General features: G+C 51.5%; 4 protein-coding genes across 6 annotated transcripts; 1 reads left to right on the top strand and 3 right to left on the bottom strand.

The window, feature by feature from the left end:
• The first annotated feature begins 16890 nt into the window (after positions 1–16890).
• Positions 16891–33114, top strand: SERHL2 (serine hydrolase like 2). Its single transcript, XM_079715982.1, has 12 exons — positions 16891–16946; positions 17757–17906; positions 18020–18133; positions 18516–18557; positions 18982–19001; positions 19455–19529; positions 21004–21113; positions 21504–21583; positions 27381–27415; positions 29815–29897; positions 31701–31797; positions 32716–33114. Exons 1-12 carry the CDS (start codon positions 16943–16945, stop codon positions 32833–32835), a joined length of 930 nt encoding a protein of 309 aa, XP_079572108.1. The 5' UTR covers positions 16891–16942; the 3' UTR covers positions 32836–33114.
• Positions 33115–33559: 445 nt separating this feature from the next.
• RRP7A (ribosomal RNA processing 7 homolog A) lies at positions 33560–40714 on the bottom strand (the record flags this gene model as incomplete). The annotated part of the gene is made up of 7 exons (XM_079714136.1): positions 40630–40714; positions 38854–38996; positions 36556–36681; positions 35701–35818; positions 35284–35381; positions 34772–34970; positions 33560–33645 (listed from the first exon to the last, which is right to left on the bottom strand). Exons 1-7 carry the CDS (start codon positions 40700–40702, stop codon positions 33560–33562), a joined length of 843 nt encoding a protein of 280 aa, XP_079570262.1. The 5' UTR covers positions 40703–40714.
• A 15441-nt stretch (positions 40715–56155) lies between these two features.
• POLDIP3 (DNA polymerase delta interacting protein 3) lies at positions 56156–76726 on the bottom strand (the record flags this gene model as incomplete). 2 transcript variants are annotated; one of them, XM_079715807.1, is made up of 9 exons in its annotated part: positions 56156–56333; positions 57343–57409; positions 58676–58805; positions 61171–61248; positions 61752–61931; positions 63689–63784; positions 65155–65241; positions 66008–66398; positions 76668–76726. In XM_079715807.1, the coding sequence occupies 9 exons, from the start codon at positions 76724–76726 to the stop codon at positions 56156–56158; spliced, it is 1266 nt and encodes a 421-aa protein (XP_079571933.1). The 2 variants fall into 2 exon arrangements, with proteins under 2 accessions (XP_079571933.1, XP_079571934.1); XM_079715808.1 differs by lacking the exon at positions 65155–65241.
• Positions 76727–81922: 5196 nt separating this feature from the next.
• CYB5R3 (cytochrome b5 reductase 3) lies at positions 81923–107011 on the bottom strand. 2 transcript variants are annotated; one of them, XM_079714137.1, is made up of 9 exons: positions 106940–107011; positions 97658–97789; positions 94197–94269; positions 93732–93838; positions 91424–91553; positions 90863–90946; positions 90556–90641; positions 86838–86937; positions 81923–83029 (listed from the first exon to the last, which is right to left on the bottom strand). In XM_079714137.1, exons 1-9 carry the CDS (start codon positions 106958–106960, stop codon positions 82857–82859), a joined length of 906 nt encoding a protein of 301 aa, XP_079570263.1. In that variant the 5' UTR covers positions 106961–107011; the 3' UTR covers positions 81923–82856. The 2 variants fall into 2 exon arrangements, with proteins under 2 accessions (XP_079570263.1, XP_079570264.1); XM_079714138.1 differs by lacking the exon at positions 106940–107011 and adding an exon at positions 100206–100345.
• Positions 107012–141222: the final 34211 nt, after the last annotated feature.

The raw sequence follows: 141222 nt of genomic DNA on the forward strand, positions 1-141222 counted from the left end.
TGGCTCACGGGCCCAGCCGCTCCGCGGCATGTGGGATCTTCCCGGACCGGGGCACAAACCCGTGTACCATGCATCGGCAGGCGGACTCTCAACCACTGTGCCACCAGGAAAGCCCCCTCAGTCCTTGTTGAAAGAGAGAAGCCGGCTGGGCTGGGTGAAGCACCTCACATCTCCGCCCTAGGACGGTGGGGGGACCTGATGGGCTGTGTGAGGGAAGTTCAGAAAAAGAATGAAATGCCAAGGCCAAACTGTCCCTTGCAAAGTTTTCCCCCGGCCTACCCTGCTATGCTGGAGGCTGAAATGATTACCACCTTGACCGCCCTCAAACTATGTTCCATTTAGTAAACATTAATCTAGGAAGACCCAGCACTAGAGCCAGCAAGGAAGCAGAGGTGCTTATTGGGAGAAACTACTGCATCGTCATAGCAACCATCAGTTACACCACCAGTCCCTGTCAACTATAAGCCTCTTATCTTAGGTTGGGTGCCCTGGGAAACAAAGCTGGAGTCTCTTATTTGTGCATGCAGAAAGCTTATTGGGCAGCCTCTCAGGAACCGGCCTTTGAGTAAATCAGAGAAGCTGCACTGGACAAAAGTTGAACTTCGATGCAGCTGGGAGCCTGACCCAATTCCATAGGGAGCTCAAGAGCTGGGATGGTCCTTCAGAGTTGTCCTGAATCAAGGTAGGGGCCAGCCCTTTGTACCCCTGCATGGACCAGTCGGTGGTGGTGGACTGCGCTAGGGAGGTCATATCCTTGGTCATGGCTGGTCCCTTCAGTAAAGGGCAAGTCTCAGGGAAGAACTCAGCTGTGAGCTGTCACAGCCGATGGCTGGAGGAATGGCACCTCAGCCCTCGGAGGATCTGGCTGGCACACCACAGCACCCCCTCCACTAATTGAAGGCATCCTGTTTCATTCTCTGCTGCTCTATGCACATCTGATTTTTTTTTTTCCCCACCACTTAGGTTGCAGGGATAGATGATGGTCATACTACAGCTCCTAATTTTTTTAAAAAATGTCTTCCATTCTGAAGACAGGCCTAGAGTAAGGCTGGAATATCAAACCCAATTCCAGATTTGCGGGACAACTTGGCCCAACTTGGATCAGGTTGCCCACCCCAGTAACTGCTTATGGTCTAGGGACAGAATCCAAGATACAAACATGGCTGTCCTGGTGACTATGTGGATGGGAGGGGGACAGATCTCCCCAAAGGAGAATTCTTGTGAGTTAGGCACACATCCAAAGGTGACCACAGTGATGAGCAGGAGCTTCTAGACAGGAGTAAAACATATGCCAGGGCACGGGAGAGTGAAAAGTACGACATTTCAGAGAATTCATGCACTCATTCATTTGACAAACATTTACTGACCACCTGCTATGTACCAGATGCAACTTCAGGCTAGAAATACAACTGCTAAGAAACTGGGAATCTGACAACAGAGACGTTAGCAGCCTGCCCCGGAGCACTTCCCAGCAGTGCTGAATGTAGAACCTACTGTAATAATTCCCTGAGATGTTTTGGTGAGATGTTGATGTATAAAGTCATGTAGGCAGGGACTTCCCTGGTGGTGCAGTGATTAAGAATCCGCCTTCCAACGCAGGGACCCGGGTTCGATCCCTGGTCGGGGAACTAAGATCCCACATGCCGTGGGGCAACTGAGCCTGCGCGCCATGACTACTGAGCCCGTGCACTCTGGAGCCCTCACGCCACAACTAGAGAGAAGCCCGTGCGCTGCAACGAAAGATCCCGTGTGCCACAACTAAGACCTGACGCAGCCAAATAAATAAATATCTTTTAAAAAATAAAATAATGTAGTGTAGGCAGAGTTGATCCTTGTCACAGTCATTGAGGAAAAAGAAAGAAAGAAAACCCCACTTATTCTGTTATGTGGTAGGAGGTGAAGAATTCTAGTCTGTGTTGCTCTGGTTGCATAATAAACCAGGAAGAATCTGCCCCCTTTTACTGTGGAGACCATGGCGGGCAGGATGCAGGATTCAGGGCAAGGACGTGCCCTGAAGCTGACTGGAGGGTGCTAACACATTAGAACTAGGAGACACAGAGACCATACACTGCTTCATTTTACAGCAAGAAAACGTGTCGCATACATGGCTTGGAGTCAGAAGAGCTAAACGCAGTTGGGCTCCCTGTTCTGTGCTCCTTTCATAACTCAGGGAAGATTTGGGTCCTGGGCTCCTCTGTCTGACTCTGGCAATAACTACATTGACAATCTGTCAGCCCTCCTCACTCCTGTCCCTCTCCCCGAGCTCTCCCCTGTGGCTTGAGGATAATGATATTGCCTATTAGTATTGAATGCTGACCGAGTGCCATGCATTAGGCTAGGAGCTTTCTCTGCGTTATCTAGTCTACCCTATGAATCAGGTGTTAGGGATCTACTGGATTGCTTATCTTCTCTTCCCCTGCCTCTTATAAGACAATCGATTTAATAAAAGATAATCCATACTACGTGAATTTTTATAACAAGAATTTATTCTTGTGATTTTGTGATTAAAAAGGTAAAGCAGTTATCCATATATGTGACCATATGTGAGCCCAAGCTGTAATGACATTTTAAGGAAGCAAGGACAACCTAGAATGCAGTTCCCTTAATTGTAACCTTTGAAAAAAAGAGAAGCCCAAAGTGAGAGAACCTCTGACTGCCTGTCAAGATTGTATTTCCTGGGCAACAGCAAAGGTCTGCGGGTTATGCAGTCCTAGGCAACTCAAGGGTCTATGGCTAATGCCCAGGTGGCAGCAAGGGTCTCTGGGTAATGGCCGGGCGGCAGCAAGGGTCTATGGGTAATGCCCGGGTCGCAGCAAAGGTCTCTGGGTAATGCCCGGGCGGCAGCAAGGGTCTCTGTGTCATTTAGTCCTGAAAAGTGCAAGGGTCTTTGGGACATGTGTTTCTGGGTAACAGCCAGTGTCTATAGGTAATGCAGTCTGTCGCTGGTATGTGACGTGAATGACATGGTTTTACTTAAACACCCAGAACATGTTTCTGGTGTATTTGGCTACATCCCCTCTTCCTCGTGGAAGGACTGTTTGGGTCAGCCCCTCACCCACTTTGCACTTGTTCATTGTCAGGATGGGTAACGGGAAGCCCTTCTGGAGGCTCACACCATGTGGACTTCACTGTAGAGGCCCACACGGCTATCATCCTATCCCAAAATATCCGTGACCAGGCTCCAAAACAAGAGATGCCTATGTATTGTGTTGTGTATAATTTTGGGTTATTAATTTACTTTTAAAAATTCAGTAATTCTCATCCCAGCATTCTTCCCTTCTGCCTTTGTTTCATTTACGGGGGTATCGTGTTCTTGTGCCAGCCAGGGCCTCACGTCAGAAGTCTGAATCTCAGCCTCGTGGAGCCTCTTGCCCTAAGCTTCCCAATCCTTCCTTATTCCCTTGTACCTCAGCCCCAGAGGTGCTCGCCTCTGCTGGGTTGCTACCTCAGTTACACCTTAGAATTCTCTTTTATTCCATCAGTAGTTAACCATCTTTTACCTCGTTAATAATTCTTTGTATTGAAATTTTCCCTGTTCAAATTACTTGTATGATTTTTGCCCCCTGCCTGGACCCTGACAGATAGATACTGGTAGAAATAAAAGCCTGTTTGACTCACAGACTTAGAGAACAAACTTATGGTTACCAGAGGGGAAAGGATAGTCAGGGAGTTTGGGATTGACATGTATACACTGCTTTATCTATTTATTTATTTATTTTTGGCTGCACTGGGTCTTCATTGCTGTGCACGGGCTTTCTCTAGTTGTGGCGAGCGAGGGCTACTCTTCATTGCGGTGCACAGGCTTCTCATTGCAGTGGCTTCTCTTGTTGCTGAGCACGGGCTCTAGGCGCATGGGCTTCAGTAGTTGCGGCACACGGGCATCAGTAGTTGTGGCATGCAGGCTTCAGTAGTTGTGGCTCATGGGCTCTAGCGCTCAGGCTCAGTAGTTGTGGTGCACGGGCTTTGTTGCTCCACGGCACATGGGATCTTCCTGGACCAGGGCTCGAACCCATGTCCCCTGCATTAGCAGGTGGATTCTTAACCACTGCACCACCAGGGAAGTCCCTACATTGCTATATTTAAAACGGATAACCAACAAGGACCTACTGTATAGCACAGGGAATTCTGCTCAATGTTATGTGGCAGCCTGGATGGGAGGGGAGTTTGGGGGAGAATGGATTCATGTATATGTATATGTATGGCCGAGTCCCTTTGCTATGCACCTGAAACTATCACAACATTGCTAATCAGCTATACTCTAATATAAAATAAAATGTTAAAAAAAAAAGCCTGTTTGAAGTAGGTTCAAGACAGCTGGGCAGAGAGGGGGCGAGTCAGTGAGAGGAGACATCTCTGAAGGAATTTTGATATGAAGCTGAATTGAGAAATGGGGCCAAAGTTGAAAGGGGATGGGGGGGTTGTTTTGTTTTGTTTTGCTTATTTAACATTTTATTATGGAAAATTTCAAACGTATGCAAAAGTAGAGAGCATACACCCCATATATAAAAAGAGTATAACAAATCCCCATATACCCATGTTATGGGTTGAAATGTGTCCCCCCCAAAAAAAATATGTTGGCATCCTAATCCTCAGTACCTGTGAATGTGACCTTATTTGGAAATAGGGCCTTTACAGAGATAATCAAGCTAAAACGAAGTCCTAAGTGTGGGTCCTAATCCAATATGACAGGTGTCCTCATCAAAAGGGGAAATCTGGACACAGAGACACACACACACAGAAGAAAGAAGATGTGAAGACACAGAAATCACCATGTGAAGATGGAGGCAGAGATCAGAGTGATGTATCTACAAGCCCAGGAACACCAAACATCTCCAGCAACCCCCAAAGCTGAGAGAGAGGCCTGAAGAGATTCTCCCTCAGAGCCAGCCTTGCTGACACCTTGATCTTGGACTTCTAGCCTCTAGAACTGTGAGACAATAAATGTCTGTTGTTTAAGTCCCCCAGTTTGTGGTACTTTGTCCCGGTGGTACTTTTGTACCCAGGTGGGTTGGGTACAACCCATCACCAAATTTCCTCTCCACCCATGCCCACTTCTCCTTCTCAGATGCTTTAAAGGCAACAGTAAGGGGGAGGAGACATTCCAAATGGAAGGCCATCCTGGGCCAGGGCGTGTGCTGGGGTGGGGATGGGTGCCATGGTGGTCCCAGGAGCCCTCTGGGAGGAACATGCAGAGGAACTAGAAGCATTCAGTTGTTTCAATGATGGAGAGACAGGCTTGGACGGGCCTTTCCTTGTGGAGTGTGGTCCTCTCCACTGCAGAGGCCAGGCCGAGTCTTATTAACTTTTCCCTGAGCCTTTGCACTCACTCCAGACAGGTGGCCGGGATGTATGAATACATAATTATAACACAAGTATACAAATTAAACAAAGATGCTTCCTCTTCCTTCTCCATTCCAACCTCTAGACAAACCCTAATCAGTTTCAGTTGGCAGGGACGTGACTTCACCCTTTTTTCTGACCCTTGTCTTTCCTCTTCTACTGTTTTGATTTGAGCTTTATTACACTTTTCTTTCAAATACTCCCAGGAGCCTATCTTGCCCTGCCCTTGAGATGGAGCCCCTGGAAACCAAGCCTGGCCTTGTTGCCTTCCCACCTCACCTTCTGTTCTCTCCTCAATGCACTGTATCAGGATACTGACCCCATCTCACCAGTGAACCGAGTGATAACCATCCCCTAACCTTACACTCCCATTAGCACAGCTCCAGCTTCAGCTTGTGTTCTTCTCTCTGCAGTGCTTGATTCTGTTGACCACTCCCTTCTTTTTTTTTTTTTTTTGGCTCTGTACATTAGACCACTCCCTTCTTTTTTTTTTTTTTGCGGTACGCAGGCCTCTCACCGTTGTGGCCTCTCCCGTTGCAGAGCACAGGCTCCGGACGCGCAGGCTCAGCGGCCATGGCTCACGGGCCCAGCCACTCCGTGGCATGTGGGATCTTCCTGGACCGGGGCACAAACCCGTGTCCCCTGCATCAGCAGGCGGACTCTCAACCACTGCGCCACCAGGGAAGCCCCACTCCCTTCTTGACAGTCTCCTCCTTTGGCTTCCCGGAGATTGCACACTTCCATGGGTGGCAAACCACTTCTCCTCCCAAGGGTCTGACTGCACTGCATAAGGCTCCCTTCGTGGGCTCCCCTCCCCTTGCCTGTCCAGGAAATGCCAGGACTCCTCAGGATCTCCCAGACCTTTCCCCTTCCTGCACTACACGCCCTCCAAGTAGACCTCATTCATCTCCATGGCATCACCTGCCACCTGTATGCCCATGGTTCCAATTCTATATCTCCGTCCTTAAAGACACTAAACATTGTATTTTAAATTGTATGTCATATATAGAAGAGTATGTAAGATATCTGTAACACTTTGAAGATTTATAAAAATAAGGCAAACACTTATATAATCACCAAACAGTTTTGGAGCTAGAACATTGCCATCATTTTAGATGGTCCCTATGTGTCTCTCCCTGATCACATTCCCAAGACTAATATTCTTCCCCTTGTTATACCTTATAGTTTACCACTATGTATTAATCCATAAGCTATATTTTTTAGATATTCCACTTCTGTTGAACCAAGTGGCTTCTATTGAACCAAGCTTCCACAGACAACAGTTGTAAATTCTGGGAAAAGTATAAAAAACAATGACCTGAAGGCACCAGAAAGCAACCAAAACAAGGCAGATACTGGATGGGGGTTGACACTTGGAAAAGAAAGGAACTGAGTGAGTTTCCCACTTCTTAAAATGGATTTAGGCTAAAAGCAGGCCCCAGTCCTCACAGCTAAAATAGGTATACAGACAGCTAAAACCTGAATAGAACCCCATGGTCTTCCTAGTTTGAAAACTGAAAAACAGAGATTGTGGCAAAAGCACAAAAGCTGGAAAGTTAAGTAGGGGAGTTCCAAAGGAGAGAACCAGAGATGAGGAGCCCCAAAATCTGTATATATATCCTGTCCAAATCTCTGATTGACCACTGAATTATGTAGGCATGGGGTAGACTCCAAGAAGCCCAGCTGAGGCTAAAAGAACAACACTGAAATTTGAGCTGCTTTTTACTAAAAGGGAGACCAAATTTGCAGAAGGAGTTCAGCCAAGTTAATTGCTAAAATAGATAAATCAATATTCTGTGGAAGAGCTGTATCCAGACTCCATATCATGTATTATTCACAATAACCAGAACAGAATCCAAATTACTCAACATATAAACAGGAAAATATGACCAAGAGAAAAAAAAAAAACAAAAAAAGCAATGGAAACTGACCCCAAGAAAACCCAGGTGTTGGAATTAGCAAAGATATTTAAAGTAGTTGTTATAACTATGCTTAAGGACATAAAAGAAAATACACTAATAACTATTGAAAAGACAGTAAATTTTAGCAGAGTAATAGAAGCTATAAAGAAGACCAAATGGAAATTCTAGAATTGAAAAGTACAATATCTGAAATTTAAAATTCATTGAATGGGCTTAGCAACGGATTGAAGATGACAGAAGAAATAAGAACCTGAAGACAGATCAATAAAAATTATCCAATCTGAAAAACAGAAAAAGATTGAACAATACATATGTATTAGTTTGTATTAGTTTTCTATCACTGCTGTAACAAACTTAGTGGCTTAAAAACAACACAATTTTATTATCTCACAGTTCTGTAGGTCAGAAGCCTGACCCAGGTCTCACTGAGCTAAAAATCAATGTGTCCACAGAGCTGTGTTTCTTTCTGAGGCTCTAGAGGAGAATCCATTTCTGGCCCTTTCCAGTTTCTAGAGGCCACCCACACTGCTCGGCTCATGACCCCTTCCTTCATCTTCTAAACCAGCAACATTTCACATCTCTGTGCCTTTCTTCTGTAATCACATGTTCCGCTCTGACTTTTCTATTTTGCCCCCTTTTCTGCTTTCAAGGACCTTTGTGATTACTTTGAGCCCACTTAGATAATCCACATTAATCTCCTCATCTCAAGGTCCTTATTATTGCATCTGCAAGGTCTCTTTTGCCATGTAAAGTAACACATTCACAGGTTCCAGGTATTAGGACACGAGCGTCTTTGGGATGCTTTTTTCTGCCTACTAAAATGTACTTTATAGTTTTTCTCCTTTTTGAACTCCTTGTAAAGTATATTACACTGTCATTCTCTCTCTCTCTCTTTTTTTTAAAATAAGTTTTTAAATTTATTTTTGGCTGCGTTGGGTTTTCGTTGCTGTGTGTGGGCTTTCTCTAGTTGTGTCGAGCATGCGCTACTCTTCATTGCGGTGCACGGGCTTCTCATTGCGGTGGCTTCTCTTGTTGCAGAGCACGGGCTGTAGGCACGCAGGCTTCAGTAGTTGCAGCATGTGGGCTCAGTAGTTGTGGCGTACGGGCTTAGTTGCTCTGCGGCATGTGGGATCTTCCTGGACCAGGGCTCGAACCCATGTCCCCTGCATTGGCAGGCGTATTCTTAACCACCGCTCCACCAGGGAAGTCCCTGTCATTCTCTTTTGTGTACTGCTTCTTTCACTCACCATGATGTTTGTAACTTTCATCTCTGGTAATGTGTGTAGCACTCATTCATTTTTTTTGTCATTGCTATATTGTAGTCCATCAAATTTCATATACCACAATTTATTCATCTTTGTTGATGGACATTCATCTTTTGGCTTTCACAAGCAATACTACTTGTACATATATCTTAATGAATATGTGCACCATTTTCTCTAGGTTTTATACCTAAAAGATAAACTGTTGGGTCATAGAGTATCAATCTTCAACTTTAATAGCTGATGTCAAACTGTTTTTCAAAGTGCCTCAATTTATACACACACACACACACACCCTACCCCTGCCACCAGCAGCTTCAATTGCTCCACATCCTACCCAATACTTGGTATTATCAAACTTTAAAAATGTTGCCGGACTTCCCTGGTGGTGCAGTGGTTAAGAATACGCCTGCCGGGCTTCCCTCCCTGGTGGCGCAGTGGTTGAGAGTCCACCTGCCGATGCAGGGGACACGGGTTCGTGCCCCAGTCTGGGAAGATCCCACATGCCGCGGAGTGGCTAGGCCCGTGAGCCATGACCGCTGAGCCTGCGTGTCCGGAGCCTGTGCTCCGCAACGGGAGAGGCCACAACAGTGAGAGGCCCGCGTACCGCAAAAAAAAAAAAAAAAGAATACGCCTGCCAATGCAGGGGACACGTGTTCGAGCCCTGGTCCGGGAAGGTCCCGCATGCCATGGAGCAACTAAGCCCATGCACCACAACTACTGAGCCTGTGCTCTAGAGCCCGCGAGCCACAGCTACTGAGCCCTCGCGCCACAACTACTGAAGCCCACGCGCCTAGAGCCCGTGCTCTGCAATAAGAGAAGCCACGTCACTGAGAAGCATGCACACCACAACGAAGAGTAGCCCCCGCTCGCCGCAACTAGAGAAAGCCTGCACGCAGCAACAAAGACCCAACGCAGCCAAAAATAAATAAATAAATTTATAAAATTAAAAAAAATTTTTTTTGCTGATCTGGTGGGTATGTAATCACAGCAACCAGTGTCTAGTTAAGTAAACAGAAAACCTCTAGGTATTTCAACAGAGGGAATTTAATGAGGGAAATTGTTTACAAAAATGTTGATACAGAAGGAAGGGCAAACTAAGAAAGATTGCAAGATCAGTAATTGCAAGAAGCTGACACAGCTCCCAGGGCTGATGCAACAGAAGAGAGGAAGGTTGACACATCCTCCAACACTGGCTGCTCAGAACTGATAGAGGCGCACTTGACATTCTCTGGGAACACAGAAGGGACTCCTCCCGTGATGCTGTTCCTGCACTTCTGCAGGGACATTCACTGTAGCTTGTGAAAGCACCTCTTTGTAGCCGATGGCTCAATCCCAGTATCCACCCAGTCACCCTGGTCAGAATCCTTGGAGTCATCCTGATGCCCTCCTCTTCCAGTCTCTTCCTCACTCCTCAGCCACCCCCAACCCTGTCTGTTCTACCTTCCGAATCTCTCTAACCTGGGCTCTCTCCTCCCTCCTGTCATCGCGGACTGCAGGGACTCCTGACACATCTCTCTACTCCAGCTCCCAGCACTGGGTCTGGCGAAAACTGCCTGCCCACAAAATGTTTCTTTGATGATCTGAAAACAGAAGTGTTGGGGGCAGATGAACCATAAGATCCCCTCCAGTTAGACATCCTGGGATAAAGAGAGAAAGCGGCTTCCCTTTCTAACCTGAGGCAACAGAGGAGGACAGTGGTGGCCACACTGATGGTGCAGCTGGACCAGTTGTTGAACTACTGAGATGTTCTCACACCTGCTGGTGACACCCTGCAGACCTCCCCAGCACTGAGGGGTTGAGGTGGACCCCAGCCTGGCGAGTGCTTGCACATTGGAATATCACTCCGGAAGGGTGAGTCTGGGAGGCGAGTTAGTTTCACTGAGTCAAGATCTGTTGTTTTGGGTGAACTCTATTTTGTGACTTTTAAAATTAATTAATTGATTAATTAATTAATTATACAGTAGGTCCTTGGTTATCTATTTTAAATATAGCATTGTGTCTTTTGTGACTTTTTGTTTTGTTTTAATAGAGGTATAATTGACATTCAATACTATTTTTAGTTTCAGGTGTATAACATAGTGATTCAACGTGTGTACACATTGTGAAGTGGTCACTACAATAAGCTTAGTTACCATGTGTCACCTTACAAAGTTAATACAATATTATTGACTATATTCCCCATGCTGTACATTGTATCCCTGTGACTTATTTTATTTTGTTAACATCTTTATTGGAGTATAATTGCTTTACAATGCTGTGTTAGTTTCTGCTTTATAACAAAGTGAATCAGTTATACATATACATATATCCCCATATCTCTTCCCTGCTTGCGTCTCCCTCCCACCCTCCCTATCCCACCCCTATAGGTGGTCACAAATCACCGAGCTGATCTCCCTGTGCTATGCAGCTGCTTCCCACTAGCTATCTATTTTACATTTGGTAGTGGATATATGTCATTTTGTGACTTTTAAGGTCTAAATGAAATGAGGTGAAAACCCAGACTCCCTGGGCAATAGGGAAGCTGTGGGTATTCTCAGAAGGGGCTTGCTATTTAGCCCCTCAAAGAAGGGGTTTTGTTTGGGGCAAGGAAACAGAGAGCAGAGGCAATTCCCTCCATCTCATCAGTCACCTTGGGGCTCTAAGGAAACAGGTCAGGCCCTGCCTCAGGGCAGGAAGGGGAGGGGAGGAGGGAACAGCTGGCTTGGCAGAGGGTGCTTAGGCCTCTGTGCTTTAGGCCAGTAGGATAGGGCAGGCTGTCAGCCAACTCAGCCTAAGGACAGCAGGGCAGACGCAGCTCTTATGACTACACGTAGTGGAGTGACAGAGTGTATTACCAGCCCTGGGTTCAGGTTTCAGCAAAGGCTTTTAATAGCTCCAGAGGGTTTGCCAAGCTGCCCTGGACTATGTCATTTACTCTGAAGCTACTTGCCCAGGGCCAGGCACACCACAGGGACCCAGCATTTCTGTCCATCCCCACCTTCAGGCATTCAAGTACCCCTCGCCGAGACCCCGGGCACACCAGCCCCTCAGTCCGACCAGGTTGGGCCAACACCCGTCACTGTTTCAGTTGGCTCTGGCTATACCCTATGTCCCCTAAGTTACAACCAGCATCCCTGAATCCATGCCCAAACCAAAGAGGATCTGCTGTCTTGAAGCCTCAGGAGCGTGTGGGCACTCACTCCTGCCCTCCACGCAGAGCCCCGTCTTCAGGGGGTGGAGGGGGGAACTGCCCTGAGCCCATGAGGGTCACCCTCTGTCAGGGCCCCCGTGACCGGGTGTGTATTTGTGTAAAGTAGGGAACTCTCTAACGGTTTTTTCTAACAGTGTGAAACTACCTGACCCACAGGGGACTGAAAACGAGATATGCGCAACATCCCGCACAGAGACTGACCCACAAAACTGGAGACCAGAGGCCCCTGAACGTCCTAGAGCACTCTCCAGGCACTCTAAGGAACTAAAAAGAAAAATACAATTTTTGAGGTGCACTGGTTTTCCGAGGTTATGTATCATTCCTTATTCTTTCATTTATTAATTCATTTAACGAACAAATTTCCAAGCTCCTTTCATGTGCCATAGCTGTTCCAGTAACCTACTGCTGTGTAACCATCCACCCAAGACTTAATGACAAAGGCCTCTCTGCGGATGACTCAAATCTACAAGCGAAATAAGAAAAAATGGCTGATTTGACTACATAAAAATTTAAAAACTTCTGTGTGGCAATAGATTCAAAAGTCAAATGACAAGCATTTAGGAAAAAAATATGCAACTCATATCACAGAAAAAGAACTAATCTCTCTAATAATTAAGAGTTCTAAGAAATGGGGGGGGATAGCAAAAATAGAGACAGCACATTCTAAAAACACAAATGGCCCTTAAGTTCATAAAGAGATCAAGCCCACTTAATCCAAAAAGAGAACTTCTAATTATAAGTACCCTGTGATACAATTTCTCGTCTATCAGACTGACATAAATTCAAAAGCTGGATATTGGCCCCCTCTGTCAAGGCCACAGGGGAGTAGGCAGGCTTGTCCAGCACAGGTAGAGGGCAAAATGAGACAATCTGGTGATGTAGAAGCATCCAGCAACATCACGGGTGTGTTAGCCTTTGCTCTAGCTCTCCCTCCTCTGGGAGATTAACTTATGGTGATCCCTGACCGTGGTATACTATGCAGCATTGCTGTGAAGCAAAAAATGGGAAACATTTTTTTTTGAGAGTCAATTTTCTCTCCGTAAGGGACAGATAAATAAAACTCCGGCTTATTCACACAGTTGAAGACTACATAAGTATAAATAAAGCATGAGGAAACATGTTTTTTTTTTAATGAATATGGACAAAGCTCAAGGATATACTGCTAAGGCACAGAATAGTGAGTATAGCAAGCTACTCCTAGCGCCAGAGAAGTGGGAAGATTTGCCCACACGTACATTACAAACAAAAAACAAAAAACCCCACGAAGAATACTAAGAAATTAATAGAAGTTTCCTGAAGTGAGTGGTGGGAGTGGGTTGGCCAGGGATGGGGTGAAAACAAGATCCCCCACTGCACACCTTGTGTGTTTCTTCTTTGAACTACATGAGTGTGTTATCTCTTTAAAAAATTAAATACGCATAACTCAATGAGAAGGAAATACACCATGTCGAGTTATATGGGACACAGCTAAAATCATCTTTAGAAGTTTAAAGCTTTAAATACATTGAATAGGATACAAGGGGGAAAATTTTTTTTTTAGTTAAAGAAAGTTGGAACAGAGCAAAACAGGCTTGTTAATAATGGCTGTACATTTCACAGTGCAACACACAGGCTAGTCCCTCATGTATTATATTTAATCAAATCTAAATTATAAGTCAAGCTTCTTGTCAGGGTTGTTTTTTTTTTTTTTTTTAATGAAACTCTTAAGTTTTGGTATAATTTTAACTCACAGAAAAAGTTGCAGAGGTACTATAGAATTTCCTCTATGCCCTTCACCTAGTTTCCTGTGATGTTAATGCCTTGCATAACCATGATACAAAGCTAGAAATTAACATTGGTACATTACTGTGAACTAAACTCTAGATTTTAGATTTTTCCAACAATGTCCCTTTCCTGTTCCAGGATCCAATCCAGGATACCACACTGCATTTAGTATCAAGGATTGCTTTTATTTCATAAACTTAGCCGAGGGACTTTCCTCTTGCTGATGAAGGAGGAACTCCTGGGCACATTTCTGTCTCTCACTTATTAATTCCTTTCCACCTCTCTGGATGTGGTCACTGTTTTAACCTGAGGAACATAACCAAGGTAGTAAGGACATAAAACCTTAAGAATTACTCCCTGACTTCCCCCACTGTGTGCTGCTGCTTTTGTGAGCCCAGAGGGACAGGCTGGGAGGGAATGTTCTTTGTAATTCTCAGCCAATTCAATACACAGAAGTTGACTGAGCCTCTACTGTGTGCAAGGTACTCTGGTAGATGCTAAGGGGAAAAAAAAGAGTTGAGTAAGACCTTTTCCTAATTTTAGGAGCTGACCCACCCAGGGAGTGGACCCAGTTGAATACAACACCAGACAGGGGGTGAGAGGCAGCATACCAGCAGCAAAAACAAGAGATGGGGAGATGCATCCCACCTGAGAGGACTGAAGAGGGCTTCCTGGAGCAGGTGACTTTCAAACCATGCCTTGAAAAAAGGGTAGGGTTTCAATGGTTAGGCAAAGGGGAACAGAATTCTGGACCAAAGAAATGGTGTAAGCAAAGGTGCAGCAGCATGAAAATGTGGGCACATGCAGAGAACCGGTAGCCCAGGATTCCTGGTGCTGGATACGTGTGTTAAAAGGAGGGAGACTGACCTCAGGGAGGGCCTCCAGTGCTGGGCGGGAGACCCACCTCCCTCCAGCAGGTAGTGATGCTAAAGGTCAGAGCTGCAGCCATGCTGTAGGGCAAGCTGGTGGCAATGGGATACGTGGGGTGGAGCAGGGGGCCTGGAGGAAGGGATTTCTCGTCTTCCTGGGGTGATGGGCACCCAGCCCAGGGGGGTCACTGGAATGGAAGGGGGCAGAGGCAGGCAGGGAAAGGCTGCAGTAGAATCACGGTCAAGATGTGAATGTGAGGATGAGGAAGGAGGCGGAGGTGGGTGACTGAGGCGAGCCTGAGGGACAGAGGTGAGGCAGCGGATGTGGTCTGTGCTGAAGGGGCCGGTTGGGCTGAGGGAATTTGAGGCCAAATGTGCTAGAAGTCCCCACTCAGAGGTCAGGCTGGAGCCTGGTGCCAGGTATAAATGTGGCATCGTTCACGAAGAGGTGGCAGTGTGTCCCCAGGGCAGAGGAGGAAGGAGCCTCTTCACGGGGCCATGTCCCCATTGCTTCCGTCAGCTAAAAAAATATATTCACAACCTAAAAGTTGAGAGTTATGTTTTATTCAGTGGCAATTTTTTAGGACTTCAAGCCTGGGAGGCAGCATCCCAAGTAACCCTGAGAGAACTGCTCTGAGGAGGTGAGGGGTGGGGGGAGCCAGGATAGATGGGAGTTTTGCAACAAAGGGCAGATAGTCTGAACATCAAAAGATTATTGTTAATTAAAGAAAACCAGGGACTTCCCTGGTGGTCCAGTGGCTAGGGCTCCGCGCTCCCAATGCAGGGGGCCCGGGTTTGATCCCGGGTCGGGGAACTAGATCCCGCATGCCGCAAGGAAGAAGATCGCACGTGACGCAACTTGAAAAAAAAAAAAAAAAAAGATCCCGCACATGGCAACGAAGATCCCTCGTGCTGCAACTAAGACGCAGCGCAGCCAAATAAATACATAAATATTAAAAAAATAAAATAAAAAATAAAGAAAACCAGATATCTCAAGTTAAGGAATTCAGTGCTTTTCTCTGTATGGGAAGATGGGAGAGTCTGGGCTCACTGAAATCATTCCTTTGATCTGCACCTCAGCTACATGGGGCCAGCATCCTGTGCTTTCTCATCCTGAGTCTCCTCAGGGCTCACCGTGGGGAGTGGCTGCAGTCTGATGGCTGCTAGACAGCAGGTATTCTTTCCTTCCTGAGTCCCCTCGGGGCTCACCAGCTCACCACTGGCTGTGGCTGCAACTGCTGACGAACTGTGACATCCTTTGTTTACTGATATGGCAGGCAATATTCCATTGATCATTTCTGTCACCTCAGGATCTGTGACCCCCTGCATAACTTGTCAAAGAAGCCAAAGCATTTCTGGAACTAATGGACACCACTGTGCGTGTAACCACCTAGAGGTGGTCTCTTCAACCCCAGCTCCCAGCCTCCCCAGACCCCCACCACTCAGTAAGGTCCAAACTCCTTAGCTCCACACTCAGACCCATCCTCACCCTTATCCACATTTTCCAGCCACCAACTTTCCCTGCATTGTGACCCACCCCCCAGCATGTCCACCAGCCCTGTCTTCAGGACCAGGGTCTCTGATCACCTCCCCCCCACCACACACACACCCCAGGGAGAATTCACTGTACAGCTCTCTCTCCAGCCCTCAGCCGGCTGGATTCTGGTTCCAGTTAGCTCTGCTGGACTGTGACCCCTCAGGGACCACATGGATTCTCTCCTAGGCCTTCCAACTAGCAAATGGTGCTGAGTGAATAGGAAATACTTTCCCTTATTTGTCCTAGACTAGCCACTTTCAGAGACTCAAAGGATGCACACTAAAGTGCCTTTATTATAGGATTTAGTCCCCAAACATACCCTTGGAGTACCTGATCCTCTCCAGGCTCAATGTCACTGTCTATAACCCTTCCTCACCTGGGGGGTTCCTCATGTTCCCAATTTATACATTCATTCCTTCACCCGTACAACAACTATTAAGGCTGGCTCATGCCAGGCAGGGTGAGGACCCCAGTACACAGTGAGAACACGGTGGACGCAGCCCCACCTTCCAGGAGGACATTAAACCACTAAATAAAGAGTCACCCCACTTTTAGCCCTACGGTGCTGGTCAGTGAGGACCCATGGGGTGCCCCGCTCGCTGGGGCAGCTCCTGGGCCTTCGCCAGCTCCTGGTCCCACGCAGGGGCAGGGGTGGCCATGTGGACTGTCCAAGGGTCGCGGTTCCACCACCCACGTGTCAAGCAGGGCCGGCTCCGCTCCCTGCGATGCGGCCCCGGGTGTAGCCTGAGATTTTGAAGGTCGTTTGGCCACAGCCCCCGGGTTCCCCAGCCGCTCGGCTCACAGCCTGCGCCGAGCGGGCGGGGACGGCTTTCCCCGTGTAGGCGGCGGCGGGAGCTGAAGGTCAGGTCCCACCACCCTCGGGATCCAGCCCGCCCGCCGGAAGTCCTGCGGGCGGGGCGGGGCGGGGCGGGGCGGGGCGGGGCGGCGGGGGGCTGGCCGCTGAAGGGCGGAACCCGGAACTCTGGCGTCCCTAACCTCCGGCGCGACTTAGCTGGATGGAGAGACGGCCGCCTTGACACCGCGGGACGCGAGCGATGGGTGAAGGTTCCCAGTCCGGGGCCCCCTAGACCAGAGTGTGATGGGGGAGGGCACGTGTGCGCTTCCATCCGCCCACCCACTTACTTGGGACCGCGGAGGAGGGGGGGCTCGCCGCCCTCCTGGCGGTAGCAAGTCCCGCGTCCGCAGCCTGTGGAGCAGGCCGAGCCACACCGGCGGGGGCGGGGGCGGGGGAGCGGGGACCTGGCCGCACTTGACCTCCCAGGGTTCCGGGAGCCCCAGGTTAGAGAAGAAAGCTCGCGGGCGTCTGGGGGCAGGCAGGTGTAAGGCCCGGCCGGGAGAGCCTAAAGGGTGAAAAGGTCAGCCCTGGGCGACGGAGGAAGCAGCCCTGACTTGAGCAGGCGGGAGACAGTGTAGTGCCCGGTGGTCAGGACTGGGGCCTGGGGTCGTGCCGCCCGCGCTAAACCCTCGCTCCACCTCATTCTCTCTGTGTGACCTGGAGAATGGCCTGCACCTGTGCCTCTGTTTCTGGGTTTGCGAAGGGACAGAAAAGGAAACTGAGGGCTGAGAGGTTTTAGTAACTTGCTCAAGGTCACACAGCCAACAAGTGGCAGAGCCCAGGCCTAGCTAACCCCCCAACCTATTCTAGAAAGTTCTGCCGTGGAGCCCTCCCAAGGTTTTCCTCACCCAGTGGACCCAGCTTAGCTTTCCTCGTCTGGCTCTCTCCCCATAACCCCCGGGGGCAGCGCAGGCAGCCGAGCCCCCTGGGGAGTGCCAGTGCTCTGGACACATTGGGTGTGGATGAGGGGCTCCGGAAGTGCAGGCTCCATGAATGGTCACTCTGTGTTTCAGGTCTGATCTCAGAGCTGAAGCTCGCTATGCCCTGGGGCCACATTGCTGCCAAAGCCTGGGGCTCCCATCAGAGCCCCCCAGTTCTCTGCCTTCACGGGTGGCTGGACAATGCCAACTCCTTTGACAGACTCATCCCTCTTCTCCCAAAAGGTGGGCGTGAGGCTGAATGGAAGCCAAGGGGTGAGGCAGTGGGACGGCAGGAGAATCAGGAAGGGGAGGTGGCTGACCTAGATGCCTTCCCCTACCCTTTCCCTCTGTCTCAGACTTTTATTACGTTGCCATGGATTTCGGGGGTCATGGGCTGTCATCCCATTATAGCCCAGGTTTCCTGTATGACCACCAAAGCTTTGTGAGTGAGGTCCGAAGGGTCGCAGCAGGTGAGTAAGAGAGAGAGCCTGTATGTTTGTCTCTGTGTGTTGTGGGTGTGGGTGTGTGTGGGGGGGTGCTCTGGGACATGCCCTCATCCTTGGAGTTGGGTGTGGTGGCCAGGAAGCAACGCTGGCCTGGGCGTGACTTGGGGTCTGGCCCCAGTTCTGCCAGGAGTTCATGGGTGACTTTGTGAAAGCTGGAGAGAGCTGGCAAGAAGAGCTCACTTCCCCCTGCGAGTTCCACCCCTGCTGTGGAACTGGGGCCCCTTTAAGTGGGTTTCCTGAATGGGGCATCCCAGATGCTGGGGAGGGATTTCCAGAGCACAGCGACTGCAGGACAGAGGGTGCGGGGAGGCTGGGCCCATCCAGACCTGGCTCCGTGTGTTTTCAGCCCTGAAATGGAACCGTTTTTCCCTCCTGGGCCACAGTTTTGGTGAGTACGCTTTGGCCAAGACCTGACTGGTCTTGGGCTGTGGGGCTGTGAGGAAGGGAGGGGAGTTGGTACACAGGTACCTTTCCCCTGCACTTCGGGAACCGCAAGGAGAGATGGAGGGGGTTCATCAGACATTGACCCTTGGGCACCATGCCCTCTGGCCTCAGGTAGCTCCCCAAGGGACACATGGCCCCGTAGATAGCAGTCTCCGGATCTGACGAGGGAAACAGGGTCAGGTCTGATGCAGGGACCCCGTGGCCCCAGAGAGGGAGCCTCAAGTTTGATAGTGAATGCAGAGCCCGGCCTGCTGGTGGGAGACAGGAGCCTGGCCCTTGGCTCGGGGCTGGCTCGACCCCTGGGAAGGAGTTTTAGAAGGACTTTGAAAGCTGGGGAATATCAGCCAACTACTCTTTTGTCCCCCCAGGTGGCACTGTGGGTGGAATGGTGAGTAGATTACAGTGACCATCCCTGCTTGTGCTCCAGGTGGGGTGGGGAGCGCAGGAGGACGAAGGGGGAGTTGCCTGGAAAGGGGGGTGCCTCCTCACATCGGGAGTTTCAGGCAGCATTTTAGTGACTGTGCCAGCTTCCTTTGTAGGTCCCGTGTTAATCACTGTTGTGAGGGCATTCCTGATGGAATTAAGTGTTCCAACATTGCCCATCTCCTCTGTCACAGAGAACCCTGGAGTCCAACCATCACCAGGGTCAGGAGTTTGATGCCGGATGCAGACTGTGGGAGTAGGGGAGAGAAAGGTGCCCTGAAGGGAGAGGAGATTCTTGCTGACCTCTTGGGCAGCACCCTTTCCCCAGCCTAAAACACCGGTGTCCCCACAGGAAAGTGTGAGTCCCTTTCCCTGCCTACTTTCCCTTTCATCTTTCCCCTTTTGTGTCACATTATAGTTTTCCTGTGTCTTCCCCGAGATGGTGGATAAACTTGTCTTGCTGGAATCCTCGCCATTTTTCCTGGAAACTAACGTAAGGATAGGGCTTTCATGCATGCTGTCGCTGGGGGAGACCTGGGTCTGGTCCCAGGTAGTGCCCTCAGCACTGCCTCCCTCAGTGGGGTGGGAAGAGGTGGCAGAGGGTAGACAAGGGGCCTCAGGGCCCCCCCCAGAGGACAGGGTTATGCTACTTACACCCTAGGAGTGGGCAAGGAACAGGGCGTGCGGGCCTGGGTCATCCTTGGGAACCCTGTGTGTGGCCTGGAGTCTGCAGGATGCCAGGTGGGTCACGAGGTGGCAGGGGTGAGAGAGGGAAGCAGTGGGTTGAGAAAGCTCTGGGGACGCACGGTTGGGTGGGCCCACCTGCACTTGTGCTCAGTCAAGTACCTTTGAGCTGTGCACACACTGCACAACTGCACACAGTAGACCTGAGTGTGGACCCGTGGGAAAAGCGCTGACGCCTCTCGCCACCACCACCACCAATGACAACAACCAGTGCTGTCTCTGCATCTGAGTGCTGGCTCTGCCGTTTCCCTGCTCTGTGACCCTAGGCAGGTCACTTTGCCTCTCTGGGCCTCAGTTTCCTCACCTGTAAAATGAGGAGGTTGGAGTAGAGGGTTGTGGAGGTGCCCTCCAGCTCTGACAGGTGGTCGTTCTGTTCCCGAGGGCTCAGCCTCACACGGGTCCTTCATCAGTTTCCGTTTTCTTGTCCATAAAATGACCACAAATTCCATAAGGGCAAGAACCGTAGCTGTCTCTTTACCACGACCTGCCCAGTCCCGGCACAGTTAGTGCTCGATAAACGTGCGTTGCATGAGCAGAGAGCTCGTAGGTTACTGTGAGGATTCACGAGACAGCGGTGGCTGCCACTCTTGCTTTACCGGTTTCACCCACTGAGTTGACACACACAGTGCCCCCTGGGGCTTCCTCCTGGGGGTTCTGATGACTGGTCCTCCCTGTCTCCTGCACTCTCAGGGGGTGGATGGAAGTGTCACTTTCCACTGCTGCTCCAGGCAGTGGACCGTGGACAAGGCCAGGCTGTTCTGAGAGTGAGCTGGGCTGGAAATGGTACACTGGAAGCCCCCCGAACTGTGCCCCCTCTGCCATCTCCTCTCCATCATGTGGAGTAATAGTGTTGATTAAAACAGGTGAAGTTGCCAACCCTGGATGGTCCGTGGCTTATGGACCCCAAAAGTGCACCTTTGCAAAGTACTTGGCAGAGATTTCCTTTCCCCTCCATCTTCAACCTGATCCGTCCAGCTGTCCCGGGCCGCAGGCAGGGCTGGGCTGGCTGGGCTGGCTGTGACCGAGGCGGTCACAGGGCTAGCTGGCAGGGACTGATCCAATGCCCCCGCCCGCTGGGTCAGAATGTATCTTGGGCCAGGCGGGCGTGCAGCTGAGGGGCTGCTGAGGGTGGAGGGTGGGGCTGGGCGAGGGAGCAGGCCCCTTTGTGTGCGTGCAGCTGGGAGCCCCGCGCTGCCCACCCAGCAGAACCCACGAATCCTTAGGAACTGGAGAACGTGCTGACCTACAAGCAGAGAGCCATAGAGCACATGCTGCAGGTGGAGGCCTCCAAGAAGCCCTCGCAAGTGGTCAGCCCAGAGGAGATGCTGCAGGGGTGGGTGCCGGCGGGTGAGACCGGTAGCATCAGAGGCCTGGGGGACCTCTGGACCACAGAGGGAGGAAATCTCGGGGGCATGGAGGAAGCTTCCTTCTACTCGCAAATCCACAGCAAGCCTGCTTCTCTCTGTGCTCACCTGGCGCTCCTTAGCCGCCCCAGCTGGGGCTTTATCGGCATTCCCCCGACTCTGTAGCCATGCCCTTCCCCCCACCCCTCCGCGTGCTCTCTGCCCCCCTCTCCACACAGCCCCCCCCGACACACACTGATGCGAACATCCCCATCGGTACAGGCTTGTGTCCTAGTGGGGTAGCCTTTTCCCTGCCCTCCTCTCCTTTCATCTGGCCTCCCCTGCCCCAAGGCATCCAGTGTCCTCCTTGTCTCCACCAGGTTCCTGAAGAACAACAGTCATGTGGGAGACGAGTGTGGGAAACTCCTCCTGCAGAGAGGAACCACACAGGTGGCCACAGGTAAGGGACTCACTGTCCAAGGCCGTTGCTTATTGGCACTGGTCTTACGAGGAGTGATAATGGCTGGGCTTTGTGGCTGCTTGCTCTGGTCCAGGCGTGATACTTAGTGCTTTACAAAAAGTATCTCATTTAATGCTCCTACTGCCGTATTTTCATCCCATTTAAAGCAGGAGAAACTGAGGCTCGGAAGGGCCAAGTGGCTTGTGCCAGGTCAGACGGCTACTGCCTATCCTGGAAAGCCACGTCCTGTGGGGACCTTGGTCAGGGGTCTTGGGACTAAATGTTGGGGTACAGCACAGCCCTGCTCTGCTGATCCTGTGTGGTGGGTGCCTGGTATCCGAGGCTAGGCTTTGAGGACTCCCATGGGGCGAGCGACTTTGAAGATGGTTTTCAGAATGGAGAAGTGGAGTTGGGGGCACCTTGGCTTCAGGGCAGCATCAGGCCTGTGTTTTCTATACTTTATTTCCCAACGTATTCATTCAAGAAACCTTTTGCTCAGAGTCCGCTCTGTGCCCAGCCCCTTGCGAGGATGCAGGAGCATGGTGAACCAGAACAGACAGCCGCCCTCTCCTGGTGGCCCAGTACCTGGCTAACACAACTCCAGGGGGTGCCATCCACAAGTGCCCCAGGAGCTCAGAGATTGTGGGCAAGCTCTTCCCACCGTCAGACTCCCTGGTCTTCTTAGGTGACTTCAGTTTATAAAGAACCAAACGAGGCAGGGGTCAAAACCCCAAATGCCTGTGGGAGCTGAACAGTTTGTGCAATTATCCCGGCTGCTGGGAGTGGGGCTGTGAGAAGTGGTGGGGATCGTGGCACTGAGACCGCGCGCCCTGCAGGAGGGCGGCTCCCAGGGCTTATCACATGGGAACGCGGGGCTCCTGTGGCCAGAATTTCTAGCTGCTCAAAAGAAGCCAGAGGTCTGCTGTGCTGTAATTTTTTTGTTTTTTGTTGTGGCTGCACCACGTGGCATGCGGGATCTTAGTTCCCCAACCAGGGATCGAACTCATTCCCCCTGCAGTGGCAGCGCGGAGTCTTAACCACTGGAACACCAGGGAAGTCCCTGCTGTGTTGTAATGTTTCTCAGAAGTTGCCAACACACCATTAGGTCAAGTGGAACATACCTAAGGGGGGTTGGAGACCCGTTCCTGTCTTGGTTACCCTCTCTGAGCATTTGTCTGCCCCTCCCTGCAAATCCGTCATGGAGGAGGGAGGTCGAGGGCAGAGGGCCGTGGGCCCCAGCTTCCCTGATGCGCTGGCACAGATGGCGGGCCAGAGGGGCCCCCGAGCAGAAGTGGGCTAATCCAGTATTAGACGTGCACCTGGCCCGGGAAGCCGATTTGGCCAGCCCAGGGTCACATGAAACAGTGAGTAGTCGTCCGCTGAGCCACTTGTCAAGGGGGTGGGCAGAGGAGGTGGGAGGGGTGGGCAGTGGGCAGGCGGCTGGATCGTTGTGTCGGGCCCAGCCCCTCCGCAGCAGTGTGGCCCTTTGAAGCCCGGGGTTAACCTAAAAGAAGACCAAGCAGCCTCCCAGACCCAAGTGGGTGGGGTGACAGCCGGGGAGCCGGCGTGCCAGGCCCCTCCTGAGCCTGTTCCCTCAGGCCGCAGAGCCTCCGAGAGCCCCCATTCCGTTCTGGAGCCGCACACACCTCCATCATCCAACCCCATACCCCCCAACTCTGAACTCGTTCCCTAGGGCTGCTGTGACAAAGTCGCACAGATGGGGCAGCTTCAACAGCAGACATTTACTGTCTCACAGTTTCAGAGGCCAGAGGCCAAGGCCAGAGCGTTGGTAGGGCTGTGACAGGCTGCCCGTGCCTCTCTCCTGGCTTCTGGTGGCCTCAGGTGTTCCCTGGCTCACGTGTGTCCCTCTCCCCACGTCTTCACAGAGCGTGAGGTGAGAGCGCTTTGGAAAAAACAGCGGTCAAGGGGGTCAGGATGTTCAGTAGAAGGGCCTGGGTTGGCCTTGTGGAGAAGGTGACTTCTGAACCCCATGATGCAGATGAGCTGCTGGGAAGGGCTTGGTGCACGAGCTCGATCAGGCTTGTGGGAGAAACGGGAGGCGGTGAGCCAGGGCCGCCAGGGCGAGGAGGGAGGCCGGCTCCTATGTCATCTACCTCTTATCTGCGTTCCCATCACAGCCCTGGCCCAGGCCTTTGAGAAATGAGGTCAGCGTGTTAGCGTGAAGGAGGGAAGGTCCAGCTCCGGGTGGGGTTAGTGACCAAGGACTGTCCGTTGTCAGTATCCACCCCCTGCAGCTGGCCCACCATGGGAGTGCTCAGACCCTGTCACAGGCTGGGCTGCCCCGGGGCTGCGGGCATGATTTCTTTTGACTTGCGCAGTTTAAACACAACAGTTTGGCACGAGGGGGATTTGGAATAGGTTGCTCATATTTAGAATAGAGAGAGTCTATGTAAAAATGGAGATTTCCGGTTTCTTCTGAAAAATGGCAACATCGGGCAGCACATTCCGCCTTCCTCATAGGCAAGAACAGCTGCGCGGAGACCCTGCTGTGTGCGAGCGGGCGCCGCACCCACTCTGCCCAGCCTCTGCGGGTGAGTCCGTGACCTTGGCAGGTCCCAGCAGAGGAAGCGGGTGGTGCACCCACCATCCTGATACCTCCCGGTATCCACCAACACAGAGGCTCTCCGAACTCAGAGATTTGTTTGGGAGCTTTATCACATAGGCGTGAATGATGGTTAACCCAGGCTCCAGCCGCTCTCCCTTCCCCGAAGGGCCGGCCGGGCTGGGGCTGGAAGTTCCACGCTCCTAATCATGGCTTGATCTTTCTGGTGACCAGCCCCCATCCTGAAGCCATCAAGAACCCACCAAGGGTCACCTCATTAGAACAAAAGACACTCCTATCACCCAGGAAATTCCAAGGGGTTTAGGAGCTCTGTGTCAGAGACCAAATGTTCGGACAAAAGATGCTCCTTGCACTTTCACCACTTCAGGAAATTACACAGTTTTTAGGAGCTCTGGCTAGGAGCCAAGGATCAGGACTGAAATATATGTTTTGTTATATCACAGTGTCATAGTCCCTAACTGTTGGCAGGAGAGCAGGGAGTCTATGGTCCTGATAATATCTCCTGCATTCAAAACCATTTCATTTTTTAAAATTATTTAATTATTTAATTTTTTGTTTAATTTTTGGCTGCGTTGGGTCTTCGTTGCTGCGCACGGGCTTTCTCTAGTTGCGGCCAGCAGGGGCTACTCTTCATTGCGGTGCACGGGCTTCTCGTTGCGGTGGCTTCTCTTGTCGTGGAGCATGGGCTCTAGGCACGCAGGCTTCAGTAGTTGTGGCCCGTGGGCTCAGTCGTGGCTCGCAGGCTCTAGAGCGCAGGCTCAGTAGTTGTGGAGCCCGGGCTTAGTTGCTGTGCGGCATGTGGGATCTTCTGGGACCAGGGCTCGTACCCGTGTCCCCTGCATTGGCAGGCGGATTCTTAACCACTGTGCCACCAGGGAAGCCCCTGGACTCCTTATTTAAGTGACATCTGCGCTGGCCCACTGGTCTGAGAAACACCATTCCTGCCCTCACAAAGGTCATTGTCACAGGAGAGGCAGACAGAAAAGCAGCCGGCTGCGGGAGTGCCTGGGGCACGTCAGGATATGTCAGGTGGAAGCGAGGCTTGAAAAGAGCTGGAGGACTTGACCACAGGGAGGAGCAATTCTCAGAGCAGAGAAAACAGCACGATGGGGGTCCCCAATACCTTGGGGCTCACCGCACCCCCAAGAAACCCCCTTTTTAAGTCTTTTCACATCCTCTCAGCACCTGAAACCCAGGCCTGGAGGAAGGAGGAGGGCAGTGAGCCTGGGGGCGGGGGGACCCAGGGGTCACCCATGGTCCTGCACATGCAGCAGGGCCAGTCATCTGTGCAGGGGGTTGTGGCCAGAGCTGAAGGCAGCCCAGAAGCCTCAGCCTTGGTTTGATCAGGCTGAGGTGATCTAGTAGTGGGGAAACCAGAAAACCTCCCAATGACATGGTCATTCTAAGTATTTTGAGTCACAGATGCCTAAGATCCTCTATCAACAACTAGCTGTGGGGCTTCCCTGGTGGCGCAGTGGTTAAGAATCTGCCTGCCAATGCAGGGGACACGGGTTCGAGAAGATCCCACATGCCGCGGAGCAACTAAGCCCGTGAGCCACAACTACTGAGCCTCTGCTCTAGAGCCCACGAGCCATAACTACTAAGCCCGTGTGCCACAACTACTGAAGCCCGCGCGCCTAGTGCCCATGCTCCACAACAAGAGAAGCCACCGAAACAACAAAGAGTAGCCCCCGCTCGCCGCAACTAGAGAAAGCCCGCGCACAGCAGCGAAGACCCAACACAGCCAAAAGTAAATAAATTAAATAAATAAATTAAAAGAAAAACAGCTATGAATTAAAAAGAGACCAAATCCCTTGTTGTCCTGGAAGCTATGATCTAGCAGAGGGTAAATGATAGAGTGCGTTAGAAAGTGCCAGGAGGGACTTCCCTCCCGGTCCAGTGGTTAAGTGGTTTAGAATCCACCTTCCAATGCAGGGGATGCGGGTTTGATCCCTCGTCGGGGAACTAATATCCTACATGCCACGGGGCAGCTAAGCCTGCGCCACAACTACTGAGCCCACATGCTTTGGAGCCTGTGAGTCACAACTAGAGAGAAGCCTGCACACCACAATGAAGATCCCAGGTGCAGCAACTGAGACCCTATGCAGCCAAATAAATATTAAAGAAAGAAAGTTCTGGGAGTTATGGAGAGAAATAAATCAGTGGGGGATGGAGGGGCTCTGGTAAGATGTTTGTGGGTGTAAAGGGGAGGTCCAGGAGGCCTGGCTGGGACGGTGGCATTTGAGCAAAAGCGTGTAGGGAGAAGAGAGCAGCCTTGCTTCTCCTGGCCGGCACGTTCTCCTGGGTTGACCCACGTCACCGTACCGTCTCCCCTTCTCACTCCCTGCGCTGCTCACATCAGGCAGCCTCCAGGGTCTGAGATTCTGTGACCTCCCTGAGACCCTGCAGCCCTTTTTTTTTTTTTTTTTTTTTAGTATTTATGCATGCTGCGCCAGGTCTTAGTTGCGGCACATGGGAGTTTCGTTGTGGCACACGGGCTTCTTAGTTGCCATACGTGGACTCTTAGTTGTGGTATGTGGACTCTTAGTTGCAGCATGCAGACCCTTGGTTGTGGCAGGCATGCAGGATCTAGTTCTACGACCAGGGATCGAACCCGGGCCCCTTGCATTGGGAGCATGGAGTCTTATCCACTAAACCTCCAGGGAAGTCCCCTGGCAGCCCTTTCTTGAGGAGACATTGCCCAGGCAGGAATTGCTGGGTGTCCATACTCCCTAGGTGAGGCCAAGTTGCCCCCGCTGGGACCGTGGCAGAGAACCCAGCTGGAGCTGGGACCACCCAGGCCTCTCAACCCCTCCAGCCTTTCTTTTTTGGCTTGATTCCTCTCCAGCAAGTGATGATGCGATCCTTAGCTCTTGGGCACTTCCTGGTGCTTAAAGATCCAAGTGAACGTTTTAAGGTTCTCGGAGATGAGACTACGATGGCGGGTGGGTTATTGTCCCACCACCGTCATTCTGTGCTGCCCTCTGGGATGGCCGGGGAGGCACCTGCATGGGCGTTCCTGTCCGTGGCAGGGTAGCTGTGGGCAAGCTCTGCTCTGGCTGAACCCCAAGAGGATGTTGGGGGTGGTCCCCGCAGGTCCAGGCTGAAGAAATGAGCCCCGGCTGCACGGGCCCAGGGTCCCAGGGGAGCCGAACTGAGTCCCTCTGACCCTGACAGGCGGCGCTGAGGCCACGTCTCCATGCTTCCTTTCAGGTCTGTTGCTGAACAGAGATCGGAGGATCACTAGGGTGAGTGCTGCTGTCTTCCCACCCTTCACAGTGTGCCTGTCAGCTTTCTTTTTCTTTTTTTATGGTAGTAAAATATACATAGCATGATATTTATGCTCTATGTAAATTCTGGGCCCAGTAATTCCAATCCTAGATATATACCCGGCAACAGTGTGTGCTGTGCGCTCCAAAAGACATGTATGAGCACATTCCTGGCAGCTTTATTCATCATAGCCCCAAGGTAGAAATCACCCAAATGTCCATCAGCAATAGAATGCATAAACTGTTATACATTCATACAATGGAACACCACACAGGGATGAAAAAAACACATTTACAGAGCAAAAGAAGCCCAAACCAAAAAAGAACACAATGATTCTATGTATATGAAGTTCAAAAAGTGGCAAAATTGATCTAAGGGGGTGCCCTTGGAGAAAACCCCTGAAGGGAGCCTGCTGGGTGCTGAGGGGTTCCAGGCCTTCATCCGGGTCATGGCTGCACGGCCGCATCCGTATGTCAAAGGCCATGATGGGCTAACACCCAGGTCTGTGGACTTTGCTGTAAGTTACACTTGAATTTCTACAAAAGAAAACTACAGATCAGAGGATGGAAGTGGGCTAGGAAAAGGAGGTCAAAGGAGAGATGGAGAGGAAGAGAAAAAAGAAGCCAGAGGGACTTCCCTGATGGCACAGTGGTTAAGAATCTGCCTGCCGATGCAGGGGACACGGGTTCGAGCCCTGGTCTGGGAAGATCCCACATGCTGCAGAGCAACTAAGTCCGTGCACCACAACTGCTGAGCCTGCCCTCTAGAGCCCGCGAGCCACAACTGCTGAGCCCACGTGCCACAACAGCTGAAGCCTGCGTGCCTAGAGCCCGTGCTCTGCAGCAAGAGAAGCCACCACAATGAGAAGCCCGCACACCTCAATGAAGAGTAGCCCCCACTCGCCACAACTAGAGAAAGCCCGCGCGCAGCAATGAAGACCCAATGCAGCCAAAACATTAATTAATTAATTAATTAAAAAAAAAAAAACGAGGCTGAGAAGCTGGGGTAGGAGGGGGTGAGGGGCAGTTCACGCCTGAGCTGAGTCCTGGCACCACCACCTGTTAGCTGTTGACTGTGGCATAGGGACTTAGCGTTTCTGATCCTTCGGGGAGGAGATAAGGTGTGATGTGTCTGGGTCCTCAGTAAATGCTCATTCACTGGGCCTCGTGGTTGATAGGGGAGCCTCTGTTTCTGGAAAAGCACCGAGGTCACTGTGGCCCGAGGAGCAGGAGATGGCTGGGAGGGGTCAGGGCAGAACGGGGACAGTGAGTGGCTGACCAGGCAGCTGTGTGCCTGTGTCTTCACAGGACTTGTAGCTTCATCACGATGCTGTAGCACAACGCGACAGTCAGTCCCTATGGGAGCTGTCTTGAATTAACGCACTCAGTAGACGCTCACTGAGCCCCGCCTCTGTCGCGCCATGTGCCGAGAGCTGTGAACACAGAGAAAATCCTGAGAGCTTCTGCCCTCAGAGGGTTCTTGGCCTAGAGCGGCACAGTCCAATAGAAGTATAATGTGAGCTCGTGTTAACGTCACGTCTTCTAGTGGCCGTAGGAACAGAGTGCAAAGAAACAGGTGAAATCAACTTTAATAATATTTTCTAACTCAGTGTGTCCAAGGTGTTAACCACTTTAGCATGTAATCAACATAAAAAAATTCTTGAGATATTTGACATTGTTTTCTCATACTAAGTTTTCGAAATCCAGTGTGCAGTTTACACCTACAGTGTGTCTCAGGCTGGACTAGCCCCATTTCAAGCACTCAGTAGCCACAGATGGCTGATGGTTGCCGTGTGGACAGTATAGACCTAGACCTCTTAAATGGTCATAAGATGGGGAGGTCAGGTCTGTGATGGAGGCCAGCAGCGGCTGCGGGGACACCAAGGTGCACTCTTTCTGCACTGTGGCTTAAGCAGATTTCTTTCTCATGGAAACGGTCAGTGGAGGTAAGTGGGCTGTGCTTGCCGAGAGCCCAGAGCCCAGGCTGGCTGGGCAGCGTTACAGGGCAGCCCGTGGGCCAGGAAAGGAGGTGTGGAGGGGCCACGCCTCAGTCCCAAACCTAAGCCCAGAAGTAGCCCAGGTCACTTGTCTGCATTTAGTTTCATGGCCACACCTGGCTGAGGGGAGTCTGGGACATGTTGTCTAGCTGGGCAGCCATGAGCCCAGGAAGAGGGAGAACAGATTTGGAGGTGGAAGGGGGAAGTCTCTGGCCTGAGGGAGTTAAAGCCCTCTGTTGAGGCAGTGGTACGGTTGGGCAGTGGGCTTGGTCCTGGTTAGGTGGCCGAAGGGGCCCCCACTGCTCCCAAGAGAGACTGGTTTCTGCCCCTGGCAGTGCCAGGGCCTTGTGGTGAGAATTCACTGGGGTTTTGTCTCTGCAGCCAGAGTATCACTTCAATTTCATCAGCAGGGACCTGTTTCTGCACTCCATCAGGAAGCTCCAGGCCCGTGTCCTGCTCATCAAGTAAGTCTGCACCAAGCGCCCCAGACAGATGTGAGTGCCAGGAATCCCCAGGTCTCCTGGTGTGAGACCTCCCCGCCATCTTTCTTGGGCAGCACCCCCCCCGGCCGCTGGTGTGTGGAAGGAAGGCAAGGCAGTGGGAGGGCTTGGGCAGCTGGGGATGGGAAAGGACTGCACCGCACTTTTCAGCAGGTGTCTGTATCTGGGGGGGGCACGTCCAGGTGAGGCAGAGGGACTGACAGACACTGGAGTCTGGCCCTTGCCCTCCCCAGTCCTCCAGCCACCCTGGGCCCCTGACATCCCCAGGCCTACACTGCTCCTGTCTGCTGTCCTCCCCTCCCCCACCTGCTAGCCAGAAGCCATCCACTGCCTCTGGGTGCCACAGCACAGTGACCATCCTTCAGTGTGGCTTAGGTGCCACCACCCACTCCACTGCAGTCATCCTGGACTGGCGGGAACTGTGACTTCCAGGGACACATCTGCCAAGCACAGGGGTTTAGAAGGCATGGACTCAATAGGGGCAGATCCAGACCACAGTGAGATACACTGCACACCCCTAGGATGGCCGGACTCTAAAAGTGAGATAACAAGTGTTGATGAGGATGCAGAGAAACTAGAACCCTTGCACGCTGCTGTAGGATTGTAAACTTTTTTTTTAATGGCTGCATTGGGTCTTCGTTGCTGCGCGCGGGCTTCCTGTAGTTGCGGCGAGCGGGGGCTACTCTTTGTTGCGGTGCGTGGGCTTCTCATTGCGGTGGCTTCTCTTGTTGCAGAGCGTGGGCTCTAGGTGCGCGGGCTTCAGTAGTTGTGGTGCACGGGCTTAGTTGCTCCGTGGCATGTGGGATCTTCCCGGACCAGGGCTCAAGCCCATGGCCCCTGCATTGGCAGGCGGATTCTTAACCACTGTGCTACCAGGGAAGTCTCTGGTATTGTAAAATGGTGCAGCCACTTTGGAAAAGTCTGGCAGTTTCTCAAGCCATTAAATTACCATGACCCAGCAGTTCCACTCCTAGGTGTGTTTCCAGCACCAGTGCACACAACAGCTTGTAGTGACGGCACACAGCAGCATCCTTCATGATAGAATGAATAGTGTTGGAGGCAACCCAAATGTCCATCGATGGACAGATAAGCAAAATATGCTCTATCCATACAACGGACTATTTTTCAGTGACAAACGGGATGAAGCACTGATACACACTATGACATGGATGGACCTTGAAAACGTTAGGCTAATTGAAAGAAGCCAGTGATACAAGTGGCTGGTTCCATTCACACGCAAGTCCAAATAGGGAAACAGAGAGAGACAAGGCCTATCAGTGGTTGTGTAAGACTGGGAGCTCTATGTGGAAACCGTAGGTGCGGGATTTTTTGTTGTTGTTGAGGTGATCGATTATGTTCTAAAATTGACGGTGGTGATGGATGCACAACTCTGAATATACCAAAATCCATGGAATTGTACACTTTAAATGGGTGAAATTATCTCCATAAAGCTGCTAAAAAAGGGAAAGAGAACGCACAGACTCTGCGCCCGTTCAGATCCCAGCTCTGCCATTCAGTGGCTGTGACCATGGCCAGGTCCCCTGAGATAAACCTGAATTGTTTCACTTGTGCAGGCCTCAGTGAGCTGTGCGTGCCTGCGGGGACTGAATAACTCAATCCTGAATTAAACCTGGGCTCAAAGGGACCAAGCTGTGGGACGATCAGAGGGACGCCCAGGCCGGTCTCGGTCTCAGAGCCTGGAGCCCAGGGCTGGGGGAGAGCATGCAAGGAGGTGGTCCCAGGTGAACCTTTCTTCTCGTTTCCCAGAGCAGCCCAAGGGTATTACGATGTGAGGAGAGAGAATGATGCCAACACGGAGATCATGCTATTCATGACCAACTCACTGAGATCCATCCTAAAAGAGGTGGGTACGTAGGGCTCAGGGCAGCTGGGCTTCAGGAGGGGCTGCCAGGCCACCCGGGGCTCCAGCTCACCCATCTCTTTTCTTGCACTGGGACCCCTGGTCTGGCCCCAGGTCTAACAGGTGACCCCCAGGAGCTACCAGGCCTCACTCCCTGCTGCAGTCCCTGGAGACCTGGGGTCACATATAAATCAGCACAGAAAGCAGACTTCTCATTGGCAGAATCTCCCGGTTTTATTGTCATTACATATTCCCTGGGCCACACCCAACTCAGCACTGCCACGATTTCCTAGGGTCCCACACGGGAACAGAGGACCAGTCCCATCAGTGGGTGCTGGCCTCCAAGCTGGAGGGCTGGGATGTGTGCTGTGACTTTGCCCTTTGCCTGGGTTCCTGGGAGCACCTGGCATTTTATGACCATCATCCACCACAAACACCTGACCCTGGGGCCTGTGCCGATGACTTGGCAGTGACACAAGAGGGAAGCCCGTATGGCTGGCTGGCCAACTGCAGTGCCTTCCTGCCTTGTCGGCCTTTCTCCCGGGCAAGGGCAAGTCTGAAAGGCTGATGGTCTATTCTTTTTGCAAGTGGACCTTATGTGGTGATGAGAACCAGCAGCAGCCCGGACTACCAGCCCCTCCCCAGCCTAGCTCTACAACTTCAGCTCAGAATGGCCTAGAACCCCAGGGTTTGGACTCTTGCCTCCCAGACAGGCCTTTCTCATGGCTGTGAGCCAGGCCCTGATGCCCCCCAGGGGGTGCTGTGACTGACTGGGGCCCACAAGGCCGCGGGTCAGTCACTGCCAAGGCTCCTGTGGTGGACACTGGGAGGCAGCAGGCCACGGGAAAGCCCCAGTGTGCCAGAGGGGCCCACGGAGCCCTCCACTGGGTCACCTCACCGCCTGTCCCCTCCTTTCCCCAGAGGTTCCAGTACGTGCAAGTCCCTGGCAACCACTACGTCCACATGAACCAACCCCAGCACATGGCTGGTGTTATCAGCTCCTTTTTACAGAGCAAGGAGAGGATCCCAGCCCAGCTGTAGCCCTGGGCCCGGGGCTACAGACGCCTGCTCAGCCTGGGACTCCTAGCTCCCAAGCCCAGGCCAGGCGTGGTGGGGACAGGACCCCCTGGTCCTGAAGACCAGCATGGCCGCAAAAGAATCCTGTGGCAGAGCTGGGCGGGGGAGGGGGGCGGAGGGGATACAAGATTCTGACTCTGACATCTGTGACTTCAAGGGGGAGACGTGTCTGGGTGTCGGAGGTACCTGTCTTGTGACTGGGTAGCAGGCGGGGGGGGGCGGGGAGCTGGCATAGGACCATCGACCTTTTGTAGCCTTCTCTTGCCGCCCAGCTGGATGAAAAATAAAATGCTCTTGTATTCTTTCTGCTTTTGAGGCTGTCTCACTGCCCGCAGGGGCTTCTCTGTTAGGAGGAAGGGGAGAACATAGCAGATACTTAGCCCTGACAGGAGAGTCCAGAGACAGGCTGGGGACAGAGCCCATGACGGGGAAGGAGCCACTTCCTGGGCCAGTGGCTTCCGGAGTCCAAGTCCTCGCGCCAGGCCCCAGGACTGCCGAAGCACAGGAACCAAGGGGTGACACTGTCCTGCACCCCACATCACGTGGGCTCAGATCTCTGGGGCTGATGCGTGGCCCCTCAGCCTGGGCACGGCCACTGAGATGAGTGTTGCAGGCCCTGTGTCCTCGCTGGCCACGCATTGCCACCCAGTCACCACCCCTCTCCACGGGGCCCACGGGCGGGTGAGGCTCAGTAGGGTCGGAACTTGCGCTGGGCCCGCATCAGCTCGATCCTCTGCTTGTCCTCCTGGAACTTCTTGCGCAGCTGCGCGAGATCTGAGGCGAGAGGGGGGAAGAGGAAGCGGCCAGGATCAGACAGGCCGGGCGGGAGCTGCCCCCGCTGCGAGGGCAGAAGCCCCTCCCTCAGTCCCCACTGCCTGCTGGGGGCGCTCAGCACGGCCCCCCTGTCGCCTCTGCGGTGGGAACCGGAACCGGACTGCAGCCCAGTCGGAGGGCAGAGGCTGAAGTGGAGCAGAAGGCATGCCTGAGGTTTCAGACGGAAAATTTACCAGGTCAAAGAGAAAGCAGAGAAAGCCAAAAGGCACTTGCCCCCTTACCATCCCGCCTCCAACACGCCCCCCAAGGTGAAGGAAGAAGGTTCTGGGGCTGCTGCGAGACCCCCGGGACACCTCTCCCAGCCCCTCCTCACGGCAGCTATCAGGCCGGGGGCGCGCATCAGGAATAAGTAAGGGGCCTCCACCCCGAGACTGCCACAGAATTCACGCGGCAACTCCGGTCACCGAGTGACCGGGTCGGGGCGCCGGGTGTGGGGTTTTGAACCCAAGGGAGGGGAGGCTGGTGGAGGCCCCTGCCAGGTGGGTCCAGAGGAGTGCAGAGCGAAGGAGCGGTGGGCAGGGTGTGGGCAGGAGCAGTGAGGCAGGTGAGGGTGCAGTGTGACCGGGCGGTGGGGTCAAGGGCCTCCCCAGTGCAAGGCCAGGACCCTCTCCCGGGTCCACGGGGAAGCCGTCCTGCCAGCAGGAGACCAGGCGGCCCAGGCCGCGAGCTTGGCATCATTGCCCCCAAGAGCAGCCACAGGTGGTCAGGGGCTCCCTCTGCATGTGGCCACCCTCTGCGTGTGGCTCCTTGCCAGAGGCTGACAGGGGCCTGGAGGTGGGGCCTCCATCCCAGGTGCCTGTGCAGCCTCAATACCCAGAGGCACCTGCAGCTGCCTTGGGAGCAACAGGGAGCCCACGACACGGGGATGCTGCCAGGCTGGGACCCTAACCCCAGAGCCTGTTAGGAAGTCTGCGCCCAAGAACGCCCCACCCGCCCGCAGGCCTAGCGCCTGCCGTCAGGAGCTCTGTTTCTGGCCAGGGCTGGCAGAGCGGCCACAAGACTGCGTCCACAGCCCGGGCGCCCAGGGCAGGGGGCCGAAGGACAGGGGCCTGGGGCGCGCCCTTACGCTCCATCTTGGTCTCGCGGTGCTGCCAGGCGTAGAAGTTGAGCAGCTCCTTGCGTGCACGCTTCCGCTTCTCCCTCTCCAGCACCCGCAGGCTGGCCGCCTCCGTCCTCGGGAGCACCGGCCGCCGGCCCCGGCGGGTCACCTTCACCCAGCCCTCCTCGTCAGGGACCCCTTCCTCCTCCTTGGCCTTAGCCTCCTCCTGCAAAGAACGTGGCCCTGGGATGGGCAGGTGCCTGGGAGCCGCCCTGCAGCCCCAGGGGCACCTTACCACCTCCTCTCCGCTCTCCCTCCCGTGCCCAGGACCGCCCTGGAGCCGCACCCGGCACCGTGTGAGCGGCTGAGTGTGGGGGAAGGGCGGGGGGCAGACGTGCCAACGCTGCCTCCTCCTCCACCCTCGACCGTCCATTCCTTAGAGACCATTCCGAGACTAGATGTTACCCAGCCAGGAGGCCCAGGGCTCAGCAGAGAGACAGGAGCCTGGCCTCCACCAGCCGCCCATGCGGAAGCCCCACCTCAGCCAGCTTCTCGTCGTATGTCTCCATGAACGTGTCCACCTCGACCCTCAGGGCCTCGGGGTCCGGCACGGCGTCTGCATAGTCTCTGATCCACTCTGAGGGAGGAGGGAGTGAGAGAGACGGATTCCAGGCCCACCCCTCGGGGCCCAGCCCAGGACCTGGCAGGCCAGGCGGGATCTTCAGATCTTCTCGAACAGGCCGCAGGGAAGGAGACTCGCGGGCCAGGGTTCGGGGCTTGAGGAAGAGCCTAGTGGTGGCAAGCTGGGCCCTCACCTGTGCACACCCCGAGTGCCAAGCTCAAGCCTCCCACACCTGCTCTGAGGGCGAGGGGACACGGCAGACGCCAGCCCACAAAGCTCCCCCCCCGACGCGGGGCCCGGGAAGGAGGCGCCCGCGGGCACCCGAGGTACTGACTGTGAATGCCACTCTTCACAGGGTGACTCTCTGTCGAGACCAGCAGAGGACCCTTCAGGGCCAAGGCAGCTGACACCCCACGTGGCTTCTGGAACACCACGTAGGCCACCTGGAACCCCTGGGAGGAGGAGAGATGTCAGTGCTGGGAGCCTTCCCATCCTCCCAGCCACCCCAGGCCTGGCCCAAGGGCTCCCCCCTGCCCTCAGCCTGACTTGTTGTGGGGCCGGGGGAAATGTACTGGGCTGTTCCTGAACGTGAAGGTAACCAGGAGGTTGTTCTAATCCAGGGGTGGGGCGGCCACACTCCTAGTTATGCAACTTCTGCTAAAAATGACCCGATCCCACCTCTTCAGAGAGAGATGAGACACTCAGGGCCTTTGTTCCAGGTGTGGGAGGGACTCAGGGAAGAGTGTGTCTCCCTGGGCCAGGAGTGGACAGACACATGGGGCGCTCACTAGTTCAAACTCCACTAAACAGGAGGAGGTGTGGATTCAAGGCACACAGGGAAACGAGGCCCAGGCCACCAAGCCTAAGGAAGAATCGACCTCAATGCGCGACGCAGGGGGCGGCTCAGGGAGGCCCCTCGGGCAGTGAGCAGAGATGTCTCTGAGCTTTCACCCAGGACAATGGAAAGAGCCGGACAGGAAGCTAAAGGACACGGCAAATCTGGGAAAGGAGTGGAAGCTGTTTACCTGACAGCCCTCCTAGACCACACAGGCCAGGACTAGCCTGAGCACAGGGAACGCTTGAAAGTCCCACTGCCACCCCCGACGCCACCTTCCCCTTACACACTGGGGACACTGCCCTAGCCCGAGCCACACCATCATTCAAGCAGACCCCAGTAGTGGAGGCTTACAGGAACTGGCTTGGGGTGAAAGAACTTTGACTTTGGCTCCTTTGGGCTCTCAGCAAGATCCGGCTTCTCCTGTAACTCCACCGACTGGACGGGGCCGCAGGGGGACAGGAGGCGGGACAGGCACTCCTGCCGTGGCCAGAGAGAAGCACAGTGTGAGCGGCTACAAGGCCTTTCTGGAACCTCCCTCCACCCTGGGCAGCACTGCCAGGGGACTGCCGAGGCCCAGAAGGTCTCAGAGTCCAACCTGGGGGCGTGCACAGAGGGCCTGGGCAAGCCACCACCTCCTCAACACAGAGGTCACAACCCCGGCCCCCCACGGCCCCAGACAGCAGCCTTGTGAATCTTCATGTTCAAAGCTGTGGGTAAAAAGTCCACTGGCCGGGGACTCGGGAGGGAGGACACAGAGGTGAGACAAAATTCAGGTATAAGCTTTTTGGCTTTATGACAGGACCCTGCTAAAATCACGTGCCCAGGGTACGCTTGGTCTGTTCCTGAAAGGGATTTCTCCGTTTAAAAGTGAATGATCCGGGACTTCCCTGGTGGTGCAGTGGTTAAGAATCCGCCTGCCAATGCAGGGGACACGGGTTCGAGCACTGGTCCAAGAAGATCTCACATGCCGCGGAGCAACTAAGCCTGTGCACCACAATTACTGAGCCTGCGCTCTAGAGCCCACATGCCACAACTACTGAAGCCCGCGTGCCTAGAGCCCGTGCTCCGCAACAAGAGAAGCCACCGCAATGAGAAGCCCGCGCACTGCAATGAAGAGTAACCCCTGCTCGCCACAACTAGAGAAAGCCTGCGCACAGCAACAAAGATCCAACGCAGCCAAAAATAAGTAAATAATAAAATAAATAAATTAAAAAAAAAAAAGTGAATGATCCGTAAAGTAGGAGTGGGTTCTCAACTTTTAAAAAAAATTATTACAAGAACAGGTGGGGACATTTTTACTTTTATTCCGAGTACTCTGATTTTATAAGACAATCAACTAAGTTTTACTACCTGAATCAGCCATTTAAAAAGAGTTAAATCTGGGAATTCCCTGGCTGTGTAGTAATTAGGGCTCAATGCTTCCACTGAAGGGGGCACGGGTTCAATCCCTGGTTGGGAACTAAGATCCCACATGCTGCGAGGCACAGCCGGGGTTGGGGGGGCGGAAAGAGTTAAATCTACTCCGTTGGAATCAGGATGCTGGTTATCCTTGGTGGGGGGAGGGGCATGACGGGATTTCTGGGGGTGCGGGTGATGTTCTGTTTCTTGATCTGGGTACTGATGACACAGGTTTGCTCAGTTTGTGAAATGTGGTGAGTGCTACACTTGGGTCCAGGCCCTTCTCCATACATACACTAGTCTTCAGTAAAGGTTAAAAATGACACCCTCTCCTCTCACTGTTACTTTTTCTCTTTAACTGTGGAGGAACCTTTTAGAAGTTAGTATTTCTTTTCTGAAAAATAAACATCGAAAATACAGCAATTCCCTTAGTTTCTCTTCTGTAAATTAATGAAATACTAAATTTAACAGCTTTTGTGAAAAAAAATTAACAGACATGTCTGCATAGTAGACTCAGAGGTAATTTTATTTTCTTCTACTTTTCCTATTCTTTACTATGGACATGTATCAGATTTTTATTTTTTTTAACATTTATCTATTTGGCTGTGCTGGGTCTTAGCTGCGGCACGAGGGATCTTCATTGTGGCATGCAGATTCTTAGTTGCGGCATGCGGGATCTAGTTCCCCAACCAGAGATCGAACCTGGGCCCCCTGCATTGGGAGCATGGAGTCTTAACCACTGGACCACCAGGGAAGTCCCGTCCCTCAATTTTTTAAAAAAAAGACAATGATTATGTTGTCAGAGGTCACACAAGTAGTTGGCACAACTTTCACAATACTCAAGAAAAATGTTTGAGAACATGTGTCTCTGTCTTCGTATGGAATTATGGTAGACAGAGACAGTTATGCATCGATCGCTTTAAGCAACAGAACATTTCAGCTGTATTATTAACAGTACCTGCAATGGACATGTATCAATTTTATAATCAGGGGAAAAAAACACATAACTCAAACAACTCTGGGTAACACATAAAAAGCTCTGGGTTCCCTAGAGAATTATATTTTTTACAACACACCTTTAAAAGGCCAATCTCCTGTCACAAGAGAGGCAGCCTTACATATACCACCCCTCAGGGCTTCAGTTGGCTGTTTCCACTGCACCACTAAGGACTTGGTGGGGGGCCCGTAGGAGCCCAGCTCTGCCTGGAGCCCCCGCCCCAGGCTCAGGTTCCCTCCCAGACACCAGTTTACCTCTGTGCAGTATGGGGGCACATTGAGGACAAAAAGGGTCCGTTTCTGAGGCCAGGAAGACTGGGTGCCTTCTCGAACTTTGTGCTCTCTCACATAGAGGTAATGAGAAGACTGCTGCTTTTCAGAGAATTTGATGCGAATGGCTGGAAGGAAAATGGGGGCGGAGAGGGACAGCATGAAAGTCAGGTTCAGGCTGTCCCTTTCTAGTCCTGTGTGTCTGTCTGTCCATCCATCCTTCACTGAGCCCTTCCCCTAGTCAAGGGCTGTGCAGGGTCTTATGCAGGCTGGGAGGGTAAACAGATAATCTGCCCAGAAAGGGCTCCCAAGCCTGCGGGAGAGAGAATGTGAACAGGATGCGAAAGGAGAGAAGTTCAAACTCCGCTGCTCTTGGGGTAAACGGCCAAATCCTTCCCGTGGCCACCTCTGCAGCCTCTTCTCACCCCACCCTCCCCGCTCCACACCACATGCTGGCCCCTCTGGCCTCCTCTCTGTTCCTCCAATAAGCCAGGGCCTCACACATGCTCTCCCCTTCCTGAAACATCAAGCCTCGTCCTTCCACCCATTCTTCAGGTTTTCACTTCACTTCCCCTCAGGAGAGCCTTACACGCCAGGTTAGATCCACCTGCTCTGTGCCTTCTTACCTTCTCTCACGGTCTCTATGTCTCTATTTGTGTGTTTTTTTTTTTTTTTTTTTTTGGCCACACCAAGGCATGCAGTTCCCCGACCAGGGATCGAACCCATGCCCCCTGCAGTGGAAGCATGGAGTCCTAACCACTGGACCGCCAGGGAAGTCCCTTGTGCGATGATCAGGATCATAGCTGGCATTCCCATAAACTTTAATCCTCATCAAGCTAAGGACTGTTCTGCTTTTCTCACCACCTTCTTCAGAGCACAGTGAGGGTACAGTTGCAATCCCTGTACTCAGGAAGCTCACGTGGTGAAGGGAGAAAAGGACAACGAGTAGGCACGTAACAAGGTCGTATCAAATAGGAAGGAAACACACAGAGTGAAGTAGTGCAGGGTGATGGGTGGCAGAAGCCTTAGGACAGGCCATCGATCGGGACCAGCTCTTTGAGGAAGAAACATTAAAGCTTAGACCAGAATGACAGGAAGCCGTGTAACAGCACAGAGCTGTCTGAGGAAGAAGACCCAGTAAGTACAAAAGCGCTGAGGGTGTAAAGAGCTTGTTGCCTCAGAGGGACAGAAAGACAGAGCTGTAGGTTAGCTGGGGCCAGGCTATGCGGGGCCACGCAGGTCAACGGTGGGAAGTCTGGATTTTGTTTTAGGTGCTAACTTTAGCCACTGGAGCGAGTTCAGTGGTTATGGGCGTGTGAGGCAAGATCTGATTTAAATCTGACTTTAGAAAGAACATTCTGGCTCCTGGGTGGAAAACGGAAGGCAGGAGAACCAGTGCGGAGGGCACAGGCCAGGGGAGCGCTGAGGGGGCTGGACTAGGAACTGCAAAGGGGAGCTGGTAAGCGGATGGGCGCACCTCAGGGGGAGAGTGTAGACGGACGCGGGTTCGCCCTGGGAGAGTGTAGACAGAGGTGGCTTCACTCAAGGGAAGCGTTACCCAAACTAGGCTCGTCCCGGGCGAGTGGAGCCAGATGGAAACAGGGCGCCGCGTGGGTCTTGGGGGGCCCCGGGCCTCACAACCTTCCGGGGCTCATGTCCAACTGTGTGGCTGCTCCTGGGGGCCCCGAGCCACTGCCGACCCCGAGCCTCCTCCCGACGAAGCCTGGCCGTCCCCCGGGCCCGCGTCCCGCAGCCCCTCACCTGAGTAGCCCGGCGGGCTCAGAATCCCCTTCTCAGAGTCCCGCGCCGCACGCTTCCTCCTGCGTGCCACCATCTTGCCAACCGGAAGCCGCGGGGGCCGCTGGGAGTTGTAGTTCGGCCCAGGGAGCCATTTCAGTGACGACGGCGCCGCCTGGGGGCCCCGCCCCTCGGTTCCAGGCCCGCCTATCCCGGCCCCTACTCCCCGCCCCCACGCCCGCTCCCTCCCGCCGTCCTCCCAGGGCGCTACCTTCATTTGCTCGGATTAAAGTCTGCGCGTGAATGTGGGGGTAAATGGCGTAGAGCTGGGCCAATCACGGGTGCGACCTCTACTTTCCGTTCATTCATTAATCCATTCCACAAATAGCAGTGAATACTCCTGGCACTGTCCTCAGCGCTAGAGATACAGGGGTGAAATAAAATAGAGCCTTCCCAGAGTTTATTTTCTAACGAGGGAAAGAAACTATGACCACAGGGACTTCTCTGGTGGTTCAGTGAGTAAAACTCTGCGCCCCCAATACAGCAGGCCCAGGTTCAATCCCTGGTCGGGGAACTAGATCCCGCACGCATGTCACAACTAAAGATCCCGCATGCCGCAACGAAGACCCGGCGCAGCCAAAAATAGACAAATAATTTGAAAAATAATAATAATAAAAAAGAAACCAGTAAACATCTAAAGAAGCAACACATAAAGCACACGCATCAGTGCAAAGTGCGGGGAGTGTGGTGAGGGAAGGTGTTGTCATTTTAAATAAGACGAAGCCCTCATTGAAGTCACATTTGAACAAAATACTGAAGGAGGTGGGGGAGCAGGGAGTTCAGGTGAAGAGATTCTGGGCAGAGGGAACTGGCGAGGGGCCCTGAGGCTGGAGCCTACCTGGTGTGGTAGAGAAATAGCAGAGAGCACAGTGAGCCAGAGGAAGAATCTGTCAGGGGGCAGGGGGCTTGGTGGGTCAGGTAGGATCAGGTAGGCCACTGGAAGCACTTTAACTGTTACTCTGAGTGTGATGGGGGCCACTGTGGGATTTTGAGCAGAGAGGGGTCACTGTATTACAGTTAGACTGTGGGGGGGGGCGGCAAGGGCAGCAGCGGGGTTGTTTAGGACACCATCGCAATAATCTGGGGGAAAGATGATGGCTTGGTCACCAAGGAAGTAGTAGTGACGGTGGTGAGAAGTAGTTGGATTCTGGGTATGTTGTGAATAATTCCAATGGGATTTGCTGACCAATCGGGTATGCAGTGTGAGAAATAAGAGAGATCCAGGACTACTGCCAGGTTTCAGTGTCTGAGCAACTAGAAGAATGGTGTTGTCATTTACTGAGATGGGAAGACTGTAGAGGGGGGCTTGGAGCAGGAAAGGGTGGGCAGATCTGGATTTCTCTGCAGACCACGTTGAGATGCCCATTAGACACCCCAGGGGAGAGGTCAGGTGGGCAGAGAGATATGAAACTGAAGATCACAGAAGAGGTCTGACTTGGGAAATACATGTGGGAGCTGGTGAGGTACAGATGTTATTGAAAGCCATGAGAGAGGGTGCCATCACCCAGGGAGTGAATGTAGACAGAGGAGAGAAGTCCAAGGACTCTAGTTATCTGATGACCAAAGGCCCACTCAGACCATGTACCCAACTCCCCTTGAAATTTCCAGTATTCCCCTTCTCCCAGTGTACAGTCACTTCTTGGAAGTGGCTGTGGGTCCCTGTGGGGAAGGCCTGGTGGAACTGCTACTACAAATGTTTGCTCTGGCATTATAGCATTCTTCTCAAGGGGACCCAGCCTCCCTTTCAATCAGTGACCTCTGGGTCTGAGGACTGACTTGGGCCCGGAAACTGGATGAGGGGTTGAGATTTTTCCATTAGCAGCTGGCGTTAGCCTCCCGTTTACTTGTTTTCCATCTTTCTTTGATGATAAAAGTCAAGAAATATCATGGTTGCCATAGTCCCTGGGAATACCATGGTCTGCAAGCCATCAGCACAGAGCCCTGCAGGCCCACGCTCCCTGGCCGCCGCTTGGCCTTGCTCCCGTTCTGGTAGTTACATCAACACCACCTCTGCTCTCTGGAATCCTGTCATCCCCACTGACCTCTGGGAGCCCAGCTCCAAGGTACTGTGCACCCCTCTGGCCTCAGAGGCAGCCCCCCGAGCCCCCTGGGGTGTCAGTGCTTCTCACTCGTGGATTCCTTGTGCTTGAGTGAAGGCAGCTCCTGTGGGCCCTCTGAGCATGCAGCCAGCTGGGTTCTCTGGTCTTACGTCCACCTCTGAGCCTTTTGGTCCCTTCTCAATACCCTGTCAAGATCGTTCTGTTACCTCCCTCTTATTTAGTGGGGCCACCATTTCTTCCACACTTCAAGGAGCCATCTCAGTGGCATATCAAGACCGGCTCCAGGGGTCTTGCCAGATCACATCCTGAGCCTCGGGGGAGTGGCTCCATGTCTGTAAACTCTCCCTCACCCAACCTAATATCCTGCTCTCTTCCCACCAGAACCCTCAAGACCCACCTTGGACATGTTCTTGTTCCTGCTGGCACATCTCGCCCAGTTTCTGCAGCCAGTGTGGGGAATCATCTCAATTCTCTCATGGCAGGGACAGGACTTCCCCAGTTGGGCTGTGGGAAGACTCGATCATAATTATTGGTCCAGAAGCAAAGAGGGAATTTAGGGGAGCAGATCTTGAGGAGGAAAAGCATTGCTTCAAGGCTTCTATCTTAGGGGTTGTATTAGTCAGGGTTCTCCAGAGAAACAGAACCAGTAGGATATATAGATAGATAGATAGATAGATAGATAGATAGATAGATAGATAGCTCATGTGATTATGGAGGCCAAGAAGCTCCATGATTGACTGTCTGCAAGCTGGAGAACCAGGAAAGCCGGTAGTTTGGTTAAGTCTGTGTGTGGAGGTCTGAGAACCAGGAGCGAGGATGTCTGAGGGCAGAAGAAGATGGATGTCCCAGCTCAAGCAAAGGGAGCCAATTTACCCTTCCTTTGCCTTTTTGGTTCTGTTTGGGCCCCCAACAGATTAGGTGATGCCCACCCACACTGGTGAGGGCCTTGTCTTATCCAGGCTACCAATTCAAATGCTTATCTCTACTGGACACACCCTCACAGACACACCCAGAAAGAATTTGTTTACCAGTTATCTGGGCTCCCTTATCCCTGTCAAGCTGACAGACAGAACTGACGATCACAGGGAGCTCCCTGCTGGCCTAGTGGTTGGGATTCTGGGCTTTCATTGCTGGGGTCCAGGTTTGGTCCCAGGTCAGGGAACTGAGGTCCCGCAAGCCTCACGGGAAAAAAAAAAAAAAAGAATTAACCATCACAGGGGGGACTTTGCGTGGTCTCCAGGTAAGAGGCTGCTATTCTTAAGCAAGAGGGAATGGGCCACTTCTACTGGCTCAGGGGGTTAATGGGAATCTGGGGTTCAAGATCCTTAAGCCCATCTACCAGATGTCCCCGTGCTAGATTTCAGTGTCCCACTCCTTCCCTTCTGTGACCACACGACTGGAGCACAGGCTTTAGCAGAGTCATCTTTTTGGCCTGCTTCAGAACTCCACTCTTCTCAGGCAGGTTCTGGGCCTTCACCAGTACAGGCTGCAGTAGACAAGAGTCTTTAAACACTGATATTGAAGCCTCCTGGCTTTCACACTGGGCCATGGATTGATAAATGTCTGTCCTGAGCCTGTTATTTTCTCCCTCAGCACATCATTGCCACTTAATAATAATCAAGTTCACTTTCCATATAAATTACCATTGCCCCATGTATCTCAAATGTTAGAGACATTGCCTAAGCCAGTGTACCCCCTTCCCCAATGTGCCCCATCCCAGGGCAGAAGAGATGAGTCTTAGTAATTATGAGATTCAGCATGCCAAGTGTTATCACAACAAGTTTCAGCTAGCTGTTGCTGCATAACAAATTTCCCCACAACTTAACTGCTCAAAACAATAGCTGTTTTATTATCTCTCATGATTTTGTGGGTTAGGATTTGGGCCAGGTGATTCCTTTGCTCCATATGGCATTGACTGAGGTCACTCTGTGGTATTCAGTTTGCATATGGTCTGGTCTGAAGGGGCCAAGTCAGGTTCACACATGTCTGGCATCTTAGCAGGGATGGCTGGAAGGCTGGGCTCACATGGGACTGTCAGCTAGAGCACCTACCCATGGCTTTCCCAATATATGATCTCAGTAGTGAGTCTTCATACGTGGTGGCTCAAGGCCGCCAGAGGGTGTTCCAGGGGTAGGAAGTGGGGAAGTGGCCAACCTTTCAAAGTCTGGGGCCAGAAGCTGGCTGAGTCATGTCTGGTCAAAACAGTTACAGAGCCTACTCAAATTCAGGAGGGGCACAGACCCCACCTCTTGAAGGGAAGAGTGTCAAATAATTTGCAGCTATCTTTAATCCACCATAATACCTACTCCAGGTACTGTCACCAACTGGATCTTTGTTGCCATCTAGCTGTTGAGTCTTCCAACTCCAGAATCTAATTCTGAGTATCTATTTCTTAGACTCCCTTCTGATACCAATTGTTCTAGAGTGGGTTCTCCCAGAAGCAGACCTTGGGACAAGGATTCAGGCGCAAGTAGTTTATTTGGTAGGTGATCCCAGGAGACACCACTAGGGAATTTAGTGCATGGCTCTAAGTTCCAACACTCCACCTTGAGTAGACTGATAGCTTTGTCTCCTCTTCCCTCTTTAGCCTTTGAAATCCAGTATTTAAGTCCTTGTATCAACAAATACCTGTAGGGTAGCTATAGCTTCACTGCTAACTTAACATTCTAATATCTAGATTCTTCATTTTTGTGCCTGGAGATATTCCTTATTTTCACAGGTGTACAGCAATGAAAGGAAGGTTGTTATATGAAGAGTTTCTAGGTGTTTTGTAAGGAGAGGGTTTTCCATATAACTTACGTCTGCTTATTGCTGGAAGCAAAGGTCCTATTTTTTCAGCTTCATATGATCTCTGGGAGATTTTTTCTAAAGATGGCTGCCAACAATTCCTCCCATCCCTGTAAATACCTGCCACTCCTTTCATCAAGAGCTGGAGGCTATGTCCCCACTTGAATCTGGCCAGTCTTGTGACTTGCTTTCACCAAGAGATTGTGACAGAAGTCATATACTGGGGTTTTCAAGCCCAGGATTTAAGCTTATAGCCTCCAACCTCCTGGGATCTAGCCATATAAAGAAACTTGACCTAGACTTCTGAGAGAGAGAGAGACCACATGGAGAGAGGGAGGCTGCCATCTGAGTTGTGTGAATTAAGTTGTATCAGTTGTTCTAGCCCCAGCTGTACTGATGGAATGAAGCTGTAGGAGTGAACCCCACTAACACCATGTGGCGGAGAGACGAGTCATCCCTGCTAAGCCCTGCCCAAGTAGCAGAATACCGAGAACATAAATTATTCTTGTTGTTTTAAGTCACTACATTTTTCATAACAGCTTTATTGAGATATAATTCACATACCATAAAACTCGCTGTTTCAAAGTATGTAATTCGGTGGGTTTTAGTATATTCACAAGGTTGTGCCACCATCGCTGCTATCTAATTCTAGAACATTTTGAGAATCCTAAAAAGAAACCCCATACCCATTACCAGCCACCCAGTCTTCTCCTTCTGCCTTCAGCCCCTGGTAACCACTAGTCGCTGTGGACTTGTTTATTCTGGACATTTCATATATATGGAAACGTACCAATATGTGGTCTTTTGTGACTGGCTTCCTTTGCTTAGCATAATTTTTTCAAGGTTCGTCCATGTTGCAGCATGTATCAGTACTTCATTCCTTTTTATAAAATTGTGGTAGGGCCTCCCTGGTGGCGCAGTGGTTGAGAGTCCGCCTGCCGATGCAGGGGATACGGGTTCGTGCCCCGGTCCGGGAGGATCCCATATGCTGCAGAGCTGGGCCCGTGAGCCATGGCCGCTGAGCCTGCGCATCCGGAGCCTGTGCTCCGCAACGGGAGAGGCCACAACAGTGAGAGGCCCGCGTACCGCAAAAAAAAAAAAAAAAAAAAAAAAAAAAAAAAAAAAAAAAAAAAAAAAAAAATTGTGGTAAAATAAACATAAAACTTACCATTTTAATCACTTTTAAGTGTACAATGTAGTGGCATTTGGTACATTCACATTGTCGTGCAACTGTCCCCATTATCCACCTCCAGAACTTTCTCACTGTCCCAAATTTAACATCTGTACCCGCTTTCCCCTCTTCCCAGCCCCTGTTAACCACTATTCTACTTTCTGTTTCTATGAGTTTGACTACATTAGGTACTTCATATAAGGTCCTCTTGCATCTTATTTCACTTACCATGATTTCAAGGTTAATTAATGTTGTAGCATGTATCAGAAATTCCTGTCTTTTTAAGGCTGAATAATATTTCATTGTATGTATATACCACATTTTCTTTATCCATTCATCTGTCAATGGACATATGGGTGTTCCTACTTTTGGCTGTTATGAATAATATTGCTAGGAATATTCATGTACAAGTTTTGTGCAGACATGTTTTAATTTCTGTTGGGTATATATCTAGGAGTGGAATTTCTTGGTTATATGGTAACTCTATGTTTAACTTTTTGAGGAACAGCTAAACTGTTTTCCAGAGTGGCTGTCCCATTTTAAAATCCCACCAGCAATGTATGAGGTTTCCAAGTTCTCCACATCCTTACCATGACTTGTTATTATCTATCTTTGATTAGAAGTATCTTACTGGAAGGTACTGTACTGAAGTGGTATCTTACTGGATTTTGATTTAATTTCCCTAATGACTAATGAGGTTGAGCATCTTTTCATGTGCTTGTTGGCCATTTGTGTATCTTTTTTTTTCTTTTGAGAAATGTCTTTTCAAATCCTTTGCTCATTTTGGGAGGTTATTTGTCCTTTTATTTTTATTTTTTTTAACTATATATTTATTTATTTGGCTGTGCTGGGTCTTGGTTGCAGCACGTGGGATATAGTTCCCAGACCAGGGATCAAACCTGGGCCCCTGCATTGGGAGCACAGAGTCTTAACCACTGGACCACCAGGGAAGTCCCAGTCCTTTTATTGCTGAGTTTCATTTTTCATCTTTTCTGAATACAATTCCCTCATCAGATATATGATTTGCAAACATCTTCTCCTATCCCCTGTGAGTTGTCTTTTCACTTTGTCAAAGGTGTCCTTTAAAGCACAAATTTTTAAATTTTGATGAAATTTATTTTTTGTGGATATCCAGTTGTCTGCACCATTGTTGAAAAGACTGTTCTTTTTCCTCACTGAATTGTCTTGGCACCCTTGTCAAAAATTGATTGACCAGGGGAATCCCCTGGTGGTCCAGTGGTTAGGACTCCACGCTTCCACTACATGGGGCACGGGTTCAACCCCTGGTCGGGGAACTAAAATCCCGCAAGCCACCGGACGCAGCCAAAAAAAAAACTAATTTACTGGATATATGAGCCTTACTTTTGGACTCTCCACTGCATTCCATTGATCTATATGTCTATTCTTATGCTACCATATTTTTTTTTTTTTAAGAATTTTCTCTTGGGCTCCCCTGGTGGCTCAGTGGTTAAGAATCCACCTGCCAATGCAGGGGACATGGGTTCGAGCCCTGGTCCGGGAAGATCCCACATGCCACGGAGCAGCTAAGCCCGTGTGTCACAACTACTGAACCTGTGCTCTAGAGCCCGTGAGCCACAACTACTGAGCCTGCGTGCCTAGAGCCTGTGCTCCGCAACAAGAGAAGCCACCTCAGTGAGAAACCCGTGCACCGCAATGAAGACCCAACACAGCCAAAAATAAATAAATAAATAAAATTAAAATAAATTTTTTTCTCTCGTTTTCAAGACTTTCTATAATTTTTTTTTTTTTTTTTTGTGGTACGCGGGCCTCTCACTGTTGTGGCCTCTCCCGTTGTGGAGCACAGGCTCCAGACGCGCAGGCTCAGCGGCCATGGCTCACGGGCCCAGCCGCTCCGCGGCGTGTGGGATCCTCCCAGACCGGGGCACGAACCCGTGTCCCCTGCATCGGCAGGCGGACTCTCAACCCCTGCGCCACCAGGGAAGCCCTATACTTTAATAGTTGGGTTTTTTTTTTTTGGCCACGCCACACGGCATGTGGGATCTTAGTTCCCCGACTGGGGATCGAACCTACACCGCCTGCATTGGTAGTGTGGAGTCTTAACCACTGGACCACCAGGGAAGTCCCATTACCTCCCTGTCTTGATAGCTTTGTACTTAAATTCTGAAATCAGGAAGTGTGAGTCCTTCAATTCTTTTTCAAGACTGTTTTGGCTACTCAGGGTCCCTTTAAATTCTTTAAAAATATGTTTTATAGTTTTCACACTATGAGTTTAACTCTTGTTATATTTATGTATAAGTATTCTAACACTTGTTACATTTATGTATAAGTAGCTTATTCTTTTTGATTCTATGCTAAGTGGAATTGTTTATTTTCTTAATGTGATTTTTAGATTTTTCATTGCAAGTGTATTGATATCCTGCAACCTTGCTGTGTTTATTAGTTCTAGTTGTCTTTTAGTGGATTACTTAGCATTTTCTATATACAAGACAATGCCATCTACAAATAGAGATGAATTTACTTCTTTCTTTTCAATCTGATGCTTTCCCCCCCGCCACCACTGAACCCCCTGGCTAGAACCTCCAGTACAAAGTTAAATAGAAGTGGTGAAAGTGGACATCCTTGTCTTGCCTTTGATCTTAGAGGGAAAGCTTTCAATCTTTAACCCAGGGATTATTGATTCCACTGTGACCAAGGAGCTTGTATGGTCTCAATTCTTTCACATTTGTTGACTTCTGTTTTATGGGCCAGGATATGGACTATCTTTTTATACATTCCATGGATATTTGAAAAGAATGTGTCTTCTTTTGTTGGGTGAAGTATTCTATATTGATTGGATCATGTTGGTTGATAGTGTTGTTAAGTTCTTCTACATCCTTACTGGTTTTCTGTCCAGTTGTTCTACCTATTGTTAAGAGAGAGGTGTTGAAGTCTCCAGTGGAAGTGTGCATTTGCTATTCTTCTTTCAATTCTATCAGTTTTTGTATCAGTTTTGCAGCTCTGTTGTTTCATAAATACATATTTAGGATTGTACCTTCTTGGTGGGTTGACCCTTTTTTCATTATATAATGTCCCTCTCTGTCCCTGGTAACTTTTCTTTGCTCTGAAGTCTAATATATCTGATATTAATATACCTACTTCTTTTTTGATTGTTTGCATGATATATTTTTCTATCCTTTTACTTTCAACCTTATAGTTATATTTGAAGTGAGTTTCTTGTAGACAGCATGTAGTTAAGTCACACTTTTTCATCCAGTTTGCCAATCTCTGTCTTTCAATAGATATATTTTGACCACTTGCACTTAATAGAATTAGTGATGTTAGGGACTGAGTCTCCCATCTTTTTTGTTTTCTGTTCTTTTCTTTTTTCTGCCTTCCTGTGGGTTACTTGAATTTTTTTTTTGAATTCCATTTTGATTTTTCTATAGTGTTTTGGGGTGTATTATCTTGTTTTAGAAGTTGTTCTAAGAATTACATTAAATACACATAAGTTACCAGAGTATACTGTTGACATTTTATCAATATTGTTGACATTTCTAAGTGTAGAAACCTTCCTTCTCTTGATATCCCTTAGTTCTTTCCCATTTATAAAGTAATTGTTTTAAATATTTCCTTTACATACATTGAGAACATCAATGTTATAATTTTTGCTTCAACCATCAACCATAATTTAGAAAACACAAAAGAAGGAAAATATTTACCCAAGTTTCACTATTTCTGCTGTTCCTTCTTCCTTCCTTCTTGATGCTCCAAGTTTTCTTCATTTTCTCCTTTATGTTCAGAGCTCTTCTTTAGCCAATCTTTTTTTTATATAAATTTATTTATTTATTTTTGGCTGTGTTAGGTCTTCATTGCTGCGCACGGGCTTTCTCTAGTTGTCGCGAGTGGGGCTACTCTTTGTTGCAGTGGACGGGCTTCTCATTGTGGTGGCTTCTCCCGTTGCGGAGCACGGGCTCTAGGCATGCAGGCTTCAGCAGTTGTAGCTCGTGGTCTCAGTAGTTGTGGCTCATGGGCTTCAGTAGTTGCGGCGTGGGCTCTAGAGCACAGGCTCAGCAGTTGTGGCCAACGGGCTTAGCTGCTCCACGGCATGTGGGATCCTCCCGGACCAGGGCTCGAACCCGTGTCCCCTGCATTGGCAGGCAGATTCTCAACCACTGCGCCACCAGGGAAGCCCTAGCCATTCTTTTAGGGTAGGACTGCTGGCAACAAATTCTCCTAGTTTTCCTACATCTAAGAATGTCTAAGTCCCCTCTACGTTTTGAAGGATATTTTTCACTTGATATAGAATTCTCAGTTGACGATAATTTTCTTTCACTACTTGAAGTGTGCCACTTCCTTCTGGCCTCATGGTTTCTGATGAGGAATCTCCTGTCCCTTTATAGGTAAGATATCATTTCTCTTTTGCTGCTTTTGAGATTCTCTTTTCTGTAGTTTTCAGTTTAGCTGTGATGTGTCTTGGTGTGAATTTCGTTAGGTTTACCTTGTTTAGGCTTCTCTGAATTTGCAGGGGGGATTTTTTCTTTTTTTAATCTTTTGGCCATGCTGCACAACATGTGGGATCTTATTCCCTGACCAGAGATCGAACCCACACCCCCTGGCTTGGAAGCGTGGAGTCTTAACCACTGCCAGGGAAGTCCCATGCAGGTTTTCATCTTTTGCCATTTCTGGGAAGCTTACAGCCATTCTTTCTTTCTGTTTTTTTGGGTTTTTTTTTTGCCATGCTGCATGGCTTGTGAGATCTTAGCTCCCCAACCAGGAATTGAACTCAGGCCACGGCAGTGAAAGCCCAGAATCCTAACCACTAGGCCACCAGGGAACTCCTGACAGCCATTATTTCTTCGATTACTTTTCAGCCCCACCCTTACTTTTCTTCTGGGACTCTTGATGACACAGATTTTAGACTTTTTGTTTTAGTACCATAGGTCCCCAAAGTCCTTCATTATTGTTTTTTAAGTCTATTTTCTCTGCTGTTCAGGTTGGGTAGTTTCTATTGTTTTAACTTCAAGTTCACTGATTCTTCTCCATTTGGGGGGGGGGAGTAATTGTATTTTTCAACTTTATTTGGCTGCACCGCACAGCTTGTGGGATCCTAGTTCCCTGACCAGTGATAAAACCCACAGCCCCAGCAGTGAGAGAGCTAAGCCCTAACCACTGGACCTCCAGGGCATTCCCTGTATTTTTTTAAAATACATTTAAAATTTTTATTTATTTTTGGCTGTGTTGGGTCTTCGTTGCTGCACACGGGGTTTCTCTAGTTGCCGCGAGCAGGGGCTACTCTTCGTTGCGGTGTGCAGGCTTCTCATTGTGGTGGCTTCTCTTGCTGCGGAGCACAGACTTTAGGTGTGCAGGCTTCAGTAGTTGTGGCACATGGGCTCAATAGGGGTGGCTCACGGGCTCTAGGGTGCAGACTCAGTAGTTGTGATGCACGGGCTTAGTTGCTCCGTGGCATGTGGGATCTTCCCGGACTAGGGCTTGTACCCGTGTCCCCTGCATTGGCAGGTGGATTCTTAACCACTGCACCACCAGGGAAGCCCTGTAGTTTTCGACTTTAAATGGTTCTTTACATTTTCTATTTCTTTGATAACTTATTGCAGTGTTAATTGCTCGACACATTTATGATGGCTGCTTTTAAATCCTTGTCAATAATTCTAACATCTCTGTCATCGTGGTGTTGATGTCCATTGTCTTTTCTCCTTCAGGGTGTGATTTTCCTGATCTTTGGTATGAGTGACTTTTGAGTGAAACATGGACATTTTGGGTATTAAGACGACTCTGGATCTTATTTAAATCTTGTTACAGCACACCTCCTCTGACAGGCATGAAAAGGCACTGCTTCATTTCTGCCAGGTGTGGGTGGCAGTGAGCTCCATCATCCCACCACAACTGCTAAAACCCTGGTTGGGAGGGGCCGGGGTGCCCCATTTCTCCTCACGTGGCCTCCACAGACACCAACTTAAAAGTCCCAGCTCCCTATCTGGCCTTCTCTTGACCCCACCCCTGCAGAGATTTGGGGGTGCCCCCAGTACAGCCTAGCAAGGATTGGAAGTCTAGGACCCAACTTGGCATTTACTGGTGAAGGTGGGGCTGTAGTCCCTCCTGTGGTGTTTCACTAGAGTTTTCTTTCCGTCTTGTTAAGCTAACCCCTTTCCAGTCCTCACTTGGGTTTTTTGGTTGTTGGTCTGCTTCTCCAGCACCCAGCTTGGCTTAAAAGAAGCAAAAAGAAAACCCAGGGAACTCAATGCCAGTCATTCACTGGGTCCCAAGGTCCCCAGCCAGTCTTTCTTCTCTCCACCTTCCAGTCTTATGTTTGTTTTATATAAAATATCCAGGGTTGTATTTAGTGGAAAGGATAGGGATAAGTACTTCCATCCCATCTTCCCATACAGGAATGTAAAATGGTGCAGCCACTGTGGAAATCAGAATGGTGATTCTTCAAAATATTAAAAATAGAACTGCCACATGATCCAGCATTCCACTTCTGGGTATATATCCAAAGAATTGAAAGCAGGGTCTTGAAGGTTTTGAAGAGATATTTGTACACCCATGTCCATAGTATTATTCACAACAGCTAAAACATGGAAGCAACCCAAGTGTCCAACAGATGAATGGATAAGCAAAATGTAGTACATACATACAGTGGAATATTACTCAACCTTAAAAAGGAAATTCTGACACGTGCTACAACATGGATGAACCTTAAGGACGTTATGCTAAGTGAAATTAGCCAGTCACAAGGCAACAAATACTGTATGACTCCACTTACATGAGTAGTCAAAATCATTAAGACAGAAAATAGAATAGTAGTTGCCAGGGGCAGGGGAGGATCTCAGGAGAGGAATGAGGAGCTGGTGCTTAAGGGAGAGTTTCAGCTCCTACAAGATGAAAAAGCTCTGGAGGTGGATGGTGGTGTTGGCTGTACAGCAATGTGAATGTATTTAATACACTTAAAAATAGTTAAGACGATAAATTTTGTGTGTATAATTTTTTTCTAATGCACAGTTGATCTAAGAAGTAAATTTCACCCGTAAGTGTAACTTCAAGGCAAAGGCTCCCCTGTTCCCTATGAACAGACCTAACTCTATGTTGGAGCTGACCGTGCTTAATACACAGTGAGGCATTTTAGGCCCAGAAGGTACTGAGTTCCTCTGCCAGGTGCTTCCAAGACACTGATGCTCACATTCTCTCAGCTGTGGAGACTGCAGTTCAGCAAGTCCTGGGAACAACTGTCACAAGGTCACAGCTGGTGAGCCGTAAAGCAGAGGGAAATCCTCGTTTCCTTGTGCCAAATTCCATGAGGCCTCTTAGCATAATCTTTTAAGAAATGACAGCTCAAAAGTAGGAATAACAAATGTTTATTCAGAAATGGGTAACACATAGTCTCCTCCATCCCTTAATGCCTCTTCCTCTCCTTTTGAACAAAAGAGACACAGATGGGGAATGCAGGGGAGTGGGAGGCGAAGGACACAAGGATTGGCCTACCACCTTCTCGTTTCCCACGATGACATCCTGTAGAACAGGGGGGCAAACAGGCTCTGCCCTGCAACGTACCATATGGCCAGCCAGAGGACAGGGCCCAGATGGCCAGGCGGCTGCAGGTGGGCTCACTGAAACCCTGTGATAAGCAGAGCAGCCTGGCATGGTACTGGAGGGGAGACAGGAGGATAAAGCCATGCAGTCGGGATACGTACCGTCCCTACCGAAAGCAGAGTCCACGCAGTGATCTGTCTCCAGTACCTGTGAAACCAGGTCCTAGTGTCTTATGGACATTCTCTGGGGCCAAGGAGGGGAAAGTGTAGGAGGCATGTCTTCCAACTGCTAAAGAGAACTAAGTTTGCACCCATTCAAAGGGGGAGAAGGGAACGAAAGCAGCCTTCTTTAAAGTACTGGAAAGTGGAGCACCATCAGGCAGATTCCTTGGACTTCCCAGGCCTGGGTAACCTCAGACCTGGAGGACTGAGCTCGGTTCAAACCCTGGGTCCCCCCTGCTTGACAGATTTAACTCTGTGGAAACATGAGTTTCCAGGTTTTTCTTCACTGGACTGGCCCCAAGTAGGTTATGAGAGATGCTTAGTGTCTCAGGTCCCCTTTATACTTTCTAGGCTTGTGCCTTTCATACCACCTTCTACTGACTTGTAGCCCTGCCAGAATCCCGCTCCTCAAAACACGCCAGCTCTGCTAGGCTGGCTTCCCTTTACAGTCCCAACAGACAGGCAGGAAACTGAGAATGAATGTCCCTGGAGCAATGCTGTGCTGGTATATTCTGGGGCTGCCCCAGGTTCTACAGTTTTGCCCCAAATGCCTGGAACCACACTGAGGGAACAACTCCCGGCTTGCCTGGAAAGGCTGCTTTGCTCTCTCAACTCCCTCCCCACCACCCACTGCTCCCCTACCCCGACTGCCAAGGCGGGAAAATACCATCCAGTCAGGGATGGATGGGTCCCTCACAATAGTGAAGCAGTGCCCCCTGGTGGCTGCTGGATATATGCCTCCTCTCAGCATCCCTAACTATTGTCCTGTTCGTGTACCTGAGGCCAGAAGAAAAAAGTCAACAACTCCTATTCAAATAACCCCTCAGACCCACAGAGTCACAGAACGGGAAGCAGACCCTTTGAAACACCCAACTAGCAGAGAGCTGGCATTTGCACCAAAACCAGGGTGTGACAATGCTGTACTGGGTGAGAAATGGGAGGCTAACGATGCAAGCCCCTCCCAGCAGTGACACCCAGAAGGCCGAGAGAGCTGGGGTGGGGCACTCAGCACAACTCAAGGGAAGAGGGGAGTGTGAACTCAAGAATTTACTCTAGGTTGACCGAGACAGTGCGGGTCCCCCAAACCAAGAGCCAGCGGTGCACTCTTCCTAGTGGAGCAAGTCTCACCTTGCCCTTGCCACAGGGTCCTCTCCAGACCACACTGGTCTGGAGCCAACGGCGGTGAGAGGACAAGGGGCCTGTGACCTGATCCCCACCTAGGCCACCTCCACTGACCAGGAGAGTGAGCGGCAGAGGTCTTGAGCTGACCTGGTTCCTATTAGGATGGCAGGGGCTTCAATTCCCCACTTTGAAAAGCTTAAAAAAGAGAAACGGGAGTCAAACCCTCACCCCTGAAGAAAGAGCAGTGTCCTTCAAACAGCCCCTGCCCTGCATTCCATTGGGCCTCAGGAAGGCCACCCAGAGAATTCACGGCACCATTTCCAGATTAAAAAAAAACAATTTAGGGCTGAGTTTAGGGGGAGACACTCTGAGCAACACAAGCTTACCTTGGTGACGAGGTGGAGAGAGAAGAAACGTACTACAGGAAATGTTAACATAGAGAAGAGCACAGGGTAGAACACAACACAGAAAGGCGGGTACCATCCAGTGAGGAAGCTCTCTACCCCCGGCGACCCTTCCCATGCTCAGGGGCCTCCAGTCCAATGGCCCATAGGTCACAATCTTTGTTTTGGGAACAGAGCCACCCTCCTCTGCCCCCACTTCTGGCTGTCTCGCTCCCCCGCTCAAAGTTTGATTTTGAATTCTGTGGGCTGTGTGGTCACAGAGGCCCCTGAGGACTTGAAAAGTGCCTTCAGGATGGTGTCAGGGTCCACTTCGGCAGGAGGGTTGGATGAGGCGGCAGAATTCACCCTGCGAGGCAGCTCACTCTCCTTTTTCACTGAGGGGCTGTCGCTCAGCCGTCTGTAGAGAGCAAAGTCAAAGTCCTTGTGGGTTTCCCTTAGGTAGAGAGCGGTCCCACCGTTAGCTGAGGATCTCTCAAAAGCTGGGCACCAAACATAATGCTTTCCGTACCCTTTTACTCCATTTCTTATAGCAAACCTATCATTTTTTAAATTTGCTGATGAGAAAAGTGAGATGCAGTCTGCTGTGATCTGGGGTTTTAAGTTTAGGAAACACTGCATGTCCCTCAGGGATGGTCAAACACACATTGGCATATTACACATTCTGAGAAGTCTTGTAGATTTAACTGGGTTTAGCCCAGTGGTTCCCAAACTCACTAGGTCATAAAACGCACATTTTTCAGAATACAACTTAATCCTGGAACACAGTTTAAGAAACTTATGTAAGTCACACAACGCAATATCCAGGGTTCAAAGTGCCGTCGTTCGGTATTTCAGAGTCTATTTCAGGCCTGCCCCACACTACCCCTCCCACCTCAGCAAGGCTAACATTCTCCCTGGGTCTGTGTATCCTTGTCTACAAAAGGACTTCCTTCTGAATGTCAGTCTAGACATTTTCTGCATCTCAGGCTTCAAAAAGTTCTCAGTCCTGGACCAGGCAATGTATGCCTGGGTATGTAACAAAACAAGGGGTAGCATCCAGCACTGTCCCCCAGAGTCAATCATGAGGAGGCAGGGTTTTCCGCTCACCTGGACAATGCACACACAGTTGTGCAAAGAGGGACACAACTGGCCTGCTCGTCACTTTCTTCTCAGGTGTTTCTAAATTATAAGGCTGGGAACGAGGTCTTAATGTTAGCCCCTGTGGGGTCAATCCCCTGCAGAAATGATGTGACAAGCCACTTTGTACAAATTTAAGCTTCCTAATTGGCTGCCTGCTATCAGAGCAGAGGAAATGGAACGGAGCTGTGATACAGGCACTTTACCCCTCAGAACAGAGAGATGATCATGCAGAGTAAGCAAGCGGAAAAGCTCCACTTGGTCCCCAGCACCCCACCTTTGGAACTTACAGCAGGATGGGCTGGTCTGAGGTGATAACATTCCCATTCATGTGGAGGTTGCATTTCATTGGCTGCCCTGAAAAACCAAAAAAGAAAAGGCTCTGCCACGGGACTGCAGCTCCTCACACAAAGGACAGGGACTGCCATGTTCATTACCAGGAGTCAAAGCATACGCCACTGGCAGCTCTGGCTGCACAGCTAGGGATGGGGCTGTCAGGTTTCGGCAAAGCCCAGAGACTAAGGAAACCCCAGGGTTATGAGGTCCATGAAACCTTGCCAATGATGGCACCAAGAAGCCAAGTGGCAACAGAGCTAGCTCCATGCAGGAGGAGATCAGAATCAAAGTAAGGGAAAAAGTGGACTCAGCATGAAGCAAGCCAAACTTGTTTGTGAAGCAAGTAGTAAGGGAAAATGCTTACGGTATAAAATTAAGTGAAAAAAAGTTTCAAAGTGTATGTTCAGATTTCTACTTTGTCCATGAAGGATTAACCTTACAAGTACTGGATTCCCACTTTATATAGCATGTGATAAGTGTAACAATAACAGCACAAAAAAAGGGGAGGAGGGAATACAGCCCTATAGGAGTGATATTTCTAAATCTCACTGCAACTGCGTTAATACTAATCTGAAATAGATTCTGATAACCCACAATGTATACCGTAAACCCTTGAGTAACCATTAAGAAAGTGACTCAAAAAATATAGTGGAAAAAAATCACTAAAAGAACTAAAATGTTGCACTAGATTTTCATATAATGCAAAAGAAAGCCACATAAAATGTGAACGGATTAAATAATCCAATAAAAAAGCAGAGGCTGAGATAACCAACAAGGATCTACTGTATAGCACTATACTCAATATTTTGTAATGACCTATATGGGAAAACAATCTGTAAAAGAATGTGTGTGTGTGTGTGTGTATGTATCTATCTCTGGATCACTGTGCTGTACATCTGAAACTAACATTGTAAATGAACTATACTTCAATTAAAAACATAACATCTCATGAGAGTCCGCCTGCCGATGCAGGGGACACGGGTTCGTGCCCCGGTCCGGGAAGATCCCACATGCCGCAGAGCAGCTGGGCCCCCCCGTGAGCCATGGCCACTGGGCCTGCGCGTCCGGAGCCTGTGCTCCACAACGGGAGAGGCCACAACAGTGAGAGGCCCGCGTACCGCAAAAAAACAAAACAAAACAAAACATAACATCTCTGCTTGCTCTTAGTATACAGGTGGCCCCGGAGGGTCTAATGCACCAGGAGGTCCACCCACCCATCTCAGATGAAGGCCTGCTGTGAGCAGTGAGGAGCAGCAAGGTGACGTGGCTGCTTTCTCCCTGACTTACCATCCAGACACCGGTTGTTATACTTCTTATATGCAGTGATGGCATCGTCCTTCTTCACAAAGACCACCTCTGCTACCCCAGGATGGACCAGCCGAGCTCGCTTCAGGGCTCCACAAACACAAAAAAGCTCCTGTGAAGAACAAGAGGGGTTAGTTAGGGTTGGGGGAGAATTTTGGGCAGTCACCCTCCCAGCCTGCCATTCACACACTCCAGACAGGGCTCTGGGTTGACTGGTGGCCACGCTCTGACTGAACATGCCCAGCAGCTAAGATCTCAGGGAGGCTCCATTTGAGGTGGTCCTGGGACATCCACAGGCCTCAACCTGGGGCCAGATGAGGGGAAAAGCTGTTCTAGCAGTGAGAACTGAGCCTGCGCTTACAAGCCTTGGAGTACCTGTGACTCCAAGTCACCCCCAAAGTCCTCCTGCCTCGGTGCCCACTTCCTCAACAAGAGTAATAGTTATGGAATACAGAATTTCTGTCAAGAGTGTCTGTAATGAGAATGGACAGACATATAGGCTCATCAAAGACAGTGGCTAATATATCACCTGGGAATCAGTTAGAAACACAAATTCTGGAGTTCTATGCAGGGCGACCAATCATCCTGGTTTGGCTAGATTGAGGGGTTTCAACTGAGACCATTTTCAAGGCAGTGCTTTGTACACCTGTGTCATCATCATCATTTATTCCAACTCCAATCCCTCCTCATTTCACAGACTGAGGCCAGAGAGGGAACCCAATATGGATACAGACTGCAAAGGCCGACTAGCACCCAAGCCATTTCTTCACCTGCAACTGCCTTCACAAGGTGGTTATGGGGACAAAAAGAAGATTTACGAAAAGGTCGCTGAAATGATTTGTTTCTAATGATAAAAGGGAAAATGCTACATATCAAAACCAAGATATGGAACTGAATACTAAGTGTGATTCTAACTCTATTAGTTTTTCTTTTAACATTACCTATTTGGGTAGAAAAGAGGTGAGGATGACTATTATTGGCAGTTCACTATGATTATTGGCAGTTTACTATGAGTAGTAATCATTACAGGTAATTCGTTTTCCATTCCTCTGTAATTTCAAAGATCCTGCAAACAAAATGCCTGCCACACAGTAAGTATATAAATAATAATAGCTATAATTAACTCAATAAATAAAAGCTATTATTACTTTTATAATCAGGAAAAAATTGCTTTCTTTCTAATTTGTCAAGTCTTAATACAAAGTAGGCAACGATTTCCATTCTCATGTGCACTGTTCACAAAGTGATCACCCAGCACTCATGTTTCACAATTAAAACCATTAACAAACGTGGCAGCCAGTGTGGGCTGTTATAGAACCTGGGACTCAGCTGCAGGGAGAGGGTGGAGTCCAGCTGCATTCATTCTGTGATCTAACAGTTGAGTAAAAAGGGCACCTGGATTCCTTAACAGTCTTATTGGTGCCTGAATGAAAATGAGGTTGAAAAGTCCTGGCTAACTCTGGGCCACCCTTCACTAGGTACCTGAATTGGGTTTTGCCCATGACTGCCAAGGGTGGGACAGGATGGACCAGAAGGGCAATCCAGAGGGGCCAACCACCAGGTAACACCACTCCATCTCATTCCTTTTACTTTGGAGCTATCATGAAAACCCCTGAAGGAGGAAGAAATTCCAAAGACTCAGGAAAATATGAACCACTGGATCTTGCACAGTGGGACTAAATGATCCCATTCTAGCACAATTCTGTGGCCCTGAGATTTAGGTTGGGCACCTGGCTCTGTTTTCTTCGTTTTAGTTTTTTTTGGGGGGGGGGGCACACTGCATGGCTTACAGGATCTTAGTTCCCCGACCAGGGATTGAACCCAGGCCCCAGCAGTGAAAGTGCCAAGTCCTAACCACTGAACCGCCAGGGAATTCCCCTGGCTCTGGTTTAGAAGCTGTGAGGAAAAGGGTTCACATACCTGGCCTGACTGCCCTCCTTTGGAAGGTCTGCTTCCAAGGCTGGCCCTCGGCTGCCATCTGGGAACTTGGATTCTGGGAGGACTCCCGTCACCCTAACCGATAGGAGTGGCGCACAGAGCCTAGACTGTTTGTGCCGACAACGTGGTTTATGCTAAACACTTGCTTTCCTTCTGAGTCTGGAACTTTGGTGTTAGGCAGAGGATGACTACATGACTCGTCCCTGATAAAATCCCTGGGCACTGAGTCTCTAATGAGCTTCCCTGGTTTCACACATGTCATTACAACCAACTGCTGGGGGAATAAAGTGTATCCTGTGTGACTCCAATGGGAGAGGACTCCAGAAGTTTGAGTCTGCTTTCCTCCAGCCTTTGCCCCATGAACATTTTCCCTCTGTTGATTCTGCTTTGTATCCTGTAATGAATCTTAAGCCCTGATACAACTCTGTGCTAAGTCCTGTGAGTCCTCTTAGAGGATCAGCTAACCGGGGGGTGCTCTTGGGGACCCTTGAAACAGAAGTGGCTTGAGATCTGAAATTCTGGCGGGCCACAGTACTTACAACAATGTCCTCCTCGGTGACTCGAGGGTGCAGATTATTCACGGTCATCTTGGTGCCTTCCAAAGGGCTGAGGACGGGCTGCCACAGACAAAAGAACGTTACCGGAAGTCAGTGAACAGCAGAGCTCACTTCAGGCAAACGACCAGGAAGGCCCAGAGGAAACCCCCATGGAGAGCCTGTCACAACTGGGCCCCCCTAATCATGCCCCCATCACCCTATGCTAGGGAACGGAACCTCTCATCATTTCCCAAATACGCCAGGCCCTTTCAGGCCCGAGCCTCTGCCTGGAATGCCATTCATGTTTCAAGACCCGTCCGGCTCAGAGGGCACTTTCTCTTTAAAGCCTTCCCGTATCTGTCCAGTTGAATTAGATGCTCTTTCCTCAGTGCTCCTGGCAGCCCTCTGTTGTATCACCAGGCACAGTGCTGTCTGCAGCTCTGTTTTCCCTATTTGCCTTTGAGCTCTCTGAGGGCAGGGGCCCAATGAGGACCCAACGGGATGCACGCAGCACACCGCCCCCACCCAGCACAGGCTAACTCTCAACTAGTGCGGTCACTTCCTCTCCTTCACCTTCACCTCACCTCAGCAGGCGGCAGCTCTTTGGGGGGATCCTCCTTGTTCACTAACGTCCGGGACATGTTGGTCAAGGCTTTTGTTCGAACAGAGGAGGGGAGAGCAGGAGCTGTGTATGCATCATTCTGAACCACTTTGGTGAGAGGAAGGGCCTTGGACATGGAAAGCTTGGAACTGCTCACCCCAGCCTAAACAAAGAGGAAGAGAGGAATCTGAAAAGCTAGGGACCCAGACACCCCAGGGGGCTGACAACCCCCAGTATCTCAAGGCCTCCCACCTCCCAGTTCCATTATCGATCTAAAGCCAGAAAGGTGCCAGCTGCCAGGGAAGGGGCAGGAGGAGAGAAAAACGGCCTGCACGTGTGTTCACAGAAGCCACTTTCCAGTGTGGGAAGCCCTTTCCAAGAAGCTTCCACTCAGTCCTGAACAGGAGCCACAGGCTCACCCATACCATTTAGACTTTATAAAAACCCTGCAATTTGGAGTTAGAGGCCAAAAGCTTGGGGTCAAGTTCACTCCTAGATATGCTTCTATCACGATGGGCTGGCTGGGAATAGGAACTCACTCTTAAGAAGGCCTGGACTCCCAGCTTTTTGGTCCCTGTTCTGCACAGAGGAACCATGGGTAGTCCCACCTCCTCAGCTCCCAGACTGTCAGGGACGTGCTGGCAGAGTCAGCATGTGCAAACCAGCAGAAACAGCTCCCTCCCTCCCTCCCCTGTTACCCCTAACTGCACATGTGATCCCTTGGAAATATAAACCAGTGAACTCCCTGGTTTTAATGTGTCTGAGGAAAAAAAATGCATGAGGCAGAAGTGGCAGGTGGTCTTGTCAATTTAGGAAAAAGGAGGAATGCAGCAGCCAGACAGGCAGATGATGGGACAGGGTCAATTCACCAGCTTCTCCCAATCCAGGTGAATCTAGATTCATGCTGCATCCCACATTTCTCAAGCTGTTTTCTGAGTCTCAAGAGCCAGTGAGTGTAGTGGTTAAACACATCGCCTGGGAGCCAGACTGCTCGGGCTTAAGTCCTCGATCCACCACTTACAAGCTGAGCAGAATTCGTTCACCTCTCTGTGCCTGATTCCTCATCCGTGAAATAGGGGTAATAACAGTACCCATCTCACAGGGTGGGGAGGAAATGAAGTCTTAAATAAGTTAATATAAACACAGGGGTTTTTCCAATTAGGGTTAGCCACTAACTGAGTTAGGAAAGGCCCAGCCCCTTTGTAACAAACTGGCATCATTCAGCTTCACACATCACATTAAGAGCTTCAATGGTAACCAGGAAATTAGTCCATATATTCAGTGCAGTGACCAAAACTGAGTCTCTGGGTCTCTGAAGACCAAACAAAGGCACTTAGCTTGGGCACCCACTTGCCTCCCTATGTGTAATTTGGCCGCATGCACTGAGCTGAGCATGATGTTCAGAGGTCCCTGATATTCTGAGAAACTACTCTTTCCTTCTCTGCATCGGCATCCTAGTCCATCAAGCTTTCCCCGCATGCACGCTGCACCTGGTGGAGCCTTCAGGCAAGGCTCAGTTTATTCTTGCTAACACACTAACCAAGGGAATCCAGACTCAAGAATGGAGGCAGAGCTGCTGACCATGGAAGGAAGGGGACCAGGCAGAATGTCCTGCCACAAAGGAAATAAAATGTGATTCTGTCCTGTGGGATCACTCATATTTCCCCTGCAGTGACTCAGACACAGCAATTGGGAGCTGCAGCTCTGCACTTCACTATCTGTGGGATCTTAAACAAGTCAGTGGACACGCTGCTGGTCTCAGCATTTATAAAAGCCAGGGGTTGAACTAGTTCCGGTTCTGATAACCTCATGACCCAAATGAAGAAATATTTCTGAATTGAAAGGCCCTACTCTCCACCACCTCTCCTGTGAACCTGATCAGACACACCCAGAGTGTAGGAAGAAAGTAAGATGTCATACCATGTGGTGGAGAAAGCTGCCTGAGGCTGCAAATTTCATCTGTTTACTAGGAATGGGAGCTATAACATCATCATCTTCATCCAGGTCATATAAATTCTGAAAATAAAGAAATATAAGCTAACGTGGTATGCAGACTCTCAACAGACATCTGGAGTAAGGACAACAGGGAGCTGAGGGCTGGAGTAAGTGAGGTGGGGGGAGAAGTGGGTGCAGGGGGGGTGCCTGGGGAAACTGGTCTGGGAGACTGGGGCTCAAGTCCTGGCAGGCTGCCTCCCTGCCCCCAAGGGCCCAATGAAAGTGCTGCAATTCCAGTTACATCAGAAGTACCTTTCTACAAGTGGGTACCTTGTAGATACCTATCAAAGGCCCCTAAGGGCTTCCCTGGTGGCGCAGTGGTTGAGAGTCCGCCTGCCCATGCAGGGGACACGGGTTCGTGCCCCGGTCCGGGAAGATCCCACATGCCGCAGAGCGGCTGGGCCCGTGGGCCCTGGCCGCTAAGCCTGCGCGTCCGGAGCCTGTGCTCCGCAACGGGAGAGGCCACAGCAGTAAGAGGCCTGCTTACCGCAAAAAAAAAAAAAAAAAAAAAAAAAAGGCCCCTAAAATGTCTGTTTATATCCTTTGGCTTACAAAGTCTGTGCCAGGCAATCTGGCCTATAGAAATAAACCCAAACTCGAGAAAGAGCTTTTTTCCTCCAAGATGTTCACAGAAGGATTTCTAACAGTGAAAATTACAGGAAAATGGTTGAAATAAACTCGAATGTCAACTCAATGGATCAAGCAGTTATTAAAATGTTTACAGTAAATGTGAAACAGAAAAACGCTTGAGTTATAAAGTGAAAACAAACAACATGAAACTGGATAATAACATAATCACAACTATTACTATGCATTAAATAAATAATAATCACACACACACACACAACACAGGAAGGAACCAGGGCAGAATTTCAACAGGGGCTGGCTATAGAGAGCCAGAGCGTGAGGACTTTTCCCCCTCCTTAACCTTTCTCTGTTTTGCAAATTTTCTGTATAAGCACATACTACTTTTATAAAAAAAAAAAAAAAAAAAAAACTTTCAATTTGCCTCTCTCCCCCTATGCATTGAAGAAATTTCTTTTTAAAACTCATACACTGCAAAAAGTGTCAAATGTAATCAATCCCTCCTCCAACTCTTCAAATTGGAACCTTGGGCCAGGCCTCAGTTAATCCACTTGGAAGGCCACATCAAAACACACAAGTGTGGGGGACTTCCCTGGCGGTCCAGTGGGTAAGACTCCGTGCTCCCAATGCAGGGGGCCTGGGTTTGATCCCTGGTCAGAAAGCTAGATCCTGCATGCATGCCGCAACTAAGAAGCCCGCATGCCGCAACTAAGACCCAGCACAGGCAAAATAAATAAATATTAAAAAATTTAAACAAACAAACAAACAAAACCACACACGTGTGTATACACACACACACAGTCCACCTGTTTGGCCTGGTGGTTATTGACGACGTTGATCTTCATTCCAGCAGGATGGGCATGAGTTGGTGCCATGGCCTTCTGCTGTGGAACCTAGAAATACCCAGTGGTCACAATTCATCCCACAGGGCCTGCATGTGTTCTCTATATGAGTAGAGGATCACTTAACTTAAAATATGGTGGGCACTCAGTTTTGGTCTGTGGTAAAAGGCCCTACAAGACCGCCTTATGACCAAAGCAGGAAAGCGACAGGAAGACTCATCATCCCAGAGATCATGTGACAACGCATTTGCAGGGCTCAATGAACCTGGCTTAATAAATGTTCACTGCTGCTGCTGTTCCTTTTACCAAAGTTGCTGAGAAGGTGAAATGATATTGTTTCCATTCCCTTTGGGACAGCGCCTGTGCAGGTGGCCAAGACCTTGCGCTAAGAGCCAGGTCTGACTGGGCTTCGATCCTGGTCCGCCCTCCCACTGACCGGCTGTGTAACTGTGCACAATTACTCATATCTCTGAGACTTAGATTCTTCTTTTATAAAACTGGGGTAATAATCCATGGTTGCAGTGAGGAATAAATGTTAAGTGCCTGCCACATAGCACAAGCTCAGCCAATGTTTTGTCCTTTTCTCTCACTTCCCTCTATTACTATCTCACTTAGAAAATCACTTAATTTCTCTGGACTACCCCCCACCCTTTTCTTTTACAGAAAAGTGAGATGATATCTTGCCTTCCTCATATGGTTACTATACAAACAGCTGGGGGAACTGTCATTTTGCCTAAACACTCCTGGTCCTTGGTCGCTGCCTGAAACTACAGCTGTTACTGGCTTCCAGGAATTTGTGACAGGAGCCACAACCTACCTGGATGGTTTTAGTGAGCTTCAGAGCAGGGGTCACTGTCCCGATGGGTGGGCTCAAGAAGGAAGCAGGGGAATTCCGCTTCAAGCTGATCTTCTCCCGGGCATCAGCCACCTGGTGGGGCTTCTGGGGCACCGTGCTCTGCTGCTTGCGGGAATTCAGCATCTCTCTGGCATCTTGCACTTTCCCTTTGATCCGGAACCGGGCATCTTTCTGCAAAAGCTTTTCCCGGGCATCCTTGACTCCCAGCTTGAGCCGGGCATCTGAGAGGCCAATCTTCTGCCGAGCATCAAATCTCTGCTGGAAGGTGGCTGTGCGTGCTGGCTGACCGAGAAGGCTCTGTTGGATCCCAACACGAGATCGGACACCTCCAACTCCTGGTCTGGCATTGAGCCTGCAAATAAAAACTGCAACATTAAGAGGATCTGGATATCAACAGCAGGCTGTGGAAGTAGAGCCATGGTAATACCGGAAACAAAGGAAGTCCTGGAGAAACCAGAAAGCTGCTCCCTGTCAGAGAGAACAATTAATAGAGACTTCTTTCGTAGTTTTATGACTTTTAACTCTGCATTGTAAACAAAGTTAGGAAGGAGGGCCTGCTGGTTTCTATCACTAGGTAAGACTGTTTTTGCTCCCCACACCAGGTGTTTTTTAGACACTATGATAGACACCTCCAAACAATACCACATAAAATATCTCCCAGATATCAAAACCCCACACACCTGAAGAGCAACTTCAGTTTCCAAAGTGCTTCCACATCCTTGCTCTCAATCAGCACTCTCAGCGCCCTGTGAAGCGGGCAGTATTATGCCCATTTTACAGTAGAAGAAGCAGGCTTAGAGAGCTTAAGTGATTAACAAAGGGTGCCCAGCTGGCCTCTGGCAGCCTCCTGCCTCCAGGGCAGACAGATACCCCCACTGGGCTGGGACCAAGAAAGCCAACACATGGGTCTGGCTTGGAGCCAGAGGACTAACAGACTAAGATATAAAGACTTGGTAGAAAGAAAAATAATCACTCTGAACTGTTTCTATTCACAACACTCTGACTCCAAATGTGTAGGTTTTTTTCCTCACGCCAACTAATTCTCTAAGTCTCTAGACACCAACTGGGTGTCTGACAGCTCAATTCTGACACTAACTACCTAGAGTTGGCACAGACTCCACAGGTTAAAGGCTCAGTCCCACAAGACTGCCCTCAAGTCAGAGGTCAATTCCAAGTCCCGGGCTTCCTGTTCATCTGATTGATGAGCTATAAATAGAGGGTTCACACGACCCCCCCCCTCAAGTTACATAATTTGCTAGAATAGCTCATAGGACTGAGGAAAACAGTTTACTTATTATTACCAGTTTATTACAAAGGATACAATTCAAGAACAGCCGAACAGAAGAGATGTGTAAGGCAAAGTACAGGGAAAGGGTATGGCAACACCACCCTCCTGGCACATGGATGTGTTCACCAACCCAAAGTTTCTCCAAACTCAATTGTACAGGGGTTTCTATGGAGGTTCCATTACCGTAATTGATCAAATCACTGGCTACTGATGATAAGCTCAATCTCTAGCCCCTCTTTTCTCCCTGGAGGTCCAGGGTGGGGAGTGGGGTGGAGCTGCAAGTTCCAACAGGCTAATCATGCCTAGATCTTTCTGGTGACCAGCCCCTGTCCTGAAACTCTCTAGGGGCCCACCAAGAGCTGCCTCATTATAACAAAAGATGCTCCCATCACCCTTATCACTCAGGAAATTCCAAGGGTTTTAGAAACTGTGTGCCAGAACAAAGACCAAATATATACTTATCACAGTCTGCAACAATAAAAATGTCAATCCAGAAACTGTTAAAACTGGAAAGGAATGAAACTCCATAAAACAAGTCCCATTCTCTTCTGGGGCTCCTTCGCTGGCTCTTCTAATGGCTTGCAAGGAAACAGAAGACGCTTCTAGTCCAATCCTGGAAGTCCTCTCTGGGATCTGTGGGCTTCTGCCCACCCCACCATAAGGCTTCCAGCCACACAAAGTCCTGCGGCAGGCGCCCTGCCTGGGGACACCAACTCCTACGCCTCCTCTTTGGGAAACCCACTCTGATTCTCCCAGGACAGCCCTCCTTTGTGCTCTTCCTTTCTCTCCCTACCCTGGACTGGGAGGGAAGTGGCGGATGGGGCTCATTCCTGATTCACTGCCCCGTGCTTTGTAAGTGTTGCTGAGCCCTGGCTCAGTATCAGAAACATCTAAGGAGCTTCTTAAAAATATAGATAGCTCTAAAAAAAAGAAAAGAAAACTAACAAACAAAAAAATACAGCTCTCTCAATCCCACCCCAGAGCTACTGAGTCCAAAATCTGGGTGAAAGCCTGGGCATATGCATTTATCACTCGACAGGTGATCCTGGAGAACAGCAGTGTTGAAAATCTCTGACCTGGAGTTAGAAGGTAAAACTACTGAATAAACAAGTTCCTATACCATGTCCCACATCACTGTGCAGGCCTCCCAGGAGGCATCCTTCATAGTGGGCAAGCCACTGGGTTCTCCTACTGCCTCTTTCTTCCTCAGCCAGCTGGAGTGAGACTGTCCACCAGCTCCTCTGCTAACAGCAGGAGTGCAACCAAAGGTGAGTCTTCCTGACACCAGGAAAAGAAAACCTGGACCTTCATCTTGTTATTCCAAGCATAGTGGAAAAACACCTGCTGCCACTACTATGCCAGAGCCAGACCTAAGGCAGTGATGCATAATGTCATTTTTCTTTGAAAAATGGCAAATTAGGATTTAAGTACTTTCCGGTGGGTTTATACAAAAAACAGTTGGAAGGGACTTCCCTGGTGGTCCAGTGGTTAAGACTCCGCACTTCCAATGCAGGGGGTCCGGGTTTGATCCCTGGTCAGGGAACTAGATCTCACATGCCACAACTAAAAAAAAGATCCCACAGGCCACAACTAAAGAAGGATCTCACACGCATCAACGAAGATCCCGCACACCACAACTAGGACCTGGAGCAATCAAATAAATAAATAAATAAGTAAATAAATAAATAAATATTTAAAAACAACAACAACAACAACAAAAACAGGTGGAAGAGAGAGTGGAAGGAGTCATTTACAGAATCAATCAGATTAGGTTTAAGGTGGGTAGGTGGGACTGCTTGTCCATCCCTGATCTATTTTCTCATGCAGAGACTCTGGGAGACTGAGGGGACTTCCCTGGTGGCACAGTGGTTAAGAATCTGCCTGCCAATGCAAGGGACACTGATTCGATCCCTAGTCCGGGAAGATCCCACATGCCATGGAGCAACTAAGCCCGTGCGCCACAACTACTGAGCCTGCGCTCTAGAGCCCACGAGCCACAACTACTGAAGCCCGCGTGCCACAACTACTGAAGCTGCGAGCGTAGAACCTGTGCTCCGCAACAAGAGAAGCCACCGCAATGAGAAGCACGCACATTGCAATGAAGAGTAGCCCCAGCTCGCCGCAACTAGAGAAAGCCCGCATGCAGCAACGAAGAACCAATGCAGCCAAAAATAAATAAATTTATATATGTTAAAAAAACCCAAAAACCGAAATTGAGTTATTTGTAGTGAGGTGGATGGACCTAGAGTCTGTCATACAGAGTGAAGTAAGTCAGAAAGAGAAAAACAAATACCGTATGCTAACACATATATATGGAATCTAAAAAAAAAATGGTACTGATGAACCTAGGGGCAGGACAGGAATAAAGACGCAGATGTAGAGAATGGACTTGAGGACACCAGGAGGGGGAAAGGTAAGCTGGGACAAAGCGAGAGAGTGGCATGGACATATATACACTACCAAATGTACAATAGATAGTTAGTGGGAGGCAGCCGCAAAGCACAGGGAGATCAGCTCGGTGCTTTGTGACCACCTAGAGGGGTGGGATAGGGAGGGTGGGAGGGAGGGAGACACAAGAGAGAGGGGATATGGGGATAAATGTATATGTATAGTTTTGTTGTACAGCAGAAACAGAACATTGTAAAGCAATAACACTCCAATAAAGATGTTAAAAACAAAACAAAGTCTGTGGGGCCGTGGGAGGGCTTAGAGGTAGCCCAGGGTTTCTGGAAAGAGTAGTGTCAAAAGGCAGACCAAATGTGGATAGCGCCCCCTACAGCCCACAGCTTGTAGCTTCTCTGCTCTCGCAGAGGGGGAGCGGGGAGCTAAGGAGGCGTTTAAGTTTTCCCCATTTCCACACCCTCAAGAGCATTCCTTCACTTCTCCCATATAACTTCCACAGCTGAAGGCTCTCGCCTTGGAGCCCTCAAAGCACTGAACAAAGCTTCTATTAAAGCACTTACCACGCAGCATCACGATGATTTGTTTACAAGCCTGCATCATCCACAGGATTAAGAGCTTCCCAGGGGGTACATCCTACAGCTCCTCCCCTGTGTCAACACTGCCCCAGGGGAATGACAAAGGCTCAAAGAGCTATGTGTCAGGGACCCTACAGGGCTACGAACTTACATTCTCCTTTTAGGCTCACAATCTCTGAGATTACCTGCCATCACTTCCATTTTACAGAGGAGAAACCAAATCAAAGAGCTAGTGGCATGGCTGGGACTGGACCCCAGACTCCAGACTCTTTCCATTATAACAGATTCCAAGCTTCTCTCTTTCCTACTCCAAGCCCCAGGGGAGGTAAGACGGGAGAAGGGGTGGCTGCCCTGGAAGGGCTTCTCCTAGAGAAGACTGCCCCTCCAAGGCCAGTCCTCCACCCAGCCCTCACCAACTGGTCCAGTGCCCTGCTAGGATCCTGGCCATCAATCGCTCTCCCAGCTGAGAGAGGGGCACCCACACAGCCATGGCACAGGGCCACTCTGGCCCTTACTCCAAAAGTGGGACCCACAAGGACCTTGCCGAGCTGCAGGAGCTTCAGGAAAGGCCTCCCGGAAGAGAAAGCAGCTGGTCTCCGACTGAGTGGACATTACAAAGGGAACCACGCTGCATACACACTGACAGTGGAATATTTCATTGATGACCAGGTCCACCACACAGTGGAGGTCAGACACACCCTAACCCAAACTTATGCCTGGCCTCCTGAATGAAGATTTCCTATCTTCATCTGTCTTCTCCAAATCCCACCTCCTCCCATCACCGGGGTACCCCTACCAAAGGTTCCTGATATTTTTAACTACAGGAGGTGGGATGATCTCATCGTGTGATACACCATGATCTTACAATACCATAAAATTGGGCAAATCTAGACCCAATGGCATAATTATGCTTTCAAAAGGTCAAGTTACCCAATTTCACCAGTCATTCAAGCAATTAAACATTATTGCCAAGAAAAAAAAAGAAAAAAAGAAAAAGCTACTGAGAGCAACTATTTTGAACAATTAAAGGAACAATGAGAGTCTTTTTTAAATGGATGTAGGATTAGCAGCTTATCTTTTTAAAAAAAAATTTGTTTTTGACTGCGTTGGGTCCTTGTTGCTGTGCGCGGGCTTTCTCTAGTTGCAGAGCGTGGGCTTCAGTAGTTGTGGCACGTGGGCTCAGTAGTTGTGGCTCACGGGCTCTAGAGCGCAGGCTCAGTAGTTGTGGTGCACGGGCTTAGTTGCTCCACGGCATGTGGGATCTTCCCGGACCAGGGCTCGAACCCGTGTTCCCTGCATTGGCAGGCGGATTCTTAACCACTGCGCCACCAGGGAAGTCCCAACAATGAGATTCTTGAAAACAAAATTCATATCCTTGAACAGAGAATGAAGAAAGGGGCAGATTCAAAAGTTTTCTGGTTCATTCCAATTGGGTCTGAACAGTAAACCTTTGCAGAAGGAGGGGCGGGGGAGATAAGGCTTCTGCAACCTTAATTTATTCATATTCCTCAACAATTTCCCTTCTCTGATAATTTGTAATGGCTGTTTGAAGTGTTGCATTGAGAATTCCCAGAAGTCTATGGTTGATAAGCAATGTCTGCCATGGCCACACAAGGGGCAATTGGCTACTAGGGTTTATGAAAGATTTTACAAAGAAGGCACTCTCAACTAACAGTTTTGAGCACTTACTACAGATCCATAAATGTTGACCCACCTCCTTTAACCCTCACAACTCTGAGAATTAGGTTATTACCCACCTTTTACAGATGAGGAAACTGAGATTCAAGGAGAGTAACTATCCCAAATAACAGAGCTATAACGGTGAAAGCTGGATTTTGAACTTCACTATACCTAGTTAAAATACCAATAAATCAAGCGTGGGTCAAAAATAAAGAACAGGACTCGAGGAGTTAAGGAAGGGTGAATACTGTCCCCAAGCTATGGAAAAAATTAGGACTCCAGTCACATCCAGGGATATAGCGTACCCTCTAGCGACGAGAGGGTGAGCACACACACTGAGGCTGGCGGACAGTGTACTCACCAGAGACCCACACACCATACTGCTTGTCTAGCAAGGAAGACCACCAAGATGTCCCGTGCTGGTATTTTTATCTATTTGAACAGCACAAAAGGTACATTTTGGGGAGGGAGGCGATACAGCTGTGGACGTAAGAGCACGAGTAAGCTACTTTCCCTCAATTCCATGTATTCAGTTCCCTGGTTACACCAGTTCTTTCAACTCCTTTCATAAGCAGCTTTAGGGGGTTTCAGTGTTCAGGCTTTTTATAATCATTGCTCCTCTCCCTGCATGAAAAGACAGCCATTCATCCCAGCAGGCAGCAGTACTGCTTATATGGCAGGCATTAGTCATCAGGAATGTCTCAAATAAACACTCCTGCTAGAAGCGGGTCTCTAAAACACAGAACCAGTTATGTTACCCTCCTGCTCCAAGAACTGCTAGGAGTTCCCTAACAAAGCCCAACCCCTCAGTGGAACCATTAGTCTGGCCCCCACTGCCTGCAGCCTCACCTCCCACGGCAGACTACCTGATGTTCCCGAAACACATTCTGCACTTCTGGCCTCAGTAAATGTTCGGGAGGGGGAGAGAGGGAGGTTTTGAGCAAGTCTCTTAACTGCCTGGCCCCATCACACCTGAAACAGTGCAACTGTACACTGCTTCCAGACGCTCCCCAGGCACGCCACCAAGTCCTAGGAAGAGTGGTGTGGGCGAGAGGTGCCCTCTGGAGCCTGCGCCCCTCCCCCAGTCCCCTGCTGGAGCCTGGCATACACATGACCAGGGAGGGTCTGTCTGAGGCCAGGAATGCCTCACTCTCTTGGACCTACCTGTGGAGAGCAGAGTGGCAGCTGGCTCTGGACAGATGTCCAGTCCAAAGGATTTGGGCCCACAAGGGGGACCCTGGACTATTCTAAAGTGGATTTTAATCCATGGGGGTCTCTGGGTTAGAACGTGTGTGTTGAGGTCATCTTAGGGAGAACACACAGTTTAGTTCTAACAATTACTGAGGGTCAATTCTGAACTATGTGCTTTAGAGGCACAAGGAAAAACAAGACACGATCCCCTTACCCTCCAAGAGAGTCTTGTGCAGATGTTTCATTTTAAATTTTAATTCTTCCCTTCCAAGCTAATGTAACAACTCATTTCCCTCTTCTTTGTTTTAGATCTAATTTCCCTTATCTTATTTCAATAAGAAAACCAGCAGTGAGTACCAGGACCAGAGCCCTGGCCTGAACTCGAAAGTTCCCTAACCTCCTCTCCCCACGGCTCCAAGGACTCTCACATACGCATCTGGCCCAGAGCTGCTCACCTCCAGCACACTCAAGGCCCAACTTCCCCACTAAGGCTGCCGTGTCACCTTCATCTAACTACATGGAGGGAGTGACAGATAGCTATCCTGTGAGGGGTGAACTGAGCAAACCAAAGACGGGGTGACTTGACTAACCAAATCAGTGATACTCTCACATCTAAAGGAAGAAATGGACAAGAGGGGCAGGCCCACGCTGCAGCTGGTGCCCAGTGCTGCCCTGGAAAGACTCATCTATGGGTCTTGAACAACTGGAGCCACTAGAGATGTGCTGTGCGTGGGGAAGGAGAGCACCTCACCATGGCCCGGATCAAGTACCATAAAATCACTCCCCTCTTTCTCTAATTTCATATTAATCAAGGAACCTTTTGATGATTAACTGGGGGCCAGGTAGTAACGATGATAATGACACCTTTCTTGACTTACACGATGCGATGAACACAAAACAGAATGGCTGCTCTGAAGAACAAGCACATTCCACGACCTGTGAAGAACAAGCACGTTCCATGACCTGTGAAAAGGGGTTATCCACACTTCCACGGGCTCAGTCCTTTGCTATTTCCACTAAGAAGAGGAAAGAAGTTTTCTGAGACGGTCATAGGTTCTTTCTTCCTAAATTATTAAGCACAAAGTTCTTCCTGGGACATCCATGCTACATTAAACCAAAGTTTCCAGTAAGGTGATTTCTTCTAGAAAGCATGTAAAATAGCCATTTGTTTACTGTAGGAAATGACATTTGTTCACTGAAATTTGTTCAGACCTTTCAGTTCTTGATGGGGACTCCCTCCCCACCCCATCTAGTTTTTCCCTTTGCTGGCTGTGCAAGCAAACTAAAAATGGAGTTTCCAGCAGGTTTAACCCAAACACAGCATGCAGTCCAGTTTCTTCTACATGGTCTCTTGGCCTGCACTTCCCCCAATCCAATCTTCACATAAAAGCAAAGCAATATTCTCACACTGAAGACTGGATGTTACTTCTGTACTTAAAAGCCTTCATTAACGATGATGATAACTAACATCTACTGGGCACCCAGTACCCATCAGATGCTTTTTGATGTACTTTAGATACACTGATTGACTTAGTCCTGACAACACCTAAGGAAGTGAATATTATCCATGTTTTATAGATAAGGGAAGAGAGGCATGAAGTGGATAAGTAACTTTCATAAGATCATATGGAAAGTGGGAGAAGCAGGGATTGAAACTTGGCAGTCTGACTCTAGGACCCCAATGCTTAGCTATTATGTCCCCTGGGGGAAGGGATTTGGGCTTCTACTCCTTTAAAGTCATTTGCTAAACCCTTACTATCTGGTACAAACTTTAAAATATACATTCGTACATTCTCATTTAATTCTCTCAACCACCTACCAGGAACCATTATTACAAATGAGGAAACTGCCCAGCTCAGAAGTCACCTGGCCAGGGAGGCACAGACCCAACAATGGGCCTTGCCAAGGGACGAGGTCTGCCTGGCTGCACAGTCTTTGCTCTTCCCAGGGGTCCACATATCCTCCCTTCCCTGCATGCCCACCCAATGCCCAACACAAGACTCTGCACACATAAACACCAAAGAAGTACAGACCGCCTGCAGTCAGGAACTGAGGGGAGTGACTGCAGGAAGCGCAGGTCCTGGGAAGCTGGCTCATTCAGCAACTGTCGAGCAAACCTGTGAAACCTGGACGGGCTTAGAAGTGGCCCGAGGACCCAGCACCAATTTCCACACCAGCTACTAGAGGGAAGACCTAGGAGAGAACTACTCACACGTAATGGTAGAGAAAATTAATGCTGGGTGCCTGTCATGAACCAGAAGCCAGATGAAGTGCTGGCTGGTGAATTCCGTGGTGGCGGGCGCAGTGGCAGTGGCTATGTGTGCAGAGGTGAGGCTGGGGGGATACCTTTCAGAGAGTAAAAGAATCCATTTTCTAGGCACAGGCACGCAGGCAATGTTAATAAATGCACGTCTGCTGAGTGAATGACTATCTGAGAAAACTACATCTACCTTTACAGCCCGGATGTTTACAAGGACATCTGAACTAATTTAACGCGTGCTGGAAAACTACTGGCCGAAGTTCCCACTCTTTCATACAGGTGAACTGGAGCGCATAAAGGCTGGAAATGACTAACAACATTTGAGGGTCCACAGGAAGTCCGGAGCACCTAACTGCGAACCATCCCCGCGACTCCTCACCCAGATACAGAACGGTCTTCTCTGCGAACGATCGAGAAACGGCCGGCCTCCAGCCCCGTCCCACCTGTTTTTCTGCCCAAGCCTGAGGCCAACTCAGCCAGCTCATAAAGTGCACTCGGCACCGATCTCAGCTCTCCGTGGCTTCGGGCAAGTCACTCCGCCTCCAGCTCCTCATCTGGAAAACGGGGAAAACATTAAGAGCGGGCCAACAGGATTGCGAAAAGAGCAAAGACCGCCTGGGCAGCAAAGCGCTTAGAGAACCTGAAATGCCGCACAAAGGAAGTCGAGTGTTAGAGGAGAACCAGGCGCAAGACTTGGAAATTAAAGGTCTGGGTGTAGGTCTCGGCTTCGACACTAACAGACCGGCAGAGTCTGAGCAAGTCACTTGCCCGCGCAACTCCAGTCGTCCTAACTCTGAGGCTGCGCTGAGACCGTGGAGCAGCGCCCGGCTCCTCAGACGAGGGGCTGCGCCGGAGAGACCCTCCGGGCCGCGGACAACGCGTCCCCTCAGCAACCGCAGCTCCGCCCCCCGCGGGGCGCCCCTCGGGCCGCTCCCACAAGCCCCGCAGTCGGGCCGCCCCCACAAGCCCCGCAGTCCGGCCCCTCCGCCGTCAGCGGTCCCACCGGCCTCCCCCCGGCCCGCCGGAGCGACGGCGCCTGCAGCCAGTGAGCAGCCGGGCGGCCGGGCCCGCGGCGGCGGCGGCGGCCGGGCCAATGGGGAGCGCGGCTGTGGCAGGGGGCGGGCGCAGACGGCCCTCCGCGTCGCGCCCAGACCGTTCCCTTCTCCGCCCCGAGCCCCGCTAAGACTCGGGCCGTGAACCCCGAAAGGAGAAAAGGCCGCTTACCGCCCCTTCGCCGCAGCCCCTCGCTTCCGGATGAGCTCGTCCAGGGAGATGTCCGCCATCTTGCACCGCCGCGCCAGCCGCGAGCAGCTTATCGTCCCTCAGCCCTCGAGCCCGCCCCTTCGGCCGCTACGGAGGAACTAGCGGCTTCCGGCGTTCGGCTGACGAAGTCTCGCGACAGATCAAACCGAGCAAGGACCGGAAGAGGCGGGGCTCTCCCCGTGAGCCTTTGCGACGTCCGCTGCTTATCTGCATACGGCGGGTCGTAGCCCTACCGTTCCCTCTTTCTCAAGACGAGCAAATAAAATGAAAAAGCAACAGAAAAGAATTAAATGAGTAAGACAATCTTCAAAGGAAAGAGGTTCTCGGTTCGACAGTCAACTTTGACACTCACCGTAGGACTAATGAGAATGGGATTCATTACCTAGGAAGTAAACGTTAAAAGCGTTTATGCCTTAAACTTATGAGTAAGGAAAATAACGATTCGGGGTGACGCCCGAATCCTCACTGCAAATGTGAGACGAATTTTTGAGCGGGTAAAGGTTGCCCCTACGGTGACCCGCCTACTTTGCGGGATGCCTGGGAGTTGCGATCTGCCCGTACCCCGTGCATCTAAAAAGCAGAATTCTAGTGGTCAACGTAACTGAGAAAAGTTAAAAGAGAATCAAGGAATTGCGTGTAGTCGCTATTGTTAATTAACGGGGTGGTCAAAACCTCACGTTCCTATTCGGGACTGTTAACCCGTAGGCCGGTTAAGCTTGGGTTTAGAAAATAGTCAGTTGATGGTTCGGAGAACACAACGTCCAGCACACAGGAGCCTTGTTATGTAGCTTATATTGCGGTGCTCATGTACCACGGCTCACACTTCTGGGCAGTAGAACGCTTACAACCAAGTGTTTTTGCCAGCCTGACCGTTGTCCTCCTGATCTGCACAATGGGGCACATAAAACCTAAATCGCAAGTGTTCCGATTGTGGGTTTTTTTTTTTTTTTTTTTGTAATCTCAGTCTCCAGTACTGATTCTGGGGGGAGGTTCAGTATGTGGAACCAATGAATGAAAAATACAACAACAGCAGGAAACGGAATTCCCTGGCGGTCCGGTGGTGAGGACGGCGCGGTTCTGCTGCAGCGGGCCCGGGGTTAGATCCTTGATCGCGTAAGTAAGACCTCCGCATGCAGCGCGGTGTGGCCGAAACACCACCAACGGCAGAAAAACAGAAACAGAAAACAAAGACTAAACGTGCAACGCCTTTAGACCAGTGCCGAACAAAGATTAAGTGCCCTATGAATCATTGCTGTAAGTACAACGGTTGAGTGGAGTTATGTGCTCTCGACAGATCACACCGCAGATGAAAATCTGGTATCAGAAGGAAGGTCCGTGGAGAGAAGAGCTGGTGAAGATTGGGCACCAGAGGAGAAAAATCCAGGTCCCCGCCTGCCCAGCCGTGATTGGCTGCTGGCTGGCCCTCCTTTTCTCAGCTGTGAAACAGGACTATTAACTCCTCTCTCCGAGAGGTCCCGGGAAGGAAGGCGGAAACCAGGAACCAAACCTTGGCCGGCTGCACAGCGGAGGAGAGGCAGGTGCGCAGGAATAGGAAAGGAGCAGGGCCGCGAGAGTTAAGGCCCTTTCGCGCCTCCACGTGAAGAAAGCGCAGTGTAAAAATAGCGCTTAAATAATTTCCTTAAACTACCACAGTAGTGTAGGGTCATTGATGTCATGTAATGCTGTGACTGTTTGCGGGATGGCCCTCCTCCAGAAGCGTTTCGGAACTTCGGGGATCGTCTTTGGGTGTCGGAACGGCAGGGATCCGGTCACGTGGAGGCGGGGACGGGATGGGACGTCCCGCCGGATCTCCCAACGCTCGGGACATTCCCGGCGCGGAGGGGCCGGTTACGATTCTTTGATCCTGGGTTTCGCTCCATTTCTTGTATGAACACGCAGGACTTTTTTCCCGGTGTAAACTAAACAAATATGGAATTGCCAGCAACGCACCTGCGCTGTAGCCAAAGGAACTGGGTCCCGCCTTATTTGGAGACTAACCAATAGTTGTGACCCGCCTGGGAAAACCGCACCCCTGTCGGCAGAGCGGGGAAGGCGGGCGGCATTAGGGGCTGCGCCAGTGCAGGGACCCTGCGTCCATGCAGACTCCTGATGCTTCCGTCTACGGGCCTTGGGGCCACCAGCATTTACATGCTGAAATCATTTTATGTAGTTATTTCCTTTTTTGCTTTTATAATGTAAGTTGGAGTTTTGCGTTTTTGTTTTTAATATTCATTTATTTATTCGGCTGCGTTGGGTCTTAGTTGTGATGTGTAGGCTCTTCGTTGTGGCGCTCAGGGCTTCCTCTCCATTTGTGGAGCGCGGGCTCCAGAGTGCGTGGGGTCAGTAGCACGCAGGCTCTAGAGTACGCAGGGTTAGTTGCCCCGCGGCATGTGCGATTTTAGTTCCCTGACCAGGGATCAAACCTGCGTCCCCTGCATTGGAAGGCAGATTCTTAACCGCTGGACCACCAGGGAAGTCCCCTTTGTGTTGATTTAAAATTCTATATAGGTAGGTGATATCAGCGGTGACTTCACTTCAGGAGCGTAAAGCGCCTGTTATAAATGTTTTTAAATGGTGTCACGTCTGAGAGGGTGGAGAATCACTGGCCTCTTCACTCACCCATTTTACAGGTGGGGAGACAGACTTATAAGAGGGTAGGGACCAGGTCCAATTTATGCCCTTCTTCCCAGCTTCAGCAGACAGCCTCTTGTGGATTCAGGCAGTGTGCAGCAAGTCTCAACCCCCAGGCCTGTTTTCTTATCCTCCAGATGGGGACTGGCACCAGGAGACCTAATGTGTGTCAAGTGCTCAGCAGAGTCCTCAGCAGACAGTAGGTGTGGAGAAGAGCCATCAGGGCCTGAGAGGCCCAGGCCGAGTCCTTCCCCTGCCCACTGAGGAGTCCCAGCCCTGCTCCAGGATGTTTGAGGGCCAGAGACAGAATGGAAGGTGAGAGATGAGAGGGGAAAGTGGCTCCCCGACCCCGAGGCCTCCTGTGAACTCCTCCGTCTTCTCCTCTTCCCCACTCCACTCCAGCCACACTGGCCCTGTGTCCCAGGGCCTCTGCACTTGCTGGTCACTCCCGCTGGAGTACCCCTCTAGTCCTGCCTCCCTCTCCAGTCTGTCTCATCCTCACTGTCCCCTCAGCCACCTGCCTTCCTTGATCTGTTTCTGGAAGTTTCTTCCACAAGCTTGTTCTAGCCACAAGGCCTTCACACTTGCTGTTCCGCCTTGAACACCTACCCCAGCTGGGCCAGCTCCTCCCTTCACATCGCAGCACAAAGGTCACCTCCTCAGAGGGGGTTCCTGCTGCCCAACTCTAAGAACAGCCCTCATTCCCACACTGTCCCGTCTTTTTTTTTTTTTAATTTAATTTTTATTTTTGGTTGCGTTGGGTCTTTGTTGCTGCACAGGGACTTTCTCTAGTTGCGGTGAGCGGGGGCTGCTCTTCATTGCGGTGTGCAGGCTTCTCATTGCGGTGGCTTCTCTTGTGGAGCACTGGCTCTAGGCACGTGGGCTCAGCAGTTGTGGCTTGCAGACTCTAGAGCGCAGGCTCAGTAGTTGTGGAGCACAGGCTTAGTTGCTCCAAGGCATGTGGGATCTTCCCAGACCAGGCCTTGAACCCGTGTCCCCTGCATTGGCAGGTGGATTTTTTTTTTTTTTGCGGTACAGGGGCCTCTCACTGTTGTGGCCTCTCCCGCTGCGGAACACAGGCTCCGGACGCGCAGGCTCAGCGGCCATGGCTCACGGGCCCAGCCGCTCCGCGGCATGTGGTATCTTCCCAGACCGGGGCACGAACCCGCATCCCCTGCATTGGCAGGCGGACTCTCAACCACTGCGCCACCAGGGAAGCCCTGGCAGGTGGATTCTTAACCCGTGTGCCACCAGGGAAGCCCCACACTGTCCCGTCTTTAACTTCCATCTTGGCATTTCCCATCACCTGTTACTTGTCTAGTATCTTTCTCGCGAACAACCCAGGAGCAGGGAAGGGTGTGTCTGGAGCAGCCTTGGCCCTGGCCCTGGCCCTGGAACAGTGCCTGAATGAATGAAGGCACTCCCTTCCTCACCTGTAGCTTCCCCAGGACAGGGCGACACCTGCCTTGCCTCAGGCCCGACCTCCACCCTGAAAGCCATTCACTGCCCTGAGCCTCAGTCTCTCCATCGGAAATAGGTGCTACTGACTTCTACTTCTCTCAGGGCTCTCCGGAGGACAGAGTAAAAAGGAAAACACCGGGGACACACGGGGTTGTCCAAAGTTGGGACTGGGGACACCTTTTAACACGGCTGAGATGATGTGAATAAAGCTGGGTATGAGGGGAGGGTTAAAAGTTGGACCCACTGTCCACACTCCATCTATTCCCAGGAATCTACCCTAAAAAAAGTCATAAGAAAGGAGGGTGAAGGACTTCCCTGCTGGCGCAGTGCTTAAGAATCTGCCTGCCAGTGCAGGGGACACAGGTTCGAGCCCTGGTCTGGGAAGAGCCCACATGCCACGGAGCAACTAAGCCCGTGCGCCACGACTACTGAGCCTGCGCCCTAGAGCCCGCGAGCCACAACTACTGAGCCTGCGTGCCTAGAGCCTGTGCTCCACGACGAGAAGCCACCGCAACAAGAAGCCCGTGCACCATGACGAAGAGTAGCCCCCGCTCGCCACTAGAGAAAACCCGCAAGCAGCAACGAAGACCCAACGCAGCCAAAAATAAATAAATTTAAAATAAATTTTAAAAAAAAAGGAGGGTGAACATGGCCACTGTTATTTATAAAATCCGCAAACTGGAAACAGCCTAACTGTCCAACAACAGGGATTTGCTACATAAAAAAATCATGATCCATCTGGGTCTATGGTGAGTTTCTGACCACAGGGGGAAAGCACATCTGACATTAGGGGGAAAGCAGAGGCCACACAGTGGATGATGTGGTTTCATCCAAGTTCTAAGTGTTGGCCTCTAGATTCCGGCACTTTTTTCCCTGTATATACTCTTCTGAACTCTCCCAAGTTTTTTTTTTTTTTTGGCTGCACCACACTAGCTTGTGGGATCTTAGTTCCCCGCGGAAGCACGGAGTCCTAACCACTGGACTGCCAGGGAAGTCCCCAAATTTTCTACTACAAACACAAACAAACATCAGAAATAAATGCCAGGCCCTACACAGCCCCTTCCTCTCCCCCTCCCTCCCCCACAATGACGCAGGTCACAGAGCCTCCAGGAGCTGCAAAAGTGTTCAGATTAGCAAAGTTTTACTTCAACGTTATGTTTGCTCATAAATGACTCTGAAAAGCCGATATGCAAGAGGATGACACGCTGTGGTCTAAAGGCAACATCGAGGCCACTGAGAATGTCCCTCAGACAAGAGGCTCTGCTCAAAATCTCCCCCACCTGGGGTGAGGGCAGCAGGAGGGGGTCTGGGACAGAGGGATAAACACATCATCTTAGCTCTCCCATCAGGACTGGCGGCCCGGGACCCCAAGCTGGTCGATCAGAGGTCAACTGCTTGGAACTCCCAAAGCTGCCTGAACGTTTTGGTGTTTGGGGGAAATGCGAAGGCTCCGGGAGGGCCCGTGTGCCGGATGGAAGGGCCCTTGGCCAGCCCCCTCCTAGTCCAGCCCCAGGGGGAGCCCAACTCCCTGCTGGCCGGGCCTGCTGTACCCTGGGGTCGGGGCAGCCTCTCACCCCAGCAGCCCCGTCAAGAGGACTTTTTGGTGTTACCTATCATGTAGTGTCAGGTGCCGAGACCTGGCTGTGGCCCTGAAGCAGGCAGTGGGTAGGGGCCTGGCACCTGCAGCTATGGGCTGCCCGTGTATTTATGTTTATTTCCAGAGTGTGGTATGCTCTGGGGAGGGTGGGCAGCATGGTGCTGGCAGCCTCGGCCCAGTAGTGTGTGTGTTTTGTTGGGGGTGGGGGGGGACATCTCCAGTGAGGCCCGAACAGAAATCTGCCCTAAAGGTGGCCAACAGCGGCCACCTGTAACAGAGCCCTGCTCCCAAAGGGGCCCCTCGGGGGCCAGCCCAGCGGGGTGACCTCCCAGGCACGGGCAGGCCAGGCTGAACCCGGCTGCAGCAGGAGACGTGGGGGAGAGAGGCGTTAACAAAGGACAGCAGGAGGGACAGGGCGACAGGGTGAGTGCGGGGCGGAGCCAGTGGCCAGGGCCCACCCATCAGAAGGCGAAGCAGCGCTCCTTGGGGTGGCCCACGCGGTCCAGGTTGGGCAGGCAGGCGTACTGGATCATGGGCGGGGGTCCGCACATCAGCACCAGCGGCTCCTCCTCTGGGGGCGGAAGGTGGTCCCGGATCATCTCCTCGTTCACGAAGCCCTGGCTGTAGTCCCAGGCTGCGGGGTGGGAGATCAGGTGAGCCCGAGGACGGCCGTGTGACCAACTGCCGACTGCCCACCCGCCCAGCACCCTCTCCTCCGTGACAAACTTCCTGTGCCATGAATTCCTCCCTTCTTTCCGCAAACACTGAAGAATGAAGAGGCTGAGCCAAGTAAACCCTTACCCTGAGCCCTGCCCCCAAGCCTGGCTCACCTGTACCACAAAGGAAGCCCATCAACATTCCCCCACCACGCTTCACAGCATGCAAAGCATTGCACTTCCACTGGCCTCTCATGTAGCCCTCAGAACCGCCCTGTGGGCGGACAGGGCAGGGGTTACTGATCCCGTTTTACAGATGTGGAAACTGAGGCGAAGAGGACCCAGAGTTGCGTTGTCCCAGGTCACACAAAGAGGCATGGACAGGGCTGGGACGTTAGCCCCAGGCCCCAGAGGTCCCCCAGCCAGCGCCAGGCTGGTCAGGGTGACATTTCCTACCCCACCACCCTCCACGCTACCTACCGGCCCTGTGCCCACTGTCTGACTCTTCCCTCTACTGCATGTCGGTCCACGAGGAGCTGTGTCTGGTCCACAGCTGTGGTCCCAGTGCCCAGACAGCCCCCCACACAGTAGTTACTCAATAAATAATGAGTAAAGGAATGCGTCCCAAATAAGCAATCGGTGAGCCTGAAAACAGCAAGGCCAGGACCCAGGCTGAAGCTCCAGATGCAGGACGCTTGTGGCAGCAACAGCTCCTCTAGGTCCTGCTGGCCTCCCTGTCTTGCACACGCACATAGGCAGTGTGTCTCCAGGTTTCACCTGAGATCCAGAGCCACCTTTTATTCCTACAAGTCACTGCTGGTGCCCGCGGCGAGAACCTGGTGCCCCGAGGCTGGCAGGGCTCTAGTCCCACCCGGGCCCTCAGGACTGACCTGCCAGCAGGGGCTGCTCAGGGAGGGGAACCAGCCAGTTCCAGGCGCATGGCAGGCCCACGGGGACGGCAGGCTGGCAGGGCTCTGCCAGGAGAATGGGGCTCTGATGACTGGGGCCCGAGGAGAGGGGGAGGAGGAGGCACCCAGCCCGGCTCCGCTCTGGCTCCGCTCTACGCCTTGGCTTCCACATCTGCGCTCAGGGCCGTCCTCCCCCATCACGGCAGACAATGTTCTCTGCATCACATCATGTACACTCCATGGGGGGGTCCCTTGCGAGGGGCCAAGCCAGTCCCAGCTGGTCTTGGGATGAGGAAGAGTCTGCTGTGCTGAACAATGGGGTATTCTTTACCTCATGGACACTGAGCTGAGTAACTGACCCCATCTCCCTTTTCACTTTGGCTGCTGGGAAGCTCAGAGTGATATACATGGCCACCCACAGCAAGTGTGCATCGTAGTCCATGCTTCTGTACAAACCTCATTCCCAACTCCATTTTATGGCCCTGCCCTTGTTTTTCTTTCACTCCCACTTTCCATTTATACCACTCTGACTCACTCTATGAGTCTTTGTAAGGTGCCTAAAATCCCTCTGGAACAAGGCGGGACATAGGTAGGTAGATAACATTTTATTAACAGATCTAAAATTACTTTGAAAAAAACTGCATGGGACTAAACCATATTTGCTAGTGTAATGAATGTACAGGTATGTAAGACACATCTCAATTTCACAAGGACGTTTTTAGACAGTGTATTTTTCTTCACATGTATACTGAAGGTGACTGTAGGGGAAACAGAGTCAGCTGGCCCCTCTCCCCTGTTCTTTTGCTTAGCTCCACAACTGCCTGCTGGCCTGGTACCATTTTCCTTCTCAGCGTCTACCCTTTTCAGCTTATACCTAATGTTATGGCAATACCCGAACTACTCTTGAACTGTGGTCAGGGTAATAATAAACGTAAGTGTAAAATACCGGGAGACTACCCAACTGTATTTCTCCTTGGCCAGTAACTGGTTACTCTTAAAACTGTCCCCAGGAGGCACTTTGGTATAGGCGTTGCCAGGTGTCACCACCAGAGGGCAGTGTCCACTCCTCCTGCGGCCAGGCTGTGTGCAGGCAACAGGGGTAGAGGCCCCTGCAAGGACACGCCCATCGTGGCCAATGAGCCTACCTGACCACACTTTAGAACATGCAACCAGAAGGGAGCTAAACCAGCTTTCATTTCCCCCTTTTGAATGAGACGTGGGTGCAAGATAAATATTCCTTTCTTGGGCTTCCCGGGTGGCACGGTGGTTGAGAGTCCACCTGCCGATGCAGGGGACACGGGTTCGTGCCCCGGTCCGGGAAGATCCCACATGCCGCAGAGCGGCTGGGCCAGTGAGCCATGGCCACTGAGCCTGTGCGTCCGGAGCCTGTGCTCCGCAACGGGAGAGGCCACAGCAGTGAGAGGCCCGCGTACCACAAAAAAAAAAAAAAAATTCCTTTCTTTACTGGAAGCTCAGACTCCCAGAACCACTGCCTCCTGTCCAACCTCCACTCTCTATGACTCTACTTTGTCTTTCCTGGGTCTCACTAATCACCTGCCACTGTACTTTATAATTTACTAATAAACCTGTTTCCTGTTCATCCTCCCCTACTAGAACATCAGCTTGGGCCAGGCTGGTTTCGGGAACACACAGAGTGAGGGGTCCGACCAGGAGGAGACCCGCTGAGACATGGGTGGGCCCAGGACGGCTGGTCCAGCCAAAGGCCCCGGAACAAGACTGTCCGGTCCATGGATCCACCAGGGGGCCCAGGATGTGATTCAGTCAACCCAGGAGGGTGGCTCCTCTCTCAGGGATGGACCCTCTTGAGATGGGTACCCCCAGAGCCCACCTGCTCATTTCTGGGGGAAGCAGAGGGTGGCCTGTTCCCCACACTGTGGTGGTTAAGTCCCAGGGAACCGGGTGGCTGTGTGAGGAGCAGGAGGCAAAGCAAGGGCAGTGTGGCAGCAAGCTGGTGCCCACGTGGGTGCTTTGAAAATGTCCAGTTTCTAATATTTAAAAATTTCCCATGGAAGTGCAGGGCCCCAGCTTCCCCTGAAAAATGGAAAGGCTGGCCTCCAGGGTGGTACTCCTGCACAGCAGGCATGCCCGCAGCTGGGAGGGGGCTGCCCCTCTGCACAGGCAGATGCTCTCCGATTCACCACAGTCCCCACCACTCCCTATAGTCTCTTAACCCTGAAGCCAAACATCACTGGTGTTATCTACCAAGAAGCCTCAGCTGCTGCTCTTCTTACAACAGAGAAGAAGTTAAGATATTTTTTGTAACCACATCTACCTAAGGCAGGAGAATGGAGTACAGTTTAGTTCCCAGAGGGCAACCTTGTTTCAGGTTTTAGGGGCAGCCCTCATTCACCGCCTCCTATGTGACCTTGGCAAACAGCTTAAACACCTGGATAAGTAGAATGAAGGTAACTGTACATCAGCCCAGCCCACACTCCAGAGCTGATGACTAGAGAGAAAATGGGTGTAAAGTGCCTTACAGGGTAGACACTGCAATGTGGAAACACTCACCCTCACCCCCAGCACTGGCCCTGGAGACCCGCCCCACAGTGAGCCCCCGCCCAAGGGGAGAACGCCAGCCTTCTTTGTCCAGCTGAGAGCAGGGCAGGCAGGGGAAGGTGTGGGGCTCTGGAGGCGGCGGGTGTGGATTCAAGCCCTAGCTCTGGGGTTTTCTCACTGTGTGCTGTGGGGCACTCACGTTCCCTCTCTAATCCCTCTTTCCTCATCACCTTCCTCTCACAGGGCCACAGTGAGCACCAAAGGAGACCATGCGAGCAGAAGCCTCCACAACGGCAGAGGGCTCCGCCAGGCGAGCGTGGGCCGGCACCTCCACCCAGCCCACCCGCCTGGGCACTCTCACCTTCAGGGGCTTTGTCCACCGTGTACCAGAGCTTGAAGCGCGCAGAATGTTCGTTCCTCAGTTCCTCCAGCTCGGGCCGCAGCAGGATGTCCTTCTCCGTCTGCGGGGGCACAGGACCCAGCGGTCAGGAGGGACAGTGACAGGGACTGCCTTTGGAGACCCTCGTCATCCTGCCCACCCATGGGCCGCACACTTGGCAAAGCTTCCAGGGAAAGTCCAAGTCTTTCTATGTTCTGGCGTCTCAGCTTGTACATCCACAGCCTAGGAAATACAGATACTACTTCCCCAGATCACACCTGTCCTTCCGCAGCCTTGCCCACGCCAGTCCCTCTGCTTGGCCTGCAGCTCCCCACTTTCCATCCCCACTGATTTCATTTAGCCAGCCCCACGTGGCCCTGTAGAGTTCAGCTTGTCACCTCCTCCAGGAAGCCTTCTCAGACCCCCAGGGAGCATCAGCAATCTGCTCCCGAAACAGCCCCTTTCCATTCCTAACCACAGACTTTGCCCTGTATGTTTGCAGGCCACTCACAAACAGACAGGGCTCCTCAGGCCAGTGGGTGGCGTGATTGATCTCATAAGACTGTTGTGAAACTGGGGGCCAAAGAGCTCTGTCGATCAGAAAAGGTCACTGGCTCACAAACCTCTACTGAGCCCCAGGCTGGGTGAGGCAGACGACGGGAGAGGCGTGGAGATTGTTCTGAGCATCCTCTTTTCCTCTTTTTATTTTTTTAACATCTTTATTGGAGTATAATTGCTTTACAATGGTGTGTTAGTTTCTGCTGTATAACAAAGTGAATCAGTTATACATATACATATGTTCCCATATCTCTTCCCTCTTGCGTCTCTGAGCTTCCTCTTTATGAACAATGCCTCTCTGACCACCCTCACTGCCCTGTTCCTGAGGATAAACTTGAGGGAGTGGAGTTCAGGGTAGAAAATTCCACATGGTTAGGGCGTTCAACACAAGCAGCTGCTTTACAATCCCCAGGCAGGTTACACCGAGGCGCACACCAGCAGTGTGCCCAGGAGAATCCATCTCCCTATGCCTCTACCAGCACTGGGTAATGATCCTTTAAGCTTTGGCAATCAGATTAATGGAAAGTAAAGCTTATGTCTTATTTTTTATTATTAATAAGTAAGTTTGTCACTGGTCTAGTAATATCTTTTCTTATTAGTTTGTAAAAACTTTTTATATGAAGGATATTAATTTTCATTGGTGATGCATTATACGTCTCATCCCCAGTTACTTATCTTTCTACCTTATTTATAGTTTGTGTTTTTCCCCAGGGGAGCTTTTCATTTTTAAGCAGATGGTTCCATCAATCTTCTCCTTGACGGGCTCTCCCTGGTGTCTTGCTTAGACCGACCATCCTTGTTCACTCATTCATCAATACTTCCTGTAAAAATGCTCACCTTCTACTTTTAAAGCTTCAGTTTTTTACATGTATATCTTTAACCTAAACTTCATTTTTGTATAAGGTAAGGTAGGGATCTACTTCATTTTTTCCAAGTGCATAGCAACTAACTCAACGCTCCTTTTCCTTTCTCTTTTCAGGTTTGGTATGCCACCTGCATCAGATACAAAGTCTCACCTACACTTGGGTCTGTTTCTAGACCAGGGCTGTTCAACAGAGTTTTCTACAATGATGGGAATGTTCTACAATAGATCTGTGTTATCCAGCAGGGTAACCACTGGCCACATGTGCCTATGGAACCAATGAAATGTGGCTATTGAGACTGGGAAAGCAAGTTTTTAATTTTGTTCAATCTTAATTAATTTAAGTGTAACTAGCCACATGTTCCAGCATGTCCCAGCACAGTCTAGATTTCCTGTTGTGCTATCCAGAAATGCAGTTACGTCCAGTAAGCCCAGGTCTCACGTGTGGCTCCAGAACCATGCTGTTTTTATCACTGACACTTTTCAGTATGTTTTAATATCCAGTGCGCTAAGTTCTTCCTTGTCACTCTTCTTTTTCACAACTTTCTTGGCTGTGCATGTGTACTTTGTCTTCCAGGCCATATTGCATAATTTTGTCATATTAAAGGGGAGAAAATATCCCAACTGGGACTTCGAGTATTACTTTATGAAGAACCAACACCTTCAGAATATCAGTCTCCCTGTCCAAGAACCAGGTCGCCCTGCTGTTAACACTCCCTAATGCCCTTCTGAGAAGTCGTACTTCCCTTAGGCTGAGGCTGGGGGCAGAGCCCCGGCCTCCCCTGGACTCAGGATGCCGTCCTCAAGCTGCCTCCCCGCCAGCCTCCACCCCCATCACTCGGTCACTCCAGAAAGAATGCACACATCTGCAACGTTAAACACTCCTATCCAAGGCCGTCTCAGCCCTCACGACCATCCTGAGAGGTGGGCCCCCCATTACCCTACTTTACGGATGGGGAAATGGAGGGGCTGTGGCCCCCGTCCAAGCCGAGCACGGAGGTCACTGAGGACGGGGGAGGGAGGGGCAACGACTCAACTGGAGCAAAGCAGCAGTTTCCACAGTGTGGCCTGTGGGCCCCTGGGGTCCCCGAGACCCTTCAGAGGGACTTTGAAGTCAGAACGATTTTCATATGATACTTAGTTGCATTCTTCACTCTCCTCCCTCACCGGTGAGGAGTGGAACTTCAGAGGTTACATGACTTGTGACATTGCACTGACTAAAATGCAGAGAGAGATACAGAATCCACCGCCCCTGCTAACGGGCACAAAGATGCCCGTCCGGGCGACAGAGGGCTGACGGCCTCCACAGAGACTGCCCCAGCACTACCAAGCTGGACGCCGCCCACCCTCTCAACCCCACCAGCCAGCTTGGAATTTCTGGCTGTTTCCACCCACTCCTAGTCAAGGCCACCTCAGTTGGCCTCAGAGCGGTTTTCTGCAGCTGTTGGAGACCTCAGCCCGGGGACCTCAGCCCGGCACCCCCGCCTCCAGGCTCGGTGTCCTCACAGATGACACGGGGCAGAGCCTGGGCCAGATGGACCCAGGGGCAAACTGACCTGAACCACATCTGAGAGGCGCAGGGGGCCTGGGCATGGCCCCCACACAGGCAGGGGGTGCCTTGTCTTAGCTTCCCCCAAAAGGGGCATCACTATAAGGTCCAAATATTCAGTCATGAAACACTGAACCTAGAAAGACCCTTGTGATGACCTGGCTTCATCAGCTCATTCCACAGTGAGGGAGCAAAGCCCAGAAAGGGAGAGTGACTTGTCCAAGGCCACACAGCAGGCCAGGGCGGACAGGCAGCAGGTGTGGGGAGGAGGACATGCATTCAGGAGCCAGGGAGCCCAGGTCCAAACCCTGTCCCAACTCCCCCAGCTCAGCAACCTCGCGCAGAGGGGACCTTGGCACATCATCTGTGAAAACGGCCCTTCAGGCTCCTCCCACTTCACTGGTGGGTTCCAAACTGTGTGTGCAGTGAAGGGAACCCTGAGGTTCCCAGGAAGCAGCCAGAGGAGTGAATCTCGGGGTGTGGGCGCTCCAGGTGCCTCACCCCTCCACCAAAGCAGCCCCACTCGGGTCGGACGCTCTGAGCTCCGCACTGAAAAGCCCGACCCCACCAGCCCCCGCAAGGGCTGCTGTGCAGAGCGTTCAGAGCACCCCTCACATTTCAGCCTCCCTGAGCATCTCCACAAAGCCATGCAGACCCCTGAGCAGTGCCTGCTGGGCCTCGCCCCCTCTCAGCAGGAGTCGGGTTTGCAGACCTCAGGACCACCCACTGACCTGGTTGGCAAAGAGCAGGTGGCACACGGTCTGATCATCCGGGTCCTTCATGATGGCACGGATCACCTGCAGCATTGGGGTGATGCCTGCAACACAGCCACCCCCCACACACCGCATGAGCGCCTGCTGCATATGCACAGGCCCAGTGCCAGGCAGATGCCCAGAGAGCTGTCAGGACAACTGGGTCCGGGTCCCTGACCTTGGGAAGCTCCCAGTCACTTGTAATCTGTGCCACGCCCCACACCCTGGCCCTGAACCACGACATCCGCCCGCTAGGGACGCAGTGAGGGGCTCCAGGTCCACATACCCGTTCCTCCTGCAATCATGCCCACAGACTTCACCGTTGTGATGACAGGGTTGGATTTCTTGTCTGGACGGATGGCAAACTTTCCTGGGGAGAGGAGAAGGGGTGAGGCCCAGCTCTCAGACATGCTGTGCTTGGGGGTCGGAAGGGCTGGAGAAGCTGCCCCCGCCTCAGGGGTTCAGGTGCGGCGGCCACCATAGCCCCCAGCCAGTCAGGGTGAGGGGGATGGGAAGGCGGGATCGGGACCAGCTCAAATGCAAAGAGGGGCACGAGGATGGCTGGGGAGCAGGGAGGCTGGAGAATCAGGGGCGGTCCAGCTCAACCCTCCCCTTTGTTTGTTTTCAGCCAAACAAAGCTGGTCTGTGGGCCGCATGTGGCCCCCAGAGGCAGCTGGTCTGCAACCCCTGTGCTGGCCACCTTAATTCCTAACAGCCAGGAAAACGGAGGCCCCAGAGAGGAGATGGCTTGCCCTGCGAGAGTCACCCATCCAGACAGCAGCAGTCAGGACCTGCACCCAGCATCCACCGCCCCCACTGGGTCCTCAGGGAGTCCAACCCGGATCACCTTTGCCCTGGTAGACCAGCAGCCCATTTGGGCCTCGGAACTCAATGGTGTCTCCAATCTTCATGCTTTCCAGGTACTGGGACATCTTCCCTCCAGCGGGAAACTTGGGGTGGGTGTCTTTGAAGTAAATCTGCAAGACACCCACAGTCCTCAGCTCCCCGTTCCCAGGGCTGCCGGGGTGAGCTCTGGGCCACAGCGGAAAGACACTCTTCTGGGGTCTTCTGCGGCCGTGTGTGGCCTTCTCACACAACGCCCCTTCCACCCATCAAAACTCACCCGTCTGTGTCCCGTCCCCCGTAGTGGTCTGCCCTCCCCGTAACATCCCCTTGGAGGGCAAAGCATCAGCCTGGCGTCCAAGGCAGCGACCCGAGGGCCTGCTGCATAATGTTCTGCCAGGAAACATCTCTGTGACCCCCACCCCCCAACCCTGGCAGGAGATCCCCATAGCTGTCAGCTCAGCAAAGGCTCTGGGAAGCCGGCTCACCGGGCCCTCCTGGTGGATGTTCAATTCTTTCCACTTCGTGCTGCCATAAAAACATCACTCTTGGTACAATTTCCTTCCCTGTGCCCTTTGGGATTTCAGCTTTGGAAAAAGGGATGTGCTACAACCCTCGTACAGAGAGATGTGCAGACAGAGGAGGAGCTCCAGGGCTGGGATGGCTGCACCAGGGGGCATTTCTGCTGGGCCTTGAAGGGCAAGCAGGAGTGAAGAGCAGAGAAGGGGGAGAGGCAGTGGGGGAGGGACAGCGTGGGCAAAGGCCAGGGGGTCTAATAGGGCTTGGGGCCTCGGGGGTGGGGTGGGGAGAAGAGCTTGCAGCTACAGCACACGGGATGTGTCTGTGTGTCTGGGGTGCGGGGCAGGGAGAGTGGAGGGAGCGTAGGCAGAGCCCACTGCGTGCCAGGCTGGGGCCCTGACCTTCAGCCAGGGCCAAGGGGGCCAGTGAGGTCTCCAAGCCAGGAAGGGCCTGGTCCTGGTGAGTATTCCATCTCTACTTGAATCCCCCCAACACCTTCTCCACATCTGGCTCGAGTGACTTCAGCAAGAACAGATGCTTAAACTCTCACCACCTTCCCTTTCCTTCCAGACAAAGCCCCAGACTACCAGGGCCTCCAAGGATCTGCCTGGCCCTGCTGACCTCTCCCTTTTCGGTCCCTCAAGTCCTCAAGCCTCCTCCTGACCTCAGGGCTTATGCACCTGGAAGGTCCTTTTCCTCCGTCTCCACCTGGCTGCCGCCTCCCCAGCCGCCAGATCTTGCCCCACTGTTGCCTGCTCAGGGGGGCAGCTCTCATCACCCCACCCCTGCCCCAGCTCTGGTGCCCATTCTAGGTGCTCAGTCTCTTGTGTTTGTCCCCTGAACAAACACTGACCTCTGTGTGACCACCTGTTCAGTGTCCACTCTCCAGCCAAAGACAAGATACCGAGGCCGGGTGGGCCTGGGCACCCAGCACGGGGTCTAAATGACACCAAGCGAAGAGGAGATCCAGGCCGGAGCCAGGACTGACAGGCCCAGCTCCCCTCCTGCCCTCACAGACACAGCACCCAGCCCAGGACCCTGTAAGAGCCAGGGCTGAAGCTGAGGCCCAGCGGGGGTCTCTGCTCCTGTCCCCCTGCCCAAGGGCCCAGTGAGGGGGCCCTGGGGCCTGCACAGTGGAGTTGAGAGAGTAAGCCTGGTCCCCAGCAGGTGCTGAGCCAGGGCGGCCGTGGAGGTTTGGGCCTTGACTAGGGAGGGTCTCTAACACCCAGCCCACCAGCCTGGGCTGGTTCACACTTTTGGGTGTGTCATCAGAGAACATGCATCACTGCTGGAAAGTTTGTGTTTCTAATTTTCATAAAAATGTACCGGGCTCTAGTTGTCATTTCTCCTTCTGTTCAGCATCTTGTTTTTTAAGATCCTTGCTGGTTGTTCTCCGTCTCTCTGGTCTGTTGCTTCTAATGGCTACACCTTCCCACAGCGCACACCCAGCCCCCGACCAGTGACGGACCCCAGAAAGCCCCTCACCCCGGCTCCCGGACACGGTCCCGTGAGGTCCTCGTACTGCACCCCCGGCGGGCCCGTGGGACGCTTCCCAGGGGATGAGCAGGCGCCCAGCTCACCGGGCTTTGCCAGTCCGAGCACAGGAGGGTGAGCCCTCCACAGGCCCCTGCCCTCTGCCGAGACCCCAAAGCTTGGCTTGTGCTAAGAACTATGATCTGCTATTCACTCGGAAACCAGGCACAGTGCGCACAGGGCCCTCAGAGATCAGACTGTGGGGCCTTGGCTGTGAGGTGGTCACCCCGCCCCAAGCAGCTGTGGCCCCAAGACCTCACCTTGATGACCAGGTCCACAAAGCCCTTGTCGTCATCGCTGGAGACGGGCGTGTAGGGCCGAATGACTAGGTTGCCATCGATCCGAGCCGAGAGGTAGATGTGCTGGCCTGCAGGACAGCAGGGGTGAGTGTGGGCTGACGACCCCTGCAGGGCCCCCTGGGTCTTGCCAGCCCACTTTGCTGCACCCCGTCCAGCATTCAAAGCCTAGCCTGACCTCGGCTCCCACTGCTCCCTTCGCCACCCCCAGGGACTCCCATCATGCCCCATCTCTTTGCCTTTGCTCGTGCTCGTGCCACTGCCGGGGACACTGAGGCAACTGGCCTCTTATTCTGACACTCACCCTTGAAGGCCCAGGGTGGCTGTCACCTCCTCCCTGAAGCCTTCCCTGCACTAACTGAAATGCAAAGTCCCCACCTCTCTGTCCCAGCACCAGCTCCACGTGCGCTGGGTTGGGGCCGCACTCACCGACGGGGAGGCCCAGGATGTGCTGGGGCGACGGCAGAGCAAAGCGGAACCGGCGGGTATCATGGCTGATGACCTGCAACGAGGCGTGAGCTGCTGGACGGCACCCAGGGCAGAGGCGCCTCCGGACTCAGAGTGCCCAACCCTCCCCAGCACCGGAGTGTCATTGAGAGAAGTGACACTGACATGTGGACATACAACCTGCACACGCGTGTGCAAGGGCACAGAGGTCAGGCACACACTGGGTGCACCTCTGCTCTCACTGGCCCAGAGAAGGGCAGTGACCCACCCAGGGCCACAGGGCAAGGTGGTCAGAGCAGGGAGTGAGCTTAAGATCCCAAAAGGATGGACTTTCCTGGTGGTGCAGTGGTTAAGAATCAGCCTGCCAATGCAGGGGACACAGGTTCGAGCCCTGGTCCGGGAAGATCCCACATGCTGTGGAGCAACTAAGCCTATGCACCACAACTACTGAGCCTGCGTTCTAGAAACCATGAGCCACAACTACTGAGCCCTCGTGCCACAACTACTGAAGCCTGCGCACCTAGAGCCTGTGCTTAAAAAAAAAAGATCCCAAAGGGAGGCTGCCAGACAGCCCAGGAAATTCCAGGGACAGGAGGAAAGTATCCACCTCCGCCACAGCTTGAGAAATGTCCTGGGGTGGCAGAAACAGCTCAGGGACTGGGCCAGCAAAGTGGGGCAGAGCTGAGACAAGGCCCCACGTGCCCAGGCCTGGGACTCAAGAGAGGGGCTCTAGGGCTTCCCTGGTGGCGCAATGGTTGAGAGTCCGCCTGCCGATGCAGGGGACACGGGTTCGTGCCCCGGTCCGGGAGGATCCCACATGCCGCGGAGCGGCTGGGCCCGTGACCATGGCCGCTGGGCCTGCGCGTCTGGAGCCTGTGCTCCGCAACGGGAGAGGCCACAGCAGTGAGAGGCCCGTGTACCGCAAAAAAAAAAAAAAAAAAAAAGAGAGGGGCTCTGGAAGCCACTACACTAAAAGCCCCCCCAGCCCCCCGCCAAGAAGCGGGACAGCATGATCGTGGCTGGGCTGCAGAGGGCAGGAGGCATGGCAGCCTTGCTGCCCAGGAGGTCACTGGGGCTGGCCATGGCCAAGACAGGGTGTGCACCCAGGGTGTGGTCAATGGGTGAAGGCCATTCCCCCTCCAGGGTGGGGCAGAGGCTGCTTAAGAGCGAGGCTGGGCTGAGGAAGGAGCCCAGTCTTGACTGGGGCCAGGGAGGCGAGCATCCCACAGTGAGCTGTGTCAGAGCTGGGAACCGAACCCAGTGCCCGGACTCCGACCTGGGCTCCGGAAGGCCCCTGTGAGGTCTCCCCTGCACCAAGTGCAGCAGGATGGTGGGTGTCGAGGGGCCGTTCGGAAGGCAGGCAGCTAGCTGTCCAGCACATGTTCACGCCCACACGAGGCAAGGTCCAGTGATGGACAGTATTACCACCTGGAGGGGAGACGCCAGACCTCTCCAAAGGGACAGAGCGTCACTCTAAGCATCACTGAAGCGTGTGAGCCAAGGCAGGTGGCCTGGATCTCAGGAGAGACGGTGCCCAGCCACCACTTAGGATGCAGTGCTTGTTGGTGGCCAGTGGGCCTCTCTGCCCCACAGTCCAGGCCTGAAGCTGCAAACGGAGCCCCAGGGCCTCCTGCAAGTGGATCCCAGGATTATCAACTGGTCCTGGGGCTCAAGGTCAGAAACCCACATGCCAGATATTTTTGGAGGAAGAACAGAAATGAGAGAAAGACACTGATGATTACTAGCCCAGCACAGCAGAAGTCATGAGGCTAACGTGTGTGAGGGCTCGGCACGGTGCTGGCCGTGATGACCCAAGCAGTAGACTCTCAGAGCTGCGGGCAACCTTGCTGATCACCTGGTCCAGTCCCGTTCAGAGAGGGGAAGGGCCGACAGCCGGGACCCCTCCCTGGGCCACGGCAAAAGTATCAAGAGCAGGCCCACCTGCTGACCCACCACTAGGCTACAATGGGGGAGGGTAACTGCTAGCACGTGTGTCTCCTGCTCAATCAAAGGGGCCTGGAGGGTCCACTGTGTGACATCCTTGTGATAAAATACCAGACAGTTGTCAAAAATAATGAATCAACTTTGGGTTAGACGTGTAAAGGTGTCCATATTGTACAGCTGGGTAAAAACTCAGGTTATTAAAAAAGAGAAACTAAGTATACACACACCTGAGCCTCCACACATCATGTACACAGGAATGTACTACCAGAAAGGCTCACGGTGACCCGTGAAGGGGACCCTCTGCAAAGGGGTTATGGGGGAGGGGAACATTCACACCTCACGAACAGAGCACATATAAACATGTGCTTTTATTTTATAAAAGTAAAATTTTTATAGCGAGCACATATAAATCATACATTACTTTGGAAATTAAAAAACAACAACAAAGAAAAAGAACTTTATAAAAGAAAAAGCTTCTAAAACATTGTTATTTCATTTTAGTAAGAAAAAATTGTGTATAAGATATATTGAGAGGATTAAGTGTGGTCTCATCTGGGAAGCAGTAATTTTTTTTTTCTTTTTCTTTTCATTTTGCCTCTCTCTGGTTTTCAACTTCTATGAAATCCTGGTACAAGTACAGTCACAGGAGCCCCAGCTCTCATGTGGAGCCCGGGTGCAGACTAGAGCCCAGGACTCAGGCTTCGGGCAAGTGACTGACTTTCTCTGCCCCATGACTCAGTTTTCCCTGTCACACCCCTCCTGAGGCAGCTGCGGTGGCCAGAAATAGCACATGGGAGGGGCTCTGATGAGAGAGAGTAAGGAGGGAAACAGCTTTACAGGGTGGGCGGCTGGGCAAAGGAGGGAGAGGATGGTTTTAAATGACAATCAGAGGTTTGAAAAGGAAAAGCATCAAGTGGGGAGGGCAGGAGCAAGCCTGTGGGAGGAGCAGACAGAGCCGCCCCCCCCATGAGATCACGAGATCACGAAGGGAATCTGACAGATGCAAAAGACTCTAGGGGCCCTGAGTGGGTGACCCTGCGGGCGGGGAAGGAGGAGGGGAGGAAACCTTATCTTTAAGGAAGGGGCACTGGGATGGGAGGCAGCTGGGATGACTACGAGGCCTGGGCCTGAGTCCTGATCCTGCCCCTAACTCACAGTGTGACCTCAGTTACTCCCCTCTTGTCCTCTGTTTTCACAGCCATTAAATGGTTACTTGGACCCAAGAGTCCTTACGGGGTCCCTCCCACTCTGACCTTCTGGGGAACAGTGAGTGTGGTTCAAAGAACCAGCTCTGTGGGCAAAGACCTGAGTTCAAACCCCTCTGTCGCTTACTGGTAGCCTTAGAAAGGGACCACCTCACTTTCCCCATCTGTAAAACGGGCAGATAATGGGACCTACTTCACAAGGGGCTGCGCCCTGAGCACATAGTAGATGCCTGTGATGCTGACAAGGACAGAGAGGTGCCCATGCCCCACGACCCCCTCAGGCCCCACACTGACCTCCTTGTCAATCAGCCGCAGCGGGTACTTGATGTCCGGGTTCTCGAGGGTGATGGCTGGGGTGGAGCGCTGGAACAGCTTCATGAGCAGGCTGTACAGGAACCAGACTGGGGAGAGGACCACGTGGCCCAACTGAAACGACAGGACACACCCACGAGGTCAGCCTGCCCCCTGCCCTTCCTCCAAACACACCTCCGGGCCTCTCCCCTACCAGGAACGCCCTCTCCCCATCATGTTCATTCAGGGAACCCCAGCTCCATTTTGGTGCCAGCTGGGAGAAGTTACAAAAATCAGACTCATGAAACCTATCACTGTGTTACTGAGTGGTTGGAAAAGCTCCATTTTCCCTGAGGAATGGGGACAAAGAAAGCTACATAACTGAGCATGTAGCCCTTTTCACTTTGGCTGCCAGGAAGCTCAGCATAAAGTTCCCAAGTACCTGCGCTTAATCTTGAGCACTGTGTATCTGTGCTCCCTCCCTCCCTCCCTCCCTTTAGTCAATTTCCCTGGCCCTATTAAGTGACGTCAAGTGCTAGCTCTATTTAGACAAACAGACAAACCCCTGAGCCCTGGGGTTCTGCCTTCAGGTGCGAGGGGCAGCCGAGGCACTGAGCCAGACACTAGGAAGCTCTGCTCCTTGCTGGCTGTGTGACTCTGGACAAGTCCCTTCCCCTCTCTGAAATGAACTGCACCAGGTGATCTGCAAGGTCCCCTGAAGCTCTGAGAGTCTACTGCTCAGCATCATGCAGAGCCCTGCACAGGGGTTAACCGCATGACAACCCTATGAAGTAGGCACTGTCATCACCACCACTTTACAGATGAGGAAACAGCTCAGAGAGGTGAAGCAACTCACCCACAGTCACACAGCAGGCAGGTGGGGAGCTGCAACTCAAACCTGAGTCCACCTGCCTCCCCAGTCACACTCTTAAACATCAGGCCTCACCCTCATCATCACTCACCCTCTTGCGCGGCTCTGAGAACCTCTTCCTTGCCAGCCCCCTGCCCCCCATATCGCAGCCTTACAAAGACCCTAGAGGCAGTTTGGATTTTTTAAAAACAGAGAAAACCCAAATCCCATGGCCAAATAAAACTGCTTAGGTTTACCTGGAGAGGACACCCTTGCAAAGAAAGACAACCAGCCTGCTGCTCTTTCTAGCTATTTTTGTCCCTGGGAAAAGCACTTAGCCTCTCTGCCCTGTTTCTCCATCTGTGAAATGAGGGTCATAAGCTACACTCTCTGGCTGTGAAGATGGAGATCAGCCACGGAAAATGGCTAACCCAGGCCGTCCCCCAGCAGGCACTTGACCTCACTGGGTATCTGTGTGCAGCAGCTACCCTTGGCCATCCGGAAGTCAAGTCCTGGGCAGCCTCCACTATCTGGACCACAAGTGAGACTCAGGAAGAAAACAACAACGGCCTCAAGACCCCTCAGACCAACCCTACAGTGGAGAACCTGGCAGACCCCACCCTAACCAGGGAGCAGCACAGGAAAGGGGCCAGCTGACACCGTGCACCTCCTGACACGAAGCAAGAAGGGCCCAGCACGGCTCTGTGCCTTCCTTCAGGAGCACACAACCTGCCTCTAACACAAGGAAACACCAAGGGCCTTTCTCCGCGATAACTGGCACCACTCTTCAAAAATGTCAAAGCCAGGGCTTCCCTGGTGGCGCAGTGGTTGAGAGTCCGCCTGCCAATGCAGGGGACACGGGTTCGAGCCCCGGTCTGGGAAGATCGCACATGCCGCGGAGCGGCTGGGCCCGTGAGCCATGGCCGCTGAGCCTGCGCGTCCGGAGCCTGTGCTCCGCAACGGGAGAGGCCACAACGGTGAGAGGCCCGCGTACCGCAAAAAAAAAAAAAAAAAAAAAAAATGTCAAAGCCATGAGAAACGAAGGCCGAGGAACGGGTCCAGATTAAAGGAGGCTCTGGTGGGTTGGAGGGTGCTCCCCTAAAACGCATGTCCACCCAGATCCTGGGGATAGAAAAGGGTTTTTGCACGTGTACTTAAACTAAGGATCTTGAGATGAGATCCTCTTGGATCCCCCCGGTGGGCCCCAGATCCCATGACAAGTGTCCTTCTAAGACAGAGGAGAAGACTCAGAGGAGAAGGTTGTGTGAAGACAGAGACTGGAGTGATGTGGTGACACGCCAAGGAGGCCAAGGACTGCTGGAAGCCACCAGAAGCAGGACGAGGAGGAAGAACCCTCCCCTAGGCCTCCAGAGAGCATGCCCTGCCACTACCTTGATTTCAGACTTCTGGCCTCCAGACTATGCAAGAATGAATTTCCACTGTTTTATGCTACCTAGTTTGTGGTAATTTATATGCAGCCGTAGGAAACAAATACAGTAAGTCCCCTACATGTGAACGAGTTCTGTTCTGAGAGCACGTTCGTTAAGTCCAATTTGTTCGTTAAGTCCAACAAAGTTAGCCTAGGGACCCGATTAACACAATCAGCTGTACTGTAATAGGTTTATAATAATTTTCACACAAATAATACACAAAAAACAAACAAAAAATAAAGAAAACATTTTAATTCTTGCAGTACAGTACCTTGAAAAGTTCAGTAGTACAGTACAACAGCTAGCATACAGGGGCTGGCATCGAGTGAACAGGCAAGAAGAGCTACTGACTGGAGGAGGGAGATGGTAGAGCTGAGGGATCGCCAGCAATAGGAGACGGAGGGCAAGTTGCAATCTCACTCACACCTCACGTTGACGTCTTTCACTCACACGTTCACACCTTTGAAAGTTTGCAACTTGTAGGGGACTTACTGTACAGAGGCCAAAGAGACAGAACAACTGAATACAATGTGTGGTTCTGAATTTGATTCTGGGCCACGGGGGAAAAAAAAAACAGTTGTAAAACACAGTCCTGAGACAAAAGGTAGCATATGCATGAAGGCCCATAGATTAGACAACAGCACTGTATCAGTGTTACATTCCTGATTTGATCATCGTCCTGTGATTACGCAAAAGAATGTCCTCGTTCTTAGGAGATAGATGCTGAAGTATTTAGGGGCAAAGAACCATCATATCTCTCGTTTACTCTCAAATAGTTTAAAATACACACACACACAATAAAGTAAATATAGCAAATGTTAATATCTGGTATATCTTGGTGAAGAGTATATAAGGGCTCTTTATACATTCTTTCAACTTTACTGTAAGTTTGAAATTATTTCAAAATAAAAAGTGAAGAAGGGAGTCCACACTAGTGGTTCACATAGTGGGGTCAACAACCGAAAGTTCTCCCAAAATACTGGTTCTCAAGAAAATTGTTTCACAGCTTGTTCACTCACCCTCCCTAGTGTACCTCCCTGACTTTAGTTCTCACACCAGATGACCGTGTGTATTCTTCTTATCATAACACTACAAATTCCCCTTTTTGCCTTGGCTGCCAGGAAGCTCAGAGTCAAATTCCTTGCTTGCATGGAGGCCTCTCTGCTTCCTTTGCAGGCCTCTTGAGGTAGCATGTTCTGCAGAGAACAGACCTGGAATGGGCCCCTGCCCTATGGAGGGTCAGGTGAGAAGATTCTCACCTCTCAAGGCCCAACCTCACTGCTCCCTCCCTTCCCGGAAGCCCTGCCAGAACCCCCCACTCTATCAACTGGGGAGGACACTCTGGCTGAGTACTTGAGGCCTCTCTGAGCCTTGGTATTCTTGGCTATAGAAGGAAGGTGAGGGCCACCGCCTGGCCAACAGCCCAGGGGAGCTGGGATATGAGATGAGATGGGGGGCTGAGGTCACCGAAGGGTCTATAACCTGGGGAATGTGGGCACGCACACAGGTTTTTCTACCACCCTCATGGGGACACCATCACCCAGGAGATGGAATACCCAAATGAAGGAAGGGCAGAGGCACCAAGATCCCACACCGGGCCTGGCCCTGTTCCCCAAACCGGCCCAGCTGCTTCAAGATGCCCAGCTGCAGCTTTGGTTACAGGCCTTTTGTTGGGCTCAGAACACCGTGCCTCTCCCGCAGGCAGAGCCTCCAGGCTGGCTGCAGCCACGGTCTCGCCCCACGGGGCCCCTGGTCTGTAACCAATGGGTCTAAACAGAAGGCCTGAGGGAGCTGGCCCCAGCACACCCCTCCGGCCGGCACAGGGCCACACAAAGGGTCTCTGGCCACCTGCCCACTTAACCAGTACCTACCATGTCCTGGCCACCAAGTGGTATTTCACCCACCCTGGGTTGCATTTAAGGCCCGTTGGCAGCCCTGGACTCTGGGGTCAGGAGACTTGGGTTTGAGACCCAGCTCAGGACTCCAGGAAAGAATCTTCACCTCTCCATGCTCCATCTTCCTCAAGTTCATGAGGACAGTCCCACCTAGGGCTGGGGAGGAATCGAGGCTGCAAAAGGCCATGCATGGAGCAAACTGGCCAGTGTCCCCGAGCTGGCACTGCTCCAAGAGTGGGACGCGAATTCTCTGGCATAATCCTCACTTCAATCCTAGGCTATAGGTACTGTGATTGTCATCAAGTTACAGATAAGGAAAGCCAATCCTCAGAGGACTCACACCCATTTCTCAGAGAGGTTAAGTGACTCGCCCATGGCCACGCAACCCAGGCCTGTCTAGCCCAAAGTGTGGCTCTTCCCAAGCCATCTCCCAGGACAGATGCCCTGGAGCCCACAGCCCAAATCCCCTTGCTCCAGCAGTCCAATCTCCTGGCTCCCACAGTGAGGCCCCAGCTGCCCAGACTAACAGGCTGCTCCGCCACCCCCAAACACCCACCACGGCTCCCCACTGCCAACACCCAAGGTCCCCACTATCCAGTCACAAGCCTTTCTTGCCTTAGGCCTTTGCACACTCTCCCTTCTGCCCTGAATGCCCTTTCTCTTCCCTCATCCAACCACTCCTATTCCACTTCCAGAGCCCAGCTCAAACGTCAACTCTTACCCTCTAGCTAAGCAAGCCCTCAGCGGACTTCCGGAGCCCCCCCCAACCTCTGCAAACTCCACGGGGATGAGGGCGACTCTGATGGTCCCTCTGCTCCAGGCCTCTCCCACATCAATCAGGGAAGCCATCTCCATGGAGAACATTGTTTAGGGAAAAAGTTGAGTGAAGTTAGTTACATTTGCAGGAAATCACCATTGTTGGGAGTCCTGGAAATAAACTTAAACGACATTAAGAGCCCAGGTGGAGTTATGTTTGGTTATTATGTTCTCTGGAGTTTTATTTCCCCTCCAGCACAGCCGTTTAAGTGCTCAGCCAAGTTTAATAACTAAGACCCCCGGGCCTGTAGCTCGCTTCACAGCCTGCAAAGCACCTTCCCTTCCATTTCCTCACTGACCCACAGCACTGGGAGACAGGCCAACTGCATTCTTCATTTGACAAACGAGGAAACTGTGGCTCAGGGAAGCCCAGGGTGGAGTCTGGGCTTCGGTTCCCAGTGTTCTGTCGCTCACCCCAAATCTCTCACCTGCCCCAAATGCCAGCCCATAGTTACGTGCTGAGCCATGAAAAAGACTCATTTGTCAACAGTTCTGAAGATGAGTCCTCAACACTGGCCTTGGCCCTTACACAGAACTTGCAGATCCCAGGCGCCAACTTCGTGTTCCCTGGATGCCAGCCCTGGGCTCAAAGGGCTGGGCCAGGTCCCCACGTGAGGTCACAGACAATGCACGACAGCAGACCCAGGGAGGCGGGGGACCTGGTGTCTCACCTCTAGCACTCAGAGCAGAGACACTCAGTAAATATTCGTGGATAAATTCACGAAGGGACAAGAACAAGCCCCTGCACTGCAGTCTCTCTCTGACTTTTCTTACTTTGTCTGAAAGTTTCAGCAACCAGGACAAGAGACCAGATGCCTCCAGGGGGAGGGTGGGGCTCGGCCCTCCATGGTGCACAGGGCTGAGGGGTTGGATCCTGAATTCCTGGCTGTTTCCACACCTGCTGGGCACACCTACCTCCCGGAGGTGTGATGGGACTGGAGCCGTTGCTGGAAGGAGCTGTGCCAGTGAGCGGTGGATAATGTGAGCGGCCTTCCTTCCAGTCCCCGTGCCCAGACGCGACACTCTCGTATCTCACACAGTCCTTGAGCCCGGGACGCGGGCGCTATGGCCACTCCACTTCAGTGAGGACACTGAGGCAGGGTGAGAGCTGGCATCCAGCTCGGTCCGTGCACTGAACCCCAGCCCTGCACGGTCCCTCTGCATCTGCAGACAGTCTGGCCACTGAGAGAGCAAGGGTGCACTTTGTACAAATTCCTCTCTGGGAGGCAGCTGTGAGCCGACCCTCACTGTCAGTCAGTCCTTCAGGTCACAAACCCCAGTGGGCACAGCTGCCAGGGCCCGTGTGGGATGCGGCGGACACAGGTCAGGGGACCCCGTCCCTGGGGAGCTCAAGCCAGTGTGGGAGATGGACGTGGGCAGAGAAAAGGGTGCCATGGAAAGGCGAAGCTTCGGCTCTGGAAAACTGGAGGCTTTACCAGACTCACAAGGGGTTGCGATGCCCTGTTTCCCGTCCAAGGCACCACTCCCACCCCTGCAAGCAGTGGGCAGAGTAAACAGGAGGCAGGCGGCCAAAGCCGAGGTCCCACCCAGCTCCTCCTCAGCTGTGCTGCTCACACACACACACACACACACACACACACACACAGAGCACGTCACCCCAGCTCCCCAGGGGAGCTAGGGGACAGCTGCTTCTCCAGGCCTTGACCTGGTGCCACACTGTGCCCACCAGGAAACCCACCACCTGCCTTTCCCCACCTCCAATAACACAGGAAGGGGAGGGAAACAGGGTGCCAGAGTCCCAGGATATCTCCAGGGAGCCCCCAGCTCACCCACCACAGCCGAGGGGCTGGGTAGCCCTACTACCCCCGTGTGGCACCCAGCCAGCTGCTCACCCCCCGGAACTCCCCACCGGGACCCTGCCATCCACTCTACCCAGGTCAGGTCTGGGTGGGCAAAGGGACCTGCCAGGACCCCCCAGCTGGCAGGCCCGTTCCTCCCCAAGTGCCAGGCCCCTGTGCTGAGGCTTACCTGCCCGCTGCCTGCCCTCCAGCTGTCCGGCTGGGATCTGCGTGTCCACCTCCCTCATGGCCCCCTTCTCGGGAAGTAGGAGCAAGTGGGAGGGAGTACAGGAAGCTCTGCAGCGAGGGGCTCCTGGCTCGGCACTTCTGGGAAAGGGAACCCAGGAGGAGGGGCAGGTGGCCAGTGGAGCTGCCCTCCACAGGGGAGACCCAGCCCTGCTTCCCAGGGGCTGGGGGTCTGGACCACGGACTAGGCACAGAGCTTCCAGGGGCAGGGGAAAAGCCTTGGACTCTACCTGAGGTGGCGGCCTGTCAGGGTCCACTGAGCACTCACAACTGTGCTGGGGGAAGGGGAGCCAGAGTCGGGGATGGCAGGCTAAGCCCCCAACATACCCCCAGGTGGCTGGCAGGTTCAAGTGCCAACCCCTCGACGTCCCCCCTTCCGGTGTGTGGGAGGAGGCCTCTCTCAGGGCCTGCACGTCTCAGATAAGACGCCTGGTGCCCAGAGCCCGGGCTGGCCTCCCGCAGACGGCGCGGAGCCGCTGTGCCAGGAGGGCCTGCCTGGGGTCTGCTCCAGGTATTTGGGCTCAAGTGGGGACCCCGGCAGGGCCCACGAGGAAAGGGCAATCCTGCCACCCTTTGGATAGAGGAGGCTTAGGAGTTGGTGAAGGTCTCCTGACGCTCAGACGGGGCTCTGCCCCTCATAGAGGGGCTACAAGGAGTCCTTGGCTACTCGGCAAAAACACTGAGCAGCCAGATCCTGGGGACACAGAGACAAACCTAATCAACAGGGCTAGAAGGTGAGAAGCACTGTGGGAAAACAGCAGGGGCGGGGGTCTGGGTTCCAGTCTGGAGGCTGAGCAGTGAGGGAGGAAGGGGATTTCTGGGAACACAGTCAGGACATACGCTGAGCTGGGGTGATGCCCCCAGGCTTGCCCTGGGCAAAGCTGCCCCCTGGGCTGAACGTCACCCAGAGTCCTGGGCTGGGCCACACATTCACAAGCCAACACCCAGGCCAAGAGGCCTTCTGCCGAGTCCCCAAGGGGGAGCCCCACAGAGCCAGAGGGAGGAGGTGGAGGAGGACGCCAGGCAAGAGGCTCTGGGCCAAATCCTCCCAGTGGCAGCCCTCCCCAAGTGCCCCCAGCCAGCGCCCAGGCACCCGCGTGTGTGGGTGGGGACCGCCCTCTGGCCACAGCCTCAACGTGGAGCGCAAGCCACGCACCACCACTGTGGCTTCTGAGAAATCCGAAAGGCCCAAGGGCGAGGGAGGGCGGCCCTGGGCCGAACCAAAGTGACAGCATGACAATGGACTTTGCAGCTCCACAAGTTCAGACTCCGCCAGCCCGGCCCGTGGCCAAGTCTGAGTGGCATCTCTTCATCTGTAAAATGGGGCCAACGGCTGGGGCCTCTCAAGTTTGCTGGGTTAAGAGAGACCAGAGCCTAGCTTGCAGCCCACAAGAGGGTTCAGGGGCTGTTGTCGGTAAAAACTCTGCGATCCAGCAACACCGCACGTGCGTGCGCGCACACACTCATTCCACACGCACACACTCACCCACGCGCGCGCACACACACTCACTCCAGATGCACACTCACTCCACGCGCACACACACAACTCACACACACTCCACACGCGCACACACACAACTCACACACACTCCACACGCACACACCCACTCCACACGCACACACTCGCAGGTACTCACGGTCACACTCCCGCACACCTGCTCACTCTCACTGTCACTCACCCCCATACACACTCCTGCACACGCACACGTCACACCCACACACCCGGTCACACACACGCCCTCACAAACTCACACTCACACATACACGCTCCCTCCTTCACACTTCACACGTGTTCAGTCGCACTCACACTAACTCACACGCGGGGGCACCGGCCACGTTCACGCCCGCACTCGCTCAGCACTCGCGCACACATCCGCACTCCTCGGCCGGCCGGGCTGAGGGGGGCGGCGGCGGTGGCGGCGGCGGCGGCGGCGGCGGGCGGGGCGCCCCGAACGCGTGGCCGCCCGCCTCCGGGTGACGCCCATCGGCCAGGAGGGCTGGGCCCGGGGGCAGAGGCCCGGGCGTGAATCACGGCCGCACGGGGACCACCGGGGCGCGGCGGGCGGGCGGGCGGGCGGGCGGGCGGGGTGGGGCGGGGCCGGGTGGGGTCCTGCGCCCCGCGTCCGAGCCCGGCCCCCCCGCCCCTAGCGGCCGGGCGCAGTCGGCGCTGCCCGAGACGGGGGTCCGGCGCCCGCCGGTCCGCAGCGACGCCCCGGGCCCGCGGCAGCCGGCGTCCCCTCCCCGCCTACCGTGCTCAGCTGGGCCCCCATGGTGGCGCCGCTCTGCGCTCGCTCCGCCGCCGCCGCCGTGACCGCCGCGCCCGGAGCCAGCCCCCCGGCCGCGTCACCGAGAAGGAGGGGCGGGCCTGAGCGCGGCCCAGTCGGGGCGCGGGGGCGGGAGGCCGAGCTCGAGGTCCGGCTCCGCCCCGCCCCGCCCGCTTCCGTCCGCGGGGAGAGGGTTGAAGGGAGAGGAGCCGTTAGAACGCGAGGCCGGCCGCCGGCGCAGTCGCCCCGGTAGCCTGCGGCGGGGCTCTGACGCGCTGTGTGGCCTCGGGTGGGACGCTGGCGGTCTCTGGGCCTCGTTTGCCATCCTAAAGGGGAGAAGATGGCGCCCCCCGTTGATGGGATCTAAAATAAAATCCGGAAACTCCATCGCGGCCTCCAAGGCCTGCAGGAGGAAGCCCCGCTTGGCCTGACCTCAGCCTGCGCCCCTGAGCACGTTGCTGGGCCTCACAGGCCTTCTTGTTCCTCAAACTGCTCGTCTTGGTCCCACCTCCAGGCCTTTCTCTCTCTCTGGAGCACCATCCCCAAATGCCTCAGGGTCAGCCCTGGCTTCTTGCTTGGGCATCAGGAGAGATGTTCCGTCCTCAGCAAGGCCTGCCCTGACTCCCTCTCCAGGCAAACTCTTGTGGTCTTCCTGGCACTTAGCATTGAGCTAAAGTCAACCTTTGTGTTTCTTCAGGGATGGTCTGCCCCCAGCCCCACCCCATCACAGTGGACTGTGGGCTTCCTGAGAGCAGGACTCTGCTTTGAAGTCCCCTGCCTGCCTGGAACCTAGCACAGAACATAGAGTAGCATATAGTAGTTGCTCAATAGATACTTGTTGAATTAGTGAATTCAACAGACAGTGGGCAGGTGCCTGCTCTGTGTAGGCCCATGCTGGCCCGCCAGGGCTCTCTGGCCTTGATTGCAAAGGAAGTAATCAAATAGGAAAGAAAGCTTAACTTCAGCATGTGCAACCAGTAAGTTCTCATTGCTAGGTGCTTCCTAGGCCACCCACGGCACAGGTGCCCTCTCCAGAGACACCTTCCACAGAGGCCAGGGGAGCCACAGACCACCCCGAACCTCAGCATTTCCCCCAGTCACTTCTGATTTTCTCCGTGTTCTTTGTTACACCTGGATTGATGATGATTATCACGAATGTGGATGTCTGATGTTGGATTTTCTTCTCGTGAAATTTGGAGGTGACGAAGTTGGCTTTCTCCTTTTAATCATCACCTAAATGGCCTTAAATAAACAAAACTTAAATACTATTTAGACTAAGGCTATAAATGCTAGTCGAACAAACAGTCCTAAAAAATCACAATTAGGATAGAATCTATTTTTTCGTCCTGTCATTTAAATTATTACATGCACTTGTAGACTCAAAAAGGAACTAGCTTTCCTCCTAAAGTTATCATGCTGTTGTTGCCCCTCTTAAGATCATATTAACTGTCCATTTTTTTTCTTATTTATCTGTCTGAACCTTTTCATAATTGTTGCAGTATATAAGATTAACATTATAACAATATAAATTACTGAAGCATTTTGCTCTCACTACAGTAAAAGCTGTTGTGTTTACACCTCACCCCACTGAAACACTCCAGTGTGTAAAGCACAAAAGGAGATTTCACTCCTGGTTACATCTGGAAGCATCCCTAGAAAGTATCCCGCCTGCCAGGCTTGGCCTCGCATGAAGGAGTTGTGGTCCAGTTTCTTTGGAGAGGGGCAGGGTGGAGTTCTCCCCAGGCTCCGGGAGCTGCTCACCTCCCGTATGACTGCAGGGTGGCCCCAGGGGCAGAGTGTTGGCGGGTGAGGGAGAGTGGGGAGAACCAGAGGTGACATTGTTTAGGTGGCCCATTCCTGCTCTTGGGACTCAGACCAAGTGGGGAGGGTTCAGCTGCCATTCACTGTGTGACCACAGGCCAAGACCATCCCCTCTCTGGGAAAGGGTCAGGGAACAAGGTCTTTAAGACCCCTTCTACTTCTGATATTTTATTCTGGGTGGGTGTTCCTTCAGACTTTTTATTTGGAAAAATGTCCAATGTACAGAGAAGTTGCAAGAACAGTACAATGAACTACCGGATTCACCAGCTGTTATCCTTTGACCTCTTTCTCCCTTCCTCCCTATCTACCTGTTTACTTTGGCTGCACCATGGAGAGTTAGTTGCAGATATGTAGCCCTTCACCTCTACACACTTCACCACACATCTCCCAAGAACAAGGCCATTCTCCTACATACCACTGTGCAAGTATCAAATTCAGGGAATTTAACATTGAAACAAGACAGTTGTCTAATCCCCAGTCCACATTCCACTTGTCCCAGTTGTCCCATAATGTCCTTTCTAGCCATTATTTTTTACGGTCCAGGCTCTAATCCCAGGTCAGGCATGGCCTTTACCTGGCCAGGTGTCTTTAGCCTCCTTTAGTCTGGAGACAGATTGGATCAAAGGGCGGGTGATGGGTCACCTGCCTGTTGGCGCCTGCCTGGTCTCCCTATTGTAAAGGTAACTTTTACTTTGATACCCTGTGAATGTCCTAATTCCCAACAAACTTTCATCCAATGCTTTTAGTTGATGATCATGTCTGAATCAATTATCATTGAGGTAGTTTAACTGGTTTACGAGGTACTTTGGGAAAAAACAAGCAAAAAAGGACCTTTGTCTTAATTATTCCTCAAGGCCCTTTGGTGAGCCAAAGAACAGAAACTCTCACAAGCCTGTTTGCCTTCTGGGTGCATCCGGTCAGCTGAGAATCCCCTACTCTACTCAGGTATTTGATCCTTGGGAGAGGCTGGGACACGGGACAGAGAAACCATGAGTTTCATTTTATAGAGAAGGAAACTAGGCCCAGAGAGAGGAGAGAAGTGGGCAGCAGTGGAATAATTCCTCCCAAGGAGTCTCTGGGCTCCCGCCCCTTCCAGGTACCAGGGCAGAGGTTTGGAAAGGAGGCTTTCAGGCTGACTGCAGGGCAGAGTTTTCAGGGTCCAGGTTGGGGCTGTCCGACCCTTGCCAGTCCCCCTGGTCCCTATTACCTATGTAGGACCTAGGTTGCCAGATTTAGCAAATAAAAATTCAGGATGCCCAATTAGATTTGAATTTCAGATAAACAATGAATCAGTTTTTTGGTACAAGTATGTCTAAGATATTGCACTTAAATGTAGCTATACTAAAAAATTAAAATGGGACTTCCCTGGAGGTCCAGTGGTTAAGACTCTGTGCTTCCAATGCCGGGGGCGCAGGTTCGATCTCTGGTGCAGGAGCTAAGATCCCACATGCCGCATGGCGCAGCTGAAAAAAAAAAAAAATTAAGCTAAAAAAAACCTCATGATGTTGTCCAGGGTGTTTGGACTGATATTAGGGTTGCAAGGTAAAATATAGAACACCCAGTTCAATTTTAATTTCAGGGAAACAATGAGTAATTTTTTCTCCCGGATGTGGGGAATTAAAAAATGCATGGCACGGGGCTTCCCTGGTGGCGCAGTGGTTGAGAGTCCGCCTGCCGATGCAGGGCACACGGGTTCGTGCCCCGGACCGGGAAGATCCCACATGCCGCGGAGCGGCTAGGCCCGTGAGCCATGGCCGCTGAGCCTGCGCGTCCGGAGCCTGTGCTCCGCAACGGGAGAGGCCACAACAGTGAGAGGCCCGCGTACCTCAAAAAAAAAAAAAAAAAAAAAAAAATGCATGGCATGTGTTATCAGATATAGGAAATAAGGCAGGTAAAGTCAGTGGGGCCTTGAATGCTGCGATGAGCTGTCCTTCTGAGAGTAGCTGACAGCCTTGAAAGAAGGGACTTAAGTTTGGAGGCCCTCTGCCAGACAGTTCTAGAAAGTTCTCTTTGGCTATGGAGCATGGGCAGAGGGGAGCAAGACTAAAGGCCAGGGACCAGTCGGGGGAGACTGCAGTGGCTGGTGACATGCCGTGAGGCTCAGGCCAGTGGTCAGGGGATGAAAAGAGCATTCAGGAAGCAGGACTGATGGGGCCTGAGGCCCACCAGCTGGTGTGAGTGGGCGGGAGGCTTCTGGCTTGGCATGGGAGGGGGCGGGGAAAGCCTGAGCAGCAGTGGAGTCCAGTGTCTAGAGTTCAGCAGGGGCTGGGGCCGAGGAGGAGAGAGTGGCCCTGAGTCAGGGAAGGAGGGACACAGAGGTAGGGCAGTGTGATGGGTGGTGGAGTGACTTCCTAGGAGGCATTTCTGCCGTAGGAGGAGCTGGCTGGACCTCTGGGCCCTGGGAGGGGAGGGCTGGGTCTCCCCACTCCTGGAGGTGGAGGGGGGTGAGGGGCCCAACCAGCCAGGCCACCTGCCCAACCCCTCTCATAGCTGAGTGTCAGGAGAGGCCAGTGAAATGATTTGTTGCAAGCTAATGTATTAACCCCCTCGGGCATTTACAATTTGAAGAGAGAGCTTGTTTAAAAAAAAAAGAAAAGAACAAGAAGCAGCAGGGACTGGAATAGCTTTTTAGCCGGTGACTGAGGCATTACTGGTAGAATCAGGCACCTGCTCAGGCTGTGAACGGGCTTCAGCAGGGAGGGGGTGCTGGGACCGGAGGTCGGCTCTGCTGTCACCAAGCCTGTCCTGCGGAGGCCTTTCTGGAAGCCACAGTCTGCTCTGGTGCAACCTCTGTGCCAGCAGAGCTGGGAGGTTGATGAAACAGGAATGGATGCCGCGCGTGCGCTGTGGCAGCCGCATCAGAGTTCTCCAGAAGTATTCACAGCACAGTCCCAGCCTGCAGGATCCAAAACCCATGGAGCCAGTGGAGTCTGGCACGCACCCCTGGACCAGCCGAGCCTGAGAGTGAGTCATCGCTTACCCAGGGCATCCTGTCTCCATCTCATGGCTCAGAAAGGGAAGGGCCTGGCCCAAGGTCACACAGCTGGTGAGGGCAGCGGCTGGAGTTTGAACCCAGTCCTACTTGCTTCTGAAACTCAGCTCTCCCCACGGCCACTTGCCCCCAGAATTAGGCGTCTGTTTTCCTTTTCCTTGTTGGCCTGAGCCACCTTACAGAGAATGTCAGGGACTGACTCGGGGGTGAGGCGGTCTGTGTTACTGCCCCCCTATCTTGCCTTCTCCAGACCAGAGATTTTCAAATCTTGGCTCTTGCTGCGTGACCTTGGGCAAATTACTCCCCTTTCTGGGTCTCAGTTTTCTCGGCTGTAAAATGGAGGATCACCTAGAACCTAGTAGAATCCAATAGAGCAAAGGTTGCAAACTGTTGGCCAAAGGTCAGCATCCAGCCCTCGGAAGAGTCTGTTCTGGGTTTTGGCTTCATTTGAATCAGTTGCCAAGTTACTATTTCTGGCTTCTTGTGACAAATCTGAGACTCTTGCTGTACCAGCTCCCAAAGACAGGCCCTGCAGGTGCTGGGTTTGCAGCCTCTGGTGGAACTGATTCTACGATCTTCCCAAGGTGCCCCCATAGAGTGTAATTTTCACACTCTGCTCCCTGGGAAGCAGGAGACGGGTTCTAGGTGTGGCTCTGCCCCCAACCAGCTGTCTGACCTTGGGCCAGCCATCATTCCTCTCCAGGTCACATCTATAAACAGGGGTGACACACCCATCTCAGAAGGCTGTGGTGAGGATGAATCGAGATGTCAGGTGTAAACCTGCTTTACAAAGCTGGATGTGTGGACAGGTGGATATTAGACCTAGCAGCACCATTACCTGAGTGTCTATGGTAGGCTGAGGGCTAGGCTGGGGAATCACAAATGAACGCGGCTCAGTCCCCAGAGACAGACAGAAGCACCAAGCTGAAAACAGTGGGTCCAGGCCATTCACTTGTGAGTGAAATCAAGGGAGACCTCATCAAGGTGACATTTGAGTTGCTACCACCCAATTCATTCATTCATTCCTCATATCTTTACTGAGTCCCTACTTTGTTCCAGGCACTGTTCTAGATGCTGGGGGTATAGCAGTGAGAAAGACAGACAAAAATGTCTTTGAAAAGCTCACATTCTAGTGGGGGTGGGGGTGTGGAGAATAAACAAGAATGATTTTTTAAAAACAGATATGTAACTTCGCTGAGAAAAGGAAAGGCAGAGCAGGGTCAGAGGGTACAGGTAGTAGTGGGAGTTGCTGTTTTATGTAAGGGCCAGGGAGGCCTTCCTGAGGTGATGCTAGCAGAGACCTAAAGAAAGTCAATGAGCAAGTCCTGTGGATAACTGGGGAAAGAGTTTTCCAGGAAGTAAGAGCAGCAAGTGCAAAGACTCTGAAGCAGGAGTATGCTTGGCTTCTTTTTTATTTATTTATTTATTTGTTTGTTTATTTATTATTATTATTATTATTTTTTTTTTTTTGCGTTACGCGGGCCTCTCACTGTTGTGGCCTCTCCCCCTGCGGAGCACAGGTTCCGGACGCACAGGCTCAGTGGCCATGGCTCACGGGCCCAGCCGCTCCGCGGCATGTGGGACCTTCCCGGACCGGGGCATGAACCCGTGTCCCCTGCATCGGCAGGCGGACTCTCAACCACTGCGCCACCAGGGAAGCCCCTATTTATTATTTTTTTGGCTGCATTGGGTCTTCACTGCTGCGCATGGGCTTTCTCTAGTTGCGGCGAGCAGGGGCTACTCTTTGTTGTGGTGCATGGACTTCTCACTGCAGTGGCTTCTCTTGTTGCGGAGCACGGGCTCTAGGCCCGTGGGCTTCAGTAGTTGTGGCATGCGGGCTTCAGTAGTTGTGGCTCGCAGGCTCTAGAGCGCAGGCTCAGTAGTTGTGGTGATCGGGCTTAGTTGCTCCGTGGCATGTGGGATCTTCCCACATTAATATGTTTTCTGCAGATATACTGTTTTGAAACTTTTTTTTTCACATGTGACTACGTAATGTCTTTTGATGTTAAACACATAATGGTGTTTGACAGTTGCCCGATGTTCTGTTACATGGGATGCTATCATTTATTTGACCAAGCTCCATTGATAGGTATTTAGTTCTTTCCTAACTTTTCACTGCATTGAACAACACTGTGGGGAACGCCTTGCACATATATCTCTGCATTGTTCCAATTATTTCATAAAAATAAGTGCTCAGACATGGAATTGCTTGGGCAGAGAGTGAGCAAAGTTTTAAAGCTTCCTAGTAGTATAACCACTCTGCCAGTGGGTACATTATGTAAGTGGGTATGGGTTTTCTGAGGCTGTCATAACAGACTACAACAAACTTACTGGCTTCAATAAACAGAAATTTATTCTCTCACAGTTCAGGAGCTCAGAAGTCTGAAATCAAGGTTGGTTCTCTCTGGAGGCCCTGAGGGAGAAACCTTTCTGTGCCTCTCTCCTAGATTCTGGTGGTTGCCAGAATCTTGGTGTTCCTTGGCTTGTGGCAGCATAACTCCAATCTCTGCCTCTGTTTTTCTTTTTTTTTGCGGTACGCGGGCCTCTCACTGCTGTGGCCTCTCCCGTTGCGGAGCACAGGCTCCGGACGCGCAGGATCAGCGGCCATGGCTCACAGGCCCAGCCGCTCCGTGGCTGGTGGGATCTTCCCAAACCGGGGCACGAACCCGTGTCCCCTGCATCGGCAGGCGGACTCTCAACCACTGCACCACCAGGGAAGCCCTCTGCCTCTGTTTTCATATGGCCTTTTTCTCTCTGTGTCTGTGTCCTCTCCTCTTCTTCTTTTTATTTATTTATTTATTTATTTATTTATTTATTTATTTGGCTGTGTCGGGTCTTAGTTGTGGCACTTGGGATCTTTGTTGGGGTGTGTGGGCTTCTCTAGTTGCAGCGTGTGGGCTTCTCTCTCCAGCTGTGGTGCACAGGCTCTCTAGTTGTGGCACGTAGGCTCCAGAGTGTGTGGGCTCAGTAGTTGTGGGGCACAGGCTTAGTTGCCTCATGGCATGTGGGATCTTAGTTCCCTGACCAGGGATGGAACCCATATCCCCTGCATTGGAAGGCGGATTCTTAACCACTAGACCACCAGGGAAGTCCCTCTCCTCTTCTTTTAAGGACACCAGCCACTGGATTTAGGGCCCCCTAAATCCAGGATGATTTAATCTTGAAATCTTTATATAATTGCATCTGTGAAGACCCTTTTCCCGATAAGGTCACAGTCTGAGGTTCCATGTGGAACCCACTACAAACCTGGTCTTTCTTTGTTCCTTGGTTAGAAATGTTGTTGGAGGTAGAAAGGATATCCCCAGGGCTTCCCTGGTGGTGCAGTGGTTAAGAATCCGCCTGCCAATGCAGGGGACACAGGTTCAAGCCCTGGTCTGGGAAGATCCCACATGTTGCGAAGCAACTAATGCCATGCGCCACAAATACTGAGCCTGTGCTCTAGAGCCCATGAGTCACAACTACTGAGCCCACGTGCTACAACTACTGAGCCCACACCACTAGAGCCCGTGCTCCACAACAAGAGAAGCCACTGCAACAAGAAGCCCGCGCACCGCAACGAAGAGTAGCCCCTGCTCGCTACAACTAGAGAAAGCCTGGGCAGCAATGAATACCCAATGTAGCCAAAAATAAATAAATATAAATAAATAAATTTAAAAAAAGAAAGAAAGAAAGGAAAGGATATCCCCAACTTGAGCTCAAGCTAGGGCTCAGACAGATCTGAGCAGATCTGGGCAGGTCTGGATGGAAGTCCCTGATGGTGATGGGGCAAGCCTGGCTGATAGCTGTTTGTGTGAGGGGCTGAGCAGCCCCCTGGGAGGGCAGCTATCCTTGGGAGCAGGGAGCTGGGCGCCTCGTACAACAGTATCTGCACTTCCTGACAGTGCACCTCCCAGCACTGTCCAGGCACTTCCTCGGGTGCCATGTGAGGTGAGCTGGACCCCAAAACAAAGTTAACCACCAAGGGAAGGGGCAATTCTGAGTCTCTCTCATGGTGTCCATGGCATTGGTCTCTGAGCCATCCCTGGGGCTGGGCTGCCTGCCATCTTGCCACTACCCATGTGAAAACAAGAGCCCGAGCAGGCCAGTGAAGGAAGGGCTGCCCACTGCAGCCTGATCATTAAGGAAAGTCAGTGTGCAGCCTTCAGCAAGAAGGAAGCAAACCATATCCAGGTATTCTGATGGACAGACTGAACGACTATGGGTACCACATGGGAGGGGTCAAGGGCCCGAGAAGGCGTAGGACCCAGAGTGCTGCTGGTTGAAGAGCTGGTGTTACTGAGGGCTTCCTGTTGTAACTCATTCAATCCCCCAATAAGCTGAGGAAACTGAAGCACCGAGCTATTCAGTAACATGCCAAAGGTGACACACTACTGAGTGCTGGAAGGGACTCCTAGCCAAGGCTGGCTTGCTCCAGGGTCCATGTTCTTAACGTGACCGCAACTGCCTGGGACGGAAACCTGATTCAAACCACCTGCGCAGGAAGGAGTTTACTGAAGGCCCCTGCCAGGGCTCCCTGCCCCACTTCTTTGCCTCTTTTTGCCAACAATAGGTGTCTTCCCAGGGGTGGCCCTCCTGCCCCACAGCTGGGTCTGAGTAGAGAAATCCTAGAGAAGGACCTTGATTGGTCTGTTTTGCCACGTGCTCATCTTTGGACCAATGAGTGATGCCAAAGGGCTGGCACTCTCCAATTGGCCCAATTTGGGTCAGGTGCCTACCCCTTAGCCAATCACTCTGGTGAGGGAGGCAGAGTCAAGTGGAGAGTTGGTAACTCCCCTTGGGACGGAAGGGGTGGTGCAAGGTGGGCGCAGGGAGGGTTCCCAGGATAAAGGGCAAGCAGGCCTGTGACCACGGTGGAGTGGTGCTGGTGGTTAAAGTGAGCCGTGAGCTGGGTGCCACCCAATGGGAGTCACCACTGGATCCTAGAGCTAGAAAAGGCTCCATCCCTGACTTGGCTTGGGCAAGGGGAGGATTGGAAGGTGCTCTGAGAACCTCAAAACACTGTGTGATTTTGTCCAAGAAGGAAGGGAGCCAGCCCCACACGAGCTGCACTGTGCATGTGGCAGGGGCCAGGCGCCTTTCCTGTGTGGAGAGATCGGATCAGAGATGTTGATCTGGGCTCTGCTTTCTCTTGTTTTCCCCTGTATTTTCCTCCTTCCCTTTCCCTGTGCTCACTGCCCCAGGGGAAGGGTGAGGCAGAGCAGAAAGCCAGCAGCCTGCCTGGGGCAGGGGGAGGACTCCCAGCATGGACAGAGCTCCCTGAGGACACACGGAGGAGGAAAGTCTCCCAGCCCTGACTGGAGAGGTGGACCCAGGGCTGGAGCAAGTGGGGAGCAGCTAAGGGAGAGTGTAGATCCTGGAGCCAAGGCATCTGCCCCCAGCACTACTGCTGGCTAATAGGATGGCTTGTGTGAGTTAGAGGAAGGTGCCCCTCTGGTAGATGCCCCCACCTCTGCCCCATGCTGGGATCCAGGGCTTGGTGAGTGACCACACTGTGTGTCAAGCTGGGTTTCCACTCCCACCTCTGCTGGGTTCTTGCACAACAGGACAAGATGGTTCTAACTGCACCTGCTTCCTGGGTGGGCTACACTGCCAGAGAGCAGGGGCCTTCCTGGTGTATCTGGGCCACTGGGACCCAGGCAGTCTCCCCAGAGAAGCCTCTTGAACCCCACAGGGATGAAGAGGAAGCAGGGAGCTGCTCAGTTTCAGCCATCCTATGCTGATTTGCGAAGATGGGTGACCAGCAGAAACCTGTGAGGACGGGTGACCAAGGACCAGCCCCACCCAGTCCCTCCTCTGAAACTCCCTCCCTTCCTTCTTCCCTCCTTCCCTCTCCTCCCCCTCCCTCCCTCCCTTCTTTCCTTCCTTCCTTCCTTCCTCCCTTTCTCCCTCCCTTCCTTCCTTCCTTCCTCCCTCCCTCCCTCCCTCCCTTCCTTCCTTCTTTCCTTCCTCCCTTCCTTCATCCTTCCTTCTTTCCTTCCTCCCTTCCTTCTTTCCTTCCTTCTTTCTTTCCTTCCTCCCTCCCTTCCTCCCTTCCTTCCTTCCTTCCTTCCTTCCTCTCTTCTTTCAGATTGTTCAATCTTTGCCTATTGGGAACTCTTTCAGTTGGCCTGTGTCCCCTCAACGTAGTGTGTGTGTGTATGTGTGTGTGTTTGAGCCCTTCCTTAGTTTCTGGCGCTGCAAGGTGCTCCAGGCTCATTTTGTATAATCCCTGCCCTAGTTCTAGAATCAGGCATTTCTCCAAGGAGACTGGGTTCCTTTTATTGGAGAATGGCATTAGAAACCAAGATCTGGCTGCATAATATTCCATTGTATGGATATATACTTATCCATTCATCTATTTATGGATGTTTAGGCTGTTTCCACTTTTGGGCTATTATGAATAATGCTGCTGTGAACAGCACTTGTGTACAAATTTTCTACAAATTTGTGTACAAATTTTTGTGGGGGCATATGTCTTCTTTTCTCCTGGTGATATACCTAGAAGTGGAGGTCATACAACTCTGTGTTTACCTTGTTGAGGAACCACCAGTTTTCCAAAGTGGCTGCATTATTTTATATAACCACCAGCAGCGCATGAGCTTTCAGCTTCTCCACATTCAAACCAGTGCTTGTTATTGTCTGTCTTTTTGATTATAGCCATGCTAGTGGGTGAGAAATGGTATTGACTTGTATTTCCCTAATAGCTAATAGTGTCAAGAGCATCTTTTCACTTGTTTGGCCATTTGTATATCTTCTTCAGAGAAATGTCCGTTCAGACCCTATGCCCACTGTTAATTGGGTTGTCTTGATTACTGCTTTTTGGTGCCCCTTCAATTTGGGCCTGAGGAGATAGCCTCTCTGGCTTCTTCCAGTCCCGACCTTGATTTTAAAGAAATGAATGGGGCGCAGTGGGCCTTGGTAGGGGGCCACCTCATCAACTCCCAGAGGTTTTGGTGGCCAGGTGTGTGATGAGACTGTGGCAGCCACAAGGATGAGGAGCCCTAACTCTGTGAAGCGGGGAGGGGGCTGGAGGGCACGCTTTGTCCCTAGAACTGTAGGAGTGGGGACCATTGGGGCATCTGTCTTTGAATAGCTGACACAAAACAGAGGCAGAACTTGCTCCCTTCTCTGGCACCCCATCCCTCCATGCCCGTAGGAGCCCTACTGGGCTCCTCCCCAGGCCACCCGCACCTGAATGAGATCCAGGACGTTTGTCCCCAAACTGGTTTGTGCCTGTTGAGTCTTTGCTATTGTAACCCCTGAAGTAATTCAATGTTATGTAAGCTGCTGAAACTTGAGGGCAAACAGAAAAATTGTGGAGGTTTCTGTGAAAATAAGCTTGAATCCCATGGAAAATTTTGATATAGGTAAGTTGCTTAACAATATTCTGCGGAATGGGGAAATTCCCTGGCGATCCAGTGGTTAGGACCCTCGCTGCCACTGCAGGGGGCACGGGTTCCATCCCTGGTCGGGGAACTAAAATCCCATGTGCTGCTCAGCGCAGCCAAAAAAAAAAAAAAAAAAAATCTGCAAATTAGGTGAGTGAAATGTTTAACACTGAGAAGAAATCATCAAAATCTAGACGGGCTCTGTACTTGGATGGCTTCTCAAGCCTCTGAAGGTTTGACCTCTACCTGGGAGCCAAGCCTGGAAGTCCCAGATGCTGCCTGATGGGGGTGGGTTAGGCCAAAAGCATGATCCTGTCTCCAGGCAGCAGCCCCAGCCTCTAGAAAGGTCTGGGGTCCTCATCGACAGATTCCAAGGGGACGTCCACTTAACACCAGTTAAAGCAAACTGTTTAAGGCATGTGTGTGCCGGGACTTCCCTGGTGATCCAGTGGGTAAGACTCTGCGCTCCCAATGCAGGGGGCCTGGGTTCGATCCCTGGTCGGGGAACTAGATCCCACATGCATGCCGCACTAAGAGTCTGCATGCCGCAACTAAGAAGTCCGCATGCCACAACTAAGGGTCCACATGCTTCAACAAAGAAGTCCACATACCTGCAACTAAAAGATCCTGCATGCCACAACTAAAGATCCTGCGTGCTGCAACTAAGACCTGGAGCAGCCAAAATAAATAAAGTTAGATAAATAAATAAATATTAAGGCACAAGTGTGCCTCTAAGTCCATGGGCTTCTTCACTAACTGACCATCCATGTCCTAGCTGGGGAGGACGAGACAGCTTGACTACATGACAGCACCCTGTGTGGGGAGATGGATGAGAGGGACCCAGTGTCAGGGAGAGGAGGGAAGCGCAGTGAGGGCCGGGTTTCAGTTTCAGCTTGCCTACCACCTCCCTGGTCCCACACTGCAGCTCTGTGTGGGATACGGGCAGAGATTTCCCAGAGGCCGTGACTGAGGCCCACAGCAGCGCGGGAGCTGCCCATGGCTGGTTGGTGGACTGGCAGTGCAGGGCTCTTTCATGCTTCTGGCTCTGGCCCCAGTAAGGAGCATCATGGGAACAAACAGGCAAAAAGAGCTCAGTCCAGAGAGAGCCCTGGGGTGGGTCCCTGAGGAGTCGGCCTCCAGGATTGAGTCTCAGTGCAGCTGGTTGGGCACAGGAAAGAACACAGGTCTGGTGTCCAACAGACCCGGGTTCAAGGCCCAGCCCCTCCATCCACTGGCTGTGTGACTTGCACACGTGGCTAGGCTGGAGTCTGTTTCCCCATTTGCAGCGTGGAGATGACGACACACACATCCTCTGTGTGACATACACCCCTTCTGTGGGTCTGTGCCCTCTCCTCCACAAGGGGGTACTTCTCAGGAACACGAGGGCCAGTGGCGAGTGCTTTAGAGACAGAACTGCTGCTCAGGCCCCTGACACTCCAGGGCTTTGCCATCCCAGCCCCCAAACCCAGCTGCCAGCCAAGATGTGGGCTCCTGGCCCTGTGAGAAGGGGTCCAGGCTCTGAGACACCAGGCGTGGGTATGGGAGTGGGGGGAGGCAGATTCCCACTCAGTCAAGAGGCTTTCACTGTCATGGTCACTTCCCCGCTCAGGGCCTCAGTTTCCTCATCTGCGCAAAGGGATGACACCACCTACCAGGTGTCTGGGAGGCTCAGAAGAGCACACGCTCCATTTCCCAAACTCCAGCCATTCCAGGGCCTGCGAGAGGTTTGTTCCACTGAGCCCCACCTCTTTTGTTAAGTGGATTCACTTTTTAAATGGATTCACTTTTCTAAATGGATTCACTTTTTTCCTTAAAAAAGAAACTATGTCAGGGACTTCTCTGGTGGCGCAGTGGTTAAGAATCCGCCTGCCAATGCAGTGGACACAGGTTCGAGCCCTGGTCCGGGAGGATCCCACATGCCCTGGAGCAGCTAAGCCCCTGCACCACAACTACTGAACCTGTGCTCTAGAGTCCACGAGCCACAACTTCTGAGCCCGCGCACCTAGAGCCCATGCTCCACAGCAAGAGAAGCCACCACAATGAGAAAGAAGCCCGCGCACCGCAACGAAGAGAAGCCCCCCTGGCCCCAACTAGAGAAAGCCTGTGTGCAGCAATGAAGACCCAACACAGCCAAAAAAAAAAACAAAAAAGAAAGAAAGAAACTATGTCATCACAAGCAGAGAACAAGTATCACTTGCCAGAAATAGAAAGTAACCATAAAGATAAGCCCAGTGGAAATAATGTGACTACATTTTAGCTGCCTGCTGTGGTTGGCCAGAGGCCTGGGCAGGGCCTGCTCTCCTCTGGGTACAAAGCATGCTCAGCCTGAGTCACAGAGGTGGACAGGTGTCCTCACACTGAACCAAGCTTTCTCCTCTACCCAGACAGAAGGCTGGAAGGAGACTTGGAAAGGTAGGAGCTTTCTCTCCATGGAAGTCCACGTTAGTTAATGTCACATCCATGTAGCACTAAATGACCTAAGGACCTCCTGGCCCCAGCGGGACGTGCCCACACTCAGGGGAGCTGGGCAGGTCACCCCACAGGTGTGTCCTTCTGTGTAAACTAGGACCTGGCCGCTCTGGGTTCTTGGTCAGTTTCTTAGGGTCTGGTAAACAGAAAGTCAAGTCCCACAGTCCATTCCTGCTGGGAATGCCAGGGGCAGAGGACCCCACGGCAGCGCCCCTGAGGTCCTGTCCCGCAGAGCCCCTGTCCTGTCTGGACACACCTCTCTACCCACAAGGGGATCTTGTGCTGTTGGTGCACTCAGCACGTTGCATGGGGGCCTGCCTTCAGGAGCTGCAGGCATGGGGGCTCAGGCCCAGAAACAGGTGGTGACAGAGAGGTAGATGGGGGTGGGCATGAAGAGGAAGGAAGGCCAGACTTCTCCCGCGAGCCTGTGAGCAGCCCCGCGAGGTCACGGCCACCTGTCTGGGCCCTCGGCTTTAGGGCAAAGATGGAGAAGGAAAAGGAGGAGTCCTGGTGATGGAAGAGGCGAGGGGGCAGGGCCCAAGGCCTGGCTGGCCAGCTGAGAGGCCAGAGATGTAGGGCCAGGCCGCCCTTGTCCTGATCTAGGCCGGATGTGTGATCTTGGTCAGCACAGGCCCGGCCTCTCACACTCAGGGCTCTGGAGGGTGAGCAAAAGATGCCACCTGGTGGTCTGCCCGGGCCCCTGGGCAGGTGCTGGGGGGGAGCAGGTGCGCGGCTGCAGGAGGGAACAGTGCGGCGCAGAGGGGAGGCGTCCTAGGCCAGTGGGCGCACAGATCTCTCTGCAGAGCTCCCGCCGCAGCCTTGTTATCCAGCGCCCCCAGGTGGACAATGTGAGAATGACTGAAAACCCCGAAGAGAGAGGAAACTGGCATTGCCCTCACTTCCCACGCACAGCAGCGTCAGGCAACCCCATCTGAATCTGGCCTCCACCTCTTACCTGCTCCGGGGCCTCAGGTAGGCCACTGGAATTCTCAGTTTTGTCATTTGTAAAGAGGGGTTCAATCCCAGGAGGCCCTCAGCTAATTGGCAGTCCCTTCCTGCCCCTCACACCGTTTGTTTTCACTGGTGTGGCCAAGTGGTGACAGGATGATGGAGCCCCACGGTGACCTTGAAGGTCTCAGAAAGTCCACAGAAGGCTGGAATACTAACATCCCTGCCACCACCCCCCTGAACAACCCTGGGTAAGTTATTTTCCCTCCCTGCGCCTCAATCTCCTCCTCTGTAAAATAGGGTAAATGAGATGGTACCTAAAACACTCAACACTGAGAAGACCTCGTCATCTTCCAGATGGTACTATTCTGAGGACTTAATTACAATAAGTTAATTTAAATCAAATGAGACAATGCATGCAAAAAAATATATATATATATATTTAAACATATATATTCCTAGGGCAGAGTCACCATAATAAATGCTCGTCCTGCTGGGGCTCTGAGACACCTCCAGGCTCAGCTGTTCCAGGTGGGGGTGGGCAGACAGCGCCTGGCGGTGGCACCCAGAGCAGAAAGCAAAGTGGGCCAGCTTCTCCCATGCCGCCTACCTCACGTCCCAGCCCAGACCCCCAGGGGGCCTCCTCATGGGTCTCTGTGCTTCAGTCAGCACACAGAGGCTGGGGCCCTGTCCAGATCACACAGCAAAGCCGGGGCAGAGACCTGGGATGACCAGGGTAGACTTGATATAAAGCCTGAGGTTCTTCGTCTGAGCCCACATGCCCACCGGAACCTGCTCTCTCTGCCCCCTTTAGATCCTGCCTCTGCCTGGAGGGCAGCGGCCTGCTCCTCCCTCTTTATCAAACCTGGTGGAAGGGAGGGAAACTTCTGGAACAAGGCAAGGACTTCCTGTCACCACTACCATTTAATGCTGTTCTGGGGGAGCTAACCCAGGCAATTAGGACACACAATTAAAATAGATTAAGTGTTGGAAATGCAGATACAAAATTTCACTGTGTTTAGATTATTACCTGGAAAAGCTAAGAGAATCAATTAGAAAAACTATTAGAAACTTTAAGGAGATTAGAAAAAATTAATACTTAAAAATCAAGTGAAACTACTCTGTGTGAGATTATAATGGTGGACACATGTCATTACACATTTGTCCAAACCCATGCAATGTACACCTAGAATGAACCCTAATGGACTTTGGGTGACAATGATGTGTCAGTGTAGCTTCATCAATTGTAATAAATGCACCACTCTGGCGGGGAACGTTGATATGGGAGAGGCTGTGCACGTGTGGCACAGGGGGTATATGGGAAATCTCTACCTTTCCACTCAGTTTTGCTGTGAGCCTAAAACTGCTCCAAAAAATAGTCTATTAAAAAAATCAATTGTCTAAAAAAACGGAAAAAAAGAAAAAAAATCAATTGTCTATTTATAAATATATAGTATTGAAAAAATCCTTTAGCAAGGATCGTGTAAGTTCTATGTGAAGAAAGGAGTATAAAGACTTAAATTAAAAGACAAACTTTAGGGACTTCCCTGGTGGCGCAGATGGTTAAGAATCCGCCTGCCAATGCAGGGGACATGGGTTCGAGCCCTGGTCTGGCAAGACCCCACATGCCACAGAGCAACTAAGCCCATGCGCCACAACTACTGAGCCCACGTGCCTAGAGCCCGTGAGCCACAACTACTGAAGCCCGCACGCCTAGAGCCTGTGCTCTGCAACAAGAGAAGCCACTGCAATGAGAAGCCCACGCACCGCAATGAAAAGTAGCCCCCGCTCGCCGCAACTAGAGAAAGCCCGCGTGCAGCGATGAAGACCCAACGCAGCCTAAATAAATAAATAAATTTATTAAAAAAAAAAAAGACAGGCTTTATTCTTGTATGAGAAACCCAACATCATTAAAATGTCTATTTTTTCTAAATTACTTATTCATTTAATAAAATTCGAACAGGATATTTAAAAATTAATCAAATGATTCATCTAGAAGAGTAGATGTGTGAGAATAGCTGTAGGAAAATTCTGAAAAGGAAGAGTAATGATGAAGGACTGACTCCATTAGCTATTAAAAGATAATGCTTGTTATTACAATTATCTAAGGTAATTGAACATTTATTATATTCCAGGCCCTGTTCCAAGGGCTTTATAAAGACCACACCATTTGATCTTCATTACAACACTTGCAGGAGTAGGGATTAGGGTTTTAGGGACTTAATACATGGACCCTTTTCCCCAGCCCAAGTTCAAACCCACTGAGAGGAGGACAAGGAAGTCAGGGGTCGATATGTCCTTCTTACTACTGACGGAAGCTGGGTTAGAGGCTGCAGCGTAGATGGTGGCAACAATGGGCTTTTTAAAGTAGAACTCAAGAGAATGAAAAGAAAAGTCACAGACTGTGAGAAAATACTTGAAAAACACATATCTGATAAAGAATTTGTATCCAAAATATACAAAGAACTCTTCTAACTCAGCAATAAGAAAACCCAGTTTAAAACAGGCAAAAGATCCAAACAGACACCTCACCAAAGAAGATATACAGATGGCACATAAGCACAGGAAAAGATGGCCAATATCATATATATTAAGCAATTGTAAATTAAAACAATAGTGAGATACCACTACAGACCTGTTAAAATCCAAACGGCTAAAACTCAAAAAACTGAAAAACAAACAAACAAACAAATAAAACTCCAAATACCGACATGGAGGTGGAACAACAGGAACTCTCATTCATTGCTGGTGGAAATGCAAAACAGCCGCTTTGGAAGACAGTTTGATGGTTTCTCACAAAGCTAAACACGTCCTTACCATATGATCCAGCAATCACACTCCTAGGTATTTACCCAACTGACTTGAAAACTTATGTCCACACAGAAACCTGCACGTGGATGTTTATAGCAGTTTTATTCATAATTGCTCAAACCTGAAAGCAACAGTGATGTCCTTCCCTAGGTGAATGGATAGTGGAGTTTACATCCATACAACGGAATATTATTCAGTGCTAAAAAGAAATGAGCTATCAAGCCACAAAAAGACACAGAGTAGCTTTAAATGCTATTGATTAGTTAAAGAGGCCAGTCTGGAAAGGCTACATACTATATGATTCCAACTATATGACATTCTGGAAAAGGCAAAACTATAGAGACAGTAAAAAATCAACACCTGGGGTTCTGGGGGAGTGGGGAGAAGGATGGATAGGTGGAGCCCAGTGGATTTTCAGAGCAGCGAAATTATTCTGTGTGATACTGTAACGGTGGGTCCGTGACATTATACATTTGTCAAAGCTCATAGCATTGTGCAACACCAAGCATGGACTCTAATGTAAATGGTGGACTTTTGTAAATAATAATGTATCAACATTAGTTCACCAATTTTAACAACTCTAGTGCTCTGATGGTGCCATAACGGGCCAGAGATCTAAGTGTTGGGAAAAAATCCCTTCCAGGTAAAAGGGTTCAGAACACCCCACCTCAGAATATGCTGCTTTGGAACACTGATTACTTTGAGCTGAATGTACTTGAGAAACAGAAGATGCAGGAGGGACTCTCTGCCCTCCCCTTTCTACCTAAAAGCAGGTCATACATTTCCCAAGACAAAGGTGCCTTCCCTGCACCAGGAAGAGAACATTCTTATCACCAGAGACTGGGGGGCGATGCTGAAAGGGATCCATACAAACTGCTAGAATTACCCCAATTAGGACTTCCCTGGTGGTCCAGCGGTTAAGACTCCTCGCTCCCAATGCAGGGGGCCCGGCGTTCAATCCCTGGTCAGGGAATTAGATCCCACAGGTGGTAACAAAGACCTGGAGCAGCCAAATAGATAATAAATAAATAAATAAATTAATTACCCCTGATTTTCTATTAGTTTTCCCCACGTATTTCCTTGTCACTGTCCTACAACTTACTGCCCGGGCCCCAGCCCCTTCATCCTGTCACATCCCCACAAAGTGTCTTCTTTATGTAACAAGGTATATGTATATAAGCTTTGGGACCCAATGGCTTCTTTGGGTCTTCATTTTTCTTCTGGAGGCTCCCATGTTGTACACCTGAAGTTACTAAATAAGTTTATATGCTTTTCTCCCGGTAATCTGTCTTATGTCAGTTAATTCTCGGCCACAGAACCTAAGAGGGTAGCAGGAAGTTTTCCTGCCCTACACAGGGAAACTGAAGCGGGAGCAGGCGGTGAGAGGAGGCCCCCCCCACCCCACGGAAAGTCCTATCGCTACCCCTATACGAGAATAATTGGTTCTGTCCAATGCAGGGTAGACATCAATGGAACCCTTTGGAGTCCAGAAATAGACCTAAGTATAAACTTGGCATTTCAAATTGAGGAGGAGGAATGATGAATAGTCAATAAGGAGGCTGGGGGAGACTGCTGAGAGCCCCCACCCCCGCCGCCTGTCCCAGGACCTAAAATTCCACCACCACAGCCCCTCACTCTGGGTTAAGGTGCAGTCACGCTAGTCATTGTCAACACCACTCTCACAACAGGGCTAGCTTATCCCGTACTTTGTTCCAGGGTGGGGTGGGGTGGGGTGCCTTGGCACAGGAGTGGGTCTTGAGTGAGTGGGGAGTTGAAGGGCCTGGTCTGGAAGGTGGGCACCACTCGGGGATTCTGGGAAGCTGGGGAATACCACCCCAGCCCTGCAACTAACCTGAGCAGCAAGAGGGACTGGGGAGGGGGGTCGGCAAGGCCTGGGGAGCACCATCTGGTGATGACCCAGGCGAGGCGAGGTGGGCAGAAGGGTGGACTACACTTACAGAAAGGGCTGTGTCTACGTGTGTGCGCGCGCATGCACAGGTAAGGAAGGTGTGCGAGCGAGTGTCGTGCGTGTCAGTGTGTGCACAAGTGAGTGCATGTGTGGGGTGGGCCGTGCGTCAAGCGTGTGCACCCGGCGCGTGCGTGTGTGCGCACAGTGTGCGCGTGTCACCCAGAGGAGGGGGAGTCCGGGGCGAAAGGCCGGGTCGGTGCTGATTCGGATCTGCCCTCCCGCCCGCTCCTTCTCGTCGCCCGGGTATTCATCGAGGAGGCGCACCCTCTGACTCACAGACCTATCGATACAGTCGGTCCTCCCAGACCACGAGGACCCTGGGGAGAGGTGGGGGGAGGCTCTCAGAGGCGCCTGGGGTCGAGGATCAGACGCGGGGGCGCGCCGAGCCGGGGAACGTACCTGCTGGGAGGCTCCGGCCCCCAGGGGGCGCCCTCGGGCCAGGAAAAGGCTCCCTGCGCCCGCTCCAGGTCCTGCTGTCCCTTCAGCCACGTAGCCGGCCCTGGGAGGCGGGTGTGCGAGTCCGCGGGGGCTTACCCACCACGCCCCGCGTCTCCGCTGCTCCAGATATTCCAGTTCATTCGGCGTCTGTCCATCGGAGCCCTGCGGACCCCTCGGTGGGGAGGAGAGGACGCTGTACCCGAGGGCTGTGGGGCCCCGGGGAAACCTGAGGCAGGAGCAGAAACTCTGGCCAGGGGCGGGGTGCACGGCCAAGGGAGGCTGCCTGGGGAGGCCTGGGAGGACGAGGAGTTTAATGCTTGGAGGAGGTGTTTCAGGCAGAGGGCACAGCTTGAACAAGCTCCCGGAGGTGGGAGAGCTGGGGATGCTGGGAGCGCCGAAAACCCAGGGTGGGAGAGGCCGGCCGGGGCTCTGGTGAGGGGTCGGGGGTCCGCCTGCCGAGACCTGCGTCCCCAACCTCGTGACTGTGGTCGAGGGCGCCCGCAGACTCCCCGGGGGGCGGCGGGTGTCCCCTGGAGCCTCCGGGCCCTCCGTCTGGGTCCCCCGCGCAGCCTCAAGTCGGCAGCACCGAGCCTCCAGCGCTCACGATAATCCTCCCTGTCTCCGTCTCCAGCTCCTTCCCTCGCCTTCGTTTCTCCGGTTTATTCCCCCGTTGCACTCAGCATTTCTAGCCCTGCTCCCCCAGTTCTCCTGCGCCCCAGGGGCTCCAGAGGTTGTTGGATGAAGCGCTTGAATGGAGGCCGAGTTGGCGTCCGCGGGGCGGGCCGTGTGGAGGGCTCAACGCTAGGCGTCCCCACCTGGCGGGTTCAATGAGGTCGCGCAGGTCAGGGCTGAGGACAGAGCCTGGCAAAAGAACGTGCTTAATCCACGTGAGCGCTTCTTAACAGCAGTCTCCCCCAAACCTCTCATAAGTGCCAGTCAACTCCCCCTCCAACTTCCACACTCTGGAACTTTCTTCCATCCCTTTCCACTACCCTCCCTTCAAAACCAACTACTTCCTTTCACTAATAATCGAGAAACACACCCAGCCCCTCCCTTTCTTTCTTCAACCCATTAAGAACTCTTAATAGTCTCCCCTCAGGGTAATTTCTGCTTCGTTGAGGAAGTTCCGGCTACATACCACCTTAAACCCAAAGGAAACAATAATGGTGCAATTCAGGCAGAGCGCCAGGGCCCTCTGATCCAGCCAGCTGAGGGTGAGGTCCTGTGGGTCTCCAAGTCCAGCCCCCCTGTCTCCATTCACCTGGGCAGGCACAGGTGCTGAGCCCAGTGGGAGAGGGGGAGGGACGTTCCTGAGCCAACATTTTCCAGGGGACTTCCTGCAGCACCTGAGCAGGTAAGACCTGAACGGTGAGGCCACGGGCAGATTTGGCTGGAAGATACAAGCTACTGCAGGACCTACACCATCTCAGGCCACCTGTCCTCTTGGCCATTGATGACGAGGGCTACCTGTGCCCTCTGTGAAATCCTGCTGTGTTAGTGAAGAATTCCAAAGAGGGGGATATTACTGAGGGCAGAGGGGGAGCCTGGGCCAGAGCATTTAGGCCTGCCTTTGACACTGACTTTGACCTTGAGCTTGTTACTTATCTCTCTGAGCCTCAGCATCTGTAAAATAAGAATAATTGTACCCATTCTGTCTCTGCAACCTTTTTAATGCCTCTGAGCTTCAATTTTCTCACCTATAAAATGGGGTTAATTATAGCCTTTCCTGTCTATTTTACAGTTTTGCAATGAATTCCATTCATCTATTCATCAGATGATGATGACGATGATAACGAAAGGAGAGTGCTTGCTATATGCCTGACACCGTGCAATACACCTTAAATCATCCATTCCTTCCGACCACTCTGGGAGGTAGATGTCTGTATTACCACCATTCCACAGATGAGGAAACTGAGGCCACCTACTCAGCATCACACAGCTGCATGTGATTCAGGCCCAGGCAGTCTGGCCCTAGGCTGGACACAGTCCACTGCACCAGGGACTGGTGCATGGTAGTCCACGATATACAGTAGTTGAATGAGTGACACTGCAAAAGTGCCCTGTGAAGAGAGGGTCTGGCCCAAGTCAGAGTGGGGTCTGGGGGTGTCCACACCCCACCCTGCTCATTGACACAGATGAGCTTTGCAGGTTTGTGCACTGTAACATGCAAAGGATGGGATTTGCCATGTAGTCTGTTTTCATTCCTATCTGAGATCGGGGACTCTGGTGGGTCCCCTGGGTAGTCACAGGGCAGGGTCTTTGGGAGACAGCTTGGGACTCCCTGGTGTGGTTGAAAGAGCATGAGTTTTATTCCCAGAGAGACAGGAGTTCAAATCTTGATGACCTCTCTGAGCCTCAATAACCTCATCTCTAAAATGGGAATGTTTATGACAACTTAGTAAGGTGGGTGTGTGACTTAAACAAGAAAACGTGGGTGAGAAAACTTGCATAGTGAACTGGACCTGTGGCAGCCTGATTTGCCCACTTCCTACATGCCCACTTCCTACATGCCCACTGGCTCCCTGGAGGAACCTCAGAGCGACCAGCCCCTGAGCCCTCTGCGTCCCCTGTTTGACATCACTGACTATTTTCTCTGGGAAACAATATTATGGCAGTTGAAGCAGAAAAAATTAACTTTGCCTGGGAAAAACTACCTTCTGGTAACTTTTGGTCATCTCAGCTCCCCAGGTGTCCTGCTTATTGCTTCGGTCACTCGCTCTGCTTAATTAAACTGTTCACAGAAGCAGACTATTTGCAGGTAAAGAACTTGCTGAAACTGACACAGGACCTGTGGCAGGACAGAGGCATCAGAATGCATTCGTTCAAATAATAATGCAGACAAGCAGCATGCCAGGCTCTGTCCTCGGCACAAAGACAGCCAAGATTTTTTTGAAAACGTTCATCCTGACAACCTCATTCCTAAAGAAATGAAATACATAATAGTTTATATGTTCGAAGCCAACAAATTCTGGCTCTTTTGTATTTCCTCTTAATTCTGCTTAAAACCTGACCAGCTTCTTTTTGGCTCCTAATTTATCTTGTATTTTATCACAGGCAGCTGGCAGAGGATACCTGGCATTTTCAACATTCTGCCTGGTAGTCACTTTAACCAGACCTACATGGTCACTGGACACATTTTCTATCTTTCACATCACCACAGCCACCGGTTTTGCTAAGCATTGTGGTATAAAGACTAAAATTTAGGCCCAGTATTATGTACAGCCTTGACTTCTGGTGAAATTGGGAGAACCTCAAATGGCCTGACAGCAAGTCCCCTGCACAGGAACTCTGCTCCTGTGGATAAGGTCCCCTAGCTAAACAACCCACCTTGTCCCATGGACCTGGTACAATTCCTGCTTATCCCTGTGAAGCAGGTTTCAGCCCCCTGGCAACCCGAGGAATTATACAAACAAACCCCATCACATCCGCCCATGGGAACCAGAGGCACCTCACCCTCTTGATACTACAGAGCCTGGCTTCCCCGCCCCTGGTTGTTCACACTGCTCCTGAGGGCAAGTTAGGTGTGGGTCTGCATGGTGTGCAGTGGCCTCTTTCCCTGGGCTGTGAATATATATGATGCATAAACAGATTGCTGTCTCATCTGTCCAGTGTTGGGTGTTGTGTTTTCAGCCATTCCCACCACCTTCAGGTGGGGGATCCCTCTCTCACCAAAGAGGTGAATAGGAGGGGATTAAAACAAGCGTCTGGGGGCTTCCCTGGTGGTGCAGTGGTTGAGAGTCTGCCTGCCGATGCAGGGGACACGGGTTCGAGCCCTGGTCTGGGAGGATACCACGTGCCACGGAGCAACTGGGCCCGTGAGCCACAACTACTGAGCCTGCGCGTCTAGAGCCTGGGCTCCGCAACAAGAGAGGCCACGATAGTGAGGGGCCCGCGCACCGCGATGAAGAGTGGCCCCCGCTTGCCGCAACTGGAGAAAGCCCTCGCACAGAAACGAAGACCCAACACAGCCCAAAATAAATAAATAAATAAATAAATAAATAAATAATTTAAAATGAATATCTGCTTGAAAAAATTTTAATTAAATTAAAATTAAAAAAAAAACAAAAAAAAACACAAGCGTCTGCTTTTATCCAACTTCGGCTACATAACTGGGGTCCTATTTTCTTCAGCATCCAATAGCACTCTCCTCACTGTTCTTTAAGCTTTCACAGTTTCCTCTAGGCCCTTCCTGCCATCTGGTTCCCAAACTAATGCCACATGTTTAAAGTTTTAATTTAATTAAATTAATTTATTTATTTATTAATTAGTTTTGGCTGCATTGGGTCTTCATTGCTGTGCACGGGCTTTCTCTAGTTGTGGCGAGCAGGGGCTGCTCTGTATTGAGGTGCGCGGGCTTCTCATTGCAGTGGCTTCTCTTGTTGCGGAGCATGGGCTCTAGGTGCACGGGCTTCAGTAGTTGTGGCACTCAGGCTCAGTAGTTGTGGCTCTCGGGCTCTAGAGCGCAGGCTCAGTAGTTGTGGCGCATGGGCTTAGTTGCTCCAGGGCATGTGGGATCTTCCCGGACCAGGGATCCAACCCATGTTCCCTGCATTGGCAGGCAGATTCTTAACTGCTACGCCACCAGGGAAGTCCCTAAAGTTTTTATTTCAATAGCATCCTGCTTCTACATATCAAATTGCCTTCTGGTCATCTATCACTGCATAAAAAACCACCCCCAAATTTAGTAGCTTAAAACAACAGTCATTTCTTTGCTCACAGTTTGCAATTTCATAGGCTCGGCAGGATCATCTCTCAGCTCCACATGGCATCAGCTGGGATAGCTGACTACCTGGAAGATTCACTTCCCAGATGGCTCACTCACAAGGATGGGATCTCAGTGGAGACTGTGGGTGAGCTGGGAGCCTACTTGCCTTCCATGTGGGCCTATCCATGCAGCTGCTTGGGCTTCCTCACAGCATGGCATTTGGGTTCCAAGAGGGAGGAAGTGAAAGCTGCCTGTTTTCTTAAAGGTCAGGCCCAGAGTGGCCATCACTTCCACTGGGTCCTAGTCCCAACCCAGACTCAAGGGGTTACATGTAAGCTCCACATCTTGATGGAGGAGGGGCATATGTGTACAGAGAGGGTAGGGATTGTTTGGAGTCATCTGTGGAGACTAACTGCCACATCCCTGATTTTACATATGAGGAAACTGAGACTCAGAAATGGGACTAGAGGCTCAGGGGGTGGAATAATAATAGAACTAGCATTTATCAAGCTTTTCCTATGTGCCCAGTATGGTGCTGGGTACTCCCACATGCAATCTCACAACAGTCAAGTAAGGCAGGAACAATGATTATCCCCATTTTACAGATGTGGAAACTGAGTCACAAACAGGTAGGTAAATTCCCCAAAGCCATTTGGCTTGTAGGAAGTGGGCCCAGAATCAAACCTGAGCAGTCTGCCTCCAGAGCCCACCCTCTGAACTAGCAGCAAAGTCCACTAGTCATTACATTTTTTCTTGAGATGCAATTTTGACATTAACAACAAAGTGGAACTGTGCCCAAGATGCTAGCGAGTTCCAAATAAAACAAAATGTGACATTCATTATGTTTCAGCACAACTCATTCTGGAAATTTGTGCCATAGAATTACTTGCATTTTCCCCTAGGAACCCTCTGTGGCAGACATGGCCAGTTCCTCCCCAATACCCATTTCTCTATCTTATGTAGCAGTAGACATTTTAGCTGGGCACCTGGCTTCCCAAATAACAACTGCTTTTTTTTTTTTTCCCCCAGCTCCCCTTGAGAACAGAAGTGATGGGAATGATCTCTGGGTCAGGTCTGCTGTCTGACTATGGGTGCAGTGGCCGGAGCTGGAGCAACTGCTTTGGACCATGAGATGAAAGCTGAGTGTGGAGGGACAGACAGGGCAGCAGAAGCCTGAGGTGTTTGAATGACTTTGGGGAGCAGCTAAATCCTTGAGCCCTGACCCCCCCCCACCTCTGGCCTCTTACCTAAGAGAGAAATAAAATTCTACCTTCTTTAAGTCATTGTTAATTTCAGTGTTTGTTTCCACATCTCAAATTGTATGGTAATTTATAGACAATCCAAATGGAAGGGAAAGTGCTTATCCAGGGATGTAACAGCTGGGCCAGTAGGTCTACAGTTCCTCCCAGTCCTGAAATTCTGTGGCTTTGTGATGGGAAAGGGTTGGGCTGGGCTGAGGGCTTCCAGCAGTTTCTTGGCTCTGGATTGGATGCTGATCTCTTTTTCTTCGTGTGAATATTTTCCCTCAACCTCAGTTCTGAACTTCTATAATCGAACTGGGGGTGGGACTGCATTTAAAACCCAAATGGAAAGTAAGAAGCTGATTGCAGATGAATTTTCCTTTCAGTCTCTCTGGGAAGTTGGGACAGTTTATGATCATTTTGCAATGGCCAGAAATCCATTTTGTGAAATGCTGCTTTTTGTTTTTTTCTCTACCAAAACATCACAAAGTCATCGGGGGTTTTATGAACTCTGATTTTTTTAAAAAAAGCTTTTTTATCCAGCGTGGTTAGGATGTGGAGTTTCCTGGTGAAGAAATATTCAGGTTTATTTGGCTTCTCTGAGGTTTTTGGGCATGTAGAGACTTTCCTGGGACAGAGAACAGAATGGGGAGGGACAGGGAACAGAATGGGGAGGCTCAGGGCTTAGGGGAGATGACATCAGAAGTGAGAGGGGAGGTGGGGTTACCAGGGGATGGAGACTGGAGCCCCAGCCATGGCGAGGCTCAGGCAGTGGCAGAAATGGAGGAGAGGGTGACAGGGCAGCATCGGCTGAGGACAGAGGTCTGAGGGCAGGGAAGCCAGGTAGCTGTTTCCAGGGGCATAGTCCCCATGCTGGCCTCTTTCTGATGGGGTGCCCCTATCCAGGCGGACTCACCTGGCATGGCTTGTCAGGAGTCAAACTGGCCAAACATGGAGGAAGTGGAAATTGGTTAAAGACCAATGTAAAAAATGACATTGACTACAAATGAATTATCCTGACTTAGAAGGTGCTTCCAGATCTTGCAAAGTGGGGTCAATATACACCCTTCCTCAAAGGGTGAGTGTGAGGATTAAATGAGTTAACATGTATAAAGTGCTTGGCTGAGAATAAGGGCTGGAAAATGAATCATCACCATCATCATTGTCATCATCATCACCCCTCCTCCATTTAAATAGAAAATTATTCACTGGAGTCAGCTGTGTTCTTTCAAACCAAGAAAGATTTTGTTATAAGAGAGTTCCATGCTGCTATTAAAACAGTGGATTGGGCTTCCCTGGTGGCGCAGTGGTTGAGAGTCCGCCTGCCGATGCAGGGGACACGGGTTCATGCCCCGGTCCGGGAAGATCCCACATGCCACGGAGCGGCTGGGCCCGTGAGCCATGGCCGCTGATCCTGCGCGTCCGGAGCCTGTGCTCCGCAACCGGAGAGGCCGCAACAGTGAGAGGCCCGCGTACCGCAAAAAAAAAAAACAAAAAAAAAAAACAGCCGATTGCTAAAGGCAAATAAGGAGGTGCTTCGATTTCCCTGAAATTTGAGGAAATTTAGGTTCAGGATTTCAATCTTTTAAGCACAAACTTGACACACATCTTTTGCATGGCTTTCAAGTTTAGCCACTGACTTTGCCATAGTGCTTCCTGACCTTGCCTCACATTTCTCATCTCCTTTTTATTATGATTTACAAAAATTAATTGTGGGGACTTCCCTGGCTGTCCAGTGGTTAAGAATCTGTGCTTCCATTGCAGGGGGCGTGGGTTCCATCCCTGGTCGGGGAACTAAGATCTTGCATGCCGCGTGGCGTGGCCCAAAAAAAAAAAAGACAAAACAAAAACAAAAAATTGGTTGTGGTAAAATACACATAGCATAAAATGTATCCTTTCAACCATTTAAATTTTTATTTATTTATTTTTGGCTTCATTGGGTCTTTGTTGCTGCACGCGGGCTTTCTCTAGTTGCAGCGAGCGGGGGCTACTCTTCGTTGCAGTGCGCGGGCTTCTCATTGCGGTGGCTTCTCTTGTTGCAGAGCACGGGCTCTAAGCACGCGGACTTCAATAGTTGTGGCACGTGGGCTCAGTAGTTGTGGCTCGCGGGCTCTAGAGCGCAGGCTCAGTAGTCATGGCGCATGGGCTTAGTTGCTCCGCGGCATGTGGGATCTTCCCGGACCCGAGCTCAAACCCGTGTCCCCTGCGTTGGCAGGCAGATTCTCAACCACTGCGCCACCAGGGAAGTCCCTCAACCATTCTTAAGTGTAAAGTTCAGTAGTGTTCAGTACATTCACATTATTTTGGCTTATCAGCATTTTTTTTCTTTTTAATTAATTTATTTCGTTTTTTATAGAACTTTAGTTGCGGCATGCAGGATGTTTAGTTGTGGCATGCGGGATGTTTAGTTGCAGCATGTGGGATCTAGTTCCCTGACCAGGGATCGAAGCCGGGCACCCTGCATTGGCAGCGCGGAGCCTTAGCCACTGGACCACCAGGGACGTCCCCATTATTTTCACTTTGAATATTACCTTGCAGGATCTTGGTGGTAAAATGATCTCGCTCTCAGCCTTCACTATTCAATCCTTGTTGCTTCCTCCCAGATTCCAGTAAAATGAACTCTTCCTGAAAATTTCAGCTGGGAGTGGGGTGGGGGTCACACCTCGTGACTTTAGACCAAGCTGGGGTCAAAGCTGCTGCTCCCCCTGCCCTTCCTCTGCCACGGGCCCTGCTCAGCAGCATTGGAGAGCACAGCTGGGCACACTTCAACCACAGCCCAGCAAGGGATCCTCCAGGGCAGAGTGAGCCTTTATTAAGCTATTGTCTCTAAGGTACTTCGCCACCCAGAAACAGCTGGTCCAAGAATATGGGGCGTGACCTACTGAAGACTCAATGTATGTCCCTAGTTGGCAGGCAACACCTGAAAAATGGGGTCCTCACTTAGAGGATAAAGCGTATGTGCTGAATCAGGGGCCAGCATATCCCGTAACAGAACACACAGTGAGGAATCACGACTACACCCAGTAAGCACTCATGGTTTTGTTTCCTGTTCCTGAAACTTGCAAGGGGAAATGTTTCCAACAGCAGACAGAACAATGCTTCCACTGAATTGGAAGCTGGGACTGCCAGGGGGCCACGTTAGGCTCCTTATCCATGGGACCAAAATAAATAACTAAAATAAATATTATACATAATATATAAAATATAAATTATATATTTAAAATAATATTATTATTATCACCATAACGTGTGCCCAGTGGTTTTTTTTAGTATATTCACAGAATTAGGCAACCATCATCACTAATTTTAGAACATTTTCATCATTCCAAAAAGAACTGCCATTCCTCTCAGCAGTCACTCCCGTTCCCCGCTCCCTCAGCCCCTGGCAGCCACTAATCTATTTTCTGTCTCTATGGATTTGCCTATTCTGGACATTCCATATAAATGGAATCATACGATATGTGGCTTTTTCTGTCTGGCTTCTTTCACTCAGCATGTTTTCAAGGTTCATCCATGTTGTAGCACGCGTCAGTACCTCATTCCCTTTTATTGCTGAATAATATTCCATTGTATGGATATATCCATTCATCAGCTGATGGATATTTGGGTTGTTAATGCCTTTGGCTATAATAATAGTACTGCTATGAACATTCACGTACATGTTTTTATGTGGATATGTGTTTTCAGCTCTCTTGGGTATATAACTGGGAAGGGAATTTCTGGGTCATGTGGTAACTCTGATTATAGCCATCTTAGTGGGTGTGAAGTGGTATCTCACTGTGGCTTTGGTTCCATTACCCTAGTGATTAATGATGTTGAACATCTTTTAATGTGCTTTTTGGTCATTGCATATCTTCCCTGGAGAAATGCCTTTCAAATCCATTGTCCGCTTTTAAATTTTTTTGTTGTAAGAATTCTTTATATATTCCAGGTATAAGTCCCTTATCAGATATATGATTGATAAATAATTGATTCCATTCTGTGGGCTCTCTTTTCACTTTCTTGATGGTGTCCTTTGAAACATTAAAAAAAACACTTAATTTTTTTGTTTGTTTATTTTTTTTGGCTGCGCTGTGCAGCTTGCGGGATTTTAGTTCCCCGACCAGAGGTTGAACCCCGGCCCTTGGCAGTGAAAGTGTGGAGCCCTAACCACTGGACTGCCAGGGAATTCCCCCCAAATTTTAATTTTAATGAAGTCCAATTTAACTATTTTTTTCTTTAGTTATTTGTGCTTTTGGTGTCATGTTTAAGAAACCATTGCCTAATCCAAAATTGTAACGATTAAATCCTGTTTTCTTCTAAGAGTTTTACGGCTTTAGCTCTTACAGTAAGATCTTTGATACATTTTGAATTGGTTTTCATATGTGGTGTGAGGAGGGGGGTCCAACTTCATTCTTTTGCATGTGGATATCCAGTTTTCTAGTACATGTTGAAAAAAACTATTTTTTCCCCATTGAATCGTCTTAGAAAAAAATCAATTGACCATAAGTGTAAGGGTTTATTTCTGGGCTCTTCAGGCAGCAGTGGCACTTAGTTCCAGTTTCAGGTTTTTTCCCACACTCTGCATCCCACCCTCTCAGAGACTCTGGCACCAAATGACTGGCACCCCATCCTCAGAGGCCTGGGGCTGGCTCAGTGGGATCCTTTCTCCAAGCTCCTGAGACAGCAACACCAGAGGAGCAGCATTTGCCTGGGCTGTAGAAACTGGCTCATCCAAGGTCATTTCTTCTTCCAGAGACAGCCTGTATCCAGAGACTGATCAATGTGAACTGTGAGGATCCAGCTTCTTGCCCCAGCTCAGGACAACTCTGCAAGGCCATCTCAGCTGCAGAGCTACCATGGGGTTGCCTGAGCCTTGTAATGGGACTGCATCACAGTTCAACTCCTCCTTTGCAGCTAAGTTGTCCTCTAAGTTCTTATAAATGAAATGACATAGAACTATCACATGCCCTGGGGGGTTATTCTCAATCGACCTAAGCCAATCCTGGTCATTCCACTGCCTTTTCTAGTAATTGGAGCAGGAATGGACACATGATGCTATTCTGGCCAAGGAGAGTTAGGGGAAGTCAGTTGGAGAAGGGGGCTTCTGAGAAAGTTTTCATAGACACAAGGGAGGAACATTCTCTTTTCTACCTTTTTGCATTAGTGCCTAAGGGTGTGATGCTGTAGTACTGGCAGACATCTTGAGGCCATGAGGGGACCAGCCTGAGACTAAAAGTCAATACACTGGATCCCTGAAGACATGAATATGTCGGTGAGCTACTGAATTAATCAACCCTAGAGGTACCCTATCACCAGACTCCTTGTTGCTTGTGGCAGGCACTGTTAACGGTCCTCTAGTGTCCATTCTTCCTGTCATCCTTTTAGTAATAGAACCTACTGAGTTTTAGCTGGACATTTGCTGCCCCCCGCCCCCCGCAGTTGCAGACTACACTTCCCAGCATCCTTGGCAGCTGAGTGTGGCCATGTGACTAAGTCCAGGCCAATGGGATGTGAGCAGAACATCCCATTGCAAATTCTGGATCATCTCCTTAAAGATGTTTGCCTTGGGCACTCTCTTCCCCTGTTCTCACTCGCTGAAAAATAGCAACAGTTGGAGCCCTTTGGAAGCCCCATCTTGGAGATGACAGAGTGGTCCCATTGGCCTTGGAGCACTCACCTTGGGGCTGTGATGTGAGAGAGAAACGGTCTTCTACCTTATTTAAGTGACTTTATTTTGGGGTCTTTTTGTTAACAGCAGCTTCCCAAGTACCTTAGCCAATATATCATGTGGGATAATAAAGGCCCTCCTGATTTCAGCCACCGGAGTTGTTCCTAGCAGCCAGGACCTCCTCTCTGCTCTTTCTCTCCTTGGAAGTTGATGGGGGCTGGGGCTGTGTTCTGATTTTCACTGACGGTGGACTATGTGGCTCCAAGGAACGTCTTCCTGTTTGGGGGTGTCTCCTCCCCCTGCCCCACTGAGTTCAGTCTCACTCACCACCTTGTTTCCCTCCTGCTGCTCCTTCTGGCCCAGGGAGGTGGATGCCCTCCCCACACCCCACCGCAGAGCCTACATCACACTTGAGTCCACGGTCAGTTGTCGGGCCCTGAAGCCGTGTCCAGTCCTGACCCCTCCACCTCACAGCAAACTTCCCAGCATGCCTTGCACTGGCTGGTCCACTTTAGGACAAACAGACATTTAGGAACAAGTAAACCATGAAACCAGACTTCCAGGAATATGGTCCTAAGTTACGCCTCATCCTCGTTCTCAGATAGAGGACATTCCAACTGAACATGTAAACAAGAAGTTGAATATTGATACAGCAGCAAGGGGGAATTATTCCCCTACCCCAGAGCTGCTGGAAAAGCTACTTCCTTGCTTGCCTGTGCCTGGCCAGCTGGGAAGGTTCATTAAATAATTTGATAGCAAACCTGCCTTGGGCCCCTGCTGCGCCACTTGCTGCCCCCCAATAAAGGAATGGGTCCTCATCTTCTTCCCCAACCTCCAGACAAAAACATCTGTAAACACATCTGCCAGAAACAAATAACATGGTTCCTAGGATCTGATTACTGTCCCCAGGGCAGCCTTCCCCCAGAGCCCGCCCCTCCCTTCCTTCTCCTTTCCGAGAACTTAAGAACAAATGCCCAACAAATGTTCCGGCTCCTACTCCAAAGGTGGGGGTGGGGCGTGGGGTGGGCTGCCCGAGGCTGCCAGGCATCAGGCCGACTGTGAACTTGGGATGGGGCAGAAGGAAGCACAGGGTCTCGGGTCCAGGCAGAGGGGCCCAGGGAGGGCTGTGGGCTCCAGTCCGTGGGCGTTGCACAAAGGAGGTGATGAGGAGTCCAAGCTCCCACCCCAGGCTGGCACTAGAGCCCTCTCTAGCCCCCCCAGCCAGCCTCCTTCCTGCCCTGAGCTCTTTCCTCAGGACAGCCAAGGCCTGGGTTCAAATCACAGCACTGGCTGAGCCTGTTTCCCCACGTAGAAACGGAGGTGTGTTGTATATAATGTGCCCCATGCCAGGCGCTGTGCTGGCTCACGTGATTGTCACAAGCAGGCTACGAGTGGGTACCGTCGTCTCCTCTTTGTAAAAGAGGCCACAGGTAAAGCTCTGGCCAGGGCCAGGAAGTAGGGAAGGGTGATCTTTGGGCCCCCCTGCCCTGCCCTGGGCATTAGGACGGTTCCTCCCAGCCCAGAGGATGTACCAGAACACAGCACCAGGACAGGCGAGGCTGGGGGCCTCCAGGCTAGCGGGTGAGGGCAGCAGGGGGCACCGTCTGGCCTCACAGCCTGGAGATGAATCAGCCTTTCTCCTGTTACCGCGGCTCGGCCTGCACCCACCCTCGAGGCCTCTATTCCCCAGGATGCTGCTGTTATTTCTGGCTGGTGGATCCTGCCTGGTGTAGAGCTTGCTGCGTTAAGAGGCTGGGTGTGGGGCAGCCTTAGTGAGGGGAGGGCTCAGCGAGGTACAGACCACAACCATCCTGGCCAATGCATGGAGGGTCCTTACTAGAATGTGAAAGAGAAAAA

This window comes from Hyperoodon ampullatus (assembly GCF_949752795.1).
Source record: "Hyperoodon ampullatus genome assembly, chromosome: 11".
Lineage (NCBI taxonomy): Eukaryota > Metazoa > Chordata > Mammalia > Artiodactyla > Ziphiidae > Hyperoodon > Hyperoodon ampullatus.

Bases quoted from the DNA above. Each gene is read 5' to 3' on its own strand.
- SERHL2 (XM_079715982.1), top strand. The intron at 19,002-19,454 runs GTGAGTAGATTA...GTCACATTATAG, and splicing joins GTGGCACTGTGGGTGGAATG to TTTTCCTGTGTCTTCCCCGA. The intron at 19,530-21,003 runs GTAAGGATAGGG...ACGAATCCTTAG, and splicing joins CATTTTTCCTGGAAACTAAC to GAACTGGAGAACGTGCTGAC.
- CYB5R3 (XM_079714137.1), bottom strand. From the start codon at position 106,960: ATGGGGGCCCAGCTGAGCACG. The intron at 93,839-94,196 runs GTGAGTGCGGCC...GCTGTCCTGCAG, and splicing joins CATCCTGGGCCTCCCCGTCG to GCCAGCACATCTACCTCTCG. The intron at 90,642-90,862 runs GTATGTGGACCT...GCTGTGTTGCAG, and splicing joins CATGATTGCAGGAGGAACGG to GCATCACCCCAATGCTGCAG.